This window comes from Trachemys scripta, chromosome 8 (assembly GCF_013100865.1).
Source record: "Trachemys scripta elegans isolate TJP31775 chromosome 8, CAS_Tse_1.0, whole genome shotgun sequence".
Classification (NCBI taxonomy): Eukaryota; Metazoa; Chordata; order Testudines; family Emydidae; genus Trachemys; species Trachemys scripta.
Genome location: NC_048305.1, coordinates 12,095,269 through 12,239,447, shown reverse-complemented (window position 1 = coordinate 12,239,447; position 144,179 = coordinate 12,095,269). Strand labels below are relative to the sequence as shown.

Below are 144,179 nucleotides of genomic sequence, written 5' to 3'. Positions count from 1 at the left end.
TGCTCAGTCTAGAAGATACCATCAGAGCAGCTTAGTTTTGCAGTTCTCAAACTGCGGATTTGTGTCTCCAGAAACAACATTCTTGTTAAAAGCAAAAATGTTTATTTATATATAAATAATATAAATAAAAGGTGAGAAACAGACCTCAACCCTGTTGTCCCTCTGCAAATTTATGTACACAGAGTCAATCCCTTACCTCTCTCTAAAAGTGCAAAGTTTCAAAAAGTTCAATGAACGATTGTTAGGGGCGGAATAGATCTGGACAAGGAGAAGAAGTCTGGAGATAAATGTGAGAAGGGAGGGACAGGCAGTAGAAACAAAAGTGAAACTGTTTGGGCAGTATATTCCAGAAGTCTTAAGGTCTTTCTGAGTATAGCATTCATTGATTTGAGATCTACCATACCATTCTCTCACTAGAAGGGAAATACTGTAATGGCAGCAGGCTGTAAAAGAGACCCAGTTTGGGAATAAGAACCATTCAAGAAATACGTTTGCTGATGATGTTTTAAAGACAGTCACACCAGCGAACTGGTGGAAGTCACTTAAACACTTGGATTCAGAGACTGTTGAAGTGATAATCTCACTTTTAACAGCAGTAGCTTCGTCTGCTGGTGTAGAAAGACTATTTTCTTCCTTTGGATTAATTCATTCCAAATTGAGAAATCATTTGGGACCTAAAAAGCAGGAATGCTTGTTTTTCTTTTCCAGATTATGAACAAACAGGAAAATGAAGGTAAAGATGACGGAGTTAGCTGCAGAAGCCAATATTTTAAATTTCTCAGGTTTTTATTTTCATTTAACTATTTTAGTTAAGCCAACAAACCTGATTTTAAAAAAAACTTTTTAAATTCAAAGTTCATGTTTTGTTAAAATATTATGTTTGCTGTTGAAGAAAAAAATCCAGAACACATAACATTGTTTTAGTTAACTAAAACAATTTAAACGTCTGTCTAGTGATGTTCTCCTCCTATTACAGCATGGCAAGAAAATCCTCCAAATATTAATGATTAACCTGTTGAATTGGAGATATTTATGAAGTCATTGGGAGGGGAACTATCTGCTTCACTTATCTTCGGTAAATGAAATAACCAAACAATCATTTTCTGTTATAGCTGTAAAAACTAATTTGAAAAAAGTTTTCAAAATAAATCACTTTAAAAAAAGGATAGTGTGTACCTTCTAAAAATGAAACCTGCATCTATCTCTGAGTTGTGAAGAATATGCATTAAGGTTATACCGACCAACAAGAACGCACTTTTATGCGGAAATCATGTTTAAATCAAGACTTCCTGACTAGTGATTTAAATCAAATACACCCTTACCATGGCCGCCTCAGGTGCCAGACTGGGGGGTGGGGGGGAGGAGCGGGCACCACTAGGACCCAGAGTGTAGAAAATTGTGTCTGCTGCTGGCACATATATATGCTCTCTGCTCTAGATGCACAGAGGTGGTGGAGTGCTGTGCTGGAGGAAGGAGGGCACAAGAGACAGGCAGGAGAAGAGGTGAGAACACCAAAGCAGCAGCAGCTGCAGGGAGAGAGGAGATGCTGCCTCTTATGTATCTCTCTAGCACCCCCAGGAGCCTGGACTGATTAACACCAGCTTCTCAGGGAGCTTCCTGTTTCCTGCTGCTTCCCTGAACCCACCTGAGGAGAACAGGCAGTCAGCTGTAGGAGGAGGAGCCAGTTAGGCCCTTAAGACACTGATATCTTCCATCACTCAGGCCCTGTTACCAGCCTGCTTATTTGTCCCCTTCAACTGAGTGTTGAGAGCCACTACAGCTAGCACAGAACAGCAGTCATGGGTGAAAGAAGAAAACGCCTCTGGGGCAGCATTCAGAAAAAGAAAGCAAAGGAAGCTTTTCTATCTAAACAGGAAGGAGCTCTCCTGAGATGTATAGACAAATGTTCATGGTGAGCCTTCTGGCCCCAGTGAGGATGTGAATGGTGAGGCTTGATCTTCCAGTTAGTCAGAGTGCAGGTGTCCTGGCAGCTACTGCAGCATCCATATCTCCATCTCAAATGGATGTAACCATACACTTTTTTCTTCGGGAATGTGCAAGTCAGAGAAGAGTGTGGTGAAGGCGCAAGAAACGGCTGCTGCTGAGTTTAGTTCATGAAGTCTAGAAGATACAGGACTGTGGACCCACTTGAGTAGTAGCCTGAGGGACTTCCTTGTACTGCATGGGCCACAGCAAGTGAAAAAACTTCATGTTTCCAAAGACAATGAAAATAGAAGTTTCCAATACATTACTGGCATGAAATCCCCAATGGTGACAAAAGTGGAGAGGCCATGGCTTATGTACTCAAAAACCCAGAATGCTGCATACTGTTTTTGTTGCAAACTCTTCCAGTCTAATGTTCCAGCCACATGGGTTCCACAGGAACAAAGGACTGGAAAAATCTGGCATGCCATGAGAAGGCAGCAAATCAGAGAGCATTCCATAGGTGGAAAGAGCTTGAGAAACGAGACTAAGGTTAAAGGCCACCACAGATGATCAGCATCAAGAGAAGATTGCATCAGAGTCTCTTTACTGACAAAATGTTCTCACAATGGCAATGAGCCTTTTCAGAATGCTTGTTACCCAAAACCTAGCACTGCATGGCACTTCAGATCAGCTGTATGTGCCAAACAATGGAAGCTTCCTTAAAATTGTGGAGCTGATGGCTGAGTTTGATGCTGTACTTCAGGAGCATCTAAGCAGAGTCACCAACAAAAATGTACACAGCAAGATTACTGTTATTCTGGACTGCACACCTGACATCAGCCATACAGAACAAATGACTTTAATGGTGCGTTTGGTAACAGAACCTAGTGAAAATGTCCCCGCAATGGTGACTGTCAAAGAGCATTTTCTAGAATTTATTGACACATTTATTGATACTACAGGAGCTGGTATGACAAGTGTGCTTCTTAGAAAGCTGGAAGATATGGGAATTGTGATAGCAGACATGAGAGGTCAGGGCTACGATAATGGTGCCAACGTGAGAGGAAAACAGAGGAGTACAGACATGGATCCGAGAGTTAAACCCTTGAGCTTTTTTTGTCCCATGCAGTTCTCATTCAGTGAGCTTGGTGGTCAGTGAATCAGCATCAGCTTCTAGTGAGGCTGCTGAATTTTTTAATTTATTGCAAAGCATCTATGTATGTTTCCCTGCATCAACTCATTGATGGTAAATTTTGAAGCAACATCTGGGAACATCCTCTGACACTGAAACCACTGAGTGCCACACGATGGGAAAGTCAAGTGGAGGCGATAAAGCCTATCAAACACCAAATTGGGAAGATAGATGATGCCATAGTTGCCATTATGGAGGATAGTGCTATGACAGGAACTGTTCGTGGGAGAACTGTGGCAGAGGGAAATGGAATCACCAGAAACATACATAGCTTCAAATTTCTGTGTGGCTTAGTGTTGTGGCATGACATACTGTTTGAAATAAATGTTGTAAGCAAGAGACTCCAAGGTGTTGACCTTGATATATCTGGAGCAATGGAACAACTGGACAAAGCAAAGTCATACCTAGTGTCTTACCGGTCAGATGAGAGATTTCAAATAATTCTGAAGAGTGCACAGAAGTTGGTAGACAGTACACTTAAGCTACTTTCCCCACCCATTCAAGAATACAAGTAATCAAAATGTCGTCTTCGGTGATTCAAGGCACAGGATAATCCCATAAAAGAGACCCCAAACAATTCGAAGTTGAATTCTTTAACCAGGTGCTAGATTGTGCAGTACAGTCAGCTGAACGCTTCACACAGCTCAAGGAACACAGCAGTATATTTGGGATGTTGTATCATATTCCAAAACTCCTCACTATACCGGAAGACCTACACCAGCAATGCAGCGCACTAGAGACAGTGTTGACATATGATGACATGCAAGATATTGATGAGAGTGATTTAGGTGATGAACTGAAAGCCCTTTCAAGATACATTTCAGCAGGATCAACTCCAAAGGCTGTTCTGGAATACATGTGCACAAAGATGATGACCACCCTCTTTCCAAATGTGTTTGTTGCCCTCACTTCTTCAGATGTATCTGAGTGGCCTTGAGCAGTGTCTGCCCCAGGGTGGTTGGAGGTCACAAGAGGCTATGTATCTGAAGAAGTGAGGTTCTTACCCACGAAAGCTTATGCTCCCAATACTTCTGTTAGTCTTAAAGGTGCCACTTGATCAAGTAAATGGTTCCCCCCGTTGTACTTATTTTGGTAAAAGGCTTTTTGAAGGCTTATCCACAAATTAGTTGTGCAGAAGTCCAAATTAGCATCTTAAGAGGACTTCTAACAGTCAGTCTGAGGATGACGAATGCAAATTTGCCTTTCAGACTATCCCTGACCAAAACAGCTCAACCATGGAAACAGCTCACTGCCTAGAAAAACAGTTTATATTTCTTATTTTCAACTGTATTCAATATGAATTTGACATTGACAAATTTGTCTCAGTTGAGGAAATAACTGCATTTAGAAACAGGCATCTTTTCTGACATCTTAGGAAAAGATAAGAAATAAGACATGAATGAGTACTGTATAGGCCCTTTCTCTGAAGTAGTAGTTCAAGTGAACCAGCAGACTGTGGGGGGGAGGAGACTACAGCACCTCTACAAGAGGGACGGTAGTTTGGAAGGAGACTGCCACCAGTGTCACAGGTGAAGGTTCATGATAAGACACCCTGGGGCAGACACTGCTCAAGGCCACTGGCACTTAACACCATGTCATAACTCTGCTCAAAACAGGCTAAAAGCAACAGTGATAAGGACTCCAGTGCTGAAGCCTTGTATGTATCAGGGCTTCCACCAACTGGTAATTTTGTGCTAAAGAAGCCTAATGTAGACTATTCCTGAGGGATTCTGTACCAAAAATAAAATAAAAATTCTGCACACAGTATTTTAAAATTCTTCCAAATTTGTCAATAAATAAATGGAGGCTCCAGCATGGCAGTAGGGAGCTCAGGCCACTGGCTGCACAGAGGTGGGAGATCACCCTGCAGCCTCCATGCATAGGACACGGCGGTGAGGCTGCACCTGACCCTGACAATGCAAGGGCCAGGTCTGTCCAAAAAACACCCTGAGGCCTTGCCCCTCCAAATCAGGGCAGGCTCAGACTGGCAGGATCCAAATGTGGAGGGATCCAGGTGAGGTGAGAAGGCTTTGGGTGGGGCAGTCTGGGTGTGGTCGGCTCAGTGGAGGGCTGTGAGGGGTGGTGGGGGGGGGGGAGGGACTGGATTCACAGGAGCTTGTTGGGGGTGCCGGGGCAATGGGACTCTGCAGGGGGGTCCAGGTGAAGGTGGTTGGAGGTCACAAGAGGCTATGCAGGGAGGAGCAGCTGCCTGTATAGTGACTGACCCTCCCCCCCAAAGCTGAAGAAGCAATGGGAGCAAGAAGCTGGGTTGGGTGAGATGCAACGCTTCCAGCAGCCAGGGGAGGTTTCTGGTGGTGGGTCTGACCCGGCCCTGCCATTCCTTGCAGGGGAAGAGGAATTCCAGTACTCCCCCACCCCCTGCCCAGCTGGGACTAGGATAGGTGCCACCAGTCTTGGCATCCCCCTCTCCGGCATTACCTCTCCACCAGCTGCTCTAGGTGCCTGAAACAACGTGCCCGAGCTGCTGGGGAGGGACATGATCACTCTTACAGCTTCACTTTGCTTCCCCCATCAGAAAGTCATTTTTCTGTGGGGAAGCAAAGAAATCTGAGGGGGACATGAATTCTACTCAAACGCAGTGATGCAAAATTCCCCCAGGAGTTGCAGACAAGGTTTAAGAGAAGCACTCATACCACAGACATGTCAAATACAGAGGTGCATTTTGCAGAGGCTATGATGACACCACAACTTCTACAATAGGAAGTCTTACAAAAGATAGATATCTTCCAGCTGATATGAAAACTGTCTAGTAGACTTGCACTGACAGTCTGTCCTCTGTTGTAAGCTGCCAACAGTGGGAGGTTAATGTATATGAGACCTTGAGACATACTGGGTATTTCAGTTTTAAAAAGCAGCAGCAAACAGTTAAAGATTCATACAATAGAGCCAGTGATACACCTGTCACCATTTTTTTTTTAAAGTAACACAGTTTTATCTCTTAGCTCTGATGCTTAAGTTATGTTTGTTGTACCTTAGTAGCCATCATACAAAGCCAGTAAATTCAACCCATAATAGAAGTGTTTTGTAGAGATCAACTATTTAGCATGATCACATGCCTAGAATCAATGTGTGTTACTTGCCTATCACCACCAATCAGTACCTGAACTTTAGAAATCTAAATATCCAAGTAGGTTGCACATCAAAACATCTATCTTACAACTACCCCATAAGAACCCACACTTAAGAGTTACTTGCAAAAGTTTTTGCTTTGCTATTTGTGGTTGTACTAATCCCTTCTCTTACTACTATATCTGTGCCTAGGACAGTGCTTCCAAGAACCATGTAAGTGGAGTTGTGGTAATGCACCTCAGTTTTTAAAAATTCTGATTTGAGTGATGTTTCCTGGGACACTAGTTTGTGATAAGCTTTTATCTCAAATCTGCACTCTTACCTTCCAACATAGTCTTGATAGTTACAGATTGCTTTGCAATTTCAACGTCAACTTCAAAAATTTCTCCATCTGAACTCTGTAGTTTAATTGAAGGCATCTAAAACATGAGAAAGTCACCAGTTATTTTCATGCAATAGTTTGCAGAGAAGTTAGTGTACAAAGTGCTGTTCAAGTTATAAAAACCATCTTTACCATTCACACTGCCTCTTCAAGACAAATGCCATCAAGATGGGACACACCATTGTATATGGAAGGGCAAATGAAGTGTCCCCCATACAATCAGAGACATCTTTACAAAGTTTACTGTTTGAATAAGCAAGTCTTAATTCACTACTTCTAGATTAAAGCATCCGAGGATGAGAGAGTGGAAAAGGAGTAATCTAAGACTGATCTAACCAATTATGAAGTGTCTAATATGTTAAACAAGAGGCCAACACATTTCACATTTAAATTTTAGGGCAATGATGCAATGTGAATGAATGCCAGCCATATGTTGGCAGTACTACAGATGCAGTAGCATCCCTCCCTGGTCTTGAATATGGTTTTAAGTGACGCACCAAAACTTCCAAGTGCTCCCAAATACCAATGTCAAAATATTAAGATTAATATCATCCTTCAAATCTGCTAGCTAGCCCCTTCTGCCATCTGGTGACTTCAGGTGCAGTTAGATCCCACAGCACTTTCAAAATTCTGGTTTCTTGGACAAGTCTCCCTCAAATGAAACAAGACTGACATATTACTGATATTGGAGAGCTTTCAGAACAGATTCCGAGCAAGCTTTTTGCACCTGCCCCCACACTTACTGTTCAAGACATTACTAGGTCTAGAAAAAAAAAAAAGGATTTTAGAACATAAGTCAGTCAGTCTTAAGTTCAGGAACAACAACAATAAATTGTAAGATCACTGCTTCTTGTTGCAGTACGTGTGTTTGAGTTTCCTGGAAGTGTTTTATTAGGAGTCCAATTATCAAGCCTCACAAAACTGATCTTCCTAAGAGTTATGCTACACCTCAAATACAAGTTATAGGCTTGATGCAGGAGTTACAGGTGAGGTTCTATGGCTATGCAGATGGTCAGACTAGATGATAATGGTGCCTCACTGCCTTAAAAAAAAAAAATCTACCTACCAAGTCCTTCAAGTGTTTCTGAAGTCAGGCTACTTCAAATTTTAGAAACCAGCTTCAATTCATTACAACTAATATGCAAGCTGTATTAGTGAATTTCTTCAGCTAACAGAAGAAGAAAGCAAGCTTGTTTCTATTGCAGTGTTAAAGAAGTAGTCTAGACTAATTGGTTCTATGCTAGCTGTGAAAGTGATTTGCTTTAACAGGAAAGGTCTTTGAAGGCAGCTATACTTGGAGAAGAGCCTGTGTGAAGTCATTAGCCCTAGTGCCTTCGATGTCTCAAGACCTTTTTTGGTCATTTATTACCTATTTGTTATTTTGCTTTGCAGAAGGATCTCACAGTTTAGAGCTCCTTTAGTGGATATAAGAGAGCTAAGTCATGCATCATTTGATGCAGCCAGACAATCCAGTTCAAAACCTGTTGGAAAAAGCTTTAGGGACAAAAGGTACAAAGAGGTTAGGGGGCCTAAGGCCTTGGCTACACTCGCAGATTCCCAGCGCTGCCGAGGCGCAGCGCTGCGAAGTGCGAGTGTAGTCGCAGCGCTGCAAGTACGCCACCTCTCCGAGGGGAATAGCTTGCAGCGCCGCGAGCGAGCGTGCAGCGCTGCAGGCACTGATTACACTGGTGCTTTACAGCGCTGCACTTGGGGGGGGTGTTTTTTCACACCGCTGAGCGCAGCAAGTGCAGCACTGTGAATTGCCAGCGTAGCCAAGGCCTAAGATTCCACAGACCCAAGATCTACTGCAATTAAAGCAGCTTACTGGCTGTATCCCTTTCAGCTAGCTTGCATTAACTGCTCCACAGAGCAGACTATAGCATGTCAATACTGCTGATCCTGACTACTGCAAAAAAAAAAAAAACCCAGCCCAATGAAGCCCAGCCAGTGCAGGTTATTAAGCAGCACGCAAGCTGAATATAGAACCTCATCTGAGAGGATAAGTGCAATCTCAATTTATGTTTGGCAGCGTTAGAGCCAATCCTTTAACCCCATATGAAAATATTATATCTTAAGTGGTATGGGTATTTTTGGATGGACTCCAACTCATGAGCACTGCTTCTCTCATGGAAGTATGATACTGAATTATTGCTACAATGTTACAACTATGGTGTCAAGTATCAGAGGGGTAGCCGTGTTAGTCTGAATCTGTAAAAAGCAACAGAGGGTGCCACAGGACCCTCTGTTGCTTGTTACAACTATGGTTTCTCTTTTAAGAGTGCTGAATATTTATTAAAGTTATTCAATATTATTAAACAGACCAGTCCTACAATGAGAAGTTAAGATTGCTCAAATACAAATCTAGCTTCTTATTTGGGAGATATAAATATGACTTCACATCTAAAAACAGTCACCCTGCAATCTCTTACTTTTTTGGGTGGGGGGGGAAATCAGCGACAAGACAGGAAGTCTATTTTTGACTATTTGGACTTCCAAAATTTCAAGGAAACTAATAAAATGCAGAAATTAAGTTATTACTTCCCGTTTGTTTAGTGTCAATACAGCAAATTTCTACTAAGTGTAATTTGATTTACATCATAGCACTGCTTGTTCCATAAGCAGAGTGAGTAGGCATTATTTTTAAATGCCCTGTTTTCAGTCTAACTATTCTGAAATATTCAGTGAAGTGAGAGTCTTATACATCTAAGTATTTTAACTGCATGATGTCATAGAAATTACTGCTTATTGCGATCAGAAAATGCAAGACTTTCTTTAAACTGAAATTTTCATATTTGGGATTTACACTTCTCCCTTCATGTGAATGTTTTTTTTTTTTTTAAAGGAGCAATTTCAAGTTTATGTTTGTTATCAGAGTGACAGTATCAAGTTCTGTTGTATATTCAGTCTACATGCATGACAACTGCATTGACACAATAGGTCGAGTAGTTATTAGCATGACCTGATTAACTACATGACATTAAGCAGCACAAAATATTTTCACACAATGAATAGTTTAAAATTAACCACAGCATCTTGACATTATACCTATTTGGATCTCATCTGCCAAAGTTTAGTCATGTTAAGGTGCAACAAATGCAAGAAGTGTAAAATTAATTTTCATACATGTCTAGGCTGTACACGTCAAGGATTATTACATAATTCTACATGATGGGATATATCCATAGATTTTGCCTGATCAAATTCAGTCAATGCAAAACTATTTACATTAAAGTCGGTTTCACACATTAGTTTTAGTCCATAATTCAAATACACATTGATTACATCCCTTACACAAATAGGGCTTTATTGTTAGCAGTCTTAATCAAAAGGACATTTTAAGTAGTTTAATTCTCATTATCAATCATGGAGATCAGTGTTTATACTTCGTTAGTAAAAAAAAGAGACTACCTCCTGGAAGAGAAATATCATCTGCAGTGTAGAACTTGGAAAACAAGTTAGCCTCAGATACCAGTACAGCACAGTGACTAAGCAGAACAGTGCAGAGCCTGTATTTGACAACACTTAATCAGGTAACTTTTATTGTTATTATTGTTTTTAAGGGATGTACTTAAATTACAGCACTGTGCTCTACGGGCCCTAGCTGCTCAGCTCAACCATTTACGGTCTCTTTAGCCAACTCTGTGCCCTGCGAAGCTGTTAAAGCACGTACCCCGGGCTCTTCCCCTGTATTTCTCAGGCTCACACACAACATCCATTAATAAGGGCCACGTTTCAAACACTTGTTTAACGGTTCTAGTCGCAAGGTCTGACACACACACACACACACTAGAGAAACGCGCCGTGGAGCCCAGGCAACGCACAACACAGCAGAGCAGCCCGGGGGTTGTTTGCGTTTCAAGGACTCAGAGAGACCCTTCTACCCGAGCAGTATCGGGGGCAGGCCCAGGCCCACGGCCAGGCCGGGCTGCCCTTCGCGCAGAGAAGCCCGCGGCCCTCCCGCCATAAGTGGTACGAAGCCCCCTGGCCCCCGCCCCATGGGGAGGAAGAGGAGGCGCCGCAGGGAGCAGGCCGCAGCCCATAGCAACCACCTGCCGACACCTCCCCGCTCGGCCAGGCCTAGCTTCCCCCGGGCGGCCGCTGCGGCCTCCATCCCCGGCCTGGCCTAGAGCCCTCGCCCCGCCCAGCTCTGCTCCCGGGACCGCCAGCCCCGCCACGGGCACGCGCAGCCCAGCTGGGGGACAAGACCTGAGCCGTCGGCCCTCACCGCGAGACGGCGCCCGGCTCTACGTCCCTCCGCGCTGACCGAGACCCGGCAGCAGCTGCAGCTAGGGCCTGACTGCGGCGACGCCCTTTATACCGCGGGGCGGGGCGGGACTCCGGGAGGTGAAAGACGAAGGACCCTCCTCCCCCCCCGCTGCCTCACAGACCAACTGTAGGTGTCCGCGCAGATCGCCTGACTGATCGTGAGGAAATGTAAAATGCAGCCCGCCCGCGGGACACAAACGCCCTCCTCACCTCCACCTTAGATAGAGGGGAGTGAAGGGGAAGGGATTTCATGCATGTAAACGGATTGGGGGAGTTAAGTAACAGCTATGGCGTCTTTCAGGCAGAGGGTGCCCCTGTCAGAAAAGCTGCCTCACATGGCAACGGCAACAGCCTCATAGTGGATGGAGGGGGCTTACCCCAGCACGTGTTTGTTGCATGTCCCTTGTCAATGCTGTGCACAGCCTTCAGTGCTAGGCCCCGTGTTGCCCTGTTCCCAGGGCCCAGCCTTTAGCCAGCAGCTTCTCATCCCCCCTCTGCCTTCCTCCCCCACCAGGAGGGAGTAGTGCAGACTCCTCCAGGACTAGGCACTCATGGGTTCTGTTCCCAGTTCTGGCACTAACTCCCTGCATGGCTTTGGTCTATCTCATTCCCCCTTAGCAAACTGGGAGGGATGATATTTCCATGGCAGCAGAGGCGTAGCGAGCGCCCTCCATACCCTCCGAGGGGAGGGGGCCCCGCAAGGAAGGGGGCCCCTAACAGTGGCAAAATAAATACCGCATTCCAGTTTCTGCATTGTAAGGGGCCCCGCCCGGAAATATGTTCGGAGGGGGCCACGCTCTTTGTTGCTACGGCCCTGCAGGACAGGATTCATTAATCCCTGTCAGGCAGGGGCCACATCTTCCTATGAGTTTGTAGCATGATCCTGAGCAGATCCTTGAGCTTCAACCACTACACAAAATCATACTAATACATTTTGAAAACTGCACTGGAGGAGTATCATAACAAATCTCAGGGCAGTTTGGACATGGTGGATGTTACTGAGCTAAACACCTCAGCCACTCTGTCCTTCATCGGAACAAAATTCAGCCTCCTGCTCCAAAAAACAAAGACCCCTAACACTTGCACTAAAGGGAAATCTCCACCAGCTCTGTCAAGTGCACCTCATTTTCAGAGATTTAATCCTAAAGTTTCCTACCTTCTACACAAATTGGTGTCCCCTCATTTTTATTGAGAGAGGAAAATTAATATTAAACAGGTTATAGCAAAGTTATTTTCACTACAAAAGAATGAAACCTACAACATTTTAAGATTGCTGTATGAATCATTTTTGTGTCCTTCATTTTGATTCTCTGATGCACACATTTGTGCCTCTGCAGGTGCATGATTTTCATTAACTAAACTGTGTGGCATTGGCCCTATACTGTTGAGAGGTTCTGATTCTGTCCTGTGGAGGGCGGGGTTACTCAAAGGATTATGATTGCATAACTACATATATTTTACTCTATATTTTACTCAGAAGGCGGAGTCAACTCTGAAGATTCATACCTCTGCTTTCAAGGTATTGTACTTACCTGCACGCACTGGGAGTGTAAAACAATGAAACTCACAGTTGTCAATTCCTCTAAGCGAGCTAGCGTTACAATCATTGTCTGATGAAGGGAGCGTGACAGAAACTAGGCTATTAAAAAAATTAACATTGAGGGCTGCGGATAAATTTGCTAAGCAGCAATTTAATCTAAAAGCTGCATGTCAGCTAAAATCCTCTTACATTAATGTGTTAATGCTGTCAATCGTTACATTAAACCCCATCTCCACTCAGGGAAATGCCATGTCTCTACTGCAGCACTTGATTGCTGAAGAAAGGTTGGCTCAGTGCCATCTCTTGCAAACAAATGGCCTAGAGCCCTCAGGCACTGTTCACAACATTAGTACTAGAATAAAACGCTATTCAGAGTAACCCTGATTCAGTTTAAGGGCCTATTTGTATGGCTCCTGTCATCCTCTCAAAGCTTCAGTGTGAGGTAAAATTTCAAAATAAGAGATCTAAGAAAAATAATGGTAAGAGAAGCTTAAAATAATGGATTCATTCTGTATTACTTCAGTTTCTTGAGTCACCCTTTCAGATGTAAACAATAAAACCTTGCCTTATGCAACCACTCAGCAGAGTAGCAAAAATTTGGTCTTTAACTAAACAAAATAGGATTGGAGATCTTGAGGATAATTTTTATTTGTTGCTTAAGACAATGGTTTGCCAATCTAAACTGGAAATTTATAACCATATAGCTGGATAGCAGTTTCACACAAGTTTATGTGGCACATAATCATCATTAATGATGATTAATCATTTAAACCCCATGTCTCCATTGAGTCCAGGCAGGTGGATAGAACCCTGCCTCTGAGTGGAGTCCTACTGATGCCTATGAAGGGGAGTCTGCCAGCATGGAGCTCATAGCAATAATTGGCCCTTGGGCCCAGAACCTCAAAGTACTTAGGCATTGCTCTGCTCCGCGTTGCAACTCCTAACCCCTACGGCAGTCTGCAGCCTAGCGGAACCCTCAACCCTAAGCTAGGTGCCCAGACTCCATATACAATGCAGGAAATAAGTTAGGCACCTAAGCAAGGGATCCTCAGAAGCCAGAAAGCTGCGTAAGCAGCTGACCCGGTGCTCTCATGCTCACCCGATATTTCCCTTTACCATCAGCATTTTTGCAGATGCTATGTGTGACAGGGCTCCTGGGGTGCCACCTGGACTGTGGGACCACTGAGCCCTCTGTTCCACCAACCTAGGGCATCCTTCTCACACTGTGAGGCTGTTGTTAAGCCACAAACCTCTGGCAGGTACTGCACTTACACAGACATCCACAGGCAGGGACACACACAACTGAGTTACATGGATGCTTTGCCAGCCACTCATGAAACAACAATAGAGAGTCTCCAACCAGTCCCCCCACCCCCTGCCACTCCTTCAGCTCCCCAGCCTTGCTCCCTGGAACTGTACCATCTTGCCCTGTTCAGAAACCTGACCAGTGTAAATTAATTTCCAAGTCCGGTCTTCCCCTGATGTGGAGAGGACACACATTAGCCTTTGTAACCTGAGCTGAGATTTCCTAAGCACTTCAACCAAAACATACTGTTTTAGGTCAAATATAGAACAGATGTATTAACTACAGAAAGATAGATTTTAAGTGATTATAAGTAGCAAGCATAGAGATCAAAGTTGGTTACTTAAGAAACAAAAATAAATTCACAATCTGAGTTTTACAAACTAAACGGGATTTGAATCAAGCAGTGTCTCATCCTGACAGATGGTACAATCCTCAATAAACATGCGGGACTCTTTTCCAGCCTGGTATCATCCTGACCAGTTCAAAGCCTTTGTCAGCCAGATGTTTCTTCCAGGTGTTGAGTTGGGGGGGGGGAGGGGGGGGAGAAGAGAGATCAAGTGATGATGTCACTTCCCTTCTTTAATAGTTTCTTCCAGCTTGCTGGAAAGATATATGCTTGTGACATGAGGGTCCGCCCCTATTGGTCAAGCAGTCTATCGTCTACATCGGGGTGGGCAAACTACAGCTCACGGGCCGGATCTGGCCCATCAGGGCTTTGGATCCGGCCCGTGGGATTGCCAGCCCTGTGGCGCAGCAGGGCTAAGGCAGGATCCCTTTCTGCCCTGGCCGCACGCCACTCCCAGAAGTGGCTGGCACCACGTCCCTGCGGCTCCGTGGTGGCGGGAGAGGGCTCCATGAACTGCCCTCGCCTGCAGGCATCGCCCCCCACAGCTCCCATAAATTGGCCGGAAACAGGGAACTCACAAAATGATACCTCACTAGGCATACTTTTTACAAAACATAATTATAGGACATTGGTGAATATGGGGGTTCCAGGGTGCTACTCTGAGGTACAGAGTGTCACACTGTACTGCCTCTAAACCTAGTAGTGGCCTGCATCCAGCCCTTCTGCTGGGGTCTGACAGGCATGAAGTCAGAATCAGGCCCCACTGGCAAGATAGGCATTCCCTCACTTAGTATGAGAATCCTGCTTCACGGTCTCGAGGGCTTTGGCTTGAGTTAGGCCTCCAAGTGGCTCATTAGCTGTGGGGTGGCATCAGCACAGTAGGCGACTCTGCAAACACCAACCAGCAGAAACATAGGTGTCTGCAGGGCTAGGCAACAGTTTTGAAAATGTCACCATTTGAAAAGAGGCAGATAGGCACCTAAATACCTTTGAGGATATGGGCCTAATTCATCAATAGTGCCTGTCCATTTTAAAGAAAGAAAGAAAGAAAGAAAGAAAAGCCTTTAAACTGCAGTTAATATATGTAACCTGGTGGTCCTATTACTGTCACCCTTTTCTTCCTCCCCAACCACCTCCACTGTGTTCTTCAACTCCCTGTTGGTATTGTCCCTATGTTGGACCACTAGTCCCTTCAAAGTAAGCTCTTTAAACTAGCTTTTATTTGCTGTTGATATAGTATTCAGTACAATGAATTCCTGATCCTGATTGTGGCCTCCAGGTGTTACATAATAATTGTTAATTATTATACCTGTCCTGTGCACTTTATCTTGTCTTTGTATTATTAGAATTGTTCTCTGCTTTGCTTAGCCCAAATACAAATATAGTAGACCGAAGCTGAGAAAATCCTGTCACACTCCAAGACGTAAAAGTCACTAATTTCCTTTAAGAGCCTTGTTTTCCCAGAACTAGCAGAACCAGTCCCGTTTAGCAGGATGGTGTCACCATAGAGAGAACACAGACTTCCTGGGGACTCAGACAATAGCATAAACACATCTAACAGGACAGATGGGAGAAAATATTAACGATAAAGATGCCTGTGGAGTCAGTGGATGGGAAAAGGAACCACATATACTTAACTTTGTCCTGCTGTTATTTGTTTGTATTTTGTTGTTGAACTACTCCCCAGTAAGCAAGTAGAGGTAGGAGGATGTCATGAAATACTGTAAATAAGTGAAATGTCTGTCCAAATGTTATACCAAGGGGATGAATCTTTCATTGTATATTTACCAGTCTTCAAAAAAGAATTAGCACAAATTTTCTGAAGCTGTCTGCAACCAGCCACTTCCACCAGGGAAAAGTGTTTCCATGGTCAGATTATTAAAGCGTACACAACATAGGCCCAGGCCTAGAGCCCACATTGTGAAGTCATGTGATGACTTTTTTTTTTTTTTAAATGAAAGCTGATGTTCTAATGTAAGTTTCTTGTTTTCCTGGTTACAAAGAAAAGTTTGAAAACGTGATGTGGGACCAATGCATTGATGTCTTCAGAGAGCCTGAAACAATAGCTCTGAGATATGAGAATCGCTCCATGGATCTCACCCAGGTATTAATTCCCAGACTCTCTGCTCCAGGGGGCCCCACCAACACCATCTCAGCAGAAGATTCTATAGCCATGTCTATACTAGGGGAAAAAAGCTGTGTGTTTAACACCTCTTAACATGTTAAAACCATAGTGTAGCATTAAATCCCCCCCACACACACACACACATAAACAAGACAAGTAGTTCTAACACATTAGCTGGATGAAGTAAACTTAGGTTCCCTCTTAGGGTTGACCCTGAGCAGCGAACACATATGAAAATACAAATTGTTCTGTCTAAACTAGGGTTTTAACATACATTCTATAAACACTTTTTTCCTAGTAAAGACTAGGCGTATGTGTTGGAGAAGAAGAGTGCAAAAACCAAGACCCATCCACCCCAGCTGCTGGGAGTAAGTACTGAGGGCTACCTCGATACACCTGTGATGGGTTGGGTCACAGAAACCCCCTTGGGACTGCCAGCTGATGTACTGAGACTACCTCTGAGCCCATTTTCCCTGGCAGCTTGGGACTTCAGTACCCTATCTTGAGCCACACACGCTAGCCTGCTACAAACACAGACCCAAGTCTGAACCACATCCTCCACAAGCTGCAGACTTAACTGAAAACAGCTTAAGAAGTGCTCCTATCTCTAGCATCCAGATACCCAGTTCCCAATGGGGTCCAAACCCCAAATAAATCTGTTGTACTCTGTATAAAGCATATACAGGGTAAACTCAAATTGTCCGCCTTCTATAACACTGATAGCGAGATATGCACAGCTGTTTGCTCCCCCAGGAATTAATGGCTTACTCTGGGTTAATTAATAAACAAAAGTGATTTTATTAAGTATAATAAGTAGGATTTAAGTGATTCCAAGTAATAACAGACGGAACAAAGTAAATTACCAAGCAAAATAAAACAAAAACACACAAGTCTAAACCCAATACAGTAGGAAACTAAATGCAGGTAAATCTCACCCTGAGAGATGTTCCAATAAGCTTCTTTCACAGTCTAGACTCCTTCCTAGTCTGGGTCCAGCAATCACTCAAACCCTCATAGTTACTGTCCTTTGTTCCAGTTTCTTTCAGGCATCTCTTTGGGGGTGGAGAGGCGATCTTCTGAGCCAGCTGAAGATAAAATGGAGGGGTTTCCAGGGCCTTTTATATTCTCTCTCTTGTGGGCAGAAACCCCTTTGTTCTCCTGTGTGAGATCACAGCAACAAGATGGAGTCTGTAGCCACCTGGGCATGAATTATTCACGTCTATGAATTATTCACCTTTTTACAGGCCAATGCCATTGTTTACATGTTAGTTTGAACGTTCCCAGGAACGCTCAGATGTGGATTGGTGTCTCCCAAAGTCCACTGTCAGTTAAGTATTTCTTGATTGGGCACTTCCTGAGAACAGTCCTTTCTCAAGAAGCTGACCTAATGCTTCACTGAGGCTACTTAGAATCAAACAAATACATAGCCAATATTCATAACTTCAAATACAAAAATGATACCCACATACAGACAGCATAATCATAAACAGCAAACTACAACCTTTCCATAGACACCCCACTTGGCCTTCTCTATATAAGAACTGGTGCAACCATAGGACCCTGGTCGCAACAATGATCTGTATGGTCACAGTTTATGTCAATAATGTCACAACACCCTTGCCTCTGCAAGAGGAGAGGGGATCCCTGCTGCCACTTCTGGGGTGTGAGGGCATGCTACTGCCTGTACGTGGCTGAGAAAGGTGACAGGGCAATGCTCACTAATCACTGCTCCAAGTGGACGGCAGGGCAATGGCATGTGGACAGTTTGAATTGCCTGAATCCAGATTTGGATGGTACAAAGTAGTTTTCCTTTCTGAGATATTCTAATTTTGCCTACATTTTTGTAAGGAGGGACTAAATTTGAGGAACTTTGTCACAGGAACAAGTATAGTGTGCTTAAAAAAAAAAAATCAACCTGCATCCATCTCCTCTTTCTCCATTGTAACTCATGTTATATTAAAAGAACATAGTTCAGAGGATCAGACAACTGTAACAGCTGGTCTGTTTTTCATATTGCTTAGTTACATCTCTGAAGGAATAGTAAACTTAATCCACTTTTTTGACACCAAAAAGTGGGGGGGCCACCTGCCAGAAGAGAGACTGTAAGCTCTCCCTCTAAGCCAGGAGGTCAGACTCAAGATGTGTTGTTTGTTCTTTATACAATATACTACCAGTTCCTACATCCATGCTTATTTATGGTCCATGGCAGGGTGTATGTATATAAATTCAGAACAGTCTCTCCCACCCCCTCACACTGTACAGCAGTTCACCTAGTGGTATTAATGAAAGGTTTGCATAGATATCAAGGGGAGAATACAGCCTTTATGGTGTAACTAAATATGTAGTATCTATTATTTGTGCTTTGTCCTGTTGTTGCATCCATCACTCATGGAGAAGCTACATGTGGGCCCAACGGGAGGTGGTGTGTATTTCTGCCCTTGGTATCTCTTCCTCCCACATCCTCCTATCTCTATGCCTTTGTGAGTTTCCACTGTTCCTTCTGCATTTCCTTCCCTACAAAAGCTCCAGATTCCCCCTTATCAAATTCCCCCTTTCCAGCAACTAAACTAATCAGCCACGAAATCGTTAATGTTATTAAAATGTCATCACTGGGCTTTACAGCTGATGCTTTCATCAGATCAACAAGGAGCAGAGGCGTTTACCCCTATCAGAATCATTAATTCATACTTGCTGTTGCCAACTCTCACAATTTTCTCTCATGTCTAGCATGTTTGGGGTGGGGTTTTTTTTAAACCTGTCTCACGAAAACATGATAAAAGGCTGCCAACACAAATTTTCCCTTATTCAAAATGGTCACCATCTCCTGTTACTGTCAATGGGGCTGAAACCAGCAAGATGGCCACCATTTCCGTGCAGCCTATCTGCACGTGGCAGTGAGGCTGCCTATAATAAAGTTGGCTGCCACAGCTCACTGTTTTCAACGACATTGAAGCCCCGACCCACAAACAAAATGGCTGCCTCTCCAGGGTTCGGGGGCTCAAAGGACACAGGGACTGTGAGGAGTAGCAGAGATGCTGTGAAAAATGTATGGGGAGAATGAGTAGCATCAGAAGGCAGGATTAGAGGTTGTAGTGGGATGGGATACAGGAGGGTGCCAAGAACAGTGATGTGGTCAAAGATGTAGGATATGGGACACTCTCTTTCAAACAGGCACTGGCTCAGTGGCTGTGAAAATCGTATGTGCTCTGAATTATTCAGCTGTACTATTTGTCAGACTATTACGGCACTGATAGATCTACGTACGTTACTATTTATTGTTTCAAACAAGCCTTTGAGCCATTGTATAGATACCATGAAGTCTGACTGTGTTTCCTGTTATATTTTTATGCAAAAAGACTATTCTATAGTTTTAAAAAGCTTTGAGGAGAAAATAAAAATGCTCCTCCACAATAACCACACTACCACAGTTTCTTCCCTTCAAAAACACTGTCTGACAGTAGCATCTTTGTGAGTACGATGAAGAGCATCATGTTCCTCTTATAGAGATGTGGGCCAGCAGTTAAACAGCTGATGCAGTTTGTCTCACCATCTTAGATGTATGGCAGGTTCAAACATCATCAGTATAAATGTAAGCATTCTAGACATACAAAGCATAAATATTAACAAGTCTGAAAAAAAAATCAGATTATGATAAGAAGCAATTCAGTCTAGAGGACTGAGCATGGGATTGGAAGCTAAGAACCTCAAACCACTAACCTCAGGTCTGCCAATAACTTTATGCAAAGCCTACGAGCAAGTCACTTCCCTTTTATTCTCAGTTTCCCTGTTTGTAGATTAAGGATAATACTACTTACCTCTCTCTTACAGTTCTGTGAGGATTAAAGATTGAGTAATGCTTTGGAAATACAAAATGATTTTACATGACTGTTTAAAAAGGAAAATTATAAATAAATCTGTAACTTGAATATATCTATAATGGGTGTTGCCTGACCCTATCATCCCCTTCACTTGGTATTTATAACCACATTATCTCAGTCTCAGCATTATTACCATGGGATCTCTACACTTGCATCCATGCATAGGTTACAAAATTGTTACCATATAGCTCAGGGGTCAGCAACCTATCAGAAGTGGTGTGCCAAGTCTTCATTTATTCACTCTAATTTAAGGTTTCGCGTGCCAGTAATATATTTTAACGTTTTTAGAAGGTCTCTTCCTGTAAGTCTATAATATATAACTAAACTATTGTTGTATATAAAGTAAATAAGTCTTTTAAAATGTTTAAGAAGCTTCAATTAAAATGCAGAACCCCCCGGACCGGTGGCCAGAACCCAGGCAGTGTGAGTGCCATCGAAAATCAGCTCGCATGCCATAGGTTGCCTACCCCTGATATAGCTAGTAGAGAAAATGGTGCCAGGCTGGTGACAAAACTTGCATTCCACTGAGAATCAAGAGATTTGTTTGAGCTCAGCTAATGCAGGCACGAGGGCCACATAAATACCTAAAATATGGAATTAAGTGAAAAAACAAAGAACTTTAGTCATGGAGTTGGTAACGATATCTCCCTGATAGATGTCCACTGTGTGCAGAGAGTAATACGGATTTATCCCCAAATCTCCAAACCCAGCTACTGCAATTTAGAGCAGTTCTGAGGATCCTCTGGGTTGCAACAGCGTCTGCTTTCAGGTTTAGAGGGATGGAAGAGTGATGAATGCCGCATTTGCCTCTTCTTCTTGGAAGGTGTGTGTGTGTGGATTTTAAACCCTTTCAAGCTATCTTTACCCACAGAGAAAATGGGCACAACCCCAGTGCTTTTTGTGTGTTTATCTTTAAGTGAGAGATAAACAGCACTACAGTAAGTAAATGGTTGAGGATGAATGTGTTATTTAGTTTATCCAGCAGATGGTGCCAGACTCAGAATTAGGTAGACCCAAATAATAGGCCTGTGGCCAGAAGTATTCTACATTGCTGTAAAAGGAAGTTTCAGAGATAGTTAAGTCAGTACTACAGTTCTCAAGGGGAACCATTCAACATATACTGCTCCCCCACAGCGGGCGCACATACACACACACTTTTTTTCTACAACATAGCAGTTGTCCTGCCTACCCAAACCTCTGCTGTATTAGAGCATCACAAAATCATTTTAGTGCCTGGGGCAAGCAAGCAAGCATATTTGCACCTCCTAGAGGCAACATTTGGGGAGACATGCAGAGTGTGGTCCACCCTAGATTTCTGCCTTCCATTTAGTACAGAGGATTTCAAACTGTGGGGCCCCTTGCTCCCCTTGGCTGCCCTGCCCCAGCCTCATGGTTGCAGGGCTTGCGGTTGCCCAGCCCAAGCTCTGAGCTCGGCCAGGCAAGCCTGGTGCCCAGCCCAAGAACTGGGGGCAGGTGGCTGCTGCTGGCAGGGCAGATTCGTTCCCGCCAGCTCTGGAAACCAAGGCCATGAGAACAGAGTGACCCCTAGAGTGACTATATTTCAAGTTCCCAAATAGAGGACACTGCCAGGAGGAGAAGGAGCTGGAGGGGGGTTTCAGTTGGGAAGTGCTGGAGGGTGTGCATTTGTGTGTACTGGAAGGGGGTATTTGAGGGGCACTGGAAATGGTATTCAGGGGGTTCTGGAGGGGGTACCTGCATCAGGGAGACCCACTGGAGGTGGGGGCAGTGTCGTGGTCCCTGTCATGGTGGCAGAGTGGCTGGCACAGGTCTAGGATGCAGTGCCAGGCTATCAGTCAATACCTCCCCGTGGGCCTCTCCCTGAGCTGGCGGCACTCAGGGACCTGCTCACTTGCTGATGCAATCCTCGCGCCGTGGGGCAAACTTGCTCTGGCCAGGGTCCCTGGGCCTGTGGGGAGGGGAATGGCACTAAGCACCTTGGGCTACAGCTGCTGGGCCTAACTCGGCGGGGGGGGTGGGGACAGGACTGAGCACCCTTAGCTCCAGCTGATACCACTGGGTCCAATCCTGCACCACTTCATTTTTCCACCCGTACCCACTTTGCGCCCTGGGCAGCTGCCCTGCTCACCCTGCCCTAATTACAGCCCTGAATGTAAGACTGAAAAGGACCTTGAGCAATCATCTAGTCCATCCCCCCTGCAGAAGCAGGATAAAGTGAATCTAGACTGCCTTTGACAGGTGCTTTTCTAACTTGTTCTTAGAAATTTCCAATGGGGATTCCACAACCTCCCTGGGAAGGTTATTCCAGTGCTTAATTATCCTTGTAGAGAGAGATTTTCCTAATAGGTAATCTTAAATCTCCCTTACTGCAGATTAAGCCCATTTCTTCTTATCCTACCTTCAGTGGACATTGAGAACTGATCTCTGCCCTCTTCCCAACAACCAAGTTACTCTCAGCTGGCATTTGAGCCCATACCCTTCACTTCACTATGCCCCTGTCTCTATAGGAATCCCTGTAGTCCTAAAGGACTGTTTGACCTATAAGGATAGAAGACTGCAGTGCAATGGAGATAATTTTATTAAGACAGACTCCACAGTTGGGTGTTGTACCTAATGCTCACTGAATAGAATCGGAGAGAGCAAATACAATACATACTTAGAGCATTAGAGGGAATTTAGGAAAGGACTCAAGAAGAGATCTGCACAAAATGGTGAAAAGCGGTTACATTTCATACATTTCAGTTTAAATAAAGAATCACATGCCATCCTAGCAACTGCTTGTTTACTTCAGTGACAACACAAGTGAAGGCTTCTGAAGAATGAAACGCAACATATTTAGAAGCAGTAGTAGACAGGTTCCAGAAAAGAAGTTTGACTGGGTTCAGAAACTTGCTTTGCAACCTACTGCCTTCTCGAAGATCTAAAAAGAGAACTCAGATCAGGGACTCAGGGTTAGAAAAGCTGGCTTCTAATTATCCATGGGATAGGAAGGAAGAGATGGACTAAGAGTCATTCAGGGTTCCTAGTATGCTTAAAAAAAAAAAAACAAAAAAAAAAACAAAAAAAACCACAACCTTCCCCATTCCCATGTTCTCCCTCCACCCACTTGCTCTTCGGAAAGTTTTCATAAGTGAACTGAATGCAAGAAGTTGATGTGCCTTTACCTATTTACCCATCACATTTCTTAGTAGCATAGCTGGAACTATAGGCTAAGAGACAGAATGTGCCCTTTGCATCTAGGTCTTCAGTGGCAAACTGTAGAGAATTCTCATTAGATTAAATTCACTCTTGTGCAAAGGGTCAGCACAAAGTGATGCACCACTTGAGGCTGAAAATAGGGTTGAGTGAGACATAAGTGGTGCACAGACCTTATGCGAGCTCTCTGCACAGGAGAACCTCTCCCATTGGCACAGATAGTTTCTACAATTAAAACCCTACAGTGGTTCAACTGCAGTGGCACAGCTATAGCATTTTAAGTGTAGACAAGCCCTCTGCCATTGATTTAAGATGTGGCCTTGAGCCTCAGTTTCCCTATCTATAAAATGGGAATAGTGACACTTTATCCACCTTTATGTAAACCGCTTTAAAAATCTACCAGTGGAAACTATCAAAACTAATCATGCAGAAAAAGCAGATTTTCTAAGTAATTTTGTCAGAAAATGCAATTGAAGTCTCAGAGAGCTTACCCCCAGTTTCAGTGTTAACTGCGGCTACCAAACAAAATTATTTAGCTGTATATGTTCAGTATACTGTTTTCAAACCATCACATCTTTGTTAAAACAGAATATTTGAGGACATTAATACCACATTCCAAAATTTAAAACTTGACATTTCCACTGCCAAACATCTAAAAAAGGGCACACTGTGTTTTGTATGATGGGAGAATGGAGAAATGCACTAAGACTTTGCTCAAACATTCCATCAAGATTCTCTTTCTATATTCTCCCATAGAACAGATTCCAGCCCAAGAGTTGTGTCATGGAAACTATGAACATAGCTATTATAAGTATCTGCTGTAGAAGGGACACCTAGCCCTGTTGAGCAAGAGTCTCAAAAGGTACTAGGGGGATTAGGCACCCAAATCGTTTTGCATTTCAATAGAAATTGGGCAACTAAACTTCCAGGTGAAATTTTTAGAGGCACTTAAGGAGCCTACAAGTAGTGCAGTGTGGTAACACAAAAGACATGAGCTCAGGACTCTACCTCCAGTGCTGACCAGGAGTGGCAGGAGCGATCTGTGCAGAGATGGAGGGACTGCTTCACATCACTACCATGTTAACTGTCTAATTAAGAACTCCATCCAGCCTTTCTTTGGTGGAACACTGCAGCTCCTTTTAAGCTAGCCTGCAACCCTCTGATTGGCTAACCCCTTGCAGCCTCTACACTGCTCCTTTCCTGGGATGGGTGTGGCAGGACCCTGAGGCCTGCAGCAAGGGGCCTCTGGGCCTTGCCCATCCTGTCATTTCACCCCGCCTCTCCCCGATAGGATTGGGGTGGTAGTTCTATAGAGAGTAATCTCTCATAACCCCATCTTTTGCCCCACTTTGGCAGGATCTTCTTCCCAGACTTCTCTGTGTAGAGAGCTACTAGTAATAGTCTCTGTACCCCGATCTACTAGGGTCCTTTTCTTGGGCCTCTGCCTTGAGAGCTTGTCTTTCCTTTCAAGCAGGTCTCTCTCCCCCAGAACTCTGTCTGGAGAGCCTCTATCTGGTCTTTGCCCTGGTCGCTCAGGGTCTACTCTCCCAGATCTTTCTTCCTGAAGAGCATGTCTATGGTCTTTTGACTCATTCTCTTCTCTGGATTTCAGGGTGTCTGTACACTGAGCCTCTAGCTGCATCTCCTAATTATATACCATGTGGAGCAAGCGCTGTTTGTTTTTCATCCTCAGTGAACTAGAGATCTTCGGTCAGCTGAACTTGAGATCCTCCCATTACTTTTCTGCTGCCTCCAATCATTTCGCTAGGTCCTCCTCTTAGGAGGGAGCTCACAAAGCCTGCCTTTGCTACTCCCTTCCCTATCCTAGGGTCCTGTTCTATACCCTAGCTCTTCGCTTTCACTTCCCCCTGCTGGAGCGATTATTTGGGCCTCTGTGCTAGTTAGCACACTGGGTATGTTAGCTAGAGTTCCTACAGTACTCTGCTGAACTCTGAAATCTGTCCGGGTCTCTATGGTATCCTGCTGTGCCCAAGGCTCTGTCTGGGTCCCTGCTGTAGTTCAGAGTTTTCTCCCTGGGCCAATGCTTCCTGCAAAGCCAAGCATTGTTGCCTCTGCCCCTTGGCTTCCACTAGCACCTGAGCCAACTCCTGCTCTACGCGGACCAGCTGGCTAATGACTTTCCCTCGGGAGATGCTGGCCTTGTCCAACTCTTGTTAGCATTGCCTCAGCGGGTACCTCATGTCTGGGCCATTCTGGTCTCACCTCTGGGCTCTTTTCCAGTGTCTCCCTACCCTGGCTCCCAGCCCCTGCTTTCCTTCCCAGCTGGGCCCAGACTCTCTTGGTCCTAGGTCACAGTCCTGGTCTTTCCCACATAAAGGTTAAGTAACCCACCCAGTCTCTTCCCAAAATTATGGGCCACAGCAGGTCCTTGACCCCGCCAACATGGAGTCAAGCTCTCCAGTCCTGTACCTTCAGCCCAACTTCTGCCATGGGATAAACTCAGGTTCCTCTCTCAGTTTACCAAACAGCTTGGGCCTTTCCTCTCCTTCGGCCTCAAATTAGGCCTCAGCTAACTTGACTGCTTCCCCCATGGAGGCCGGCTGAAAATGCCTTACCCAACTCTGTGCCCCTCCTGGTAGGGCCTTTAGGAATTGCTCTAGGAGCTTTTCCACCAAGCTGGTCTCTGGACAAAGCCAGTGCATTGCAAGGTCTCAACTTCTGGTCTACTACTACACCCCTTGTGGGAACAATTCTGTCCAGAACTTGTGCCTGTATGCCTCCGAAGTCAACCCCAGCTGATCCAAAATGGCTGCCTTCACCACTGGGTAAGAATTCGCTGCTCACCACTTACCAAGCCGCCTGCACCATGCCCATCAGGAATGGAGCTATGTGGGCCACCCAAGTCAATTCTTCCCATCCTGCTGCCTTTGCCACCTGCTCAAAGGTCTGGAGGAAGGCCTTTGGGTCATCATCCAGTCTGAGCTTTGCCAGGCCCGGAGCCAAACCAATAACCAGTTCCATCACAAACTGGGTTCCTAGGTGTGGTGTGACCCAACTGCTTGTGTATCCACTCCTGCAGGTTGGAGTGGATCTCCTGCCACTGTTGCTGCGCCACAAACTGGATTTCCTGTTTCTGTAGGTTCTCCGTCAACTGCATCAGGAGGGTGCATGGCTGCTGCTCCTGCTGCCAACAGGTAAATCCTCTTCAATAGTTGTACCCCTTGTTGATCGGGGGTCGGGCTGAAAGAAACCCTACTGGTACCAAATGTAATGGCATAGCACCTACCTCTCGCACACCCCTTCTGGTTGGGTGTGTGTGCAGTCTTTAAACAGCCCCAGCCCTGGCATTGGGCCATATTCCCAGGACTTCCTCTTGGAGGCAATGGTTTCAACCTTTCTGGGCCATTCTGGCCCCAGTTCTCCAGCTGGGCCACTAAATAGTTCAAGTCCCCTGCTGGTGATTTATCACTGTCCAATTATAAGCCACTTTGCCCAGTGGCCTATGGGCAGGAGGGAAGGGGAGACTCAGGCCCACCCACTACTCCGGGTCCCAGCCCAGGGACCCTAAGAATAGCAGCCATACACCATTGTGTCCCTTTAATGAAACTGCTTTCAGTTCCATGGGCTACCTCCCTGTGGCCCCAGCCTTCAGTAAAGCTTCACCCTTATCTCAGGGCCCTTTTATGTTCAGACCCAGCAGCCAGACAGCAGCTCTTCCTTGCTTCCCCCCCACCCCTGCCAGCACTGAGCTGTCCATGGTGCTGCAGTTCCTTTTGGCCAGACAGGAGCACCATATTTACTCCTCTGGCTCCAGCAAGGAACTGACTGGTCTGAATTGCAGCTCTTTTTATACTAGCCTACAACCCTCTGATTGGCTAGCCCCTTGCAGCCTCCCTTCATGATTGGCTGCTTCCTTCGCAGTCTCTCTAAGCTGCTTGGAGTATTTAGCTCTACTGTTCCTTCCCTGATCCAGGTGTGGTAGGACCCAGAGGCCTCCAGCAGGGTGCCTCTGGACCTAGTCCACCCAATCACATGTATATTTTAAATATCCTTCATGGGGGGGATGGCTGAAAGATCTGGAAGCAAGTTAACATTAACAGAAGTTCTGAACGGACATCAACATTTCCACTGCTTTACCTCACAGTGAGTTTATAGTTGCATGCAGCACTTCTTGTCAATCACTGATGGAATGTGTGCTGTAGTTAAAGTGTTCTCATGGTATATGTAAAGCAACCACAGTGAGGTTTTTATTTTGGGGGGGGGGGGGGGCATATGAATCCCAAAACTCTCCAAAATAATGTAATTTACATTCACTTGCAAAAAATGTATTTGGGGCAAGATATGCTTTACCTTCATGGCCAAACATAGGGATTGTCTCCAGAGGGAGTGTCTGCTTTGATAATATATGCACTTGTTTCACATCAAATACCCAAACTGCTTTCATAAATGACTGTCCAGGCTGCGTGAACCTTGGTCCTTTTCAAGCTGGTCTGGCAACACTCTCCTTGGTGTTGCAGTAGTATTCTTTCAGTTTGGCTGCCATTTTCTTGAACACTCCTTTTAAAAATGCATTCTGCTCTGCATCTTCACTGTACTTTTCCTTTGCATTGAGTCTGCCCAGTGTGTCAAATCCATGACAGAGTTGTGCGGTTGATGGATAGAAACAGAACATCTCAAAAGATTTAATAGTTTTCATCGATGATTTGGCATTCTGAGCAATGACTATGTCAAGTGGCAAGGTCATGTCATTTAAAAGCAAGATCAGTGTGTCCATTACCTGAATGCAGGGTGAAATCTCCATTTCACTTTCAATGAACTCACAGTAGTCACACGTTCAGCGTGGTAAAGAACTGCTTCAAACTAGAATTCCATCGTGTCACTACTGGTTCTGGACACAGGCATTTGGTCAGGATTAAGCTTTTTTTCCCCTGCAAAGAAAATCCTGAAACGCGGTTTGAGAGCTGGGCAGTGTTTAAACGTTTTCTTCATTGCAGCAATGACTATCATTTTAGAAAAAATGAACACGCCACTGATTGTTAGCCAGACTTACAATGTATGCATTGCACATTACATGCACCATATTAGGAAGCAGGCCCTGTTGAACCCGAGTATATGCTCGAGTACAGTATGTTGCATTGTCTGTTACTATCCCAGACACCTTAAAGTCTGTATCAAAATTGGTTAGGCAGTTTGGTGACAAAGTTGAATAATTTACCAGGTTAAGAACAGGACTGTCCAAAAGAAATGATCATAGCTTTTCTGAGCCATTAATTTGGGGGACAGCAATGATATGCAGTACATAATTATCTTTGTCAGCTGTTGACTCGTCAAACACAGAATCATCTTTTTTCATATGCTCTTTTCAGCTCCTGTGTACTTCAAACATTTTGGATAAGTAATCTTGGTGATGCTTATTAGCAGAAGGAAGGAAGAGCACCCGTGTTTGGAATTGGTTTCTGAATGTACTCCCTTAAGACTGCGCTATACCGTTTCTCCACTGGTATAGTTGCACTTGAGAATGCCTCAACCAATTCAATATATGCCACATTTTGAGCATCACGACTCTCGGTACTGCCATTAAACAGATATGACAGTTGTCTGATGTTTTGCTTTTGATGTCAGATCTGTTTCTGCTTTGTGTTTGGCATTATGATGCTGATCAGAATTTAAGAGTATCAATATTTGACTTGTGTGTGGTCTAATGTGACGTTGCAACTTTCCTCCATCAGCATGCAATTGCTTGGGATGCTGCTCTGTACAATCTAAGCACTGATTTTATTTATTTTTGCAGTTTGAGCCTTAGGATTTGCCATATGCTTAACCTCGTGGAAGTACTGTACTGTGTGTAAACAACCGCTTGTCTCCTAGCAACACAAGTATCGCGAGATCGGATGAGCCTGTTCAAGTTTGAATGTGCATGACAAATTAAACACAGTACACCCTCGCTATAACAAACCTCTGAGGATCTAAGCCATTTGTTCAGTATACCCCAGGCTTAGTTATAGCAAAAAGAAAGGGACCACAGCCCCAGGGCTAGAGGATCTCTCAGCTCCCCACCACATTTGATCTCTAATGTTGAATTGAGCCAAATAAGCCTCCCAAGGAGTTTTTCTTCTCAAAGTTAGTGGTCTTTTGCATCATTTGGGATGGGACAGCCCAATCTCTCTCAACTACAAAGAGGGTATAAAAACTGTTGTAAATGTCTGCTCTTACCCAAGTCCTCTGGCTGGCTCAAATCCAAGCGGTTGCCTTCCACTATGATCTGTGATGCCTTGGTCTCCTTCTGGAGTTGAATTTTCAGCTACTTAAGTCCTTGCTGCAGCTCATCTATTAGCAAGTTTTAAGTTGGCAAAAGGTTGCTTGGTCTCTACTATTTTGTGGAAAGTCTTCTGGTCTATGGAAATCAGATTGTTGGTCACTTCCACCTGTTTTACTATTCCAGCCTGGTTGGTGTTGCTGGATTTCCAAATCACTTTGTAGTTGCTGCTCCAACAGGGATCTCATCGCAGCCTGCAAGTCAGAGTCCTTTCTGGGAAACCTTCAGCTTCTTTTAGGTAATCTTAATTCCTTTTGCAAAGTCTCGAGCTCCTGTTTTAAACCTTGGCTGAATGTTTTTGATATTTACAAGCATTTCTAATTATTTGTTTCATCTTAGTTCAAGAGGAATCCTATACTCAATCTCGCTCCTTGGAAACTCGAACCCACTTCTCTCAGTGTTGTCCCCTTTTGACTAAGTGGCTAACCAAAAATTTGGGCATCGGGGATGTTCTAGTTGGGAGTAGAGGTTGATGGAGTCTAGTATTTTCTTTGATGCAATCTTGTTTATATACAAAGGACCACACAAAATGCTACTCCTCCAAACGTTCTTAGTTCCTTCTGCCAAAGGAAGTTTTAGACCCAAGCCTTTTTAGCCAACAGACCCAAAAGCTCTCTAGCTTTTCCCAGGGTCACACTGCTTACAGGCTTTCTTGCCTCTAGTTCTGTTCTTTTCGGTCCTGTGTGTTCTGTCTTCACATTCACACACAAACACTATATATGCAGCAGAAGCCCTCTGCCCACTCAGTCCAAACTCCTGGACAGTTTCACATAACCCTTTTGTCCTAGGTAGGGGCCTATGATTAATGTATTTGACAATTATGTTAATTGAAGGCTGAGTTCACACTACCAGTCTCAGTGAGGTTCTAACTCTACCCATAAAAAGGTTTCACCAAGTTTTAACAGTATGTGAAGCTCTGGAGATCTTCTCTTCACACCTGTCTAAAGCAACAAGTATGCTGCTGGTACTACACAATCAGCAACGGAGAAAAAAAAAAGGCAATGTGGGGATAGTGCTTTAGACAGCCCCTTATTCGGTTAAAAAGTCCCTGTAATGTCTACACTTATCACAACAGGTAAGCATTGCACCTGCACCACTGTAGTGAAAACATTTAGAAGAGGTTTTCCATTGCTGTAGTAAATCCACCCCGTTGACAGGCTGTAGCTAGGTTGAAGGAAGAATTCTTCTGTCAACCTACCGATCTCTATACCAGGCTTATGTTGGCTTAACTACATCTCAGGGATGTGAATTTTTCACACTTTTGAGTGGTGTAGCTAGATTGACCTACATTTTGGGTGTAGACCAGGGCTAAGACTTTTGTGCTCCTAGTGTCTTAAGTTATTAAAACTGAAAGTTTTAACTCATTAGAACACTTTAAGCACGGTAATAGACTATTCAGATTCTTTCTGGTTCTCATGCACTAACTCGTAATGTGAGCTGCAAAAACCAAACCTTTAAGATTCCATGAAAGGAGAAACAGGAATAATCAAAGTTTGATTAACTCTTTATGTAACTGAAACATGAGGTAATTCCTACCACCGTAATTGTGGTATGCAGCTCATTTCTCACGTTACTTACTCTGCCAGAGCAAGTGACAACTCAACTTCAAAATTAATCCAAATTTTGAATATGGGAATTGTCAGTTTTTCTGGTGCTGAGTAACACAACTGACCAATTGCTCATATTTGTCAACCTTGGAGGAAGGTAACTTAATAACAAGATTACATTTTTAAATAGGCAAGCACTTCTTTCTTTGGAATCTTGTAAACTTTTTTCAATGGTTAATGATGTCATGTAGCTCACCAATTTTCAATTAAACCATCCCATTATGAAGAACAATTTTAACATGTTAATGGAATCTTGAAACACACTCATTACATTCTCCTTGGTTTTCCAAGTAATTAAAAACAGGACAGATTATGCAGAGCAACTAGAGAAAGGCTGGATGACTATGCAAAGGGAGAAAAGCAAAAATATTTTAGTTCAGATTCTGTGCTCACATCTATTTATGCAGCACCCATTGACTTTAAGGGAGAGCTGCTTTTGTGTATCTGTCACTAAGTTACCTGCTCTGTTCACATGCTTCTGCAGAGGCTGCCTTGCACCTCCTTGAAACAGAAAATTCAACGTGCCTATTTATATAATAAGGAAGGACTGGTGGGACAGCAGGGAATGATGTCAATTAAAACTGAGTAGCAAGTTCACTCCACAGACCAGTGTTTACAAACATGGGAAAGGAAGGAGCGCAAAAGCAATTCAGAGTACAAGCTACTTGTAAAAATTCGTATTAAAAAACTGCAAAGCAAAAAAACCAAAAACCTGACATATTGAACTAAAGCCGAGCTTAATACACCCCCTTCTATTTATGGATTAAAGAGCACTGCAGAACATGTTTCTACCCCTGATGCTACTTAAAACCCATCATACTAATCAACCTTTTATGAAAACCCGCACAGAGTTGACCTGAAATACTTAGTTCACAAGTTTATTATGAAAAAAACACTGCAGTACTCTCCCGCAGTAACATCATTTTACAGGAAAAAAAACAGTTCTGTTCAAAATAACTCACTATGCTTGAACAATTACAAGGGACAATGAAGGAGGCAGAATGGGGAGGAAGAAAATGAGTGAGACAAAAATCAATACAATTAAATTAAACAGTATTCCCTGAAAAAACAAATCAGAACAGATTCAGAACACAAATAGGAGGCGGGCTTGGTACTTATTTTAAAAATGTTCATTAAGCTTCAATGATTGTTTGCTGCTATCCTTATCTACAGTCATGCTGAATAAAGCTATAGCTAAATGGAAAGTTAAATGTATTCACGAGGTGTTAATGTCTACATCTTAATATTTGCAGTCTCTCAGAGAAAGCAAAAGTAACTACAAATAGTGCTATGCCAGAAACTGGTTTCTTGACCGACAATGTTGCTTCAGCATGCAATGAACTGGTTCATTCTAAAGTGGTCACGGTTGTTGACAAGAGGCTTTGTATTTTATTATGGCACATCTTTTGGTCCATGTGAAAACGAGTTTGAATGTTAAATATTTTCTGACACTTTGGAGTTACTGTTGCTCTTCCCATTTCCTTTAGGTCAACATATGGTTCATGGCAATACTGTACAAGTGTAAAATCTTTACAGGAAGTAGTCTGGGGTGCGACGAGTAACATGTGGTTCACCTCTGCGTGGTGCTGGATCAAACTGCAAGCTGAAAGAAAACACGTTTTTATTCAAATTGCTACAGATTTTGTTGACTTGAATTCATAATTACCATATGCGTGCCCCTGATTAGCTGTCTTCCCCATAAGAATTCTGGGACTGGTGGTGTTTCCTTTTTAAAGAATTACTTATTCAAGCTACGAAGGTCTTCTGAAATGTTTTTACATGGTATTTAAGTGCAATTTTCTTCAATATTAAACCCATAGTTGGAGCCATAGCTTAATGGGTTTTTTCTACAGTCAATATGAACTGAGGACTGGTGAAAAATATCAAGGCTGTCACTAAAATGTATTCTCTACAATACCCACAAACCAGGGTGCATTTAGGAAGTCTACAAGGTACCCAAATACCAATGCTGCAGAGTGGCGGCGATTTAAAAGTATGCCACATTTCCAGGTTCTCACTCGTCTTTCATATTTCAAGCATTCTTGTAACTCAGTGCTTTTCAACCTTTTTTCATTTTGGGGACTCCTAATAAATTTTGAATGGAGGTTGGAAATTCAATCTATGGTTCACGGATCCCTACCATAAAAGTCTTAGACTGAACAGAATTGAATTATAAATGTTGTGCATGCTCAGCACGGCATTTGATAAACTGTAGGCTTCCCTGGTAACAAGAATACTTCCAGATTTTGGCCTGTAAGTGGGGTATGCACATACTTTTGATCAGAAAAATGGAATGCCTTTTCTTGGATCTGAAGCTTTATTTTCAGAGTCACCTTTTGCAGACCCCTTATATATAGTCCGCAGACCCCGGGTTGAAAACCACTATTGTAACTAAATGCTTTCAATGTATGACCCCCACCCTACAGAAATCAAACGTATGAAGAATTCTAATAACCTCTGACATGGGGCAAACATTGGAAGAAACATGTTTTCTGACTTTAGAACTATCAGAGAAGAGATCTGAGCTTCAATGGCTAATCCAAAACCGAACAAAAAATAGTTGAAAATAGTAAATAAGATATCAAGTCACGTTTTAAATGAAAATATATATAAATAAAAATAAATATAAGGGGGGGGAGAGAGAGCTGCTGCTATATGAAGTGTTTAATTCAGTCATGTCTGAAATGTAATTTCTGGAATCTGTGTTTAACAATCCCTTCTCCTTCCACCTTCAAATTATCTAGTCTTAATACTTAACATTCATATAAAAGCTTTCATAGAATCATAGAATATCAGGGTTGGAAGGGACCGCAAGAGGTCATCTAGTCCAACCCCCTGTTCAAAGCAGGACCAATTCCCAACTAAATCATTTCTGTTTGCATAGCTCTGTAGAGCTACTGAAGTTTAATTTCATCTTTAAAGAATTTCAGAATTGCAGTTAAGAATTAACTCTACTTGATGCCTGGACAGCCACTACTCACTAGTCCCTTTTTAGATTTATTTGGCATTTGATATTAGTCTTAACAGTTACCATACTCCTCTCCCCCACAGCAATATAAAAGTGATCTATTTTCTTAACTACATTGATTAATGAGAATCTGATCTATAAATACTTACAAGGAGTATTTTAGAGTATCATCAAGTTCCATAATTGCAGCTTGGTTGCCACAGCGGTAACAATAGTTTGGAGCACTGAAAATTGTTACTACATTCCGATCATGGCACCAGTTGTACCCCTAAAGAGGGAAAAATACAAAAATCAAATAAGTCTTTATTAAGGTGTCCTTCAAACATCCATTCCCTTTTCTCTCTGTATGTAGCTGTAAGAACCAGACAGTCTCAGTGGTTCACAGATTATGGTTCATCGAACCCTTCTAGGTAATATATCTAAGAACATTAAAAACTAAGCAGGGAGGAATCAGAAGGAGAGGTTGCCCACATTGGCTATTGTATCTTCACTGATAATTCTCAGAAGGGGGGAGAAATCTGTTCTTCATACCATAACCAGAGATTTGTGATTTGAGACGAACACAAGAGTTTCCCTGGTTAAGATCAGACAAAGTTAATATTAAGTGTGATTATAACTAGCGGTGCAAGTAAAATCCAGGTCTTACCGGTGGGTGAAGGGAAGCTAACGGGGGAGGAGCTAAAGGGGACATGTGACCTCACCATGTGACTCCTCACTGCAACACCCCTAGCCCGGGGCCCCCACACTCTCCCTATCCCTACCCCACATCCATCCCCTGTTTCCTGGGGCAACGGGGGGAGGAGGCGGCTATCTCCACCTCCTGCTGTGCCTGAAACAGGGCTAAGGGGGGAGTGAGGTTGGGGGCCGGCAGCACAGCCGCCGGAGGAGCTGCCGGCGGTCTGCTCCTTTCCCCGCTGTCCTTCCCAGCCCTGGCGGGGTTGCTGCTGTGGCTTTCCGGTACGTTGTACAGGCTCTAAATAGCTTGCTTGTATGGCATACCAGAGCGTAATGGCCTATTTGCACTGCTCATTATAACCTTAATGGATTTTATCAGTAAAATTTTATCTCAATTACACCAGTATTAGAGTAACTCCACTGAAGTAAATAATTGCACTGGATTTACATTGGTGTCGCCAAGATCAGAACCTTGATCTAAAGAAGTTTTACCGGAACCACTGGATATAAAAGCCTTTTTGCTTTTGCATGTGTAGTTAAGGTATGAAGACTACACAAAGCCTAAAAAAAATTAGATTTTAGTAGTTGCAATGCATTTGACTTTAGATACATTAACTATTACACAGAAGTTTAATGCTCTTCCAGTTTCAGGATGAAGCTTCTGGGTGTCTTTACTTTCTCCTATCGGAAAAGGACAACGTATTGCCACAGAAGCCCATTCTGAAACAGAAGCACTACGATAATGGCATTTAAGTATCAACTGCTCAAATTGTGGGGTATTTAAAACAGAACTGCACAGTACTTACCTCCATTACCAGCTGATGCGCTCTTGAAACCAACGTAAGGCCATTGGCATGATTAAAAGTTTCTGAAATATCTTGCCCAAACGTATAGCCAGCACCACGAGGAGAAATGCCCCAACCACCGCGATCATCTGGATCTGACCATAGCAAATCACACATTGGACCCTGCAACACATTTTTAAAGTCATGAGTCTTCAGTCGTATGACATATGGGGGAGATATATATATCTATCAGACTCAAGTGTTCATTTAAATATACTAACAGCACAGTTGACACTTGGGAAACCCTGGTAACCGATTACAGTAAGTGAAGAATCTTAATGAGGAATGGAATTGCTCTAAGAAGAGACTGGAGACCTCAGATTAAAAGGGCTTGTCATGATCTAGTATGATCACCTTCTCCAATTTATTCTCTAAACCAATGGTCTCCTAAGTGGGGTGCGCGACAGGAGAAGCGTGTCTCTCTTCCCCCCCCAACAGTTTGGGCAGGAGCCTGAGCGGCTTTTTTTTTTTCTTTGCGCGCTTCGGCAAAAATGGTAGAGCCGGCACGGCAGGGGGTGCGTGCTCAAATTTTTTTTACACTGATAGGGGTGCACGATCAAAAAAGTTTGGAGACAACAGCTCTAAACCATGGGCAAGAATAATGTATGTGTACCACTACCTTCCTTCAGACAGTCTGCAGGGAGACTGACATTGTCACACTATGAATACACATCCGTTTGTCATGAACTTCATTCTTGAACTATGTTTATATAAGTACACAAGGATATAAAGAAAGTATGCTGAAATGGGAAGACTTGTGTCTAAACAGCACATTTTGATAATAGATCTATCAATACCTCGTGGGGAACTTCTTGCAGGCGATCAAGTGCTCTGATGTGATCCAGTGTATCTATGGATGGTGAGAGGCCACCATGTAGACAAAAAATCTGGAAGAGTTGTACATCTGTTAGAATCATCCAATTGATTTGCAAGTATTTTATATTGACACACATGCTAGTAAAATGTACAATCAGCAGCAAAATTGCAACAGAGAAATAAGCAATAAGAAAAGAGCTCTGAGATTTAATCTTGATTCTACACCTCTTAAAAGCTACTCTTTTTTAAGACAGCTTTTTTTTTTTATTTTTTTTTTTTTTTATTTTTTTTAAAGTGTCTAATTTCAACATACCTGGCCATCCACCAAGGCAGTCAGAGGAAGATAGTCAAAAAGGTCTGTGAAGTACTTCCAAACATTTGCATTTCCATATTTCCTTAAACATTCATCGTAGAAACCATATACTTGTGTTATCTGTCTGCTTTCGTGGTTCCCCCGAAGAATTGTGATGCGTTCACGATAACGGACCTACACAACACAGAGCATTTATGATGACTATCAAGTATCACCCCTCCCTTAAAAAACAAAACAAATCTTCCCAGAAGGAAAAGCCAGAACCAAGGGAGAACAGGGCTAGGTTATATTTTTCATGAAGTGCCCAACAGAAGAGAGTTATGTAGACCAGATCCATTTATTTTGATGTAATCTGCAGAAAGCTAAAAGTAAAAACATTTAAGCAGAAGATCTATTAATAAAAGACCTTGAACTGCCAAAGCCCTACTATGGGCCAAAACTGAGCTGAAATAAGGTCTGTGGCCACTACTATTCATGGATTTCACATAAGCTTTTATCTGCTCTCAGTTGCTTTCTCCTCATAGCCTTCATTTAGTATACTATTTTCAGAAGATTTATAACCAATTAGTTTAACACTGACTCATTAAACTTTAAAGTATCTTTAGGCTCTCCCTTTTGTCAGGCCTAAACACCTCAAGTTTCTGTCTCTACTTATGGATAGTCTCTCCAACCCTCTTAATTCACCCCCAGCCTTTGCCCAGTAGTGCAAGACCCACAAACTTGAGAAAACTGATATTTATAAAACCAACCCTTTCAAACATGAATTGCAAGTTACTATAGTTAATTAATACAGCACTGGTTTTCAATAAAATATTCTTAGAAATCACAACTTTTGCTGAGGCAGAATAGTCTAGTACGAGCAAAGAACTGGGAGTCAGGAGTACCAGCTCTGCCAGTGACAAACTGTGATTTTAAGAAAGTCATTTAGTCAGTGTGTCAGTTTCTACATCTATAAAACAGAGGTAACATCTAACAGGAGTGTTAGATGTAGATGGTACAAAAAGTATATTGTAAGACAGCTTTAGTAAGTTAAATATAGTCATAAATACAGAATAAACTTGAGGGGGGGGGAAATGTTACCTTAAGAGCTACAAGCAGTGTGACTGTTTCAACTGAATAATATCCTCTGTCAACATAGTCCCCCATAAACAAGTAATTTGTGTCTGGTGATTTGCCTCCAATTCTGAAGAGTTCCATGAGGTCGTGAAATTGCCCGTGGACATCTCCACAGACTGTGACTGGACATCGCACTTCTTGTACATTGGATTCTTTTGTCAAAATTTCTTTAGCCTGGAATAGAATATTTAAGAAATTGTTTACAAACAGCCATGATGTTAAAGCTCTGCTCTACATTTCCAGATCATTTACTGTATGCTCCCTTCAAGTACTTTTGCACAGCCGTTTCAAGGCTGATCTGTCTTACATGCATATTCTTGCTTTACTATTTTTAAAGTAGTTTTAAAATAACTGAACTGAAAGTATGTCATTCTGCTTAATATTGGTTTTTGGTTTTTTGTTTTTCCTTCAAAGGAGAAGTTTTCAATTGGCTACTGTGAAATATAAAGGCTGACATCATGCAAACAAGTGTGCCACTGGAGACCTTTTATGTGGTGGGGAGCAATGTCCACGGACAGCCTAAAACAACAGCTCAGAGAAACGCAAACTATTTATCTCAATGGGTTAGTGCTGATAATTACAGTATGAATATTTTAGAGCGTCAGTTGCTTTATTGCTCACCATTTAACAAACATCAAGCTTAATCAATCATTGTTGGATATTGTGGGAGATACTGGGGCAGCTACTTGATGTTAATGGTTGCTGGGCTTAGCAGATAAGAAATTCATAACCCTCTCTAACTTTAAAGTAATCTCTACCCTTTTTGTTTCCCTCAGCCCCCCAAAAAAGTGCAAAGGGGAAGAGGAAATGCATCTCTTCGACCATACCAAAAACGAAAGCGACCCCCAAACTTTTGAGTATCATAGAAAACAATATCCTACTCTCTTGATACAGTATTTCTAAATTTCGTGTAGTGTCTAAATAATACACCTTGGTGTTTGAAAAATTTCAGCTCCCCCCTCCAAAACCTCCATATTCAATTACTCAGTGGAAATAAAACAAATTAGTCTTCATCTGCCTAATTACAGTTCTAGGTTCTCTGCTTTATAATTTAGATCTAATGTGCTGCATAAGACAAAGATTCTTGGCTACAGACCTAAAATAAATAAATAAAAATCTATTTTTCCTTCCTGGTTTGGGGTGGGGTGGGGGGGGGTGTATACAACAACTCTTTCCATAGTGGAGACTACTTAAAGAGAAATGCATTACTCCGATCTGTTAGGGGAAAGGATGCCAAGCAATACCCCACAGCGAAATAAAGGAATGATTCCTTCTCTCCATCAAAAAAAAAAAAAAAAAAATTTACCGCATGGAAACTAGAAGGAACAGAATGTCCTGTCAGTATCACAGGTATTAGGGCTGCCATTTGTATGCCCAACATACAAGACATCAGTTCATACGAAAAGTAATAAAATGTAGCATAGAAAGTCATTTTAAAGCATTCAATTCATTACATTATTTTAATCAGATATCTTGCTGCCAGCTGTCATAGTTTGTCCCCATTTTGGGTATAGGATACATGCCAAAAAACTTTTTACTTCCCAAGCCAAGGGGAAAGCAATATAAATAGGAGCACATTTAACAAGGTACTTCTCTTGATATTTCAGCTTAACTTATGTAGCTCCAATATACTTATTTAATATGAGAAGTCAATTTTCTAGATGCATCACTACAACTAATCAGAAACGTAGAGCTACAATGACCAAACTATATCTTGCTTTACAGTTCTGAAACATCAAAAATAAATATGCTTACAAAAGTATGTCACTGCTAGTTAGACTATCTGTACACAAGCTCCATTTCAACTCTGTTCACGGACTACTTAAAATATAAATGTAATGATTATATTGGTTTATACTTTAACTAGTCCGTGAACAGAGTTGAAACAGACTAACAGCTCACCTCCACTTTAGGGTCAGTTTGACGCCCTAAAAAGACCTAACAAATCTGACAATCTTGGCCCATGCACCAGTTTACTTTATTTTGTACAGCACAAGTCTTCTGAAAGCATTGTAGGTAGAACTAATTCGTGTCCATTTAAAGAGCATTATATTTAAAGTTTAGGGAACCAGAGACATTAACTCAAGTCAACAACCTTCATTTAATGTACTGTTTATATTCAGAAACATTGATATGAAACATGCTTCTGTATATCCAAGTTTCCACATTATCTATAAAACAATCAGCTGGATGGCTGAAATGTCATCTCAATGTTTCTGGATATTATCCAGTCTAGCAGCCATGGTAACAGAATTTTAAACAAAGCAGTGCCAGAGAGAATTAAACTTTAACTAAATATTAAAGATGTAACTCACCAGACCTCACCTAAACCTGGAAAGAAGTTAAAAAAATGCCAAAAGGTGATAGGTGCCCCGGAATACACAAAATTAATCTGAGGGACAGAATTCTCTTTGTCCTTAGAATATAAATAAATATCATTAAATTAATCCAGTTGGCATAAGAGAAACCTGGATCTACTCATGCTGTGTCCAAGCCTGAAGTCGCACAAGGCTGGTGGTGGCTACATACTGGTATGGTAACTTTAGGACAGAATTCTGATTTGTTATTTTAACCCAGAGCACAGATTTTATTAAAAACATAAGAATGGCCGTACTGGGTCACACCAAAGGTCCGTCCAGCCCAGTATCCTGTCTGCCGACAGTAGCCAATGCCAGGTGCCCCAGAGGGAGCGAACCTAACAGGTAATGATCAAGTGATCTCTTTCCTGCCATCCATCTCCACCCTCTGACAAACAGAGGCTAGGGACACCATTCCGTACCCATCCTGGCTAATAGCCATTAATGGACTTAACCTCCATGCATTTATCTAGTTCTCTTTTAAACCCTGTTATAGTCCTGGCCTTCACAACCTCCTCAGGCAAGGAGTTCCACAAGCTGATTCTTCTTCACACAGTGCACAACTTGTTTCAAAGATGCTAGTTGCCAAACATTGCTTTGGATACTATTTAACTCTGTTCTTTAATATGAAATGTTTAACATGATGACAAAACAATTTCATTCAGAAGTGGCTCATTTGTCTTTTCCAAGAATAACTGATTCTGCATAATCATGCACAAAACATGTAGGATCAAACTCAAGGAAGTTGTCACAATTGTTAATTTGAGTACTGAGAATGTTATTAGTTCATAAACTCCCTATGGCGTTTCTCTACTAACCTGATTTCTTCATTAAAAAGAGAACATACTTCCATCAAGCCTTGCTAATTTCACTCTCAAAAACATTATCTTCACCATTATGTTAAACATCTCTTTTCCTGACTAGCGTTTAAAGTTAACACTGTAAGAACAAAAATGTGTTAAGGTGTACAAATTTGCCAGTAAATGTCCTTACAAATAATTTCAGCTGTAATAGAATGTGTAAGCAGTTTTATGCAAAAATAGCACAAGTGCTACAAAGAAGATCCTCCTAAGAATTTTTCATCCAAGGTTAACACCACTTCACATCAAAATTGCACACACCTTTTTGTTGTCCCTATCTTTAGGAGATAAAAGTCACTTTCAAAATATTAAACATCCTTAGTCAGCTTTTAAAAGACTCATTTGTTGAATCTTAAGAGCATGTACCCAGCCTTTAACAACAGCTGTTTTCCAGTCTTAAAGCCACAATATAGAGGTACAGATTTCAAGAATATGAAAAGAATTAAAGATTTCAAGATGAACACAGGTGGTATGAAAAACCCATGCTGAAGCAATAGTCTTGGTCAGAAGTACACTGCTACAGAAAATATTTGTAGTTCCACTTTAAAGAGAAGAGGCAGGAGAAGTCAGCAAAACGTGATGTAATGTAGGCTGTTAATGGAGAACTCCACCCATTTTACTCAGCAGGGCAATCCAAAAGCTCAAGACATAAGAAGCACTTATCAGATACACTTCAGATTAGTCACAGTATGACTAAAGTTCATTTACAATTGGCATCTGAGTTGTCTGCTTACCCAGCCAGTTTTCTCAAAAGCAATTTGACAATGACTGAATAAGCCCTCAGACTACAAATGGAAAAGACTCAATATTGATTTAGTTAAAAATAGGAATTTGGTTTGCAACATGCTACAAGTATCAGAGGAAAACTTAAAATGGTATTTTTTTAAAGAATACATTATTGGATTATTGCTCATCCCACCCTATGCAGTTTGTAATGAGATCTCAGTACCTAGGAAGAAGACAAATCTAAAGTACTATTCTGTAGGTTTGCTTTTGACTACCGAGCACATTTCTGCAAAAATAATCATTTTAAATACACAGTTCAAATATTTTGTTGGAGGTCATCTTTTTAAGGCATAGAGCAAATTATTGGTCCACTAACCTTCAGTAACCATTTATTACCAATCGTCAATTTGGTTTTAAGTATAGAAGATTGGTCAACTGCACCTGCCACTGCTATTAAAAAGCAGATAGTTTCACTTAGCAAGAGTCATAGGTTGTGGCCCAGATTCTTTGGTGCACAGAATTTCTGCTTGATGCAACAGAGATGGGTGTGGAAGTATCATGTATATGTATACATATTAGCATTCATTTCTTAGATTCTCAGGGTAGATCTTCAGCAGATATAGCCCTGCCAAAGTCCAAAACACCCAGGAGCGCCTCTGAAATACATCAGCTGGGGCACACTGCATTCCAGCTTTGCCCTATTTACCACCTCTCTATGCTGGGGCTATGTGAGTTTGATATAGGTGTATATCAGCCTAACTCCAGCAGAGCTTCTCTATATCGGAGAATTCCCCTAGATTCAGCTGTTTTCCAGCCTTTTTGCACTGCCAGAGTGCTCCAGTCAGGCACAATCATTTTTCAATCATTCCTGTATTTCCTTCAGGTCCTTTCATGGTTTTCCAGTCAGAAGTCCCTAGCCAATGCATTTGATCATTTATAATATCATTTGGTGCGTGTAGCTCAAACGTTGCAGGCAAAATAGGATCCCTGCTCTGAGAAACTTAAGGACTAAATGCGCAACACAAAAATGAAACAGAATAATGCAGGAACTACTGAAATTATGTAGATGTACAAAACCTTAAAAAAAGGTTTTGATGCAACAGAGATGGTTTAGATCCTCAACAGACCTGATTTCAAGTCAACATGCATAACCAATCTTTGCATAGAACTCAGAGCTATTTATGCGAGCACAAATCCCAAGTTGCATACACTACGTATTAATAAGATATTTCCTCTGTAGGCCTGTCCCATGTGTAGCAGTTTAGCATATGTATCTTTTTTCTCCTTTAGAAGACCAAATCTTTGAGCTGCTTTTGCTCCCGTGGATGCCCCAGGATATTAATCTGGCATGTCTTGCAAGATGGACACTGGTTTCAGCAGTAACACCTCTTCTATAGTGTGCTGTTTTCAGTCACCAGGAAAGAGGATGCTCTGACCAGTCTGAAGACACCACCCATTCCCCCAACTTCCTCCCCTAGATCTGCTACACAGGATATGACTAAAGCCAGATTGATCAACTGAATGGGATGAAGACTGGCCTTGGCTCACAGGTTCAGGTCCTGGTACAAGACCACAATTCCATGCAAGGCCATTCACTGATGGACATTATTTCTTTTCTTTGTGTGCAAAGATTCCCTATTTGTATATTTCAGCATGGGGACGGGGGGAGGGAAGGGGCGAGGAGAAGAGGAAATTTGGATCAGGGCGATTTTAAAAGCTGTGAGGATCTTTTGACTACATAATAAATACCTGAGTCAGTTAAAAGAATTGCAATTCTATGAACATTCTTAGAATGCAGATGTTAGCCTTTTCTGCCATTCAGCCTAACAAGCCAATTTTGACCTATGCTGAACCTTAGAAACTGCTGATGAGAAAGTTGTGGGTAGGTGCAGGAGTCAGATCAAGAGATAGGGGGGGGGGGGGGGGGAGAGAATCTGACTCAGCTTAATTTACTTTTGCCTTTTAGTTTATACTTCAGCTTTTAGTGGGAAGTAGACTTTCATCCCGAGGAAGGAATAGCAATAAACCTTGTTTGGCCAGGCTATTACTTTGAGCTGAAAATACACTGTCCTTCATTTTGTGAGCTTCCTGCACTTCCAGATGTTCTCGGTTCCAGCTATGGTGAATATTTAGGGTTCAACGAAACAATGCAAGCCTGGCCCTTCAATACATGTGCTATGGACACATAGTACAGCCATACAGTATACTTGCTGCCCTTTCTTTTAATGATTGCTGGGGACGTGGAGAAAGGTGCTGAAGAGGATCAAGACAACCGTTAAAACTGTAGGTTGTGTGTGTTAGGGTGAAAACAAAAACAAAAGCTGCAAAAAGCATATGGATAGTAGGTTAACTTTAGAAATGGGTAAACTGTACCACTACTGGAGTTCAAAAGCTTTACCAGGGGCTGACCATTCCAACTGAAGGCTCGGTAACAAAATATAGAGCTGCCTGAAGTGGGTAGCAATGCTCAATCTTGAAGGATACAAACACTTCGCTATCCACAGATTGCTACTTGCCTGAGTGACAGAGGGAGCAACTAAACCAATTTGATTGCACTGATAGCAGCAAGATCAACAAACAACTCATTCATAAGGAAGTTAACTAGAAAATAAAAATCAAGCTAATATACTCTATAATACAACATAGGTAAGCAATTTTTCACTCATGTTTTGGAAGAGTTTCTCCCTCTAAAAAAAAAGGTTCTACAGTGCTTTTAAACTTAATTCTGCTTAATTCTTAACTCTCCATCCTTGATTTTTAACTCAAAGCAATAGGTTTGTCAAGGTTGCAAATATTTATAGTTTTAAGGTATTTCTTTCTCCACCCCACCCCCAAACTGGAAAAACACATTATTATTCTGCTAAAATTATTCATTTTAGGTACTAGACTAAATTAAAGACTTGGGGTGGGAAGGGGGGAGAAGAATCACATTTCACTTAACACCAACAGCTGACCTGTCCAGAAATGTCATGAATAGCTCTGAAGCAAAGGTCATTCCTTGAACTCAAGTGTATGAAATTTTAACACAAGAGTCACGATGAAATGGATGGCTCAGGCAATTAAGTAAACAAACCTTCATCCTTAGATGACATTCAAAAACAGATTGGTAGTACATGAAGCCAACTATTCAGGTCTTGTCTACATGCAAGAGTTGTATTGCTTCAACTTAAGTCAGTTTTTAAACATTTAGTTAAATCACTGCAAACCTCTGCATGGATGCTTTTTTCAGTTTAAGATGGTTTATCTTAAACCAATTCCTAATTCACTTTAAGTAAAATCAGAATAAGCATTTCCACACAATTTAACTAGTTAAAAGTCACACCTTTAGTTAAACCAGTGCAACTGTCGTATGTAGGTGAGCACTAAAGTTAGTTCTCAGCAGAACACGGATGTTGGTAACATGGCCACTGGAATTGGTAGTTCAAGCATTTAACAGGCAGGACTGAAACCCAATGAAGTAAATGGCAAGGACATTGTGGGTAAGCAAACACTGCCGCTGGCTGTCACATACCTGTTCTGTGGATACAGGATTTCAGCATTACATTAGCAACCAGCACTTTTCATAAAAAGTAGGATTACTTTAAAGAGTGAAAAGATTGAACACTTTTTAATGAAAACTATCATAAAAATACAGAGCTGGAAGGGATCTCAAGAAGTCATCAAATCCAGTCCCTGCACTGAGGCAGGTCCAAGTAAACCAAGACCACCTTTAACAGATGTTTGTCCAACCAGTTCTTAAAACTCCCAATGAGGGGAATTCCATAATCTAATCTTTGAATATTATTCCAGATCTTAACTACCCTTATAGTTAGAAAGCTTTTCCTAGCATTTACCCTCAATCTCCTTTGCTGCAGATTATTTGTCCTACCTTCAACGGACATGGAAAACATGATCACCGTCCTCTTTATAACAGCCCTTACAATATTTGAAAACTGATCAGGTTCCCCCCATAGGCTTCTTTTCTCAAGACTAAACATGCCCACTTTTTTTAAACCTATCCTCACACATCAGGTTTCCTAAACTTTTTTTTTTTTTGCTGCACGCTCCCCTCTGGACTCTCAATTTGTCCAGATCTTTCTTAAAGTAGAGCACCCAGAACTGGACTCTCTGATACAGTACAGTAACTCCTCACTTAACATTGTAGTTATGTTCCCAAAAAATGTGACTTTAAGCAAAACGATGTTAAGCAAACCCAATTTCCCCATAAGAATTAATGTAAATAGGGAGGGGTTAAGTTCCAGGGAAAAATTTTTTTGCCAGACAAAAGGCATTAAACAAGCAATTTAATACATGTATTAAACACGCTGGCAGCCCCCCATCAGCTCCCTTACCCCTCTCCCCCAGCACCTCCCACCCACCGGCAGACCCCACGGATCAGCGCACATCCTTCCCCATCCCTCCAGCCTCTTGAACACCACAAGACTGCTGATTGCCGTGGGCAGAAGGTGGGGGCATTAGGGGGAAGGCACTGTTCCGGAGTCCGCTGACGGGCAGGAGGTGCTTGGGGGGGTGCGGAGGCGTAGGGGAGCTGATAGGGGGCTGGCAGCCGGGGACAAAGCAGGCGGCCAAACGACGTTATAGGGAAGCATTGCACAACTTTAAAGGAGCAAGTTCTGTAATGGAGCAGGGACGTAACATCGAAACAACGTTAAGTGAGAGGACATTACGTGGGGAGTTACTGTAGTCCATCTGAGACCTCACCAGTGCAGAGCAGATCAGGAAATTTTTAGTTAGAAAGTTATCAAAAGCTTTCCACAAAGCATCAACAATTCTTTAAAAGTCCAAGCTGTGACAATATGCCCTCCACATCAATGACTCAGTCCTCAGCTGCACTAAGCTCAAGGGTGCAGAGGCAAAGATGGTGCTCAATCACCTTTTCCATTTCTCTTGGAATGGCTAAACAGACTCCCCCAAGCTTCCAGAGCTCAAGGTATGCTCTTGTAGTGTACCCCACAAGAAGGGCAAGAATGTGAAGCTGGCTGTCACTTACACTAACTCTGAGTTTCGCTACACTAGGGTTGGGCAAACTACAGTCCGGGGGCCGCATCCGGCCCTTCAGACGTTTTAATCTAGCCCAGGTCATGGGTTTGCCCCACTCCGTGTGTGCCGTGGCTCCCGGAAGCAGCAGCACGTCCCCCCCTCCAACTCCTATGCATAGGGGCAGCCAGGACTCCACATGCTGCCCCCTCCCCAAGTGCCGCGCCCGCCAACAGGTTCCCGGCCAATGGGAGCTGCAGGGCAGGTGCCTGCAGACAGGGCAGCACGCAGAGCCGCCTAGCCGCACCTCCATATAGGAGCTAGAGGGGGAATATGCTGCTGCTTCTGGAGGCTGCTTGAGGTAAGCAACGCCTAGATCCTGCCCCCGTGCCCAGCCCTGATCTCCCTCCCACCCAACCCCCTGCCCCAGCCCTGATTCCCCTCCCACCCTCTGAACCCCTCAGTCCCAGCCCAGAGCACTCTCCTGTACCCACAACCCTTATCCCCAGCCCCACCCCAGAGCCAGCACCCCCAGCCGGAGCCCTCACCCCCTCCTGCATCCCAACGCCCAATTTCATGAGCATTCATGGCCCGCCATACAATTTCCATACCCAGATGTGGCCCTTGGGCCAAAAAGTTTTCCCATCCCTGCATTACACCAAGGACTCCCCGGCTGCCCCTTTAGTGCAGCTTTCCAGCTGTTTGCAACAAGTTCAAACAAAAGCAAGCTCATTTTTACAGAGCTCTCCGACAATGTTATGAACTACGCAGTTTTGCATGAAGATAAGATACAAAATGTGTGGCCTGGCATTCATGTATCGAATTGAATTAGCCCTCAGGATCCATAAGCAAGCTTTGTTGCTACAGATCATGCTTTCAACCTACACCACCACCACTTCAATTAAAGCTGAGTGAACAGTCAAGTTCAGAGGTCTACAATGGGCCTAAATTACCTGCTTGTTAAGTTTGTTCTCAATTGTAAATAGTCTCGGAAACTAAATTAGAAGTACAAATTAGGTTTCAAATTTAGATTGCTATGAAGAGTTGACTCAATGAAAAAGTTTGTAATAACAAGTAATTTATTCCATTAATTACAAAATTATGTCAATTGAGTTTGTATGGCTTTATAAACCTGTTTACACTAGGTTACCTATTGCTGACAAGTGCTGAACATAGGTTAAATAGGAGTGTAGCCAAGGACAGAATGTCCCACAGTTTCCGAAATTATGGTATGAGCAGGTTTGGACCAAAGTTTCTGGAAGAGTGCTGAATGCGGTTTGCTCTTGCCACACCTGCAGTTAATCCATGTTCAGTACTGGTTTAACTGCATCCATTCATTACTAGTTAATTTTGCTAGCAACAGATATACAGAAGTAGAACAAAGCAGTTGCAGCTACCCTTTAAGAAAAGATTTTCCTACACAGTGATGTTTTTTAAGGGGGGGGGGGGAAGTCCAAGTCTAAAGAGTGGCCAAATTATAGATTGTATGATCTCCGGAGCAGGGACTGTATCAACATCTATTTTGTGCTAGTTGTCGTATAAACAAGACACTGACTGGAGTTTCTAAAAACTATGATATTATAATTCAGCCCTTAATGCATCTGTAAGGTTGCATCTTACCTTGAAACTACACAACACACCCCTGCTACATCTCTTTTCAGCATACTTCATCTGCAGACAGGCCAGGGGGCAACTAGACCATTGCCCCTTCTCCCAGTAACGCACTGTGGACACCAAGGAGTATGAAAAGCAGGCCATGTTCCAGAACTTAATTTATGCCTTGCTTTCCCCTTCTTTTCATACTCGCATAAGAGCTGGTCTAAACCTGATCATGGGGGATTTATACTGCCCTCGATTTATAAACACTCATTAAGGAATCTTCACACAACGCAATGTTATCAAAATTAACATTAGCATCATGGCCATCCAAATAGCAACAAGCTATGCGCAAGTTTTATTATATTTTTAATAAATGTAGTACTTAAGCAAAACAACACCTGTAAGATGTGTCAGTTATACACTAAGAAGCCATTCATCTTAGAATAAATATCAACTGTTGAAAAATCTAATCACCATTCATGACTGAAGTTTTATTTTTAATTTGAAAAAATAAAAATTTAGAAACCTAGTACTTCAAGGAATTATTTCTTTCATACATACAGTGGACATTTTGCCAAGTTATAGCATAGTCACCATTAGCTATGTGACCAGGCACAATACAACCAGGTGGTATATTAATGAAGCAACTAGATTAGAGTCTTATTACAGCATGGAATAATGCAAACAGATGTGTATTCTTAACCAGGAGAGCTGAAGGAGGAAAGAACAGAACCCTTAGGCGTATTACTATTCCACTAGCTCCAATTTACAATGCATACAACCCAAGCTTCTTAAATGGCAGAGTTCAGGGTCTGACAATCCTTATCAGATAAAAGTTATGAACAAAATATACAAGAATCCATTATAAACTGATTTTTCTTATCACAGCACTAAAATAAGTCTGTAAAACACAATATATATATATACACTCAATACTGCCATTCCCCTTTAAAGGCACATAATTAAACTATTTAATTCAACTCCCACTTTCAGGCATCCTATTTTGTTAATAAACCCTTCCTTAATCCCATTCAATTTTCAATTATTCCCTCCCTCTCCAGCCTTCTATTCATGTCTTGGAACCACCAGGAAGCTTCATTTCCACTCCAATCTCTCACTGAAACTAACTTTAGAGTCGGTAAGGCCTGGTCTACACTAAAAAGTTGGGTAGACCCAGCTAAGTCACTCAGACATAGGGAAAATCCACACCACTGAGCAACATAGTTAAGCCAACCAAAGGGCCCCCATGTAGATGGATAGAATTCTTCCCTCCACCTAGCACTGACTCATGTAGGCCCTGCTGATGCACTCTAAAAGACTCAGAGCATGTTAACACAGTACTGTTTCCAATGGGACTAAATCAACATGTACTAGGATATTGCAGATTATGTATTCCTTATGCCACCTGATCTTAAACCAAACTTTGCCTCACTATGAAGACACGCCTTAAGTCTGTACAAAAAATTACTCCTGCTAGATCAAAATATTTATTCCAAATTAAGCAATCACACAGAGCTGCACCTAAACAACAAAAGGTGCGACTTTAAGACAATTTAGTTATTTTAGTTGAAGTTTGTGTGTTAAGCTAATTTCATAGATGTGCAAGGGACTGTCAGTTTCAGTGGGGGTAGATATATTTTTACAAGTTGAAGCAGATCTATACCAGAGGCTCAACTACATCCCCTTCTCTGGCCACTCCTGTTACCTATCTACTCTCACTTCTGTTATCTCACCCTTGAAATCTGACTACCATTCTTTTGCCAAACTTCTTTCCTTCTACAACCTCTCATCTTGCCCACTGACAATTCCCCCATCTTCACAATCTCAGAATCACTTTATGTTTATTTCCTTCTACACTGTGGCTGAAAAGGTCTCGTTGCTTCAATCTATCCTTACTGCTAAAACTGGTTCTCTCACCTTATGGGAGTTTCAACTTCCCTTCTCTCTATCAAAAATGGTTCAGTTTAGGTCATCTTTCCTACCAGGTGTATAAGAGGTACTTCTGCAGTGCTCATCACCATTATACATAAGCATTGAGGGAAAGATCCACAAAGGAAGTAATGCATCTAACTGCCACTTTAGCCACCTAAGTCCAAAATTCAGATCCTCAAAGTGTCCATTCAGCAGCTGCCACCTAATGCCGTAGGTACACAAGTTTCTTTTTATGAAGTCCCAGCGGCACCTAAAAATCTGCCAGCAATCATGGAAATACTGCCTCAGTCCTGACTCCAGATGCCTCTCTCATGCCTAAGCCCCAGCAGGATCTTAAAAGGAGATGTTCCCCCACCACCACCTTCCCTGAAGGGCCCAATCCAGTAGGCATTATTAGAATCAGCCTTAAAGCACATCTACTGGATCAGGCCCCATACAGAACCCCACAGGAATATAATGGTGTCCACCCCATATAACCTTTAAACAAGTGGTTATAGCAATCTGCCAGGATGCAGGAGATCTGGATTCAATTCATTCCTCTGGATTTGCAGCATGGATTTGAACCCACATCTCCCATGCAACAGGAGAATGGCCTACCCACTGGGCTATAGTCATTTTCACATATTCCAATTACTATTTAATTTATATATAGTGGAACAGCTTCAACAGGAGATACTGAAATACCAACCCTAGAATGCCACTTAGCCCAGTGGCTAGAGCATTCTGCTGAGAGGTGGGAGACAGGTTCAAATCTCTGCTCCACATCAGATGGGGAGGAGATCTGACCCCATGTCTACCACATTGTGAGTGCGCTAACCACCGGGCTAAAGGTTATAAGGGGGCACTACCATCTCCTCCTCAATCTGTGTTTTTTTGGGGGAGGAGTGTGTTCATGGCTGTGAACCCCAAATGGAGTTAGGCACCTAACTCCCTTTGAGGAGTGGGACTCATGCCATACACACCCCCATGGCATTTTCTATGTTCAACTTGCTGGTTTCTATGGATTCCATTTCTAGGCACCTAGCTCTCCCCATGCATCATACAGGGAAGCCTGGGCATTTAACTTGGGGATGTGGATTCCATTTGGTAGCAAGATGTCTAAACTCAGGAACTGCAATACTGAGTCAATTCCCTTCCCATTCTTTGTTTTCTCTCCTTGCCTCAACCAAGCTGCTTTCTTTAAATCTCCTTTCCCAACCATTCTTCCTAACAGTGTTCAGATTCCCTGCATGCCCACCAACCGTAGTAAATTGTCATTGTGTTTAATTTAATTGCAAGCTCATTGTGGCAGGGAACTAGTCTTGTGTATTTGTAAAGCATTATTTTAACAAGTATTAAGGCATATGTACAGGCATCACCATGCTTACTAGGATACCACTTTATATATCATTTGGAAGAGTAATTTAAGAAAAAGATGAGTATATTGTGTTCAAGCATATGACAAACAATTTTTGCACTTATGTCTTATTACCTATTTGAAACATTACAATTTAGAGAATTAAACGCGTACCATAATTTGAACAAAATTGAAGTGTTGGAATACTTCACAGTTGTAAAGTTTGGACTCAGTACATTAATGTGCGCTTGTCTATTAAAGTACTTTTCAGTGACTATCAAGATTACAAAGAACCGTCTGGAAAGAAGCAGATTCAAACAACACACTGCAGTGATAATAGACAATGCCAAATCAGGCTCTTCAATATTAGGGATAAAGAATATTTACAGTGGGCGTATATCAGCGATGTCTCAAACTCTGCAACCTGAATTCCCTCAAAACACTCCACAAATATTTCCCCCACACTAGAATTATATGTACACCCTTATACTAAGCCATAAAAACTTTTCAGTTATAAGTCAACATAACTTGATCAGTATTCAAAATTAGAACGCCATTTGTGAACGACAGGTTGGTATTAAAGGAGACTATTGTGACCTGCACAAAAACAGTTTCTAAAACCCAGGAATGAGCATACCACATCATTCATTGCTCCAAGTGATCTTACCATGGTGCAGATTTCCATTTACCTAAAATGAGTTACCTATTCACACACGTATAAGACCTTGGTCACATGTCAGAAAGCCACTGCACTGCAAATAGACTAGTTTAAGAAAAACAAAATCTGCTCTAGCATAAATTTTTCACCTTCTGGCATTAAACCACACTTTGAAGGGGAAATAAAAAGTAAGCGATTATACATCTTCTGCAACAGCTTTACAAAATTGTCATGAAAATGTACTTGTCCAACCACTGGAGTTTTTTTTTTTTTTTTTTTTTAAACTAGGAGTATCAAATAATTATTCTCTAGATAAATTTTCCAGGGCTTCTCTAAACTGATGAACTCCGTAAGCATAGGAATGACCCACAAAATAGACTACAAGTCCAATCCTCAACACCCATAACAACTCCACATAGTTGCATAACATGAAGTAAGTTTGTTACTTCTTAAATAAGTTTACTTCAGACAAAATTTAAAAACTCCTACAAAGAGAAACCGATACCTCAAATTAATCTAATTCCCAACTACATTTTAAAGGCCATTCCAAACACATCATGAAGTTAAAAAAAAAATGAATGCAATGAAAGTCAGAAAATCCCAAATCCAAATTACTTTTTTTGGGGGGGAAGAGGGGATGGGAACATCTACATTCCCACCTTAAAATAAAAATTTCCATTTCCATTGTAATTCCTGCTATTTTGGTGGACTATTACTAGAAAAACAAACATGTATTAACTGTCCCAAGGGGACTGGCATCTTGTTCCCAGGTGCTCCAAGATGGCAACAATTACAGAATAGGTTGGAGATTAGCAGCATCATAACACAGAAGATACAAATTTGTGGCCACAACACCCCCCCTCTCCTGCTCATACAACTGAACAATACCAAAGATATTTCAAACACTTTTTTTAAATGGCAAGCGGGGCTGGGACATTGGAGAGACGAGGATGCGCGTTTGGACGCCATGCAAATGTTGCTTTACGGATTTGCCTTTGTACGGCGAGCACGGAGCCAGTAAGAGGAACTAGGCGAGGACTCCGCGAGCGAAATAGCCCGAGCGCCGAGGATGGCTGATGTGCACAAGGGTCTCTTCGCCCCGGAGAATCCCTGCGAGAGGCGCCATTTTAGGAGGCAGCGAGAAGCAGCCGAAGGAGTCGGTCTCGGAGCGGAGCGACAGGGGGCGGCGAACTGCCCGGGAGGAGGATACCCCCGCCGCGCAGCTCTAGGACCCGCTATCCCCGCGGGGGGACAGAGCTGCAGGCGCTAGAAAAAAAAATCGGCCCCGCCCGAGGAGATTCATCCACGGAGCCCCCCGGCCATCGCCGCTTCCCCGACTCGGCCCTGCTCCACTGCCCCTTGGAGAGGCCAACCCCGCTCCCCTCCCACAAGCGCTTCCCCAGCCCCCTCCTTCTCCTCCCTCTGTCAGAGGCGCGGCAGTTGCCCGCCCCTCCGCTTCGCGCCCCCAGCCCAGACTCCCCTCCCCAGGTCTCGCCTCACCGCAGAGGCGCGCTCGTCCCTGCCTCCCAGGCCCCCAGCTCCGCTTACCTTCTCGCAGAGGCTCTTCACCTGCCCCTCGGACAGCTGCTTGCACTCGTTGAGCTGCTCCACCCACTGGTCGAGCTCCTTGGTGAAGACCTTCTCCTCCATGCCGCCCGCTCGCTCTCCTCACCGGCTCCTGCCGCTGCCGCTCGGCTCTGCCACACCACCCCTACGATCCGCTCCAAGCAGCGGCCGCGGCCTCACAGGACACACGGGAGGCGCGGTGGCGGCGGTAGACGCTAGCAGCTCCCCCCAGCTAGATTCCGGCTCCTAGCAGCGGTTCACTCGTTCTTCGCTCCCCTCCGTGTAATGGCCGCCGCGCCCTGACGTCACCCCCCTCTGCTTCCCCCTCGGAGGGGGAGGGGTAACAGGGCGCATGCACAGAGGCGGACGAGAAGGCGGCGCATGCGTGATACCGACAATGAGAGGGCGGGGCCGGCCGAAGAGAGGCAGCGCATGCGTAATGTTCGTAGCAAGGGGAGGAAGTCCGAACTATCAGCGCATGCTTACTTCAACGCCGTGGCGATGTCAGGATTAGCGCATGCGTAATGCTCACAGTGATTGCCGGACGAATGGAAAGACGCATGTGCAGTGCTGGAGCAAAAGGAAGAGGAGACCGGCTGGACAGCGACGCATGCGTAGCACCAACCACGAAGCGACGGGTGAAGGTGCCAGGACTGAGCGACTGGAGACGATCAGAGCATGCGCAGTACAGCTGGGGGGGTGTTGTAGTCGGAGTCGACCGCGGAGTCTGGATTCTAGACTAGAGCAGCGTTAGGTCCCCCTCCCCCTTCCTGTCAGGGTGCTGCCCCTCCCTCTAGGCAACTCCCCCGGCAGGGTGCTCCCTCCACACAGCCGGCTCTCCATGGGGAGGTGTTGGTGTCTGCTCCTCACCTAGTGGTGCTGAGTGACCTGTAGGGTAGCATCAGCTGTGTGGTTTTCCTAAGAGCATCAGAATGCAGCTGATATTAGTCACCAGGACACAACAGAAAGGTAAAGTAGCTGATGAGTTGTAAGTGGTATGAAGCTTTCGGCTTACAAGGAAAGGTCAGCATGCCCAGTGAGACGTAGCGAAAAGCATTGCTCTGTCTAGGAAAGCTAGAACTAAGGTGACCTGCTCCTGGCCTAGGAGACAAAGCCCATCTCTGCGCCCATCCTCTTCAACCTTGCTGAGGCATTTCATGCTGTTGATCATACAGCGTTAATGACCTGTATGAGATCCTGCAGGAGTGAATGGCTGCCCTTTGCTGGATCCACTCATTTCTAGTAGAGAAGTCACAGAGAGCGGTGGTGGGCACATGGTCCTTGTTAGCAAAAAGCAACAGAGGGTCCTGTGACACCTTAAAGACTAACAGAAATATCGGGAGCATAAGCTTTCGTGGGTAAGAACCTCACTTCTTCAGATGCAAGGTTCTTACCCACGAAAGCTTATGAGCCCGATACTTCTGTTAGTCTTTAAGGTGCCACAGGACCCTCTGTTGCTTTTTACAGATTCAGACTAACACGGCTACCCCTCTGATACTTGTTAGCAAAGTCACTCTTACAGAGACCCACCTGGCTCAATACTTTATCCCTTCTCCTACCACATCTATAATACTGCAAGGTAAGATTACACAGATTCATGTGCCTTAATGAGAATATTATTCCAACTGTATATCTCCACTGATGCAACTTCCATCATCAGCACGGTGTCTCACTATCTGCAGATGGACGAGGAGCTGGTGGCCCAACTGTAAACCAAGATTAGGCTTAGTAGGAACCACTTAGAAGAAATTGCCAATAGTTTAGCCTCACCCATGATCAGGGGGAATAAGACCATAGAAATAAAGATTCTGAGAAGCCTTTGAGTCATCTTCAATCATTAGTACTATTATATACAGTAGTGTTATGAAGATGTTTTCCGCATTTTAATTTGGCAACAAAATTGTGCCCCTTACTCTTAGGTGAGAATGTAGTCAATGTGAGTGGTTCTTTAACTTTCATCATCTCTGCAGTAGACCAGGGGTACGTGTACCTCTGGGGGTATGCAGAGGTCTTCTGGGGGTACATCAACTCATCTAAATATCTGCCTAGTTTTACAACAGGCTACATAGAAAGCACTAGCGAAGGCAATACAAACTAAAATTTCATACAGACAATTACTTGTTTATATGGCTCTATATACTATACACTGAAAAGTACAATATTTTTATTCTAATTGATTTATTTTATAATTCTATGGTAAAAAAAAAAGAGAAAATAAGCAGTTTTTCAGTAATGTACTGTGACACTTTTACACCTGATTTTGTAAGCAAGTAGTTTTGAAGTGAGGTGTAACTTGGCGGTTCGCAAGACAAATTAGACTCCTGAAAGGAGTACAGTAGCCTGGAAAGGTTAAGAGCCACTGAATTAGACTACTGTAACTCTCTAGCTGAGGATGCATGAAATGTCCACAGAAAGGCTAACATTTGTGCAGCCTACAAAGATAACTGTATTTTACACTCAGTTTAGACTGATTTAAATGCCTTCACAAGTTTCAGGACAACACTGAATTAGGCCCACCTAGTTTGTAGTATTTGAGTCAAGGTGAGCCAACTGATTGCTGGACATAGCTTTACTCACACTCAAGTCACCACTGCCATTGTTATAAACAGCCTTATTTGGAAGGTTTCAGAGTAAAAGCCGTGTTAGTCTGTATCCGCAAAAAGAAGAACAGGAGTACTTGTGGCACCTTAGAGACTAACAAATTTATTAGAGCATAAGCTTTCGTGGACTACAGCCCACTTCTTCGGATGCATCGTGGGCTGTAGTCCACGAAAGCTTATGCTCTAATAAATTTGTTAGTCTCTAAGGTGCCACAAGTACTCCTGTTCTTCTTATTTGGAAGGTGATATTAATTGTGAGAGTTTGGGTTTTTTTCCCCCATTAATATTGCCTACGAAGAAAATTCACGTTTTCTATTAAACAGGTCATGGGAGGAGTTTGTTGTTTTCTTCATACTGGAACAAAGTCTATCATGGAAAAATAAAATAAATATAGCATTTATAAGTGTAAATTACCTGCTCCACTAATGGGTGACGGTGCCCATCTTTCAACTTAATTAACACATGACCTAGAGTGACACTCCAGGGCTCTAATATTAGAGTTGGGAGAGGGTGTTTCCATCAGTGGTATTGTAAAAATGCATCATAATTAATGTTACAAAAGTTGCCATTGTGGTCACTAGTCACCAGCAGGGCACTGCAAACTTTATGAGCGATCTGATTCACCCCATAATGAGAGTATAAGCATCTTTGGAAAAAAGTATTAGACTGAGAAGAGAACAAAAAAAAAAAATAGAGCAGCAAATCCTCACTGATGAGCATACCAAAAGGGACAATGTCAGTGTGGCTCCCTCATTATGAATTCAAGGCCAAATTCTTCCCAGGTATATATCCATCCATTTAGTCCATAGAGTTATATTAAAAATGATTTTAGGCCTCAGAACCACAGCTGTTGATAAAAGTGATGAATCTGCTACCACCCAATCCTTCCAGCCAACAGTAAGCAAAAATAAGGGCCTGCAAAGTATGACAGAGTATCAAACTGTAGAGAAGATTGCATGCAGCAAAGGGGGAGCATTAAAGGGGATGTTTGCCTTACTCTGAAGCATCAGGCATGAATTACTGCAGGAGGCAAGATCTGGTCTGGCTAATGTTACATTCCTGTATAAACCCTTTTGTGAGGAACCTAAACACTTTATAAAAAAATGTTACTCTGAAAATATCGGTATGTTTAAGACACTTTAAATATGAGCTTTTTGGTTATTCTGGCCATAAAGCAAGGAGAGGGTGGCCCTATTCCTTTATTTTTAAAAAATGCAACAATTTCTTTGTATTTGTGCACATCCAAACATAAAATCAAATAGAACAAAATCTAAATAACTCCCTCACACACACATATACACACACAACCCAGGACAAAGTAAAGTATAAATATATCCCACCCTTCAGGCAAAAGCATAGCCCAACATTTTCAACTTCAAATTTTGTGTCCCCAACCTAAGAAACCATGGATCTGAGTTTCAAAAGCCCATAGCACCCACATTTTCTTCCAAATGAAGTTAGTCCCTTCAACAAGAAATCTCTCAAATCACACACTTTTGTTATTCAGTGTTGCACTCCCTCACCCCCCCATATTTTATATTTCATCATAAGAAAAACTGCCATGTTGTGTTCAACGTGTTCCCCTAATTATTTGCAGAACACTTAGCTGGATCTGAATATAATAATCATAGCATCTACTTAACACTCTGAATCTTCAAAACACTTTACAAACATTCTCTCATTAATCTTGCAGCAACTCTGAGATGGGGTAATAATGCTTACTTCCCTATGTTATCCTCTCTATCTCAGTTTCCTCCTCTGTAAGTGTCTTGCCGCAGGTCACAGAGAGAGTCAGCAACAGTGGTGGGTTTAGAGGCTCCAGTTCAGCAAAAAAATTAAGCACATCATGCTTAAGTGTTCTGCTGAATCAGTCCCACAGCACTTTAGGTTTGCTGACATGCTCACATCAACATACTTCACACCACTAATTCAGAAATGCGTTCCTGTTGCCTGATGATCATTTCCAGAAGCTTCTTTTAAACTCTTGGAACATGGAACAGATCATAAACAGGCAGTTGTCATGGAAGTAATATGTGACAGGTTTTTATTGCAAGGAACATACACTTGGCACCTCCGACATGCATTGTATAGACATAAATCCCACCTAATCTTTCTTGTGCTCTGGATGGAATCTCTTCTCTGCTCTTCCTACCCACACATAAAGGAATGACAACTGTTTCTGACTGAAACAGCCAACTTCAGAAATCCAAATTATGTAGGATTTAAATGTATCTAATATTGTAGCTAAGTGACTGCAGTCTTCACTTCCTTTAAAGTCAACCTCAAACAAAATGTAAGGTCTAAATTCTAGCTAGACCTGTGCAGGAGCAGAAAGTATCTTCTTTTCCTATCCCAGTGAACAGGGCTGTGGCAAAACACAGACATCAGTGATTCCTACCCATGTAGAGGGCAGCTGGCTAATGCACTCAGGTATGCTTCATAGTCCTAAGGAGCCAGCTAAGTTGGCAAAGAGACCAGGATTCCCTCCCCCTACCTTCTTATAAGCCCAGGACGAGCATATGCTGCACCTTTCATCAGCAAATATAAAGAATGCAAAGCACTGCCCTTCCCCCGTAGTCCCACAGGCCTTCTACCTGGATCTGCTTTTTACAGACCCAAAGCACCATTCTTCCGCAGCTATGTGTCTATAGCCCAGCTCCAAGGGCAACAGAGAGGAGTAAGACACAATTTAGCCAAGGGAATACATGATTTTACTTCTATTTGTGAGCTGTAACTCCTTTTCCCTTTCTTGAACCCAAGTAAGGAATAGCAGTTCCCCAGCTTGAGAATGCTGAACTGTGCTGACATAAGCAGAGTAGGCATTTTTTGCTGATTATAACGAGGGGTTTTCAGAGTCCCCGTCTCCAATTAACACCTCATCTCACAAAGCCCCTGTAATAATGACCAGCCCTCTTTGCCCAGATGGAGGATGAGATTCTATCAGAGCTATTCCTAGATTGGCCAGAGAGATCACTGCTGGGAAAAGCCCCTTCAGGACACATGCATACTGCCTCCACAGTGCACTCAGCACCTTGCCGCTCAGGAAGCAAGAGTACAGATTATGGGAATCACACCCATGTTATTCAAATGGTAATGAAAAGTTTAACCACAGGGTCACCAAGCCAGTGTGATTGATAATCCAGAGCTGCGGCTAATATTGGTTTTGGTTTGGTGATATTACAACTAGGGAAGGGGAAGACAGAGAATTTTGCCCCAGGGAAGATTCACTTGTATTTACATTCACATCCAAAATATAACTTAGGGTGACCAGATGTCCTGATTTTATAGGGACAGTCCCAATTTTGGGGGCTTTTTCTTATATAGGCACCTATTACCCTCCATCCCCTGTCCCAATTTTTTACACTTGCTATCTGGTCACCCTAATATAACTCCTAACACAAATGCTAACCAGTGCCTTTTATCCAGTTCATTTTCAGCTCAGGGACCTAATTCTGAGAAATGCTGAGCACTTGCAACTCCTGTTGACTTGACTAGGAGGCAGCTCCACATTTGTAAACAGTTCAGAGTTCAAATAAATTCTGACCTTTTCCTATATGTAGGGCAAAGTGTTCAGGAGGGAGAAAAAATTCCATTTGAGACTCCATATTCATGCTCAAGTACAAAGAAACCTGATAAAATGAGAAAGGGCCTGTGAATGTAACAGGCACTGCACAGAAAAGCTATTCTTAGATCAGAATTTTAATTTTGTTTCAATGTGACTGATAAATGCATTAGGTTATTATTTATCCATTATTCATACTAATAAGGAATCTCCTTTTTAAACAAATACGTAATCAGATTTCAATTTAATGAACAGATCTACCTTGTTACATTTTGTTCTCTAGACAATACTATACTGAATTTCTGTGCCTCACATCTTGGCTGTTATAAATAGATAGTGATGCAGTTAAGATAATTATTATGGTTCTGAATGTAGTTTACATCTTACATAACAGAATGTTCTAACCAAAATCCCTATTATAAGGGTGGAGTAGAAGAACATGCTGCAGCACCCTGAAATTATTGATGTATCACAGTTCACTTTATACAGCATCTACAGTGAATACACCTTTTTGGCTTGAGGAAAGTTTGGAAGCAAGTTTAATGCTTATGCAAGTGGGCTAACAGGACTGACTCAAGTCTGGCATTATGCCATCAGGTGCTGCTGTTAGTGCACCTTAATCTTGACCTGCAACCACACCTGCCACTCCACCCAGGCATCATCAGAGCGGAGACTGTCAGGCATAACTTAAATTAGTGTAATAATAAATCAGACAAAAATAAACCATAATTCTCAATCACAAGGAGGAAGAACATTCCTGTGGAGTGAAGCCAATCCCCAGGAGCTAGGGAACTCCCCCATCAGTAGCAGCCAGGAGCAAGGCAAGAGCTGAAGCCCAGCTATGTTTCCCTTGTCCCTCACCCTCTCCGATCTGAAGCAGCTGGGACATCCTTCCCTATTCCATGTGGCTGTCAGAGAATGAAAAGCATTGGGAGGGGAAGAGAGAAGGGAGTCAACTCAGGAACCTAGGTCATCCCAAACCCAGCAGCAACCACCTTCCCAATTCTCTAGATGCCCAAAATGACATCAGACCTGCCTTCTCCTACTTGAATTATGGATAGGGCTGTCAATGAATCGCAGTTAACTAATGCGATTACCTTAAAAAAATTAATCGCAGTTTTAATCGCACTGTTAATAGAATACCAATTGAAATATATTAAATATTTTGGATGTTTTTCATATATATTGCATTGTGTTGTAATTAAAATCAAATATTTGCACTGTAAAAATGATAAAAGAAATAGTATTTTTCAGTTCACCTCATACAAGTACTGTAGTGCAGTCTCTTTGTCGTGAAAGTGCAAATTACAAATGTAAATTTTTTTTTGTTACATAACTGCACTCAAAAACAAAACAATGTAAAACTTCAGAGCCTACAAGTCCACTCAGTCTACTTCTTGTTCAGCCAATCGCTAAGACAAACAAGTTTGTTTACATTTACAGGAGACAATGCTACCCTCTTCTTATTTACAATGTCACCAGAAAGTGAGAACAGGCATTTGCATGGCACTTTTGTAGCTGGCATTGCAAGGTATTTACATGCCAGATATGCTAAACATTCATATGCCCGCTCATGCTTTGGCCACCATTCCAGAGGACATGCTTCCATGCTGATGACGCATGTTAAAATAATAATGCGTTAATTAAATTTGTGACTGAACTCTTGGGGGGGGGAGAATTGCATGTCCCCTGCTCTGTTTTACCTGCATTCTGCCATATATTTCCTATTATAGCAGTCTCGGATGATGACCCAGCACATGTTGTTCATTTTAAGAACACTTTCACTGGAGATTTCAAAAACGCGAAGAAGGTACCAACATGAGATTTGTAAAGATAGCTATAGCACTTGACCCAAGGTTTAAGAATCTGAAGTGCCTTCCAAAATTTGAGAGGGACGAGGTGTGGAGCATGCTTTCAGAAGTCTTAAAAGAACAACACTCCGATGCGTAAACTACAGAACCCGAACCACCAAAAAAGAAAATCAACCTTCTGCTGGCGGCATCTGACTCAGATGATGAAAATGAACATGTGTCGGTCCTCACTGCTTTGGATTGCTATCGAGCAGAACGCATCAGCATGAATGCATGTCCCCTGGAATGGTGGTTGAAGCATGAAGGGGCATATGAATCTTTAGCTCATCTGGCACAACAGTGACACCGGCTACAACAGTGCCATGCGAATGCCTGTTCTCACTTTCAGGTGACATTGTAAACAAGAAGCCGGCAGCATTATCTCCTACAAATGTAAACAAACTTGTTTGAGCAATTGGCCGAACAAGAAGTAGGACTGAGTGGACTTGCAAGCTCTAAAATGGTACATTGTTTTATTTTTGAATGAAGTTTTCTTTTTACGTAATTCTACATTTGGAAGTTCAACTTTCATGATAAAGAGACTGCACTGTAGTACTTGTATTAGGTGAACTGAAAAATACTATTTCTTTTGTTTTTTTTACAGTGCAAATACTTCAAAAATATAAAGTGAACACTGTACACTTTGTATTCTGTATTGTAATTGAAATCAATATTTGAAAATGTAGAAAACATCCAAAAATATTTAAATGGTATTCTATTATTGTTTTACAGTGCAATTAATTGCACGATTAATCACAATTAATTTTTTTTAATCGCTTGACAGCTCTAATTATGGATACTTTTTTTTCCTCTGCTGAGTGTTTGCTGTGACCTCCCTTCCCCATCAAAGAATTTATGCTACTAGCATCATTCTCCCAGCACTCCAAGCTCCTCCCCATTTTGCCTTGCCTCCTCTACCCCTTTTTTTTCTGAGGCTCAGACTTCAAGGCCAGAAGGGGCCATCAATCTGACTTCTTCCTTATCACAGGCTATAGAACCTCATCCACCCACTCCTCTAATAGACTCATAACCTCTCTCTGAGTTATGGAAGTCCTCAAATCCCTATCACCATGAGTACTTCCTTATGGCTGGGGGAAGTATTGAAATCTTTCTCTCACCCCAGTGCCTCCTGCAGGCCAACCTCAGTAGGTCTTCAGTGACAGCCCTCCAGCCCAGTCACAAAGTCCAAATGAACCCCTTCTGGGGTATTAAAGAGTCCAATATATAAACAGCCTCTCTGCCCTTACTAGGATCTTCAGCCCTGATTCTGGGTCCTTTAAATTTAGCCCCTTGTTCAGGCTCCCAAATAAGCTCTAACTCTTCTGGGAGTTTATGCCACTTTACTTGGTCCCACACAGGGAACCTGGGCCCAGCTATTACACCAGGTTTCAACCCAGGGACCCTATAAACTGCAGCCACATAGTGCTTGATTCAGTTTGTCACCACTTCTTCCTTGTGTCTCTTCCCACCTAGCCTCTTTATCTTCACCCTTATCTCAGGGTTAAGGTTCTTAGATCTTGAAAACCTAGCTATATAAAATACATCCAGAAAACAAACTCAAGCTCCTCTAGCCAAGGGGAGCAGTGGAGGCAAAAGACATATCTGGCTTCAAGACTAAGCTTGATAAGTTTATGGAAGGGATGGTATCAGGGCCGGCTCCAGGGTTTTGGCCGCTCCAAGCAGCCAAAAAAAAAAAAAAAAGCCGCGATCGCGATCTGCGGCGGCAATTCGGCGGAAGGTCCTTCGCTCCGAGTGGGAGTGAGGGACCGTCCGCCGAATTGCCGCCAAATAGCTGGACGTGCCGCCTCTCTCTGGAGTGGCCGCCCCAAGCACCTGCTTGCCAGGCTGTTACCTGGAGCCGGCCCTGGATGGTATAATGAGATAGCCTAATTTTGGCAATTAATTGATCTTTGACTATTAGCGGTAAATATGCCCAATGGCCTGTGATGGGTCACTAGATAGAGTGGGATCTGAGTTACTACAGAGAATTCTTTCCTGGGTGTCTGGCTGGTGAGTCTTGCCCACATGCTCAGGGGTAGGCAACCTATGGCATGCGTGCCAAAGGCGGCACATGAGCTGAATTTCAGTGGCACTCACACTGCCTGGGTCCTGGCCACCAGTCCAAGGGGCTCTGCATTTTAATTTAATTTTAAATGAAGCTTCTTAAACATTTTAAAAACCTTATTTACTTTACATACAATAGTTTAGTTATATATTATAGATTTATAGAAAGAGACCATCTAAAAACGTTAACATGTATTACTGGCACGCAAAACCTTATATTAGAGTGAATAAATGAAGACTTGGCACAACACTTTTGAAAGGTTGCTGACCCCTGGTTTAGCTGATCGCCATATTTGGGATCAGGAAGGAATTTTCCTCCAGGGCAGAGTGGCAGAGGTCCTGGGGGGGGTTTCACCTTCCTCTGCAGCACGGGGCACGGGTCACTTGCTGGAGGATTCTCTGCATCTTGAAGTCTTTAAACCACAAGTTGAGGACTTCAATTGCTCAGACATAGGTCAGGGGTTTGTTACAGGAGTGGGTGGGTGAGATTCTGTGGCCTGCGTTGTGCAGGAGGTCAGACTAAAAAGATCATAATGGTCCCTTCTGACCTTAAAGTCTATGAGTTAGAGAAGCACACCCTTCCTTCCCTAGGCCAAGGGAGCTCCTTTTATCTGGGTCAGCAGGGCCCTGATTGGCTGCTGCTAGCCCTTCTACATCTTGGAGGACCAGGTTTCTTTAGCTTCTAAAATGGCTATTATAGTAAGGTCTCTCTAGGCAGGCTCAGAGAACTAATCTTTGCTATTCTTTTTCTCCCTTCTGCTTGCTCCCAGGGGTGGAGAGGACATAGGAGAGCAGTAGGGTCTCCAGCAGGGGCTGTGAAAGCCTGGTACACCCCTTCAAAAGGCCATTATCTTAACTGGTGCTGATCTTACTTGATGGGACATGGAGGTGGTGTCTCATTATGCAAGCCAGATCTTGCATAATATTAATCTGGTGCCTTTGCTTGTACTGTATCTGACTGGGATGATTCAACAGAATGGTTTCTCCTTCTCAGAATGCAGACTGAAAAGATAATGAAAATGGTCCTTCCAAATGATAAGCATTGCTTTCACCAGCTGAAATTCAGGAATTATCTAAGGATATCAGATGCTTTGTCTGGAGGAGGAATGAGTTTCAGAAAGTTATCATTACCCTAGGCAATTTGAACTGTCTGCCAAATTTTCAGTCCTGTAATTAGTTTAAATTTATTAGGGGATTTTATGAGTGAAAAGGAGATATGGGGGTCCATTGCAGCAGTATTTTAGCTCTCTCTTCATTGCCCAATTAGCTTCATAGTGGGGGGAGGCAGCAGTTTGCCAACATCACACAGGTGTTTTTCTATTACACAGAAGCCTTGTTGTCAGGCCTTGAGAATTAATGGGATATTGAATAGAAATTTTAGCTCTGTGAGTTGTAATTCTTGTTTTACTTTATAAAATGGTCTCACTAAAAACTGACTGCATTGCCTAGGAAGAATGTATTTGTTTGGTCCAGAAAAGGCACATTCAAGAGCACTCTCTGATAGCTGTGGCAGAAATTCCCAGTCTTGACAACCAAGCAGTGTTAGATCTACTGGTCTGTAGGCACAATTCACTCCATCCACACTGAGTGTGATTAAACTTAAGCATTTGTATAAAGTGTTTGCAGGAGTGAGAACTTAAGGAGTTGCTATTTCGTTGTAAAAATGGCTTTGCCATTTTTCTTTAGCATAATAACAAATACTGTCTTGGGTATAATCTTAATTGGGTTCCTGTGTTTATATCTATCCACAGATGATGCCATGGTTACTTCTCCTGGCTGGTACTGGTAATTCTATGGTTTATTTGAAAACTAGAAGTAGTATAATTGTAGAATAATAGAAATAAGGCTGGAAGGGACCTCAAGACATTATCTGGTCCAACCCCTTGTGCTGAGGCAGGACCATGTAAACCTAGACCATCCCTGACAGGTGTTTATCTAACCTGTTCTTAAAATCCTCAAATAATGAGGATTCCACAACCTCCCTTGGAAGCCTATTCCAGTGCTTAACTACGCTTACAATTAGAAAGATTTTCCTAATATCTTTAAGCCTATTACTTTTTGTCTTACTTTCAGTGGACGTAGAGAACAATTGATCCCTGTTCTCTTTATAACCCCTCTTAACCTCTTGAAGACTGTTATCAGGTCTCTGGTCAATCTTCCATTCTCAAGACTCAGTATGTCCAATTTTTAAATCTTTCCTCATAGTCACAGGTTTTCTAAACCTATTATCATTTGTTCTCCTCTGGACTCTCTCCAATTTATCCAATCTTTCTTGAAATGTGGCTCCCAGAACTACACCATTTGAGGCCTCAACACTGCTTAGTAGAGCAGGCCAATTACCTCTCAGATCTTTCCTATAATACTCTTGTTAATGCCCCCCCAGAGTATCAGACCTTTATACAACTGCATCACATTGGTGACTTATATTCAATTTGTGATCCACTATAACCCCCAGATCCTTTTCAGCAGTAATACTGCTTAGCTAGTTATTCCCCATTTTGTAATTGTGCATTTGATTTTTTTTCTTCCTAAGTATAGTACTTTGTCCTTGTCTTATGGTTTTAGTCAAATTATTATTAATAGAGGTAGACAAAAAAGAGTGATATGTTTGTAATAATTTGTTATAGCCTATACAGGGGCCCCAAATACAGGGAAATATGAGTGAATTGGGGTTGCATTGCCCAATTTACCTCACAACGGAACAAACACAAGGTTGTTGGTAACAAGCAGGTGTTTTTGATTTTACAATACACTGAAGGCTTGATCTCAGAACAAGAAACATTGTTCACCTAAGGAACTATTCTGGTGTTTTGCTACTAAAGCATGGAATGAGAGATTAGTTAGTAGCTATTTGTCTGGGCATTTTGAGTTGTGGACTCAGCAAGGGGTTGGTTGTTTAGATGGTGAATCCTTACAAGAAGGTCTTTTCAGAAGCAGTGCTATGTATATAGGTTTCTGAAGAGTTTATTTGGTTGCCAATACCTGTGTCGTTAAGAAACAGTTTCTCTTTAGTCCCTCACTGTACCACCACTAGAGAGATGTTTTCTTTACATTTGAAATAGAGACTTGCCTTTATTTCAAAACTTTGTTCTCTTCTTTGTAGAAAGCCAAGGCACTTCCAGGTGCTGTGTTGTGTGAGAAGCAGATTAAAGACATGTGGTCCCTAATAACAACTGGCTGGAAAGGATAGCTTAGTAATGAAGCATAGGTAGAATACCTAATCTCCACTGAACAGATTCAAATACCAACTGTATCAAGTCAACCCTTTATCCTTCTGATGTAAACAAACAGACTACCATGCAGTTTACTATGTGGTGGGTCAGGACTTTGATTTTATTTTCCATCTGAAAGACAGCAATCTCCCTAGTGCTCTGCTGTGGTATTGTTTTCTCTGTATATTCATAGAGCTATTGTTAGAAACTATTCTTGCTCCGATAACATGGCCCTTAGTTTAGCAGCAGCAGATGTTCTTCGTAACTTCAATCCCACAATATAATGTATGTATTGATCACTTTAATTATAATAGGAATGACTCAACAAGACTTTCAAGGTAATTATCAGATTTAGAGTATTTGCAACAAATATCTTGTTGGTGTAAAATCTCATTATAAATGTAAAAATGTATTTTAAAAATGATCCCTAAAGGGATTTAATAATGTGGACATGTTACTATTTACATTATTTAAATAGGAAAAAGTTGGTTTCTAACTTCCATTAATTCTGCAGTGTCAAGGGATAATCTTGCAGCATTAAAGTGTGCAATTTGTTGTAATGTAAGAATAATTGAGGCTTTGTATAAAATCTGCTTAAGACTTCACATCCTATTTATTTCTTATAGATTTCTTTTGAAGGGCCAGAATGAACATCTAGAGGGCAGTACTTCCTCGGTGATATTCCCACCATTTAACCAGAAAAATATTGATTATTTGAAGTACATTATTAGTACTGAATTTCAAAGTTCAGACCAGCACAGCAGTAACAATGTACTAAAAGCAGTAGTTAGTATTTTGGATCCTATTGTAACATTGTTCAATAAATCTTTGCAGAAGTGAGGAGTAGGTGCTTAACTTTATTCTTATGAGAAATCCTTCTGTGGGACTACTCACATGAGTAAAGTTAAGCATGTGTTTAAATCTTCACAGGGTTGGGACTATAGTGAACATTTCTATGGTGCGTCATTGGTGCATGTAGCCCTTTACAAAGAGAATAAATTTAAGGACATACAATACTTTTTTTTCTTTAAATATATCTCTTTTTCTTCTTCTCTTCATCTATCCCATTTGTCTAATTAAATCTTGCTCCTGCAGCTGGATCTGCTTGGACTTCCCATGAATCTAAGTGCAGGATCATGGTCTTAAGACTGTAAGTCTTTTGGAGAGAGGGCTTGTTGTCTTGTATGTCTGTAAAGAAACTAACACACCATTTGGCCGATATACACTGTGGTAAGCTGGACTGAAACTCTGCTGCAAGACCTGTGGACTTATGACAGGCTGGTGCTGAATTCTGTGGCAGACTAGAATATAGAAGGTTTTACTGAATGAGGAGCAGAAAGCACCACAAGAGTGAGCATTGTCATATATCTGGCAATGGCAGGAAATAGCAGAAATCTCACAAGAATGCTTATTTTGTGAGCTTTCTGGCCCAAATTTGCAGATAGAAGAGATGTGGATTGTTCTGGAATAAGCAGCTGAACTTCTGGAGCCTTAGCTGAAACAAGCCCAACTGCAACTTTTTATGGTTCACATGTCTTTATATTGAATAACATGTCCCCTCTGTTAAAAGCCACTGTGATGTACAGTGGTTTATTGATTTATATTCACACCTTAGATTGTGCTGAAAAAACTTTCCAGTGCAGACAAGGGCTAAGGTAGGTTCACTTTGGTTTTTTACACTGCAGGGTGTGCAACTCCAGAAAGAGGCAGGGTCAGACAAAACTGGGATAATGGAGATCCAGCAGGTGAGACTCCCAAATTCACACAGATGTACCAAGCCCTCCCCCCGCCCCTCCCCAAAGTGTAAGCTTTTAAAAAATAAAGGTGTGTACATTACTGTAACCCTGAGGCAGGGGTGGCTTTTTCCAAAACAAGTTCTGCTGGTTTCATGTGACTATTTAACATACGCTAGTGTTCAGGAAAGATAAATCTTGTTCTTCGGAAACTGCCATATTACATTGCAGTGGGAGTCAGCATGATCTGTTTACTGGTGCAGAGTAGGAGACAATCACTCGCTGTCTGAATTTGAGTGTCACTTCCCCTTTCCAAGCCTATTTCCCCATTTGTAAAATGGCATAATACTACTTATCCACCCTGTAAAGTGCTTGAGATATGCAGATGAAAGGAGTTATGTAAGTTCAAAGTAGTGTTATTAATGTAATAAAATACCTAATAACAATAATAAAAAACATTTTCCACCTCTACATCTGAAAGTCTGTTCAAAGATAGATACGTATTATTATCCAATTTTTCTGATAGGGAAGCAGAGAGAATTGAAGTTATTTGCCTAAGGTAATACAGGAAACCAGTGGCAGTAGGAATGCAATCCATCTTCTTTATTCTAATCCAGTACCCCATCGCTTGGGCAACACTGTCTGCCCCGATACATATACTACAGTATATGACGAAAAAATGCTATAACCCAAGCAATTTCAATTGTATTGAAAGAGGAAATGTTTCAAGATGGCCCTTTTGTCAAAACACTAGCCTGAGATTTCCATTAATTCTGAGTTCAAATCCCTTGCTCCACCACTGGCTTCCTGTGTGTACTTGGGTGAGTCATTTACTCTCTGTGCCTCACTATTCCATCTGTAAAATGGGTATAGTAGCACTTCCCTACCTCTCAGTTGTGTTATGAGAATAAATACCACAGTCATGGAGGGCCACGTATATACCTAAGATAGCTAGAAGCTGCAGATATCGTTGACGGAGATATGATTCCTGAAAAATACAAAGCTTCTTTAAAAAGAAAACCGTGTTTCTCTAATTATTGGGTGAACAAACAGCCTTCTCCCTACTTCAGTTTTTGACAGAGGGCAACAGGATGACAATGACATTTTGGCCAAGTGGAAATACTTGCTTTCCATTCCTCTGCTTGTAAATGTAAATGCTCTTCCCATGTCACCCAACCTTTACCAGTTTACTTATCACTCCTCACACCACTTGGAACCCATCACATGCCATAAATGATCAGAAAGATGCCCAGTGGATAGATAGTTGGCATTGGGAAGAAGAGGCAGGGATGGACAGATGTTAAAGAGGATGAGCCAGGAGCCTGCTCCAGACAGATGTTTTTAAATTATTTTAATCAAGCCTGAGGCTACATTTTAGTAACCAAATTAGTTTCAGTTTGGTTGACTGATAAACTGTTCAGACAAACCTGAATTTTCTGTTCAAGATTCCTCACTATGTATTTTCTTGCATTTTTAAGGAAAATACTGATGTTAGCTGATTTGCTGCCGTAAACAAAGTAACATGGTCGTTTTTTTATAATTAAAGAGGTGTCCAAGAAGGTGAATCAGAGACAAGAAAGATTGTGAAAGTCAAATAAAAAAAAAATCATACTGCTAATTAAGTCTAAGAAAAATAGGGTCATTTATTACTTCTGAAGAGGGTAGTTTGGTTTGTAAAATACTGCCCAAATGTGTCTTTGGCCTTTGCTTATTACATTTCTGTGGCACCTTTTGTCCAAAAGGGTCCTAAGGCCCTCTATGGACTGCATTACCCACCCCAAACAGCAGCTGCCTCTCAGGCAGAAACAGAGCAACAACACCAGAGAACACAATTTCTAGGCAGGAGCGCCGCCAGCTTTTTTGCCGCCCTAGGCGGCAGAAGGTCCTGCCCCCAAAATGCCGCCCCCGACAGAGGCGGCGGAAGGTCCCACCTCTGAAATGTGCCCTAAATGTTAGCGTCCTAGGCGACCGCCTAAGTCGCCTAATAGGTTGCGCTGGCCCTGTTTCTAGAGGAGGGAGTGACTACCTATTTAACCAACTGAAACTCCCAGGGAATATTTTTTTTGAGTAGGGATGGTACTACATAGCAATGGCTTCTAGTCAGGTAAAACCCTTTCTATAGCAGATGCTTGCAGTCTGGAATATAAAACATACCTGTGGATCTAAATCACTTCTAGTCTAGTTTTTATGACACAATGGTGAATTGAGTATTTGTAATTAAAGGTGGAACAGATGGTGAAGACTTAATTTAAAGTATTGTGTCCATTAAATTAACCTATGCTATGTTTCCACATGAGTATAATGGAGTATAACAGTATAATGGAGCTTTTGCTGCAGTGAAACAGTCCTGGAAAGAAACTAGACCTTGGGAGATGTTTACTTTATGAAGAGCTTCAGAGTTAAAGGAGTTCATTGTATTTCAGCAAGTCAGGCTCCAAATACCATATCAGTGTCAAATACCAATCATATGACCAGTTCAGTATAAAGAATGGTGTTTCTTCATGCCAGTATATTTCACCTCTATGTCCATGCTAGCCTAAGCTGCATTCAACTTCCACTATATACCTGCAGTTATCATATAGAACAAAGAAATGTATCCTCACTGCATATTAAAACAAATCAGGCAGATATTAACAAACTATCTCTTTTAATGTCTACTAATGAAGATAATAACTTTAACAGGACTCAGCCATATTTAAGAATGTTCAAACTTTAATCAGAAGCACAGAGTTCTCCTTGATAGAAAGAAAAGGACTTAGGAGAAAGATGGAATTTCTTCCAAGAGCCAGACTGGCCCATAGCTGAAATCATGTCATCATAACACCCCAAGAAGATGGTATGGGAGAAGGCTGTTCACCAATAATATCCAAATAGGGCTTCTCCATGTTTCTAGATGCTACTGTTGGATGGCTACCAATCCTGAATGCTCATTGCAGCTGCCTTATGTGTCTCTCAAATGCAAATGAGGTGGGGTTTTCAAGTTCTATGGCTAACAGAGGAGGAAGTTTCTGAAAATAAAGCCATGAATTTCACAAGTAGTAGTGGAACTGTGCTAGGTTCTCCTAGATGTCAGGTAATGTTTTCATTAAATGAGGAATTCCTCTGTGATAATTTTTTTTGGGGGCACTAGATGCTATTGAAAAATTCTTGAGCTAGAGTGAGGTTTCAGCAAATGTTTCACAATACATTTCACCCAGCTACAGCTGTGGCTGGTATAATGCTCATCTCCCAAGGAACTCACCTACAACTGGTATAGTATTGATCAGTAAGGTATTCTACACACAAAGGAAACTCCTCCAATATGCAGGCATTGGGGCAAGGATGAAATCTTTATGAAAAATGGCATGAGATTGAACACAAAAGACCCACAATGGGTTAAATTAGTCCCTGCCATAACTCTTATTGCAATGGAAGTTACACAACGAATTAATCTGGTCCAATGATTAATGATGAAAGAAATTAAAGGGACTGCCACACACCCTATTTAGCAGGGGTAGGCAACCTATGGAACGCGTGCCAAAGGCAGCACGCGAGCTGATTTTCAGTGGCACTCATGCTGCCCGGGTCCTGGCCACTGATCCGGGGAGCTCTGCATTTTAATTTAATTTAAAATGAAGCTTCTTAAACATTTTAAAAACCTTATTTACTTTACACCACAACAATAGTTTAGTTATACTGTATATTATAGACTTATAGAAAGAGACCTTCTAAAAACGTTAAAATGTATGACTGGCACGCGAAACCTTAAATTAGAGTGAATAAATGAAGACTCGGCACACCACTTCTGAAAGGTTGCCGACCCCTGCTCTACAGCTTTAAACTGTATTTTCTTTTAACTCAATCTGTAAAATTACTATTGTGTTCTGTGGAAATGGCTTTGAAGTCACTGAGGATAATGACACAAACCAACCTCTGGCATAAGTGGGTGCAACTATATTGCCATTGGTAAAGTTGTTTGCATTTTCAAAAACGCCGAGTTTGCCTGTATGATTTAATGTGAGTAATAATAAAAAAATACTACCGGTATTAATAAAGTCATAGCAGTGTAGGACTGGAAGAAACCTGGAGAGGTCATCTATTCCAGTCCCCTGCACTCAAGATGTAGGAGCAGGATTTTATATTTGTACTATAAAAATTAATATATGATTTGAGCAACCTGCCAGCCACCCTTTTTGAATAGCAGAAAGGACTGATCCTCTGGAACATTGGTAGAAACGCATCTGACAGACTGCCACTGTCCGAACTGATGTTAAGGCAGGGACAGACCAGAACAATCCTTATGACTGATTATGGTCACCCTTTTGTTTTAGGATAAGTTATAATGTCTACTATGGTTTCCTATATGTATTATAAATTAGGCACTCTAGTTAAATATACATTTCTTTGTTTTAAGGTTTAGTAAGAGACAGAATCTTGTATTGTGTCTATGTTAAGGAGATTAGAGGAATGCTGAAGGCCTGGGCCACAATGTGAACTGTTTTGATTACAAGATTTAGTGAGGTGTACTTTACAATGCCTTTCTTGCTCAACATAAAAACTGCTGTATACCTTTGAAGGTCTCTGTAAAAGACCTTTGTTTGTGTGAATGAGGAATGCATGCATCAGGAAAAGATAAGGTGTGAAGGCCATTGTTAAAGTCAGATGGTCAAGGAAGGAGGATTGAAGAAACTTAACGACATCAGAGAACCATCAACGCGCATCCATAAGTGAGGAAGGGCAGATTGATGAGGTGGAGGCTGGCACCCCTAAAGACAAGACAATTGATTAAATCAAAATCAGGACAGGATGTCCCTCTCGGAGGTGTTTTGGAATGTTAACATCAAAAGCTAACACCAATTAAGGAGTAACCGGTCATAAACTGACACAGCAAAATCCATGGGCTTTAATGAAGAGAAAGGACTATAAGAACAGGGTGCTTGGCCCTGGGACTTTGGGTTCACCTTGCCACAACTCCAGGAGCATCAGATCACGACCGACAGAGCCCGGCTCCCCTCTGCGACCAATCTGGCTGGCCACTAGATTGATCCAGACTCTGGACTGGTACCTATAAACATCAACTGGCAGAACTGTGTGCATGGTGTGTGTGTGTGACTGAAAAGCATATGCTAACTGCTGTATTCTCAATAAATGCGGCGTATTGCCTTTTTCCCTGAAAAAGATCCTGTGTGCTTCTTATAAGCATAACAAAGGCAGGACAATGTAATAACTAGACCATTCCTGCAAGGTGTTTGTTTAACCTGTTCTTAAAAACCTCCAATAACAGAGATTCTGCAACCTCCCTAGGCAATTTGTTCCAGTGCTTAACTCTCCTGACAGGAAGTTTTTCCTAGTGTCCAACCTAAACCTCACTTGCTGCAATTTAAGCTTCTTGTCTCCTCAGAGGTTAACAAGAACAATTTTTTGCTTTTCTCCTTGTAACAAACTTTTATGAACTTGAAAACTATTATCATGTCCCCCCCTCAGTCTTCTCAAGACCTGAACAAATCAATTTTTTTCCAATCTTTCCTCATAGGTCATGTTTTCTATATTTTTTACCATTTTTGTTGCTCTCCTCTGTGCTTTCTCCAATTTGTCCACATCTTTCCTGAAATGTGATGCCCAGAACTGGACATAAAACTCCAGTTGAGGCCTTATCAGTGTGGAGTAGAGCAGAAGAATTATTTCTCATGTCTTAATATGGACTTATTTATCATCTATCCAAGGATCTCCAAGCACTTTAAAAACACTAATGAAAGACATTTCCAAATACTCCTATAGTGAAAGGAAACTGAAGCACAAGGAGGTTATACAATTGTCAGAGTTCACACAGTACATCTCTGGCAGAGAACAGACGTTGTGTTGTCTAGTGGATAGGGCACTGGACTGGGTGTCAGGAGACCATGAGGTTCTGTTCTTGGCTCTTCCACTTATTTTCTGTATGATGCGAGGCAAATCATCTCACCTCTCTGTTTCCCCTTCCATCCTTTGTCAATCTTTATTTAGTCGGTAAGCTCTCCAGGACGAAGCTCTTACTATACTTTTGTACCGCATATAGCACAATGAGGCCCCCATCCTGACTGAGACCGCTAGGTGTTACTCTAATACAAATAAAAAATCCAAACTTCCTGACTTCCAGTCCTTAACTACTAGCTTCTGCGTCTTCTCCTTAAAAAGCAAAAGTTCTCTTTTCACGTAAATGTTCACAGTAATTAAAAAGAATATAAACATTGTTACCTAACAGAGTTTCTCATGTGGCATCAGCGGCTCTTTAAATTGCAATAAAAAGCATTCTATCAGATAATTAGCAGCTGTATATCAGTGACTCAAGGGAAGCTCCCAGTTCTGAATTTTGAGTGGATGTTTGTACCTCTGATGTAATTTTTTTCTTATCGTAATCTGCACAAGCTCTGTGTCAACACAACAAAGAATAGAGTCAACCATCACATATTTTTTTGAGCCAACAAGCCAAAGAAACTATGATTTATTTTGTTAAGAGTTGCTACTCTATTTTTACAACTCACTCTTCCCTTGTGACAGGAACTGCAGACGATCACTCAACATTGAAAAATACAAGTTTTGCAATAAGATAAGAAAACAACAATTTGAAAGGAAAGATATTGCCACTGTTAGAATAATGTTTGTCTAGTGCATTTGGGCTCAAAGCTGGTTTTGGAAATAATTTACCTGTAATAAAGCAATCATGGTTTAGTTCTGCACTATGCAATAACATATATTTAGAGATATTAACTAACACCCTATTTGTTTGCTCTTTCTACAGAAAAACTCAGAGAATGGAACTGAGAGGAATAAATATCTCTCACCTTTTAGGATCAGAACCCTAACTTTTTGTTAGTCTTCCAAAGACAAATCATGATCTGTAAACCTGTGAGCAGAAACGTGCCCATAGCTGCAACAATAAATGTAACAAATACTTTTGAATACAGTGGTTGCTTTCATATTACTCACATACACAGTTCTATTCTTGGTTGTACATTTTTGCCTTGAGGGAAGTTCCTGCCTATATCCATCATATTTGATAGCATTGTTGTTACACTGGTTAACTCTACAGGGTGGAGGTAGTCCTATGCTATTTTTCCTGGGGGAAGAATTTCTTAAGGCAAAGACTGGCAAGTTGTTTAAGTTCCTCATCAGGACTTTTTTTTACCACGCTGTCAAATTCTGTATCTAACAAGGATGGGCAAACGCACTTCCAGAAGAGTCTAAATACTGGCCCTCTTTGGGGAAACTGTTTTCAATTAATAATACCTAGCTCTTATAAGCCCTTTTCATCAGAGAGTCTCATGGCAATTTACAAAGGATGTAGGTGTCATTATCTCCATTTTGCAGATGGGGAAACTGAGGCATGGCACAGCCAAGTGACTTGTCCAAGATTAGACAGAAGGCCCTTGACACAACTGGGATTAAAACCTATATATCTTGAGTCCCAATCCAGTGCTCTATGCAATAGGCCATGGTAACTGGAAAAATTTTAACTGTTTGTTCTTGCAGCCTCCCCCTAGCACCATGTCTTTGAGCCTCATAGCTGCAGTCCTTTTCCTCTGAGGATCTTCAGAGTACGCTAGGTGGATGCTCGCCCATCTTCTATATTGGGGTTGGGTGGGTGGTAAACGCACTTCTTCCTCCCAAATCTGACCTCCAACTCCAAGAAGGCCTTTTCCAGACTGGGTGACAATGGGCCTACTATACACCATGTACACCCATCCCCCAAAATACATTTAAGATAAGAAATGGTTCCATAGAGCTGCAGCGGGAGAGGTTTGAAAATGCTGATATTTGAGAGATCTAAGTAATAAGACCCACCCCTTCCAAATCTCAGCATAGTCTCTCATCTCTAAATTCAGATATTCCCACTATGTGAGCATTGTGTATAACCGTGGGTCTACTCTGGGAAAGTATTGGTTCAGTGCTGGTGAGGAGGCGACAAAGGATCATCCAGCACACGTAGAACAGAAATTCCAAACTGCTGGCTACACCCTAGTGATATCATTACACATTTGCCTACAACAAATCTGCGTTGTGTAGGGGACTGTACAGCTTATTCACATTCATAGCTGAGACAACCCACAAAAACATCTGTTTTTTATTCTAGTTAGTGCCTGTCAGTCAAATACTTCCCATTTAAACCTGTCAACACTTAAGAAGAGCTAGAGTGTCAATGCTGCATAGCTGGCTTACAGCAAATGGCAAAGCGAAATTGTATGGACCCTGGTATATTTATATATCTGTTTAATCTTGCATGCCTCAGACATTAAATAAAAAGCAATTAAACTGTTCTCAAGTAACCTAATTTTGATTCTGTTTGATTGCTTTGCTACCATAAAATCTGCTTTTTAAAAATGTTAGTCGTATTTCCATACTATATTTTAATTGCTAGATTTAAACAGCCACCATGTTAAATAGACATAAAGTGAAATAGATACTTTTAATAAAGCTTATACGTTGGGTCTTTCTTAAATTTTCCACTCTTTTCTTTAGATTTTCCTTAGCCCCAAATACCTAGCCTTAAGTTATGTTTAATTCTCCCTGTTTGGTTTTTTTTCACTATAAAGTTTTATATATTTTATTACCAAGTATTTTTCTTCCTTGTCTCCTAAGGATAAAGACAAGAAGGAAAATGAGGGTCCTCATAATAAGGTACTTCTTCTCCCTCCTTGCAGTGTGGAGGATACACTACAAACCAATGCTGCAGTTAGCTAAATCGGTTGTTACAGTACTTAGAAACGTCAAACTTTGATGCTACAGCTTTGTATGTATTAGTATGAGGAAGCTTCACCTCCTCCTGTTTATTGTGATCTAATAGTTTGGGGAAAAAGACAAAGCCAAGGAAATCCTGAGTCATCCAGTCAGTGATGATTTAACAACTTTTCCAGCTGCTCCAGTGACCTTCTGGAAAATAAAATAAATACAATTAATAGAGAAATTAAAATAGGTAATAATTAAAATGAAAAATTAGGACAGGAAGAGCTGGTATGTGCTTCCTAATTCTTGACATGCCACCTATCCTTCCATCCCCTCTGCATACAATTTACATTCATTTTGCATACCCACTGAATGCCACATCACTCAAATTTACACTACTTCACCTCTTACACACACTTACACATATGTGTAACTACTTACATTGTTATTGAATATAGCCTATATTCAATCAAGGCAGGATTAGTAACATAGGAGATAGCAATAAGGAATACAAAATATCTATTAATGATCTGTTATCTTTCTCTGTTCTTCCAGTATGCATTTGTTCCCTTGCACAGATGCATGCTATTGTTTGTTAAACTTGCAGTGCTATGCAGGTTCCTCTTACATAAGCAGACTGATCCCTCTAATGGGTCATTAATACATAGAAGTGTTAAATTAATTCATACATGCAGCTTAGAGAAACACAATTAAAACACTACTATAATATCAGAAGCCTGATATATTTTTGTTGTTTTAAATACCACAATAGCCAATTCATGTTGGGAAGAACTGGTTGAGAATTTGGAAGTGGAAGGCAACTTGGGTGAAAGTGATCATGAAATGGTAGAGTTCATGATTCTAAGGAATGGTAAGTAGCACAATAAAGACAATGGATTTCAAGAAGGCAGACTTTAACAAACTCAGGGAGTTGGTAGGTAAAATCCCATGGGAAGCAAGTCTAAGGGGAAAAACAATTGAAGACAGTTGGCAGTTTTTCAGAGACATTATTAAGGGCACAAGAGCAAACTATCATAGGAAAAGATAGGAAGAAACTGCGTAGGAAAGATAAGAAGTATGGCAAGAGACCACCTTTGCTTAACCAGGAGATCTTCAATGATCTAAAACTCAAAAAAGAGTCCTACAAAAAGTGGAAACTTACAAAGGATGAATATAAACAAATAACACAAATATGTAGGGACAAAATTAGAAAAGCCAAGGCACAAAACAAGATTAACTAGCTAGAGACATAAAGGGAAACAAGAAAACATTCTACAAATACATTAGAAGCAAGAGGAAGACCAAGGACAGAGTAAGCCCATTAGTCAATGAGGGAGGAAAGACAATAACAGAAAATGTGGAAATAGCAGAGGTGCTCAATGACTTCTTTGTTTTGGTTTTCACCAAGAAGGTTGGTGGCGATTGGATGTCTAAAATAGTGAATGCCAGTGAAAATGAGGTAGGGCCAGAGTCTAAAGTAGGGAAAGAACAAGTCAAAAATTACTTAGACAAGTTAGATGTCTTCAATTCACCAGGGCCTGATGAAATGCATCCTAGAATACTCAAGGAGCTGACCGAGGAGATATCTGAGCCATTAGCAATTATCTTTGAAAAGTCATGGAAGACGGGAGACATTCCAGAAGACTGGAAAAGGACAAATATAGTGCCCATCTATAAAAAAGGGAAATAAGGACAGCCCAGGGAATTACAGACCAGTCAGCTTAACTTCTGTACCAGGAAAGATAATGGAGCAAATAATTAAGCAATCAATTTGCAAACACCTAGAAGCTAATAAGGTGATAAATAACAGTTAGCATGGATTTGTCAAGAACAAATCATGTCAAACCAACCTGATAGCTTTCTTTGACAGGGTAACAAGCCTTGTGGATAAGGGGGAAGTGGTAGATGTGGTATATCTTGACTTTAGTAAGGCTTTTGATAGTCTCGCATGACCTTCTCATAAACAACCTAGGAAAATAAATCTAGATGGAGCTACTATAAGATGGGTGCATAACTGACTGGAAAATCGTTCCCAGAGAGTAGTTATTACTGGTTCACAGCCATGCTGGAAGGGCATAACGAGTAGGGTCCCACAGGGATCAGTTCCGGATCTGGTTCTGTTCAGTATCTTCATCAATGATTTAGATAATGGAATACAGAGTAAACTTATAAAGTTTGCGGACGATACCAAGCTGGGAGGGGTTGCAAATGCTTTGGAGGATAGGATTAAAATTCAAAATGATCTGGACAAACTGGAGAAATGGTCAGAAGTAAACAGGATGAAATTCAATAACCACAAATGCAAAGCACTCCACTTAGGAAGGAACAATCAGTTGCATACATACAAAATGGGGAATGACTGCTTGGGAAGGCGTACTGCGGAAAGAGATCTGGAGTCATAGTGGATCACAAGCTAAATATGAGTCAATAGAGTAACACCACTGCAAAAATAGCGAACATCATTCTGGAATGTATTAGCAGGAGTGTTGAAAGTAAGACACAAGAAGTAATTCTTCCACTCTACTCCACGCTGATTAGGACTCAACTGGAGTATTGTGTCCAGTTCTGGGTGCCACATTTCAGGAAAGAGGTGGACAAATTGGAGAAAGTCCAGAGAAGAGCAACAAAAATTATTAAAGGTCTAGAAAACATGACCTATGAGGGAATATTGAAAAAACTGGGTTTGTTTAGTCTGGAGAAGAGAAGACTGGGGGAGGTAGGGAAATTATAACAGTTTTCAAGTATGTAAAAGGTTGTTACAAGGAGGAGTAAGAAAAATTGGTTTTCTTAACCTCTGAGGATAGAATACAAGCAATGGGCTTAAATTGAAGCAAGGGAGGTTTAGGTTGGATGTTAGGAAAAACTTCCTAACTGTCAGAGTGGTTAAGCACTGAAATAAATTGCCTAGAGAGGTGATGGAATCTCCATCATTGGGGATTTTTAAGAGCAGGTTGGACAAACACCTGTCAGGAATGGTCTAGATCAGGGGTCAGCAACCTTTGGCATGCGGCTTGCCAGGGTAAGCACCCTGGCGGGCCGGGCCAGTTTATTTACCTGCTGACGTGGCAGGCTCGGCCGATTGTGGCTCCCACTGGCCGCGGTTTGCCATCCAGGGCCAATGGGGGCGGCGGGAAGCGGCGCAGGCGAGGGATGTGCTGGCCTTGGCTTCCCACCGGCCCCAATGGTCTGGATTTAGTTTCTTTTATTTTCAGAAACTACAACTAAAATAGTAAGTAGAACCCTAATGAGCAAAAGATGCAAATAATAATGAGCAAAATAATAAATCAGAAAACACAAGGGGCCAGGTTTTTAACCCTGACATCTGATTTTGTGTACCCACTTTTGTACATACTAAAGTGCATACATAAACAATCTATAAATGGGGTAGCTGGCCATTAAAATGACCAATCTGCATGTGCAAAATGGATACACGACCACATATGCAGTCACAATAAATTGTTTGGAAAAAATAGTTGCTAAAATTAAACAGCCAGAAAATTTGGCCCACATTACCCTAACCCTAAAGCGTCTGAATACATGGAATGATCCATTGTTATCTGGTACACTATTACAGAAGTCTTAAATCATCATCTATCAGAGAAAAGAGTAACAGACTCTTATAGAAATGCCAGGCTAATTAATGACCTTTAGCCAGTCTTAGATCAGCTGGACATCCAGTAGTGATAGGTGTACAGATTTTATACATAAGTACTGGAAGGAGCCTAATGTTGGTACTTAGCCTTCAAAAATAAGTTTTGTGTGTTTCAGATTTCATAAAAGTTTAATGTAAGCTTCATTTATATAAGCAATTTTAGGACCAATGCATTCTAAAGTAATTTCCTGGAGAATAACCATATATTACATGAAGTCTATAAAATTTTCTGCAGAATTATCCAAATATCTTCATTTATTAAAGGTTAATAGAAAAGCACAGATTTTACTGTACTGTGATTCTTCAGTCTCTCAAGCTTCATGCTTCTACACTGCTTATTCTACATCTCGCAGATTGGTTTTATTTTCACTTTGTGTATTTCCGGTATTCTAAAAAATAAATTGATAAGGAACATCAGTTGATTGGCTATTCGTTCTTACATCTATTTAGTTTTATATTAACACTGTTTCTCCACTAACAGTTTTTGCATCGCAGCACTAATTGCTAAAAGCAGTCAGATTTGTGAATCAATGGAAAATGATGCCTTTAACCATTCCCCAAACTCCTCTTCCCTAGTGTGAATAGCTACTGGAGACCCAAGCTTGATGAAATTAAGCAGTGTACTCTCTTATTTCTCATTTCCGCCATCAGATCCTATCTGATGATGAAGATTAAAGCCCCTGACAAGACAGTGATGTCTTTTGTTTTCCATCAGTCCAGCCAGATTAGACACTTGGCATCAACTACTGGTGTCATGGGCAGGCACTGCCTATGAAGCATTCAACTGTCATCCTCAAACATTTAATTCAATGTCACATTTTTCCAAATACATAACATTGTCCCATAACACTCTATGATATAAAAGCATATAGTTGTGTTCGGCTTTACTCTTTCCTTGACGCTTGTAATATTTGTGTACAAAGATGTTAGGACTCAGTTGTGCAACAATTCTTCACAGTGTACATCCACAGAAACTAGGATACCAATGAATCTTTTTATATCATTGAAGCTGGATGGATTTTCCTTTCTGGCACAGTTCAGTTCTCACTATGTAAATATATGAAATCTGAAAATTATGGAAAATATGATCAAATAATAATGGGAAAAATCCTTAGGTCCTTACTCAATTTTCAGTCAGTTCTTACTCAGGTAAGTAGCAACTGGGTTTAATGGGAGCTGACCTCAGTAAAAATGGAGTAAGAACCTCAGGATAGGGCCTATTTAATAATAAAATATCTGACATTTATACAGAACTTTTCCTCAACAGAGTTCAAAGTGCTTTATGAAGATTAGGTATGAGGGAACTGAGGTACAGAGAGTTTAAGGTTATACTGCAAAGTATGCAATACATTTAAGTTACAGACTTTATAATCATACACTTTACAATGGATTGCAAATCTATTTTTTCAGTCTTTCTTACTGTAAAACAATATTTTATATAATTTAACAAACATGTGATCTAGCATGATAAAGCCAAAAAGGAAGAGTTTGGTATGCTATCTGATTCACTGACATGCCCACAAATGTTGCAACCCTTGTCCTTTCTCCTTCTACTTTTAAAGCCTAACCTGCTGGTGACAGTACACATAAATTAATGGAGTATCTAGCACAAGAGATGCACATAGATGCTGGAACTAAGGGTGCTGCACCCCCCAGCATGAAGTGGTTTCCATCATATACAGGATTTACAGTTTGGTTCAGTGGCTCTCAGCACCCCCACTGTACAAATTGTTCCAGCACCCCAGAGATGCATGACCTTTATTCTTTTTATTGGTGATAGTGTGTAAGATCTTGCCCTTCTATTAAATGTTGTTTATGCTAAAAATGATCCATCATGGAACAATGCATTATCTATTGAAATTCTGGTCTTCTTGCACACACATAAATGGACTTCATATAGTGCCTAATTATGATATTGAGATGCAGCATGACCTGGTGGAACAGAATGAAACTGGGAGCCAGGAACTCCTGACTCTAATCCCAGCTCTAACACTGATTCAAAGTGATTCTTTGGGACAGCTACCTGTGCTTATCTTCCCCTGGGTCTCAATTTCCCCTTCTAGAAAACGGAGAAAATAATACTTACTTTGCTGCTTTACAGAGATATTCTGAAGTTTAATTAGTTAATATTTGTACAATGTTTCAAAATTATAAACTGCTACAGATATGTTAAGTATTACAATTGTGTGTAAATTTAGGTTGGGAAATAGCGAAGGAACTTGTTCTGTGTTTGGCAACTAGAACATCATACTCTGATCCTTATATCTACCCCTAGATTTGTCTAGCTTTGGGGTGAATAATTACTATGTGTTTGGTTGCAATGCAAATTTGGAAACCTCTTCCCTTTACAAGCAGGAAAAGATCTGGATTGATTTTTGATGCCCTGCTTGAGCGCAGAGATCCTCAGAAAATTGGCAGATCTGCTTCTGAGCCTTCCAAACAGTAGCATTTAACTCTTAACCTATTTTGATTGCATTGTCAGAAAATGGAAAGCAAGGAGTTTCTGCAGGAGTGTCTGGGGATATAGTGAGCAAAATCAAGACCAGCTCAGTAAAGTCAATAAAGTGGCACCTGGTTACACCAGATCTGAACTGGTTTATTGTGTATTAAGTTCAACATATTCTCCGCAGTCCTGGATTCTGACAGTAGATCAGTTGTTTGCCAGTTGTAATCATTTATCTTCAGCTTAAGTAAAGTTCCAATTCTTAATGATGTATTACATTCTGAAGCAGTTATAGAGTTATATTTTTGGTTACTGTGTTAGAAATATGGCTAATAACTGCTATCTATTATTTACAAATTTAATTATGCAACATACTTATTTGTAAGTTACTGAACAAGGGAAACTTATATTAGATACAATATCTAGTTTTTAATGAGCTCTTGATTTTAAGTTTTTATCTAATTTCCAGCTAGGTTTACTCAGACACAAGACTGAGTAATTTTCCCTCATGTTCACATAGTAAGTCAATAGCCCAACCCACACGATTTCTCTACTTAACAAACATACAGTATTAATTTACCTCTTGTTTTTCTTGATTCTGATCCACATTTAGTAAAGATGGTATTTTAGATACTTCCAATTTCTTTGACTCCCTCTTCAGCACTTTTACCTGTTTAACTTTTACAAACAGACACCTTATTATTTCCGCATATTGTATTTTTTCTTTTCTACATGGTCCTTCAGTTTCATCTTCTGTGTTTAATTGATTACTTTTGAAATAGTGTTGAACAAGAAAAACAGGGTTGTACTGAAAATTGAGTATGGAGATTACAGAAGAAGACAACCACTTATTGTATGCTGAAGGACTGAATATGAGATACAGTTCCCATTTAAATTCAGACTGTGATCATTTTAATTACAAGAACCAAGTTACTGATACTCTACTAAGGGTGACCATTTGGCTGCACAGCTGCTGTTACTTGAACTAGTCTCTAGATGTCATTGTTTTCTATAGAGAGACAAGGTAGGTAAGGTAATATCTTTTCTTGGACCAGCTTCTGTTGGTGAGAAAGACAAGCTTTTGATCTTCCACAGAGCTCTTCTGTCCTAAAGAAGAGCTCTGTGTAAGCTCGAAAGCATGTCTCTGTCACCAACAGAAGCTGGTCTAATAAAAGATATTACCTCACCGAGCTTGTCTCTCTAATAACCTGGGACCAGCACAGCTACAACATAACTGTATACAACAATGGAAGATATTTTTATTTCCCTAGAAATCCTGATTGAAGCTCATTTGTCTGGCAGTTCACATACGTGGAAATACAAATAAAATAAAACAAGCCGACAAAAAATTCCAAACTATATTTTTAAGGTTTGCTTAATATGTTAAAAATAAATGACCTCTTTAACAGATGGTGCTAACTTCAATTTGCAAATGAGGACTCTTGTCCAGTCCAAAGACTCGGATGTGTGCACAACAGTGATTTTGTCCAATTTGATGCATTTTTTTTTCTCAGCACCTTTCACCAAAAATCACATACTGGTTTTTAAGTCTTAAAATTAAAACTCTAATTAAACTCTTAAAAAAAAAGTCTAATTAAGTCTTAATTAGATTAACCCTTCTCTTCAAACTGGCACTTGATGTAGATTTGCAAACAGCAAAAGCCAATTACAATTTCATACCTTCTATTCCTTTCAGCTCCTTTTGTTGTGCTGTTACTGGCAGTTCTGGGAAATGGATGTCTTTCTTCTCAGATTTTGAAATACTGCGTTTCTTTCGGTTCATATTGGCCATTTGATCAATCTGAGCAGCTCGTTCATAGAGTGTGACTTTTTCTGTTTGAGTCTAAACAGAAAATCACAACATATTTAAAACTGTATGTGATATGAGTATGGCTTTATCTTTCTTGGCATGTTTCAAGAGGTTGCCACCAACTAAACAAAGTAAAATATATTTAAAGTTCAAACTTCAATAGTGTTCCAAAAGCCAAGGTCTTCACATGCTAGAGGAAGCTAACTATGTATCACTACTAGTTATGAATCACCATTATGGGATAGGAGAACATTTAGAATTTTTATCTTTCAAAAAAGGTCTATCATAATGTAGCTCTGGCTCCCCTGCAGGTGGCGGTATTCAGGGACATAGGCACTTACATCACTGTGTATTGTTTGCCACCTTACCAATTTAAAAATGAAGAACAGAAGCATACAATTACTTTGTCATACCTCCTTTCAAGTGGGAATGGTCAGCTGACCTGAGACATACCAAAAGAAAAATGTGTGTTATTCTTTGGCCCCACCAGGGTTTTCACAATAAAAGATAGGAAGTGAGCTCTGCAGGGAAATGAGTGTATTTGTTAATGTCAAAAAGTGGGGTTCTCAGGATGAAGATATGATTATGGTAACTGGTCAAGGATTATCATGGAGAAAACCCAACACTAGTGAGAGAGATGTACATGAAAGTATAAAACTCTCTCAGGAATATAAGGCAAAATCCTGGATCCACGGAAGTCAATGGTGAAACACCCATTGATAGGTCCAGCATTTCATGCAGAGTCTGAATTTCTTTTACTCTAGTTTCTGGAGCTGCTCCTCCACCCTCAACCCCTGCCCATCACCACCAGCTGGGAGTCTCCAGAAACCACTAGGCCTGTCCTTAAATAAGAGTTTCACAACATGAAAGTCTTATAATGTGTCAACAGGAAAAGTATAAACAGATAAGACAGTAGCATGAAATACAGAATATTATGGAAGAGAGAAGAAAGGGTTTAATTTTAAACTACCAGTTTTGGAAACATACTTGAGCCAGAGTCCCATCATCCTGTCTGTTGTTTGGACCTATTTGTCCCACTGACTGCCAAGGGCTTCTCCTTTTCTTTGCTTTTTCAGGTAGCCTATGACAAAGAAATACAACTATAATATGCAACATTAATGATCAGTTAAGTGCGATATGCTCTTATTATGTAAACAAACATGCACATTCACAAATGTATTCTAAACTAGCTTTGTTGGTGAGGGTGGTGTCTGGCATCTGAGAACAGACATATCTCAACACAGCTTTGGAGGCCGCCATTTAATAGTAATACTTAGCATTTAAACACTACATTTCATGTTCTAATTATTTTAACAACGTTAACTAATTAATTTTTACAACACTCTTATAAGAGTGCTAGGAAATATTATCCCCAATGTACAGAAGGGAAACAGACAAAAGAAAAGCTAAGGTCACTGATCTAAAGTCATAGAGGGAGTCACTGTCAGGGCAAGGATTCATATGCAGGAGTTCCTGCCTTGAGACCTTTCCTCTGACCATGCATCTATCTCCATCTCCCATAATATTCACAGATGCCCACCACCACGCTGCAGCCACTTTCACAGTGCTCACCCTTCAGCCAGAGGACCACTTTGCCAACTTGTCAAAAGCTGAAAGACTACATCTTATTTGGGGAAAAAAAGCAGATTACAGGAACCCTCTTCTTCTGAAAGAGCATTTGTTCTTATTTTAATAGAAGTGTGGATTGTAGAAATGACTGATCTCGGTTTGTCCTATCTTTGACCCAACAGACCTGATCTGTCTCAATCCATGACAGGACAAGTAATCTCTGTGGGCTCCATCTCTGTACTTAAGATGAAGCAGCCATGTGGGCTGCACTGTGAAATGTCACAGACACAGCTGGCCTTTAGTTAGCCCTAGTCATACAGCATATTAACCAAATGAAAGAATTATTCATGTAACCGAACCATCACTAGATACATAAATGTGGTAATTCATTTCAAATACTTTTATTAAATAAAGAGTAACTGTCTATTCGAACACTACCTCATTACATAAGCAATAGGCTCTAACCTTGTATTGGAGTGTGGGAAGGGTGAATTGAAATTTGCAGTAGTAAGGTTCCCACAATTTGGATTGATGGGTGGCATTGTTGTACCAACTGCTATTAGTGGAGGATCTTCCTTCACACCGCTGGGATCGTTGCTAGCTGCTACAGCGGTGGTTATATCAGTGATTGTAGGTTTACTCTCTTGAGGAAAACTGGGAGGATTCTGTGAGGAAGGAGCCCACTGATTAACTGCATCTTCTTGTTCAATCTTTTTTATTTCTGGAATCTCTGGTTTCCCTCCTTTCACTTTTGTACCTTTTACTTTTAAGTCCTTTGATTTTCGGTCCTTTTCAATATCCTGGAACAGATACTACATCAAAATATACATACACTGTGAAACATAAAATGTCACCTAATTTAGTCAGCTAGGTCCTGGTCAGGCGAGATGTTGAGTGTCTCAATTCCCATTGAGTTCAGTGAGAGTGGAGAGTGCTTATTGCCCCGCAGGACTGGACCCTACCATTGTTTATGCTTTGGAAGTCCTAATGCTCTTTTCAGACCATCAAAGATCAATTTTTAGAACTTGTAAATTCAGTTTTTCAAATTCAGGCATCAAATGATGACGTCAAATGTACCAAGGTGGCAAGATAATTTTAAAATAAATAATAATAAACTATTATATTGCTGTCCCAGTAGAGGAAAACATAAACTGCATTTCTAACACCAAGTTTGTTTCAGGCAAACTCCTTTGCCATTTGATAACTTGAAAACTTTTAAAAACGAAAGTGTTAATGAAAGGACTATTTAACCTAGCAGCCACATGTCAGAATAAAACTCTAGCTACAGCTTAAAATTAATAACAACAACAAATAAGTTTCAGGTCAGTAGTTTAATGTGAGATCTTATTTTCTTTTTCCCAGCCCTGTCTGCTCAGGGGCTGAGGTTACTCTGTTGATGGTGACTGGCCAGAGCAGATAGGGTACCAATAACTATACCGGGACATTGCAACAACAGGTAAGTGACATTTCCCCCATCTCTTAAATGAAGGTCTAGCAAGCTACTAGGACTATGTTTTACCTCGTATTTCCCTTGGTTTGACTCTTGCTCTATGTCTTACAGGAGGACTACAGTCCTAGGGTTAATTGGAGGGTGGTGGGACAAATGAACCAAGCATATGTAGAAAAGGAAGCTGCTGACAGGCCAAACAACCACTTCTATACATAGTGGTGCGGGAGAGCCTTTATCCCTGAAATGTTCTGGGTCTACTGCCAGAAGCCAGCTCCTTCCTAAGCCTCCCTTCCCCGGACCAGCAGTAGCCTGCTCCACTCACCAGCTAATCTCCTATTCCCTACATTTGTTTCTTGCAGGTGGTAGATCAGCTAGTGAGGGAAGCTTGCTGCCAACAGAGGAAAGAACAGAGCAGGAGCTACTCAGGAGAAAGAGAGAGAGTGAGTGTGTGTGTGTAAGCAGAAGCACCCATCTGTCCTGTCAGAGGCTTCTTTTCCGCTGAGGAGTCACTTCTATTCTTGGCTTCCCACCCACAAACTAAGCCCTAGCACTGTGGTCTTGCTCTCTGTCTACCCTCGCTAGACCTAGAGAAGGGAAGGAGAGGGGAAAATATCACTTACCTGCTGCAGTATCCTAACATAGTAGCCAACTAGCTTCTGGTCAGAATGTCATCAGCAGAATAACCTTAATACATGTCTTCATCAAGGAAATAGGATGTGGCCTGAGAAAAACAAAATGTGAACTACATTTAGACTGCTGATTTTAATATATTTTTCTAATACTCTAAATGAAGTCCAGAATTAAAGGACCTATCCATACCTGCAAAATGTAACTGGGGAAGAAAAGGCCATAGCCATGCTTTAAAGGGACATGCAGTCAACATAAAAATCACACTTCAAGTAACACCCAAGATTACTTACTGTAGCTAAAAGCAATTAGAGAAAAATAATAATCTATTTTTTGTTTATTTTTATCATTTGACAGTACTTGGTAAACAGTCAATTCCACTTTTTATAACCAGTCAATCTCTTATTTAGTTTGTGTCGGTCATTCACACAGCAACAGAGAATAGAAAAAACATTTTTACAAATAGAGAAGTGTGATTACAAAACCACAAAATCTGCCAGCGAATTTAGACTTAGTACTTAAAAGTACTTTTAATTCATGTTTTGAAATTGACTGGATTTTAGATTGATTATGTTCCTTTAATATAGTACTATTTGTTTCTGGAATACTGTGATTCTCCTACCTTTTCATCATGGGGACCACTTCATAACAAAAATAGCCTCTCATGGATCATCTCTTCTCTCAGCCCCTCACTGCTTGGTTCTCAAATTGTTCCAGTACCAGTGTTGCTAGTTGTATCTTATCGATGTTTCTGAACAACATTAATATTATGGATTCCTCAACTAATAAAGTGGTCTCAAACTTTCCTTTGAAGGCAGGGTATGTGTTTTCATCTATCTTTGGAAAGTGCCTAGCACATTTTTGGTGCTACCACAATGTGAATAATAATTTGCAAATCACCAAGAAAGGTTCCTTGCTCCCTAGTTTGAGGACCACTTTACAACTGGAAGAATCCTTGGTACTGTTGTCCCAAAACATCTGTAAGATAGAAATGGCAATAGAAAGTGTTATATATACAGGTAGCTAGCAGATAGATTACAAAGGTATCTAAATGAAGTCACATAAGACCCTTGCTTCTTTCATCATCTTTTAATCAGATTTACTCTAATTACAGACATCTAGACTCCAGTTCAGCAAAGTATTTAAGCATGTGCTTAAGTCTATCTCTAAAGTGCTTTGCTGAATCAGGACTGACTGCTGAATCAGGGTCCCAATAAATATATAAAATTATAAGATAATGGATTAACAATTTTGTTTCGTTTTGATAATATTTGTCTCTCAAATTGTAACAGACCAAATTAATTCCTACTGTAACTACACTGACTTCAGAGAGACAGCCAAATCTATTACATAGAACCTCAGAGTTACGAACACCAGAGTTACGAACTGACCAGTCAACCACATACCTCATTTAGAACCAGAAGTACACAATCAGGCAGCAGCAAGGACAAAAAAAAAAAAAGAAGCAAATACAGTGCAGTACTGTGTTAAATGTAAAACTACTAAACAAAGGAGGGAAAGCAGCATTTTTCTTCTACATAGTAAAGTTTCAAAGCTGTATTAAGTCAACGTTCAGTGGTTGAAAGAACAACTATAACATTTTGTTTCAGAGTTACGAACAGCCTCCATTCCCGAGGTGTTTGTAACTCTGAGGTTCTACTGTACCTCTATATTGTAGGTATACAGTTTAAGATGACAATTTAATGCAGCAATAAATATTTTAAGAAAAATAATTCTCACCTTCCCAGCCACTGGACCATTCTGAGAGGCATTAATATGAATAGTTCTCTTTTCATCTTTTATTAGTTCCATCTCTTTATTATTCTCTCTGAGTTTTGAAAGAGAATTTAGCTTTGCTTCTTGTAATAATTTAGCCTTCAGTTCTGGTAAGAATCTGATAAAGTGAAATGTTCTTTTTATTTTCATACATACAGTTTTTCTCTTAACATTTTATGGCCAATACTTAGCCTAACCCATTAATTAGCAAATTTACTTGCCAAATAGCTCATGAGCAGATCTATGCATGACGCAATTCTATCTGGCAAAACTGTAAAGCATTTCAATAAAGGACATATCTTTAACAAATTTGATTTTGGCTCTTTAGTCAAAAGTTTAAAAAAAATATTTGCTAATAAATACATTATGTTCCTTATAAAGTCTTTTTCAAAAGGCAACATTTATTCACGTTTAGAGAGTTCAATTTTAGTGTTGACAAATTATATACCAATCTATTTATTGTTGTTCTAAAGTTCAAGAAAACTTCTTGGCATCACACATTAACAAAATCCCTTTGGGGTCTGACTGATTCAACATATGTCTAGCCAGCTTTGCAACATTTTTAATAGATGCTTTAGTTCTTTTTTGCTAAATACTTGACACCAACATAATTAATTCTGCAAAAGGAAATTTCACACTGATCTAATTCACACATTATTGTTTTGTATCAGGTCTAATTTACATCCACTGTACCAATTAGCAGTTAGTTACACTGTACTTCCAAACTGAAAAGTACAGTGTTATTCCAAACCATTTATTCCATTTCATGTTTTGTTTTGTTTTTTTCTGGCCACTATAAATCAGTTTTGAGAAAGGTGGCTGACACTAGTCCTCCTCAAAACTACAACACAGAGAAACTAAAACATTTAAATTATTGTACACAACTGCTCTTAAGAACTAAACATTTAGGGCTGGTTTACACTAGAAACTTACATCTGTATAGGTACATCCCTCAAGGGTGTGAAAAATCCACACCCCTGAGAGACATAGCTATACCAACCTAACCCATAGTGTAGACCAGTGGTCCCCAACCTTTTCCGTGGGCGGGCGCCGGACGACTAGCTACCGAGGACCGTGGCTGCCAGACAAGCAGCCGCCAAAATGCCGCCATGAAGCGGCAATGTCAAGAGGCATCGCCGCCGAAATTCGTGAAGCGGCAACGTCAAGAAGCGTCATCGAGAGGCATTGCCGCTGAAATGCCGCTGAAATTCGGCGGCATTTCGGTGGTAGCGCCTCTTGACGTTGCCGCTTCTTGGTGGCATTTCGGCGGCTGCTTGTCCGGCGGCCAGGAGGCGAGCGCACATGGATGCCCCGGCGGGTGCCATGGCGTCCATGGGCACCGCGTTGGGGACCCCTGGTATAGACAGTACTAGGCTGATGGAAGAATTCTTCCGTTGATCTAGCTACTGCTTCTCAAGGAGGTGGATAAGGTACAGTGATGAGAGAAGCCCTCCCTTTAGCATAGGTAGTGTCTACTCTGGCCTTGTCTACGCTAAAAAATTAAGTAGGCTTCACTACGTCACTCAAGGGGGTGTGAAAAATATGCCCCTGAGTGACATAGTTAAGGTGACCTAACCCCCAGTGTAGACAGCTGTTGCGTCTTAAGTGTAGACATACCCAGTGTAGCGCTACAGCAGTGCAGCTGCAACGGCACAATTGTGCTGCTGTAGTGTGTTAGGTGTAGACATTCTGCCTGCTTCACTGAGGGGGTGTGTATCGGGAAAAATCTGTACATTTTTGCAATAAAAAAAAAAAACCATGTATATGCATGCAAAACAGGTAATACCACAAATTAATGGGCACTTGTGTGTGCAATTAGAGATTTTGGGCAAACCCCTGGTTTCTGTGGTTGCAAAGTGGCAGACCCATTATGCCCTTCCTCTCCTAGAAATGGTGACCTTTAAGCTTTGAACCTCTTTGTGCATTTTCTATTGTTCTCTATACGGCTAACTCAACACTGAAGCTACATCTACACTTGGAGCTAGGGGTGTGATCCCCTGCTTGTGTACACATACTCGCACTAGCTCTCATTGAGCTAGCATGCTAAATATAGAAGTGTAGCTGCAGTAACATGGACAGTGGCAAGCAGCAGCATGGGCTAGCCACCTCAAGTACAAACCCACCCAGAACCCGTGGGTACACGCCCCGGGGGGGCTAGCCCAGGCCAACTCTTGCCGCTGCCCATGCTACCATGGTTATGCTACTATTTTTAGTACATTAGCTCAATGAGAGCTAGTGAGAGAATGTGTATGCAAACTTGGAATTGCACCCCTAGCTCATAACCTCAGAAACCTATGTGTGTGCCCAAAAGCTCAGGCCTATAGTGTAGACGTTGCCTTACTGAAGACAATGGACGAAATCCAATCAACTTCAGTGGGCATCAGGCCAGGTCACATAGGTATAACTGGCTAACTACCTAAAACAGGCGAGGGTGGTGTAATATAAAGGAGTGTGGATAATGTAAAGTTTTAGGAATGGCTGCATTACCGATGAGTGATGAAACTAAGTGAATTATACAGGCTATCCCAAAAGAATGTTGATAAAACCTTTATTCTACCCACACCATCATGTCCTCTGTATGAATCAGAGAAAATGTATTTTCCAAAATGCTTTAGAGAGTTTTTAAAATGCTACTGGAAATATTTTTGGTATTCATCCACCTGTGAATTCAGATGCCTTAGTTACCATGAGTTCAACATACAAGGGCAAAAGAGAGCCCCAAAAGTCTAAATGTGGCCTAAAATAGCTTTTCTGTAGATGAAAGTGTCACAGTTTTAAGCTCTAATATCTTGCAATTAGCTAGGGCTAAAAGTAAGAGTCTCAACAGAAAGATGGTAATTTCCCCTTCCAAGCGTATAATGATTTTGTTTCTACTCCTAACAAATTATAAGATATCTAATTATGACCATTTAAATGCTAACACGGTTAAGCATAGCCAATCGCTTTTTTCACTCCTGCTTAGTTAAAAAAACAAAAACAAAAACTAGAAAATTAAATGCAACACCTATTTAAGTAATTTTAGCACAATTAAATTCAATAAATATAAGGAAATGCAAAATTTAAGATTTCAACAGCAATATTAAGTCAATTGTGTTACACATATATTTATTACACACAAAAAAATTCATATGAACATTTTTAAGATTGCAAAGTCAAGCTCTAAAAGGTTAGGAAATGCCAGAATTAAGGCAACCTTAATTCGGACCCCTTTTTTACGATACAGTCTTTAATAACATGATCACACACTATTTTTTCCACGGGTTTCTCATCCTAGTCCTACTCTCCCCTTCTGGGATTGCTTTCTGAGTTCCAAACTCCCCTTGCCACTCCTAGTTCTCCCCATCTGCACATCTAGTCCTAATCTCCTTGCCCAGCCTTCCACTCCCCCTCCCCCATTCCAGGTTCCAGTCCCAGACTCTCCTCTCCAGCTCCAGCCTTTCCCCTCTCCCAGTCCCAGCATTCCCTTCCCCACAATTACCAGTCCCAGTCTGCTTGACCAGCCAGTCCCAGTTTCTCTCCCTCCTCCTCCAGTCCCAGTCTCACCAGACTCCTTGCCCCTTTTAACTCTTTTCCCACCCTGCGGTCCAGCTTCTGTCTGTCCCCACTGCATTTGACTCAGATGGCTTCTTCCTCCATGCTGCTTGGGTGCCAGTAAGGAGACCAGTGGTCACTGAAGGCAGGGAAGAGACAGGCTACCTGCTCTCAGTATCAGTGCCTGAGCAGATGGGAGCCATTACAGGGAAAGCCCAGTTTTGCCGCTGAGCTTTGGGCAGGAGGGAACATGCTCAGGGACTCTGTGGCTCTGAGTCTGCAGAGTCTGGTCAGCACTAGGAGCTCGGAGGGGATGAAGTATGCTCAGTGAGGATAGAATTTTTGGAGATTTTAACTACTAAAATCAAAGAAGTCTCAAGCACACACAAACTGCCATTTTGCAAAGGCTTATAACTTGCTCACACTTGGATGGATTTTCACTGCAATAGCAAAAAGCATATTCCTGAGACAAATTTCAAGTCCCTGCTCTCGAAGGCTGGGTGTGACAGTGCTGCTCAAAGAAAAAAGTTGCCAGGATTTTTTTGACACAGGCAAAACAACATATTTTCCCTTGCTTTAGTCTCAGAAACAACTGAACCATTTTTGCTGAAATTTTTGAGAAAAATTCAGCCAGTGGTAGACACCCGGCATGTAAAATTGCAGCCCAAGCAGTTAAAGTTTGGCAACGTCATAAGCAACTGAAAACCAGGTCTTATAATGAGAAGTGTTGGGCAACCTTAATAATAGACAGCACTACCACCCCCACGTATAATTATACAATACTGTTTTTCTAGTTAGATGTGTAGCTTCATACATTACTATTTCTGTTCTTGACAGTATTTTCTAATTTTCTGTAATTATATCAGTGCTTTGCATGACAGGATTTCTTCCATTTAATTTGCTATTTTTACTTTTATAAAATATACCAGCTGTACAAATAAGCAAATAAAAATTACAAAGAAGTAAAATGTCCCTTGTTTTATGTTATATAAAGGCTCAGGAATATTCAATTATATGTCAGACAGGGGTTAAAATTCACTTTCTGTGACCTATACAAAATTAGCAGAGATACCTTTATGACAGACAAAGGGCTGGATCCTCCAGCTGGTGTAAGTCATCATAGCACCATTAAAGTCAACACAATCATGATGATTTACAACATCTGAGGATCCGGCCCAGTGTGGTAGGGACATGATCGGAATTTGTGAAATCACCCCTGTATTAAAGCCTTTTGGGAGGACATAATACCTAAGATTTCTCAGTTTATCTTATAGAACAGTTTTCCTAAAAACCTCATGTTCAATTTTGGGGACACTGCCATATTCTTATTCCCATCTCTGGTTTACTGTTGGCGGGTAGAACAGCTGTAATTATGTCCTCAACTACCCTACACCCACCAACTGGGCAGAGTTGGCACAAGTACTTAATGAAGCACAACTTTCATCATGATCTGTTACCTACAAGGATGTTGAATTCTTTTAGATCCTAGGAATAAAACAGTCAATCATTGAATGTTCCTATAGCTTCACAAAAATACACTTGTTCTAAATTATTACCCTTGTATATTTGTATACCATGTACTTCCCTATTTACTGTAACTCTTACAAAAATCATATAAATTATAATAAGCTGAAACTAGGGCTTTTTATGTTTTATTGGCCAACAAAATACTTACTTTTCAATAAATCCATCTCTAGTAAAATAGTCATGCTGCAGCAGATCTGTAGATGAGATCCTATCAGTGGGATCCATTTGTAAACAAGCCTGCAAAATATTAGAGAGGTTATTTTAGAAGGACTTTTTAAATCACATACCGCATAATGTAAGCAATGTTGTGTATTATATCTCTTTAGAGTCTAAAGCATCTTTCAGGTATAACACTACTCACTGCCTCTACGCTCTAATCAGTAATTCCTGTACAGTTGAAAGTCCTGTATAACATTATTTCATTGATTATTTTGTCATTACACCATTTTTCAGTAATGCCTATTATGTCTAGGTCCTCTTCTACTGCTATACTATCTAGTTTATTTATTTTCACTGTAAAGCTTTTTATGTTGGTAAAGATATTTTTAGGAACAGATCTCTAGCTGTAGCCAAACTTCGCTCAGTGTCGGTTGGTTGGAAGATGGCTCTAAGCCATCATTATGCCCTCCTGATCCTCAGGCTAGCCAACGGCCCACAGGTTACTCTAAATTATACTGGCTGGAATGGTCCCCTATGGACTGCTCTACTGTCTAAAGATTTCCACAGCATATTCCTCCTGCCTCCTACATAGAGCAAGTTCTGGCAACTTTACGTCAACCAGGGATTCTCTCCCTCCAGAGGGCTCCTCTGCTTTCTCTTCAGGGCAGCTTTCCCACTTTGCACTATCAAAGAAGACTAAGTGGCCAAGCATCTGACCCCTCCATTTTTATTTTTGATTGTGTGCCTATGTTCATTTAACTCCTTATTCTCACACCTTGTTGCTATTCTGGAACTTACCTAACTAGTCTCAACATGACCTTCCTCTACTCTACTCTATAATTTATGTCCTATCCTTTACGAGATGCAGAGTTATCTTTGTATTACTGACATGCACGTCTTCCAGATGTCTTTGTCCAATCAGAGTTCTCCTCAGCACCTGTTAATTTTCTCCCAGGTCCTCATTTAAATAATATCCCAAAAGTGTGGTAGCTTCCTTTGCCTGCACTTTGATTATGGTGAAGCCCATCATTTCTATATATGCTCCTCCTTCCTCAGAGGTCCTAGGTGCCCAGTAAATGTAAATCCCTCTCCTTTACCCCTTATTTTCATCTATGCACTGAGAATCTGAAGCTTCTTCTGTCTTGCTGCCCAAGCATGGTGTGGGAAGCATTTCAGAAAAAACTACTAATCTAGATCTTTCCCCAGTAATCTAAATGTCTCTACCATGACCACAATCCTCATCACTTACTCCATGTTGTCTCTAGATGTCTTGGGAGATTTAACACCTTTGCACCCAGTAGAGAAGTCACCAAACAGTTCACATCGTTGTCAGAGATCCTTCTGTCAATATTTCTATTACCACAGCCTTTCTATGTCTCACATCTGTAACTCCATTTTCTGGAGTGATCAACTTAGAAAATGGGTCCTAACTAATGGAGAATATCCTGCATCCCCAACTAACTAGATGATCAGGATGAGTAGTTCTGAGATGGGTCTGTTCAACAATATTCTTATATACTGCCTCTGTAAAGACACACAGAGAGCTAAAAGAAATCCACTAAAAATTCACCTGTTTGCTCTCTCAAGTTTTGTAGATTAAACTTAAAAAAAAAAAGAGCTTTGTTGAGCCGAAGTGATGCAATATATAAACTATACTCCCTCCCCTGAGGCTTGTGTTCAATGCTGCCTTTGATCACAAATGAAATGAGCTTGGTGGTCACAACCTATTCCCTTCTGAAAATATATCAGTATCACAAAACCACCATAATTAGCACTATTGGCAATTTCTTCTCACAATAGATTTCCTACTGAAATTGTGAGGTATATGTACAATGCAACAGAACTAGGCAGAGAAGAATGGAATAATCCTGCAACACTATACCCTCTTTAGTCTGTGTAATCATTCATTTTGTGAGTGCTATAATTCATCCACTTAAAGAAAACTTGGCTTATGGTCCTTTCACTGAATGAATGAGATTCTTCATTTTCTTGAAACAAGCAGTATTTTCCAATGCCAAAGAAAGAACTGCTGTATTCCAAAAAATTGCATTCATTTTTTCCACTATTACTCTCTGTAATTGTACAGTAGTGAATATAGTAATTAAACAGTACATATCTGTATAGCATTGGGTAGAATTTTTAAAAATCACCTAAGTGACTTAGGAGCATAAGTCCCATTGACTTTCAATGCCAGCTCTAAACAGACCAACGTGGATGGATTGGGTCATTAAGGGTTTGCTAGAGGAATTTTGGCTTGTACATGTGTGATGTTGTCTAATTAAAATATAACCATGCAAATCATTATTGCTATCACTGTTATATAATTGCAACAAATCTTATACAAAATATAACTCATGGCCAGAAAGGGTTAAACAGCTTGCAGACTAACTAACCCAATGCTGACCTTTAAAGACATGTTAGAAATAGTAATTAGGGCCAGTCTATGGCTAAGTAGGCTAAAACTTTGAAATGCAAACCTATATTGTTAGAAGTGATACTAATTGTGTGTATCTTAGATGCTACCCATGTAAACAGACAGTTCCTGTCTGTCCCTATAGCTACTAATTCAGAGATCAAAAGGGAATATTAACATTTAGATCAGGGGTCTCAAAGTCCCGGCCCGCAGGCCATCTGCAGCTGGAGAACCTCCCCACTGCAGCCCCTGAATGAGAGACGCATACAGCCACGCTGCCGGTAATGTCTGCTGCAGGCACCGCCCCCCGTAGCTCCCATTGGCTGGGGGAGAGGGACAGAGATACCCTCACTAGTCACCGGGCAGAGTCAGCCATGGAGGCAGCATCATTTGTTGCCAGGCAGAATCAGCCATGGCAGCAGCGTCACTTTTTTCCACAATGACTATAAAAACAAGTCAAAATACTGAACACAACTATCTGATGCACACCTTGCTGCAATCCTGAAGGTTTCAACTGCTCAATCACTGAGGCCAAACATCAACAAACTGACAGAACTGAAGCGTTGCCAGGTGTCTGGCAAGCACTAAAAACTCTCTGGCAGGCGAAGAATTGTATAAAGTCATATGACAGTTTTATTATTTCTAAGAAATTCAAAATAAAAAATGCAATATAAATGTTTTCTTTTCTGAACACCATCTTCAGTTACATTATTGGCCCACTGATAGGTTTTGAGGACTGGCACTGGCCCTAAAGTAAATTGAGTTTGAGACCCCTGATTTAATGAATCTTGAGTGAAGTAATGTCATTGTCTATATGTCTCTTTGAAGTTTATGATAGACTACCTAATGAATAAATTGTTCTTAGTTAATGTGTGTAACGAATTACTGGTGATGTTTAGAAAGCAGAAGGTTACATCAAAAGCCTATTGTTTACCCAGGACTGTATGGTCCACTGGAGGCTAGAAAACTATATAAAAGACCGTTCGGTCCTCATCCTGTTTATCTCAGATCTGCTTGAGGTTTCATGCAGGGGATGCCTAAGCCATAAGGACTGAGATCCAATCTCAGTTCTGACTGGACCACCCTGAAATATAAACATGGGACTATAACCTATGAACTATTTCTGAAAGAACTCTTTGCAACTACAAAGCTCATCATCTCTGCTATGTATCTGAACCTCAAGAACTGAACTCATGTCTGTATGTATACTGATCTTTTAACCATACTCCCTCTCTTTTCTTTTTTAATAAATTTTAGTTTAGTTAATAAGAATTGGCTATAAGCATGTATTTGGGTGAGATCTGGAATATTCAGTAATCTCAGAGGTAATGTGTCCAATCCTTTGGGATTGGTAGAACCTTTTCTTTTATATGATAAAATAAGATTTTCAGAAATCTTCATCATATTTGACTTGGGTACCTGGATGGAGGCCTGAGGCAGGGTTACTTCAAGGGAACTGTGTTGCTTGGACTTCTGAGTAATCAGTAAGGTATAACAGAAGCTGTTTAGTGTCGGCTTGGTAAATCTAAGTATTGAATTATCCACCATTTTTGGGGTTTGTCTGCTCCATTCTTTCCAGTTCACCCTAATTGGGTAACCTCAGCTGGCCCCCACTGGGACCCTGGTCACAACATGATATTATACATTAGGCACGGCTACAAATAATAATCATCAGCAAGCATGATACTCAGACCTCTTCTAACATACATGAACAATATCTGCCAGTAATGCACAGAGCTTGGGATACTTTTTCCTTGCATTTTTAGGGTGCTGGACTTCCGGAAGGACCACCCCTGAAAAAACTGGACTCCTTATAAAAATACTCTGAAGATGAGGTGTCAAATTCCCTGAAAGAAAATATAGTTTTCAAAATTCACTGTGAGCAGCCAATAAATCAAATACATATAATTAAGTATATATACACAATACTCTTATTCTACTATTCATGAGGATGGCTAAGCTTAATTAAAAATCTCTCAGCAAAAATGCCTTTAGGCTTCAAAGTAAAGCTGAAAAATATTCAACAATGTTAGATTGCTAAATTTCCCTCTATACTTCCCCTCCCAAAGAGGAAAGCTACATAAAAAGCAGATCCCTGCAGTAAAGACTTGTTCTGCACTATAGATTATATTTGCAGTTTGATGCATGAAGTAGTTTATACATATATAGCCCTGCAGATGATGAGGCTTTACCCCCATCTTTGCAGTTCATGTCATCAGAACAAACTACTACAGCAGCATGAATAAGGATATTGACTATGAAATGATCTTCACTCATCTTTACAATTAGAATTCTCCTTCCTACAGTTTCATATTGTTAGGAGAATAAAATAAACAGGACTTATGTTGCTACAAGTCTGAAGCTCAGTGCAAAAGAAAAAAAAGACTGTACTCAAAGAGTAGTTATGAATGGTTTGCTTTCAGGGCCGGTGCTACCATTAAGGCGAACTAGGCGGTTGCCTAGGGCGCCAAGATTTGGGGGCGCCAAAAAGCGGTGCCCCCAATTTTTTTTTACAGCGTTCCTCCCCAAGCGCGCGGCCGCCGCTCCACTTCTCCCGCCTCCCAGGCTTGCGGCGCCAATCAGCTGTTTGGCACCGCAAGCCTGGGAGGAGAATTAGAGCGGGGACGGCGTGCTCGGGGAGGAGGCGGCGGACCAGAGGTGAGCTGGGGTGGGGAGCTGCTGCACGGCTCCACGGGCGGGGGCGGGTGGAGAGCTGCCGCAGGGGTGCCTCAGGGCGGGGGGGGAGCTGCCGCCGGGCTCCCCACCCCAGCTCACCTCTGCTACGACCCCTCCCCGAGCGCGCCGTCGCTGCTCCACTTCTCCTGCCTCCCAGGCTTGCGGCACCAATCAGCTGTTTGGCTCCACAAGCCTGGGAGGGGAGGAGAATTAGAGCGGGGGCAGTGTGCTCGGGGAGGAGTCGGAGCAGAGCTGAGGTGGGGTGGGAGCTGCTGCACGGCTCCCCGGAGGGGGGGAGTTACCGTGGGGCGGGGTGCCGCAGGGCGAGGGGGGGGGGGGGGGACCGGCGGCGGGGCGGGGGGGGGCAAGGTGGAAGTTTTGCCTAGGGCGCGAAACTTCCTTGCACCGGCCCTGTTTGCTTTCCAACTGGGTGGGTGTATCTAGTGGGGTCCTGCAGGGGCCAGTCCTGGTCCAGTACTATTCAGTATTTTCATTAATGATTTGGATAATGTAGTGGAGAGTATGCTTATAAAATGTGTAGATGACACCAAGTTGGGAGGGGTTGCAAGCCCTTTGGAGGACAGGGTTAGAATTCAAAACAACTTTGAAAAATTAGAGAATTGGTCTGAATTCAACAAGATGAAATTCAATAAAGATAAATGCATAGTATTTCACTTAAGAAGGAAAAATCAAATACACAACTACAAAATAGGGAATAACTGTCTAGTGGTAGTAGTACTGCCGAAAAGGATCTGGGAGTTACAGTGGATCACAGTTTCAATATGAATCACCAATGTGATGCAGTTGCTAAAAAGACTAATATAATTCTGTGGTGTATTAGCAGAAGTGTTGTATGTAAGACACCTGGGAGGTAACTGTCCTGCTCTACTTGGCACTGCTGAGGCCTCAACTGGAGTGCAGTGTCCATTTCTGGGTGCCACACTTTAAGAAAGATCTGGACAAATTGGAGAGAGTCCAGAGGAGAGCAAAAAGAAAAATATAAAAGATTTAGAAAACCTGACTTGTGAGGATGGGTTTTAAAAAAGTGGGCATGTTTAAACTTGAGAAAAGAATACAGAGGAGGGAACTGAAAACAGTCTTCAAATATGTTAAAGGATCTTATAAAGAAGCCAGGGATCAATTGTAATCCATGTCCACTGAAAGTAAGCCAAGTAATGTGCTTAATCTGCAGCAAGGGAGATTTGGGTTAGATATTAGGGAAAACTTTCTAATTATAAGGGTAGTTAAGCTCCGGAATAGGATTCCAAGGGAGGTTGTGGAATTCCCATCATTGGAGGTTTTTAAGAACAGGCTGTAAAAACACCTGTCAGGGATGGTCTAGGCGGTTTACTTGTTCCTGTCTCAGTGCAGGGGGCTGGAGTTGATGACTTCTCAAGGTCTCTTCCACTTCACATTCTATGATTCTATAGCACAGCAATCCAATTGTTAAAACATGTCAATGTTTTTCTTAAATACTGTCTGCATTACACATCAGCAATACTCACCTACTTTTGTCACAATTTTATGGAGCAGGTCTAGGTCAGAGCTGCTGGGTAGATAAGGATTTCCAGTGGCCATCTCAATGATCATGCAACCTAAAGCCCAGATGTCCACAGGTCTAAGATCAGGAAATGAACAAAGTGCTCAACAATAATGCTGATGCTAAGATAAAACATATTTAAAGAGAGCTGATATTTTAAAAGAACATTTTTTAAAATTAAATACCTCTAAAATAACAGAATATTTGACAATATAAAAGGATAAAACATAATTAATCACACTTTAAAATAATTTCACAGTTAAATGCTGCAGTATTATTTTGTAATTAATTGTGAAGATATTTTAGATTGTGGAACTGTATATTAAGATTTATAATTAATATAGCTACAAAACAACTAAGACAGTCCTTAAACTTGTGTAGTAGCATTAACATGTATTATGAGTGAATTTGGCACATTATTCTCCAAAAGTCATACTTAACAGCAGAACTTTAATTAGCATTCTCATATGAAATTGCCAGATATTTTTGTTTCTTGTTTCATGACATTTCTCTTAATCTTCTTTTTGAGACTCAGACAATAGCCCTAATCTGATTAAAGATTATGATGTTTTTGATGCTGTAACACTTAAAGGATTACCATCTGTCTAGGAACTATATAAAAATATTGAGAATCTCCATGGTCTATAAAATTAGAGTATTCTATTTAATGGTACACCGTGTACCACTGAAGTCTGTAAAAGCTTTGTCACTGACTTCAATCGGCTCAAGATCAAGTCTTAAATGCATGTATGTGACCCCATATATGTGGGTATTTTGTTGGGTACTGGGAATGAATTTTGTTATTATTTTACTCTCCTCTAGCAAAACAAGAGTCACTCTTTAAAATATGTGACAGAGCGCATCAAACGTTCCCCTACTATGTCGAGTTACTAGAGATTTGATTTGTCAAAGTGATTTTAAATCCTTTTGTTGGTTTAACATGATTTTTATATGAAAATTGTTTCACCTACAAGCAAATTAATTTCTGGCTTTTTGTCAACAGTATTATATTGCTCTAAAAAGTGTAAGTTCTAACAATGCTGCTCCATGCCAGTTTAATAATAAGATATGTAAATAAAAATACATACTTCCCATATGTGGTGTCTTTTAATACCAGTTCTGGAGCCCTGTACCATCGTGTGGCCACATAATCTGTATAAACATCACCAGGGGCAGCTAATGTCCGAGCAAAACCAAAATCACATAGTTTAGTAATTCCCGTCTGTGATACTAAGATATTCTCAGGTTTGATATCACGATGTATGACCTGGACAAAAGAAAGAAAATCAAATCTACCTTAATAATAAAAGGGATTCTGCAAAAAAGATTACTCTCAAAGAGCATGGACTGAAACAAACATATACATTTTGCCACTTTAGGATCACAATAAGCAATACAGTGTCCTAAATTCTCAAAATTGTCTGCAGAGGGGAAGACCATAGTCTGCTACTGCTACGCATGGCAACAGCCTAATGTGTATGGGGTGGAGAGAAAAAGAGAAGTAACAGTGCACCCCTCAAAATAAAGAAACAGAAAAAATAGGCACCCTGGAGACAAGGGAAGAAACTGCAAAAAGACAGAGAGAGCTGGGGTGAAGAGCTATGTTCTGTAAGCAGGGCTGGCGCTTCCACTAGGCGACCCTAGGCAGTCGCCTAGGGCGGCAGGATTTGGGGGGCAGCATTTTGCCGCCCTCGGCAGAAATTCAGCGGTGGGGGGGTCCTTCCGCTCCGGGTCTTCGGCAGAAATTCGGCGGCGGGTCCTTCACTCACTCCGGGACCCGCTGCTGAAGTGCCCCAAAGATGAGGAGCGGAAGGACCCCCCGCCGCTGAATGCTTAGAGGCGGAGCGCTGCCACCTAGGGCTGCAAAAGCCCTGGCGCCGCTCCTGGCTGTAAGCAAATGGCCCTGAAAATCTGAAACTGGGGGATACAATGGTGCAGTAGGTTAATAAGAAAGCTATAATAATCAGAAATGGACAAGAACCATAACCCATGCTCCAAACATCTCAGAACCAAAGTTTAGATCTGGATCAAAACAGTGTGGATACAGCCCACCCCTGAGAATAACAGTACCTAACCCTTTAATGGCTAACCCTTTAATGTATTTCATCTTTTACTGCACAAGTATTTCAGTTCTAAAAATCAAAATTCAGTTGGAGGCATTTAGGCTATTATTATGAAACTATAATATTTTAATATGGAATTAACATTTTCAAACTCTGGAAGATGAAACACTATGTAAAATCAAAAAAATGTAATCAGAAAACATAACACCACTTTCTTTTAGCCTTATTTTGTAGCTTCTACAAAGTACTTACATTGTTGCTGTGGAGATACTCAATTGCTCGAAGGATCTGGAAGAGGTATCTTCTAAGTCTTTTATTATCCAGTCCGTGACAGTAATGTTGTAGCTCATCTAAAACTGTATGATCAATAAATTCAAACACCAAATGAATTTTTTTTTTCTGTCTAAATACTTCGATCAGGTTGACCAGGTTTTCATGACGAAATTGCTGTTGGCGAGAGAAAATAAAACATTCTACTGTAGCTTTTCAGTATTTATTTCTATTGGGATAGTTTTTCTCCTTGACCAAGACATACTTGCAAGGGTAGTCATGAAAGATTCACATCATTTTGTAAATATTCAGAAATTCTTATTCCCTCTACTCCAGCCTTCCCCCAACATTTAAACCAAGGCTATTCAGCTATTTTGCCAAAATGAAGCTGAATCTGACCCCCCACTTGGTAAGGCAACTCCCATCTTTTCATGTGCTGTAATATTTATACTGCTTACTGTATTTTTCACTCCATGCATCTGATGAAGTGGGTTTTAACTCACGAAAGCTTCTGCCCAAATAAATCTGTTAGTCTCTAAGGTGCCACAAGGACTCCTCGTTGTTTTTGCTAATATACTCCAGTGAGTTGCTAAAACCACTGGACCTAATTAAAAATAAAAAAAAAATCCATGCTGTACAGACTTTCAAGTCCCCAGAAAATCAACTTCTTCTCTGGTATAAAAGCTAGAACTTTCCCACCCCCCTTTGTCAGAGCTCACTAACGGTGAACCAAAAACTGCTGTCAGTTACAGGGGGATAAGCCAGGAATAATATAACTGAAATGGTTGAGAGAAGGTAAGAAAAACTCCTGTACATGCACTTTATTTGCATTGATCAATTAAAGATGCAAAGCCTCATGTCAAACTGGTATTGTTAAAAATGTGCACCATTTCCCATTAAGCTCCATATTCTATTTTTATTTATATTCTAGTTTTAGTATTTTTAAAGTTTTATTAATTGTTTATTAATGGACTACAAAGATGATGTGTCTCAGCTTTTTAATTCTAACCATTCTGAATAATTTTGGGTTACATTCTCAGTTATAGAGGCATCCATTCAGATTAATACTACTAAGGCACATGGAAATTAGTCAAGATTTAGAGCTAGAGCCTTTATTCCCCTTGACTTCTATACAAATTGGAGGATCAGGCCCTTGGCATAGAATCTGTTTTTTTGTACTTTCGCCAAGTCTTAATTAAAAATTGATAAGGATCAAATTAAAAAATAAATGTCCTGTGAGGGCAATGAGTGGGGTTGGTGCTGAGAGTCAGACTTTATGACGCAGTCATTCAACTGTAAAAAATGAATTTAAATCTTAGGCTTTGAATTTGCAAACACTAGGTTGGCTGAGAGAGAAGAGGGCAAGCCAGGTCAAACAGGAATCTGTCCCAAACCATCTCTAATGTGTTTAACAAGAAAACATAATACATTATGTCTGCATTAACTTTCTTGCAGGATCCTCCACATGCACTGCTTTTACCTCCCCTGAATCCACTGCATTCGGGGGAGGTAGGGGACTAGGAAACTCCTTCACTGCCACAAAATGATGCTGGGGAATCTCTGGGAAGGAATAGGTGGCACAGAACTGGGATGACGACTACATCACACCCCTGTGGTGATGGTGTAGGCTGTAGGAAATGTACTGGAGAAAGGGCCTGGGGAAAGTGGTGTCTGGGTACTGCTGTATTCTGGTGATGTGCAGCTCCCAGAGTGGCCTCCCTGGGGCTGCTGGATCTAGGCACCACTCAGAGCTGCAGACCTGGAGTTTAGATTGGAAAGTCACAAAAAACTGGCTTTGCAGCCACTTTTGCTCTTCCTACCCAGTTTCCTGATGCAGCTGAGGATCTAGTCCCAAAGAGAATGCACATGAGTTATCTGAAGTCAAATGGTAAATCGGTGACAGACTCAAGCATGGGACTCAGTGACTCCCAACCCAATATTAAAAATGGGGAATGTTTTAATTTTATAAGTCAAATATGTATGTAGATTGGTAGAAAGAAGTTAATGTGTTTAATATTTCTCTTACAGTTGAGAACCTTCAGCAAAGCTGCCATGTATCGCAATAGACTGAAACACAATTTTTGGGGACAAGGGGTAAAGAAATTACAAATTTATCCATGTCAACTGCATCAAAAGCTGACACCAGCAGACTTTTGTGCCAGTGCAGAAGTCCATAAGACTACACAGTGGATTAACGGTCTGCAAAATTGTGGCAAATTAAAAGCCCATCAAAATTCATATCCATGCTCTCTACTGTTTTAAATATTAGAGACACAAGGTTAATATGTTCATAAATATGGAGTGTTTAACTTATCAAGTTTCTTTTAAAATCATAGCCACAAGTTTTATCTTCACTTTACTTTTTATAGTCACTTTATTTTTTAAAAGGCTGGGCAATAAAATAAGTCAAATAACACGCTTTTTCTTGGTATATTTTATGTGTTTAATAGTCCAGGTATACACCAATAATGATGCAAATTTTATTTCTAAGCACTTTCCCTTTTGATTTACAAAATGATTAAAGCAAAAGAAGCAAACCTTTAGAAACTTTATTTCTCTCATAGCAATTTTGTTGACAGATTTTTCTGGTTTCTCATAGAATATCTTAATGGCTACTATCTGTCCTGTTTCCTTGTGTTTGCACTTCACTACTGTTCCATAACTCCCCTCTCCCACTTTGCCAAGGGTCTCGTACATCTCCATCTTCCAGTCTGATTTTTATTTCTTCATAGAAAGAGAAAATGTTAAAAATTATTTTGAGGCATACACTATTTTTTAGTTTTCTTAAACTATAATTTGCAGACAACATTAGCAAGGTGAATTACTCCTACAGACAGCAATAACTCCATTGTACATTTTAAATATTTGGTTCCATGTGTGAAATTTATCCCAGTAAGAACAATAATAGTCTGATTGGACGGCAGGATGAGGCCCTTTCTCAAATGTGCATTCCCAGTTCAATCAAGTGGTCAACTGCAGGACTGGTGTTATAGACAATATCTAGAAACTTCTTAAATAACAGTACATTTAAAACACTTCTTGTATTTAACGCTCATTAAAAGGAAAGGAATGAACAATTAAATCATGAACAATATAAGAGGCAAAGTTAGTGCGATAATATTCATATCATTATACAAGTCTAAAAAATGTAAAGGTAAGGCAAAGAATGAACAAGACGACTTTTGAACAACCTAAATAAAGTCAAATTTAACATATTTCAGAAAGTTCACTCCAACAGTGAAATAAACATCATAGTCCAAAGAGCGTTGATCAAAATCAGCCCACTGGAAACTCCTTTGGTCAGAGAGCAGGGCCTCCCTTATAATCTCCGTTTGGAATTCCTGAATATCTCCACAAGTTTTTAATTTAGCCATACTTCATGATAAATTTATTCACCACATTTAGTTATTAAAAAGTTCATCCTCCTTTCATAGAGTATAGGTGCATAAGATAGTTGTTCAAAATATTACAAGAAATAAAGGGTTTAACCAAGACAAGAATAATTTGACCTCTGCATAGTTTATACCACTGATTACATGAATACACAAAATTTGCTCTTATCTACAAATGAGGAAGGGGCATAAGAATGAGAAAATCACAACTCCTTCACTGACTAGTCAGTGAGGTCAAAATCACTACATTTATTGGGGTGTGGTGAAAGCAAACCAGAATAACGCTGTGATTCACTCTCTCAAACTCTGTGATCTGGAAATGTTTCAAAAATAACCTCCGTCATTTTATGGGTGGCAGGTGCTTCTTGAGAATCCAGACAGACCTTAGCTACCCTTTGCCCAGAATCTTTCACATGGGTCTCTCACCTGAAACTCTTCCCAGCAACTGCCCACACCCACAATGCCTGAAAAAGAGAACCAAATCCTCCCTGAAACCCTGATCTAACTGTCTAGGAATTTATATGGAGTTTCTTAGTGCAGTATCTGTACTTCCCCCACACGGGGGCACATGATTCCTCAGGAAGAGTCCAACTCCCCCCGCCCCCCCTTCTTCCCAATTACTACTAGGGCTATACATGGGGAGAGAACAGTTACATTCCACGCCTTGCCAGGTTTATTACACACCTGAGGAGGGCCCTGACTGGATGACAGCTGCCCTCGCAATCCCAGAGAGACACTGGAAAAACTCCTCACTTGAGCCCTTGCTCCTCATGCTCGAAATCAACAATCCCCCAGCCTCCCGCCAGCTCCCCGCTCCCCAGCCACGGCAACATCCCCTGCTGCCCGGCCCAGCCACCAGCCCCTGCCCAGCACAGTCTTCCCCCAGCCCTAGCTACTCAGCCAGTTCAACCCCGAGCCTAGCCACCAGCCCCTTCCCCCAGCCGCCATCACTGCCTCCCTGCCGCAGCCGCTTCCCCTGCCAGCCCCTCGGCTCTCCCCCTGGCCCGGGCAGTTCCAAGCCCCAGCCTCCCTGAGCTAACCTGACCTGCTCGAGCCCGCTTTCCATGCTGGGCCCGGCTCGGCACGGTTCTCCCCCACGGGCCCTGTTACCATAGCAACCACCCGCTACAGCAACAGCGCCCGCAGCATCCGCCCACGGGCCGCGGTGCTTCCGTGACCTCACAGCGTTCCAGCCGGAAGTGACGGCAAGGCGCGGGGTCCTGGGCGGCAGAGGGGGAGAAGGCGGGGCTGTTGGGGGTGGTAATGGGGACGGGGGAGAGCAGGGGACGGGGCTCTGACTGGAGCAGAGTTGGGGGTGGGATTCAATGGGGGGGGGGGGGGGGGGGGGGGGGGCTGCCGGTGATTGGCGGAATGGGGGGGGGGCGGGAGCGACAGCGACGCAGCTGCCTGTCACGTCACTGACAAGCAACACAGAGCGTGGGCAGGGGCACAGTCATGCGTGTCAGCATCCCTGCCCACGCACGGGATAGACTCGGGCGCCCTGTTCTCCCCCAGCCTTGGCAAAAGGACGCGTGTGACGTCGACGTTATATTTGTTCGCACATCAGTCGGGCTCAGCCTGGGGCAGTCATGTGCGGGTTTGCCGCGGACAGGTCATGCCAGGCACTGTTCTCGCTAATCTACATATGCAACAAACAAACAGCAGTTCTGAGCACCTTATGAACTCCTATAGTGTCTATACATATATGAAGTAACCTGTCCTACTGAACAAGCTCTCTTAATATATTTATGATTACAGACAGAAAACAAGATAACAAAAATGCACTTTTAAAATCCAGAGGTTAGAGTTAAGGTTGTGATAAAATACCTACTTCTTTGGGCTTGGTAAAAATAACGGGGCTATGGTTATGTTAATATTTTGGGAGGCAGCGTGTTATATTTCTTTTCTCAGCCTTTACCTGCTCCATTTAGGGCTCAATCATTACTTTGTTTTGCTGCCTCAGAAGCCGTCTGGAAAACGGTGTCTCGGTCACAATCTGGCTCCCTGTCTCCCTCTGGTTCTGGGGCGGTATCCAGCCTTACAGCTGGTACAACATACATTCCTTGGTGCTCCACACATCCACATCTTCGTTGGTTTTGGTGAGACAGTCTAACATGGTTACAACTCTGAAATTCATTACTAGTAGTGGCTTTGCAGAAGCTGCTAATCATGATCCTTATATCCAGTTATTCCCCTTCAGAAGAGCACAGAATGGATCACATTCTGGTCCCTTATATCGTAAACTTTTGGAGCAGGGACTGTCCCTCACTATGTGTTTATTGAAAACCTAACAGAATGGGGCCTCAAACTCAGCTGGGGCCTATAGATGCTACTGTAAAAGAAAAAAAAAGTTTATGACAGATGACTTTGATTTTTCAATTCCTTGATTTTAGGTGCTTGGGGTGTATAGATTATATTATAGGTCTTGTCACGGAGGCTCTGATCCTGCTATAAGCTCCACAAGGACATTGCAGGAACAGGGCCCCAGTAGCCTGAATTTTTTTAATGAAGTTTTTAAGGGTTTGAAATACCATAACAAATATAAAAGTAAACAGTTCAGTTTCATTGCCATTTCTTAACATTCTTAAGGCTTATTAAAGGGCAGAAATCCTTTATTTCTGCATGTAAAAGGATTTTCTGTTTGAGGATGTTATAAACATGTATTGTTTATAATCTGAGCTGTTCAAGATTTTAACAAAAATAATGTCACTGTCTGAAAATATGCCACTTTTGATTAAATTTCTGCCATAATCAAATGTTATCCCTTTTCAGGGAAAAATAATTAAGAATCAATAACTGACTTAAAACCAGACAATTGTGTTAGCCACTACAGTGTTATTCTGCACATTCCCGAATGAAAAAAACCCAATAATGTTTTAAATATATGAGACCAAGTAAGACAAAAAATCTAGTTTGAAAATATTTTATAATGAATCATTGTAATGCAGTGTTGCATGATGAGTTATAGTACATGATAAAGTGAACGTAATATTTTAACTAAAATGTCCTTAGTGAAATACAATAGGATGTAACTGCAATAACAAGTTAAAGTCTATTTAACAATGTACTGCAGGATAACAATATCAGCAGACATGTCTAAAATGACTGACTCCTGCAGTGAGGTTTTCGGTAAATACCAAAAATTGGTTATTTACTGAAGATTCGGTTACCAAGATTCGGTAAATCTTCATAGCAAGGGAATTATAAGAGAAACCCAAAAATCACATGCACATTAACTGCATACTTTGACTATTGCAGTTGTGATTTAACTTAAAATACAACCCAGAATGAATTTAATTTGATTAAAAAAAACCTCCACATAATCCACCTAAATAATAGTGTTACATATAACTGCCTGAAAGAGAAAATGCACAAATCTTTGTTTTTATTTTTCTAAGAAAATAAATTAATTAAAATGTATCTTTAATCTCAGGATAAAATAAAATATCCCCTTAATTAGTTAAGATTAATCCATATGATATGGTCACACTATATCTGATTTTGGACAAAGCACTGTGCAATATTGTAATGAACTAGCCAGTGTGGATGGATACCACTGCCCTCTACTGGAAGGAATCATAACTGCTCAGCTATGTGTCATAGGCTGTACTCTGCCAATCGCTAATGTAGTGAAGGTCTCCTTCAAGGAGTAGGGAACTATGCTTTTGGCACAGGAGATCTGAATTGTATCCCCACTGCCACCACAGAGTTCTCAGTAGCAAGGGTACGCAGTATATTAACAACAGTGAAGTCAATTAATTTTGTTAAACTAACATTATTATTATTTTTATTATTGTTGTTGTTATTTATTTTATTATCTATTACCTATATAGGGCCAAACATGCATATGGCTTTTACAAACACAAAGTTGGATAATGTTCTTCCCCTGAAGAATTAATAATTTAATTTGCACAATATAAACAATTTGAAGGCCAGGTACGCAAGAGAATTAGAGATGACCAGCAATAGAATAAAAGTGAAGGAAGTCAGGGGAGCAATTTTGAAAGAGGAAAGAGAGATCACTTGGCACATGGGCAGAGGGAATTATTTCCTATTGATGTAGGCAGGGCTGGCTCCAGGGTTTCGGCCGCCCCAAGCAGCCAAAAAAAAAAAGCCGCAATCGCGATCTGCGGCGACAATTCGGCAGGAGGTCCTTCGCTCCGAGTAGGAGTGAGAGACCGTCTGCCGAATTGCCGCCGAACAGCTGGACATGCCGCCCCTCTCCGAAATGGCCACCCCAAGCACCTGCTTGGTAAGCTGGTGCCTGGAGCTGGCCCTGGATGTAGGAAACAATTCTGCATTAGCAAGTATGAACTAGCACTAGCTAACTTAATAGATCCTTTCTGTCTTCCATTACAATGGAAGATTTTATAAGATTTTTGTTTCTTTATATTAAGCCCTGACCCTGCTTACATGTATGCACATTCCTAACTTGCAGGTGAGCAGTTCCATTGTCTTGTGACAATGGAAATATAAACATTATTAAAATTAAGCATGTGAATAAGTGTTTACAGGATGGGGGGCTTACATTATAAACTCTTTGGGGGCAGGGACCATTTCTTTGTATATGTTTGCATGGCACCTAGCACAATGGGATCCCCGAATAAAGCACACAAAGCAGCTTTAGTTTAGAATCTGCTTCATCTAGTAATAAGAAAACACCATTATTAGCTAACACAGGTGTTTTTAAAATACTGCATTAGGGATTATAATTAAGGGCCTGATGCTCCTCTTCAAGTATATAGGTAGCAGGAAGCAAAAGCAAGCAGGTAAGGAAACAAGTGACAGTTGTTAGGTCAACGTCCACACTAAGGGTTAGGTTACATCATACAGGAGTGTGGATTTTTCACACCCCTGAGCGATGTGGCTACGTCAACCTAAATTTTAAATATAGACTATGATTCAGTGTAGCGGCTTCTCTGCTCCACACTTTAATTGCCATAGAGTGTCCATTTCATTGTGAACGGGTTTCTGTGGGGTCCAAGGATAGGGTTGCCAATTTTGGTTGGAGATTTAATCACATGCCATAGACTTTACTTAAATATTAATCTTTAATTCCTGGAGACTCCAGGCCAATCCTGGAGGTTTGGCAATCCGACTCAGGGAGGTGGTGTTCTTACACAAATGGAAAAACCTCTACACAGATGGACAAACCTCTTCTGTCAGCGTAGGCTGTGTCTTCACTACTGGGTTATGCTGGAGCGATGTTGCTATACCAGTATAGTCACTGTAGTGTAGGCATGGCTTCAGTAGCATCTGCTTCTTGAGGACTGTGCTGGAAGCAGCATTAACTATGCCCTGTGCCTGATAGCCCCTATGGGGGCTGGTTTACACATGAAACGAAAGTAGGGTGACCAGACAGCAAGTGTGAAAAATCGGGACAGGGGATGGGGGGGTAACAGAAGCCTATATAAGAAAAAGACCCCAAAATCCGGACTGTCCCAATAAAATCGGGACATCTGGTCACCCTAAACGAAAGGCTTTTTGGGATAAGATGGAGTGTGAATTTAAAGCAGAATAGCTACTCCCAAATAGCTCCACATGGGTGGATGTTCTTATTTTGGAATAAAAATGTCTTTGGTTGAACTCAATCCACTTCCAAAGCAGAAAAGGCAGGGGGAGGGAGCTGCAGCCCACTTTGTCCTCTGCTCACCCTATGGAGCTGTGCAGCTGGCAGGCCCATCTGCCCACCTGGCAGGTGAGGCTAGGCAGGAATTTGCCAAGGCCGCTGAGGATGTACCTAGGGCAGGGGCCTATTTCTCTGTGTGCAGCCCTGCTGGCACAATTTGTATAATGGGGGGGCTCTGAGAGCCATTCAACCGAACAGGAAACCCTGGAAACCACTTCAAGCCAGCAGCGCGGCAGCACCTCTAGTCCCACCAGCACCCGTGTTTGTGTGCATGATTCATACGTTTCTAAAGCCCAAGGAACTTGTTAGACAGTGAGTTGTGCCTCCAGAGCGTTCCCCTGCTTCCAGGGCCGTCGCCTGGCAGCCGGGCTGGGCTCGCGAAGAGATCCGCTGACGTCGCACGTCCCTACTCCGAGCCGCGGCCGGTCCTGAGATTAGAACGTCGGCGGCTTGCCCCCCCCCCCCCCCGCGGCCGGCGCAGTGGTACGTTCGGAGGGCGGACACGCGCACACACTCTCCCCACCAGAAGTAGTGGTACGGTCGCAGAGAGGGCCTGTGACTTTCCCTCCCCCAGGCGGAGGGAGACGCCATTGCAGGGTTGTTTGTGCCGCCGTCACCGCTGCAGGCTGGGGAGGGAGACCGCCGCGCTGTGAGCGGTGCTGAGGCTCCTGGGGACAGGGACTCTTTTCCCAGAGAGGATCATGTCCACTCCGGCCAGGCGGAGGCTCATGAGGGACTTCAAGAGGTGAGCGTCTCGCCTTGGCCGGCTCCCCAGCCCTCCCCGGGGGTGCGTGCCGGGGTCGTGCCCTCCCGAGGGAGCACAGGGGCTCCCCTCCTGCCCCCCCGTGGGGCTCCCTGGCGTCCCGCCATGCCCTGCGTGTAGCAGGCCCCTCCTGGCCCAGGCAGGAGCCTCCCCGCGGGGTCCTGGCTCGCCCCGGGCGCTGCTCCAAGCTCCTGGGGCTGCGTTGCAGAGGGGACAGGGGTAGGAGCCCGCTGGCACCCCCACCACAGGGTCGTGTACCTGTGGGGCTCGGGGGGTACCCGGCAGCTAGCCCCTTGTTGCTGCGGGGTGGGAGCAGCTGTGGGCGCTCCCTGGGGGTGGCAGCGCGGGGGGTTCCCCTGTCCTGTTCCACCCCGCTGCTGGGCTGGGGTCGGCGCTGTGAGCTGGGTGAGTCAGGCCTAGGGAGCGGCCCCGAGGCTGGCGCACAGGAGCGGCCAACACAAATCCACAAGGCCTCGGGGCCTGGCGAGCTGTGCGGGCGTTGCCCAGGTGTAAAGCAGGGGGCAGGCAGACCCGTCAGGTGTCTCGGGTATCCGCCTCCGGATCGGCCTGCCATGGTCTGGAGTCCAGGAGTGACACTTGGCTCTTGTACAGCCCTCTCCAGCCACTGAGCTCAAAGGACAGGTAGGTATTGCTGTCTGTGTGGTACTTGGGGAAACTGAGGCCCGGAGAGGTGAAGTGACTTGCCCAAAGTCAGTAACAGAGCTAGGAATAGAATCCAGTCTGCTGATTCCCACAGTCTAGAGCCCTATTCACTGGACTACACTGAATCCCTAAATTCTCCAGTGTATCAAGTATGTGCACCAGTATAGGGCTTCTCCATGTTTAGGATTTAATCTGCTTTATTTATCTTTGTCCCCTTTCCCCTTCCCCCATGCTGGACTGTTCTTTGAAAGGGAGACTTAATTCAGAAACAATCTTTTCACTTTCTGGATTGTCTGCTCTCAAGGAATGCAAAAAGCTCTCTTAATGCTGGTAAGAGGGCAAAACGCTGGTTTGTCAAAGCTCTGTTACTGGGGTCAGGACTACCGGACCAGCAGTCTTTTCCCCCTGTACTCTTTGGGGCAGGGATGCTGAGCCAGTTTGGGTCTATATGGTAAATGCTGTTCCTACACACACACACACGCCCCTTGATAAGAAAGTTAAAATATCCTGCCCTACTAAAGGGATTAGTTGAATCTCTGCCTCTGTAGAAAGGAGGCTGCTTTTGTTTTTGTTTAGGGTTACTTCCTCCAAAGTTCTCTACTTCTTACTGTATGCTGACATCTGGAGGCATCTATGGATAAAAGTTGCTGCTTATGTCTTTAAAACAGTGGCTACTCTCCTTTCTCTGTCAACAGCTTGCATGAGAAATGTCCAAAGAGCCTTTCGTTATGCACCTCTACCCCAATATAACGCTGTCCTCGGGAGCCAAAAAATCTTACCGCGTTATAGGTGAAACCGCGTTATATCAAACTTGCTTTGATCTGCCAGAGTGCGCAGCCCTGCCCCCCCCCGGAGCGCTGCTTTACCGCGTTATATCCGAATTCGTATTATATCGGGGTAGAGGTGTAATGCTTGTGGTTGTGTTAGGAAACCTGTATTATTCCTAAAAGCCACTGTTTATAGACCAAACACTTAGTTATAACATTTAAAGCAGTACATTCTGATTATATCAGAGATTCCATGATGCAATAACCCTCTAATTTAAGGGAACTGGCTGCATGATGTCAAACTTTGCTTCAGGCTGGAACTTGACAGAGGAGGAAATATTGAGCCTGTAAATATTTATGCAGGTTTCAAATATATTCTCATTATTCAAAGACTTAAGATCTTTTAAAAACAAACAAACAAAAAAAAACCCACCTCTGGAGATCACACATCAACATTCTCTAGTTGTTTTTTGTAACTTTTTTGTGAGCCTAGAAGTGAAATGCTTAGTCAATAAAGCTAACATTTTCAGAGTTTGCCTCATTTTTTTGGGCCTCCGTTTTTGGGTACCTGCCTTGAGGTACTTTGCTTGGTCTTCCACCCTCCTTGCCCCCATCCTCCCAGTGCTGAAGATCGACAACTCCAGCTGAAGTGAATAAAAGCATCAGCTTGTTGGCACCTTGGTTTGTCTCAAGATGGGCACACAGAACTACTAAACACTTCTGGATTCATGTATATGCTATTCTGGTTGATAGTTTGTCACACATTGTTTAAAAATGTTTGTAAACAAGGACCTTTTTCTATACATTAGTGAAAAAAGTACGGTAGTTATATTCTGTTTAAAAATGGTAAGTGCTGAACTACAGACACTCTGGAACAACTGTTCCAGTTTATCATTTAATTACATGTGTTATGTACAACATCTATTATGCACGTAGAAAAGCCTTTTATAAGCTAATTGTTATGGGATTTAAATTGTATGCTTTGTTTCAACATGATATGAATTAACGTAGCTGATAAATTATTGGAAATGAGTCAACTTTAATAGTATTCCTTTTTAGCTATAGTTGTATTTGCAGGTACCACAGTATTACATCCGTAAACCATGGTCATATGTGTATGATATGCATTTGTAGCTTCACATAGCCTTGTAATACAATATTAAAAGCCTGATTTGAACCTACAAAGCTGGGAACCTCTGAATTGAGCTTTAGACGCTACTTAACTCACCCATTGCATCTGGATATTGCATTATTTGAGCATAACATTTTTTAGTTCCCGTTAAACGAAAATAGGATATTAAATCTTTTTGCTTGTGGAGGGTCTCGTAGAGGGTAAAAATGAAAGTAATTATGATACCCGTGAAAAGGAATAGCTGTTGGAAGCAGTGATTTTTATTTTATTTTGTTAAAATTGGAGGTGAAGTGTAGATTTTACATGTGAGGGGAAAGTACATCTAAATAAATACATTAAAACATGGAATGGAATGTATCAGACATGTAATCTGTCCATCTTACGCCTGCAAACTGAGATCACATATCTTTAAAATGTCAGAGTCTTGTCTTAAGTGAGTGGGGAATATTGTTTGTTTGTTTTTGTTTCCTGTTTCTTTTAGGGTGACATAGCAGCCAGGACCATGCAGCTTATCTGTGCGGCTATGAACTCTGATTACTGTTTGAATGTAAACTTTGTACAGTGACCAGCAAGGTGGTGATGAGAAAGGGATTTGACAGATTACACACCTGAATACTGATTTTTTTTCTTCCCTTTGAATAAAATTACAGAGAAATATTAATTTAATTACAGCTTTTAGTTTTGCTTGTAGAAAAGGAATGTGAATGCTATAAATACCATATTGTTCCTAGCTCTTAAATATCTCTGGACTCTGTTCAAACAAGTTAAGCTTCCAGTTCAGGCCACACCACAAATTCTCTGTAGTTAAAGACCTTCCCACAGTGCAGTGTGTGAAACTTTGTCCTGATTTAAATGCCAAAGCTATCTTCTCTTCCTGGCCAAAGTGGTAGGTAGCTCATGCTGTTGACATTTAACTTGTCTGAACTGAGCATGCTGAGAGAACAGGTTACTAGCCAAAATAGGTCTGTGTGGCCTGGCTAAATTTGGTCCATATAGTATTAAAAACATAAAAAAAACCTGATCTGTGTTCCCTTCTACTAGTTTCCAATGTGTGCATCACACAAATATAATTGGTTGGTTTCCTCAATAGTTACAGTTTAGATGTGTCAATTTGTGGTTATACATCATTTTCTCTTCACTGCTGTAGCCAGCGGGTGTTGTTCTGAATGCTCATTTAATCATTTTGCTATGTGGTGTTTTAAACCAGATGTACAAGATGTTTCATAACTGCTCTTGTATTTGATGCTGTGTTCCATGCATGAGGAAACATATGCTGCACTTATTTATTTAGTGCTGATCTGTCTTTATATATTGACAAAATATTTGAAGAGAAAATCCTGATCTGCATCCCTTGGTGGGCTTCTGTGTCTGGAATATTTAATGTGCATATAACACTGAAGTATGTAGTCTGTGTTCCAAACCACAGCCTGAATTCTCTAGTCCTGAAGGAGAAATGGGTTCAAACTCTGGATATGCTTACACGTTTCTGTCTATTATCCTGTTTTGCTTGTGTGTGTGTAATATATTTAACATGTATATCTTTTCATATTCTATTTTTTTAATTGTTAGATTGCAAGAAGACCCTCCTGTGGGTGTCAGTGGTGCACCATCTGAGAATAACATTATGCAATGGAATGCAGTTATATTTGGGTAAGAGAAGACTTTTGCTCACTGTAGAGAAGATAATACTAAATGGTTAAATATAAGGTAGATAATGGCTGATTCTGTGAAAATGCTTGAGACTATGTGCATGTACTAAGTCAAAATGCTGAGTTTGAGACAAACTGGCAAAAATTAGTAAGTATGTTTTGAGGAGGAAATAGGTTTCTTTGGTCTATAGCCTTGAATACTGAGGCATAGTAGAGCACACAAGGAAAGCAGCTACATTTTTGTCCTGCTGTAGCCTTATAATGTCCATTTTCTTGTCTTTTTTTAAAATTTTGTATCAATTCATAGTGAAAGCAAGGAGATTGCCTTTTCTTGTTTTCCTACCCAATCTTCAACATAACAGAGTTCCCCCTGAGAAGCACATAAGAATTCCATGCCCTTTGCAGACAAATTTACATGTGTTAGCAGTGACCAGATTGGTTTACAATACAATTCTGTGGGCAGAACTTGTCTAGTTACATTAGGTATCTCACAGATTGGGAACCAATTCAGTCTTTTATCATAAATCTTAGTACTTTGCTAGTGACCTTATTGCAGTTTTAGTGGAATCTGAATCTGCCCATTGATTCTGGTCATCCCCATTTTATGAAATACAGTTATTGTCCTGGATCAATTGTAAGAAATCCAATTTCTGGATTAAAAACTAAGTTACCAGTTTAATAGGAGAGTACTTTGCATATCCTGGGAAATATCAAGGAGTTACATCTTAATTATTTACTCCCCCCACCCCACCCCTATTTCTAATTTGAAGGGGATGGGGGAGGTGTGGGTGCCTGTGTAAAAACAGATAGTATATTTATATTTATATTTTTTATTTCTAGGCCAGAAGGTACCCCTTTTGAGGATGGTAGGTAGCTAATTTTTTTTATTCCCTTCTTCTTTCGTAAATGGTCCCAGCGTTGCTTTTAAGAAGGATTTTTATATTTCGTATATATAAAATGTTGTTTGTTGGGTTTTTTTTAAGCCACAATACACACAGAACTTAATTTTGAACTAGGAAAATCAAGCCAACAAACAATGTGAGCTGGTAAGGGCTTGCTGTCTAACAGAGACTACTGTCTTTTGACCAAAACTCGTGCCAGTGCATTGTCTTGTCTCTGCAGTGGTTGATGAGTAACTGTAAACCTGTGAAGCAGTGGCCATATCTAGAAGTGTTTCTATACAGGGAGAGTGGAATGTTCAGTAGGAGATGCTGAAGGAAAATACCATCAGACTGTTTCATATGTCTTATGCCTAATCACAAAGATTTTCACAGTCTCTGGTTACGTATGGCTTTGTCTTTAGCACAGGGTACAACACAAAGGTGAATCAGATTTCATTAAGAGCAAGAGGAAATAATCTTGACGTGATCTCTGTATAAAATTGTTTTAATGAAAAAGATCAATTGTAAACAGACACGAAAGAACTGTATAAGTGTAATATCTACTGTATATGCAGAAAGGAGGGGTGGTCTCAGTTCTGCAAGGAATGGTCATTAAGAAGGGGGCTTTCTAGTTTCCTTGCAAGTCAGAAAATAGCTTACTGGGTGGGTGGGTGTGTGGAGAGGGAAAGGGAGAGGTTAGGTGAAAGTGGATGGAAATTGGTTGAAATTAGTGGTAAGTGGCATACATATTCACTGGTCCTTAATAAATATTTTTCAGTAAATCAGTCTCAAGTTTTAAAGGTTGAAGCCATTTCTTATAAAAATCCATCTTTTCGTGTACTGGGCTCAGCCATAGTCCATTTTTAGGTCAAACTCCCATAGATTTCAATGACTAAGCACTGGAAGGTCAGGCCTACTGAAGAGACACTAAAATAGCTAGTGGGTAGTGATAGTCATTATTTTTAAATTGTTGATTAATGGTGTCAACAGAAATTCAGTAGTTCTCCTTTAAAAAAAATTCTTCTTTAGAAGTGTTTCCAGGCAGGAAAACTTACCTTCTGATTCACTAAATCCCCAAAACTGTCAAAACAGGAACCATTTGGAAACTTTGGCTGAACAAAATGGCAGATTAGTGCGCGCGCTCTCCTTTTTTTTTTTTTTTTTTTAAACTATTGGTCACATACAGTTGTCCAAAACTTCCTGTTCTCCAAATGCAGTGTCACCTCCCCGGAATCTGGTAATAAACTAGAAAATCCTCCAGTGGTCTGAACTAAGTGTCAGTTACAATTTTTAGATAACTAAAGTTGTACGCTATTTAAATAGTTGCTTTTCTGTGTATTGAGTAGGCTCCTCTAAATTTTACAAAGATGCTGATGCTATTTTTGTTCATAGCAATATGTATCAGCTTTATTGGCATTTGAAATATAAATACCATGTTGTCAAGTGTTCACAAAGATGTTTTGATACAATTATAGTTACATAATGTTTTTGTGTTTGCTTTCTTGGATAGGTACTTTTAAACTAATAATAGAATTTTCAGAAGAATATCCAAATAAGCCTCCAACTGTTAGGTTTTTATCAAAAATGTTTCATCCGAATGGTGAGTATTCATACTTATTTTGCCAAAACAAATATAGAATAGGATAGTGTGATATCACAGCCTGAAGCTCAGCAATGTTTAACATTTTTTTTTTTTCAAAGTAGATATACAGTATATCAAATGTTCAGTAAAAATCCTGATGCCAGGAAAGTTTTAGTTAGAAGAAGCTACTTCTGCATTCTGTAATCATTGTGTAGTCTTGTTAGCTAATGCAAATATTAGCCAGTGAGGAAATGAAATATCTTGGAAGACTATTGATATCCTACTCTCTTATAACCAGTGTAGGTTTCTGAGAACTTTCCATTTTAGCAAGATGCTTTATTGCTGGGTCTCTTGTCTCCTGCTCTCACTAAAATCAAACACTTAATTTTTTTCCCTCTTATTTTTTTTTTCCTTCTGCTCCTTCTTTTTTAGGAAGGTCTTTTGTATAATCCTTTTTACTTCCTTGTTCCACTGCAACTACCTGTCTTGAATAGTGGCAATCTTCCGTTTGGCAGAGGAGACCTTGGTGGTTTTTTGTTGTTGTTGTTTTTTTGTTTTTTTTTTGTTTTTTTGTTTTTCTTATTTTAAAGCTTATCAAAGCTGCTCCTTCAGCCTGCTAGAATGATGATATAATTACTTCTTAAAAACTGAATGAACTACTTCTGAAATATTGCTGCCCTAAGCAGCAAGGGACTGAATTCAGACCCTGGTACCTGTCACTAGCTACCTGAGGTTGTCTACATGAATAACTTAGCTGGAGTCAATGTAGCTTAGGTCAACTTACTGCGGTGTCTACACTGTGCTGGGTTGACAGGATACACTCTCCCATCGACTTACCTTACTCTTCTTGTTCCTTGTGGAGTACTGGGGTCCACCGGAGAGCGCTCTGCCGTCGATTTAGCAAGTCTTCACTAGACCCGCTAAATCGACCCCCGGTATATTGATCGCCGGAGCATTGTGTGCATTTGTCCTTTGCTCTTATTTTTTTTTTTCTCTGTTCCCCTTTTTCATCAGGATTACTTGCTTTATGTATGCATATGTGTCACGATCCTGCACCAGTTCAAGTTAGCAGGAATCTTAACTTCACTGGGAGCAGGATGGGTCCTTAGTGCTTCTCTAGTCATGCTCCAGAGACACTTCACAAGACACTTGGTGTGAGGGGTAGATAAGCTGTATTTTTTCCCCTTCTCTAAGAAGCAGCAAAGGAGTGTAATTATACCTCTGCTATTCTAGAATACTAGTACTCCTGTTGGGCAAACACTGAGTGAAGATCACTGGCATCATATCAGTTTGATTCAGCACTGTGGCATATGTAGCACTGGGATGATTCTTCCGTCACATGGGCCATGAGAAATGTAGGCATACCCTACCCAAATTCAAATCTGCCTACTCATATTTCTTTCTCCCCACTGTGAAACGTAAAGAATTCCAGTATCTCCTTTTTAGGTACTTCATATGGCTCTTATTATCATAGTATCTGAGTTCCTCACAATCTTTTAACATAATTATCTTCACAACACCTCTATGAGGTAGGGAAATACTGTTATCTCTGGTGTACAGATAGGAAACTGAGTCACAGAGAGACTAAGTGACTTGCCCAAGATCATACAAATGGAGGAGGGAATTGAAGCCAGAGCTCGCACATTCCAGGCTAGAGCCCTAAGTCCTGGACCATCCTTCCTCTTCTCTTATGTTACCTATTTTGTTTGCTTTCAGTATTTTCCCCTAAATACAAGGTATAAAACTGGTGTCAGATTCTTACAAAAATGTTCTCCTCAGAAGTACACTTTATTTCCCTTTATCATGCTTCCTAAAATGTTCAGAGAAACTGAATAGTCACATTCCAATATAAATAGTGCATCCATTCACGCAGTGTTTAATCACAACAAATTAAAAATGGCCAGAGTTTTAAATAATTTCTGTGTTCTGTTTACAGTTTATGCGGATGGTAGCATATGTTTAGACATCCTTCAGAATCGCTGGAGTCCAACGTATGATGTTTCATCTATTTTAACTTCAATTCAGGTAATTTTTAGCAAGCTAAGTATATGATGATTACCCTCTTTCACAAAACCGATGACACAGTGAAATAAACAGCATCAACACCAATGAAATGTACTGAAAAGTAATCAAGAGCTTTTAAGCTGATTTTAAAGACTAGTTAGTTGATGAACTATATAGTCACTTTATTTCTAAGCAATAAAAATAATCCCGTCAGGGAATGCTTATAGGAGGACATTTATTTGGATTCATTTTTCTGATCATTATTATTCCAGATGTGACAGTAATGTTTGTGTATTTAAGGCCAGGGTGTCTGAGAAATGTGAACTCTTTTATTTTGAAGCCTATGTTTTGTTATGCTTATGAAATCGTTAAAGAGCCAGTATTACTAGAATCCAGCTACTTGGACTGCATTAATTTGGATGGAACTATTTCATATGTTAGGGCTACTTCTGGGGGAATTCTGCACCAAAAAATGAAAAATTATGCACACAACATTTTAAAATTCTGCAAAAATCTGCGTATTTTATTTGTCAAAATAACACAATGTAATCACTCCATTTTCAATTATTTTGGTAATTTATTTCAAAATACCTGTCAACAAGTGCGTCAACAATACACATAACAACAAAAGAGATTCCCCAGGAGTAGACAGTTAAAGAAACCCTATGACAACCTAGTTCCAGTTGGGGGGTCTTGGAGGGCGCTGTGTGGGGCCCCCGGAGATAGCCACACCCTCCTCCCCCCAGTGGCGTGGCACCCCCTGACCTAGACATCCTCACCCCCAGAGCCTTTACTCCCCTCAGCTTCTTTACTGTTCCGGCTGGGTATATGGTGTGGTGCAGCCCTGCTCTTCCTCACCCTTTGCCAGACCTGGGTCTCCCAGGCCCTCTTCCATCCCAGGGAGAATGAGGAGGCTGGGTGCTAAACTTACTGTGAGCCGGGCTCTGCAGAGTCCAGCGGCCCCTAGTGGCAGTCAGCAACTCTGCAGACCCAGTTCTGTCGGGGGGAGAGACATGAAATTTTGCATTGTGGCACAGAATTACCCCAGGAGTACAGGGCTTGAGCTAGTTGTAAAATCAACATCTTGTTGTTCCCCATGGTGTGTGGGTTTTTTTAAATGAAATTACTATCTAGAACATAATGGTCCAAGTATCTCATTTTTTTTTTTTTTCTTTCCCCGTCCTCTCACAGTCTCTGCTTGATGAACCTAATCCAAACAGTCCTGCAAACAGTCAGGCAGCACAACTTTATCAGGAAAACAAACGTGAATATGAGAAAAGAGTTTCAGCTATTGTTGAGCAAAGCTGGAACGATTCATAATAGATGACTACTTTGTTAATCTTCCTCCTCATAATCATTGTGTACAATTTAACACTCAGTAGAAAGGCTACCAGAAATTTTAAGTGCCACAAGTTCTAAGGATTTGCATACAAACATGTTTGCAAAAAAATTAAGCCCTTCAGTTTAGAAACTTTAAAAGCTTGTGTATCTTGATTAATGTACTTTTTATTGCATGGTATGAACTAAGTTATTGCTACATAAATTTGTAATATATCCTGTTTGTATTTTTTTTCCAAGTGTATAATGTTGATGTGGAGTTTTCATGAAAGAATATACACATTTTGTAAATCTGTACTTTTTCAAATATTGAATGCCTTATTTTTGAATTCTTTAGATTTTTAAATTGGAGAAAAGCACTTAAAGTTTTTATATATAAATATTACATGTAAAACTGTTAAATACATAACCTCAGTGCAAGACATTCTTTTGTTACTTTCTTTTGTATCTCTTTCAAAGGGCTTAGTTTTAGTGTTGAATCTTTTTTCTCTTGATAAATGCTAATATTATGCACTTTACAAATATGAGGAAAACTTTGCTGTGATGTGTAACTCATTAATAGTCTTCAGTGGAGACATGTCTACCTACACTGGAGCTTAATTTGGTCCTGAAAGTCTTCTTGCTCATATGTGGTAGGGAAGTATCTGCCCCATTTTACAAATGGGGAAACTGAGGCACAGATAAGTGACTTGTCTAAAGTCACACTGCAAGTCAGTGGCACAGCTGCAAATAGAACCCATATCATCTGACTCTGTCCTGTGTTTTGGCCCATAGGCCATCCTTTTTCTCACTAATACAAGCTTCATTAGTATCACTGTTTCTTACATGTATAAGATGCTTAATAGCTTGTCACATGCAGGGAAAGTATTAATAACTTAACAGGTCTTTCACATCTCATTTTAACACATATGAAATAGGTTTACTATAACTTGATCTCTGATCATCCAAAATTGCGTAATTCCTAAATAAGAGGTTTTGTGTCTTCCTGTGCAAGTTGATACATAATAGGATATTATTTTTATTATTATATTTACTCTTCCTTAAATTGGGAGTATGGGATTTTCTAAATTTGTTAGTCTCTAAGGTGCCACAAGTACTCCTGTTTTTGCGGATACAGACTAACACGGCTGCTACGCTGAAATTTGAATTTTATCTAATTGCAAAGCATTACCTAAATCTATCATGTATCACATACTGTTACTGAGATGTATTGTTGATGTTAATTTTCTAATTGTAGCCAAACAGTTGGGTTTCTTACCCATTCCACCTAGAAAACAAACTCCTGCAAGACAGAATGATTTCAGAGAACTACATTTAAATGTGATTGTAAAAGTGATATTGTCTAACTCCATGGCTGTTTCTGAGACTTGAGATCAAATTCGTTTAGTTTACAATTAAAGTGAGGTGGGGTTTTATAACTGCCACTTTAATAACTTCTCCCTGCAATCGGAAAGTTAGGTTGGGTCCCTGTAATATCACATCATCTGTAATAAAGATTTTACAGGCCCTATTTTGTCCCCAGCGATACACGTACAATCTCTTAGACTTCAGATTCCATCCTCCATTACCTGTGTACAACCGTGCAATCTCTACGGGGGTTGTACAGTATAAGGCATGACAGTAACTGCATTTCTATCTTAGTTAACAATTTTGCTGAGGATGTACAAGCCAGCACAAACTTATTTTTATCATTAAACTAAGGACTTGTCTACACAGGGAAGTAAGTGCGAAGTAATCTAGAGTGTGAATTTAAAACATACTAGCTGTTGCCTACCAGCTACCCATGTGGACACTTATTGTGCATTGAATGCCTGCGAGTAATTTAGCTTAATCAACTTCCAAAGTGCAGTAAGCTACGGTGCACAAAGACCTTTTTAGTGTGCAGTAAGAGTGTCTACTGGGGCAGTTAGTGCAGAATAGCTAGTGTGCACCAGCTGCTATGGCCTTTTTTCCCATGTAGACAAGCCCTTGGCATACATTGAAAACACACGGGATACCGACGCAACAAAGGTGCTGATATTAATCACTTTGCCAAACTGCATTTTAAGGGCTCATTTGTAAGATGTACGAATGAGTAATAAAAAGGGAGCAATGTAAATATATGCCAGTGTATTGCTCAATACTCCTCTTGAAAAAAACAGACGTTTAATTTGGCTTCAGTTAGAAACTAAAAGACTATGAAATGCTGGCAGGTAAAAGCAAGCTCTGCCTTTATTTATACACTGATGCAGTAAACAGTTGTATTATAATTCATCGTGGACTATTTACTGACTTTTACATGTATTGATATTAGATTTCAAAACTGAAACAGTATATGCCCAACAGAGAAATGCCATCTAGTTGAATATAGGACCTCACTTTGCTCAGCCAATTACAGTACATAATGAAAATAACTTTTTGTATTGGTCATCCTTAACATTATGTGCCTCTTCCTTCCTCCAACCATAGATGGAATGTATTCATCTAGAATGTTAATGAAGTCCCCCTCATTGTCCTTCAAATTCTCTTCTGTGATGCGTATAAAAAAAATTTGCAATGGTTAGGCAGCTGGTTGACTCTGACTGCTGCTGCTTATAGTGACCTGTGTTGTCTCACTGTTACCTTGAACTTCCCTCTCTACTGCATCTGCCCATGGTCTCTCATCTTATACTTAAGCTATCAGCTCTTCAGGGCTGGGACTGTCTCTTTGTGTTTTATATGGGGCCTGGCACAGCAGGGCTCAGATCTATGGCTGGAGCTCATCGGTGCTACCGTAATATAAATAACAGAACCATGGGATGTTAAGACTTCTGATCATAGATAAATTTGAAATGTCTCCACATTGAAAAAACATTGTCAAATTACTGTTTCAAACAGCACAGCATCTCAAAATGATTGCCCTGCCAGTAATAGGTGTTTTAAAGCTATCAATTCACAGGTAGGCAATAAACCAAAGAAAACTTCAGTTTATGGGGAAATATTTATGAAGATAATAATGGAATGAAGTCACTGCCGTCAAAAGATACTAAAGCAAGAGGAAGTGTTCCAGAGTGCTGGTTGTTTGAACTGAGAGGCAGCTGCTTTTATTTATTTATTTTCAGATGCAAAATGATCTGGAGAAGCCACTTGTAGATGAAAGGATAGAATGGACTGTAATTAATTGTTTGGGGGGATGACAGTAGTTCTCTGCACAGTTGTTTCTGGAGAATTTGGTGTACAGCAGGGATATTAGAAGCGAAGCTCCTAAGACTGCGTATATTAATTGGAAATCTTTTGAAGAACGTGTTCCATTATGGTACTATAAGAGCTATTTAGATGAGTAATTTATTCATGTTTCTTTCCTCGATAGTGCTAGTCTAAACTTGTGGCTATGTATTTAAACTTCTTGATAAATATATGCTTTTATTTAAAACTACTGAGAAGCTTTGAGGAATGGGAATGCTTTGAATTTTCCATCCCCAGAAGCTCTTGATACAGTCTGCCGCGTAAACAGATTGTTTATAGCCTTTGTAACTCAGGTGGCTGATTTAAGAGAGAATATCAAAGAAAGATGAATGTACAGTAGTTGGATTTTGTGGTGTTAGCCCATTACAAATATAACAGTAGTTTTATTTTTTGACTACTCTCTAAACATGGTCTTTGTTGTATTTAGGGTAACATTGCATAACTATGTGCAGTACTGGTGGACTGAGATATGGAAGTACAAGTGTCACTCTAACAACTTTTATATTGGTAGAAATGCCAAATAATTTAGGCCTGCTCATACTACCACTGAAGGAGAGGTTTGCCATTGCAGAAGCAGATCCTTAACCCTTAGGAAACTGGCCAGTTCCCAGTGGGATTCAATGTGGGCAATAGGTATTTTGAAGGGCTTTAGGGCACCATAGTAGAGATGAAGCTAGGTCTGTTTCTGCTGGAAGGAGAGGCTAGCTGAGGCCTCCTGCCTGAAGGGAGTCCCACTCTTCCTTCCCCTCCCCTTCTTGGGGATACTCCCTCTCCTTAGCCAACCTTCTCTATGAAATGCCTTTCCTTCCATCAACATAGCAGGGGAAAGGTGGCACTGGTCTGCAGCAGTGAGTGAGGTGGGGGCTGGACATTTCCTTTACGTGGAATCTGGATCAGCTCTGGGAGGAAAAACAGGATGGTTGCTGAGAGCAGGTAGGTGCTGTTTGGGGTTGAGAGGAAATGAGGATGAGTACTGTTCAAGTGGTCATGACAGGGATGAGGACTTCCTTATCTTTCCATTTTTAGGAGGGAAGGATGAAATGGGGCTGAAGGGCCTAAGACAAGTATTGACCACCTCAGTGTACTTGTTCTTAGCCTAAGAATCTTAGGGTGCTGAGTGGGGACAGCAGCTTTTCCTGGCTTGGGTAAATAGAGTTCATTACAACTTCACCTCTGACTGATGCAGTCAGAGCTTCCCCTCCTCTGTCTACTGTAACTACTGCCTAAGAAGCAACAGAGGGTCCTGTGGCACCATTGAGACTAACAGAAGTATTGGGAGCATAAGCTTATGCTCCCAGTACTTCTGTTAGTCTCAAAGGTGCCACAGGACCCTCTGTTGCTTTTTACAGATTCAGACTAACACGGCTACCCCTCTGATACTGCCTAAGAGTAGTTACTATTTCTCTCCCGACTTGGCTGAGAGATCATTGCTCATAGTTGCTTGAAACTGATATTTCTGAATTCTAAGATGCGCATTAGTACAGTGGTGGTGTTTTTCAATCTTTCGGCATCTTGTTTTGAAGGAATAGTCATTTGAAAGGATGTAGAATAAAGATCTTTAATTTTGTCCCACTTCGAAGTCCTTCCCTGTTGCTAGTCTAAACTCACTGTACCAACTTCAGTAACAACTTTTCAGCTGTAACTTTCTACATTGCTACTGAAGCATGAAAAAGGGAAAATATAAGTAATATCATAAAAAACATGATTTTCAAAAAAGGTGGTCACATGACTGTTAAATAATGCTGACCTCCTCTAGTGGAAAAGAAATATACTCGGCTGCAGGTTTCCCTTTGGATAAGCCAGGTGCAAGTGTGAGTAGATTAGGCAGAAACCTATGGGATCTCTAGGGAAGAATATTTTGAGGAAGAAACGTGTTCAGTTTCCAAAGTCCAGGACACACACTGTCAAGGTAGTTCTGCAACTCCAAGGTAAGCAGAACACTAGCCTCTTATAAGAAAGTGAGTGCAAACGATGACCCAAATTCAAAAGTGTATTTATTTACAAAAAGCTGTATGTGAAAGATGACTGCTACTCCTTAATAAGAGAGTCTCCAAAGTAATTGGGAAATGCATACAAAGTAATAAACTGTTGTAAAACACTTAGGGCCCAGTCCTGCAATTGTTCTTAACATATAGCTCCCACCTCTGGGAAGTATGTATGAAGGATATCTCCAAAGGAATAACTTAGTGGTCTAAGTGTCAGGTAGTTTAGAATAGATTCTCTGCATCCATAGGTTTAAATGCTGGTTGAATTTACACCCTTAATTCTTAAAGGTAGATAAAAGCAGTGTCATGCCATGTATGTATATACACACTAGAGTGTGTGACTTCACTGGTACTATTAACATATGCAAAATTACTTGTGTGCCTAAATGGTTACAGGATCAGAGCCATAGTGTATAAATACTTCAGGATGAAAAGAATGATGTGGGTGTAAAATATATAGTGATGGTCAGCCTGCTCTATTGGCTGCATATTTTTACTGTAATACTTAAAACCTGTCCTACTGTAAGAGTGAGAATAGGAGTCAGGGGACATCAGTTATTACCACTTATGACCTTCACTGTCTGACCGGATGTCATAGGCCATGCTCTCAGAATTTTAAGATGTTTAAAAATAAAACTTCCAAAGAAAAGATTTTCCTCTTTTGGGTCTGAGGCTGCCACCCTCAACAAAACCCAACTCTGGTCCCAGAAATGGGTTAATCAGTTATGCTGGTGAAAACAAAGGGCTGCATAAATCTCACTGCTTCTAGAAATTTGAAAGATACTGCTATTTGCTCATTTAAAACAAAACTTTAAAAGCATGATGTCTAAATTTGACATACTTAAATCACCTGTGTTCTTGTTTTTAAAGAGGGCTGAGTACCCACAACATATTGACTTCAGAGGGAGTTCTGGGGTGCAGAGCCACTTTGATGTAGGGTGCCTAGATTTTTAAAAGTGACTAGTTTTATTTTGAATAGCCCACCTCAAGGCACTTTGAAGGACCTGAATTTCAGAGGGGAGGTTCTCAACATTTAATGAAAACTATGAAGTTAAAAACCCAAAAATCACTAATCACTTTTGACAGTCTTCACCTAAGTATAGACACCCAAGTTTGAAAATTTTGCCTTTAAATTTTGTTTTAAAAGTCAAATGTGAGATTTTTTTTTAATGTTTCTGGCTTCTAAGGTTTTATAAATGATACTGTATTAATGGAAAAGTAGTTGAGCATCTCATTTGATGTCATAACTCATTGGCCAAACCTATTCATTAGTTGTACTAAATACTTTCAGGAAACTTTGTACATTCATATTACAAAAAGCTTTCAGTGATGTTCAGTCAGTCAGTGTTCTTGAATAGCTTCCATTTAATAAAACATTTCATGTAATGTGTGTTGCACTTGCAATGATCTATGGTACAACCCAGCCTCCACCATCATTAACAAACAGACTATGTACAGCATTAGAAATAGAACTCTGGTCCTTTAGTACCAAATGGGAGGACCAGCTTCCCTAACAGGGCAACCAGAGGAATTAGTACAGCAGCCTTAACGTTCTGGCCAGGGCACAACAGGTGTGATACTCCACTCTATTAGCTGCTGTATGAGGGGGGATATCATTAGTGTCCCACATTTACTTTAACTTCTGGAAAATATGGGCACAATGCAATACATTTACAGTGTCCTAAGCAGAGTTTAGGCACATAGAGCAGCTCAGTGTAACCTTTGCTCAGAAAAATGGCATTGTAAAAGAAACTGAAGCTGTTCCTTTATAATACAACTTTAAGTTTTTGCTGTCTGCCCAGCTTTAAGAGAAAGAACATGATACAAAGGGAAGAATTCTGCTGCCAAAACAAAGCTGAGAGGCTGAAAATCAGCTCTAGTTAATAAGTGTAGAAACTGCTGAAAGTAAGCTGTAATAAACTAATTTAAGAGGTATGCATGCTTTTTCAGAGTGCAGTTCTTCCACTTTAAACATGTTTTACAGCTCAGTATTTCATCCAAGTGTGGTTAGCAGTTGGCCAGAGCAGCAGTTCTCTGCTATATATTATGGATTTTCCTTTTATTGGCCCTGTGATACCCTCCTAAAGTGAAGCTGGTAGCTCATTCCAATTATTCAAAGCATTCTTGGAACTCTAGTAAATCTTAATAAACCAAATCTACTGTTTATTATTACACCCAGCTGAGCACTGCTGTATTAAACACGGGGGATGAGTAGTATAAAGAGGGCCTGGTAATGCCCCACGGAGGGGCTAATGACACTTCCATTCATTGGAGATTTGAAATTTGTAAATTTATACTGTTACCGCACCTTCCATCAGAGAATCTCAAAGCAGTTTACAAACAATGAATTAACCATCTCAATCCCCTTGTCAGATGAGCAAGTACTATCCCCATTTGTGTCTCAGTTTCCCAATCTGTAAGAGACAGGAAGTGACTTTACTTAGTGCTACATGAGAATCTGGATCTCCTGACTTCAAGAATTGTGCTTCAGCCACAATGTCATCCTTCCTCTCCCTCAGCCCAGCACAACCTTTGTGGACATGGACTACAGAGTCCAGCCTCACCAGCTGCCCCTCACTATTCACAATCACTTTACTGACTCAAGTCCAATAGGTTTGCATCAAGTCTCTAGACATAGGAGCTCAGATATAGGGGGTGACATCCTGGCTCCACTGAAATCAGTGGGGCTAGGACTTTAACTTTTCTTTTAAATATCCATTTTGTGATTGTGTGTGTTGATTTAAAACATGAGTTTGAAAAAACATTGGCAATATCAACAGTTATTCTATGTAGAAGTGGTGCTACTAACACCAATACCCATGTACTCTGTGTAAACTGATGTATTGTCTTCCCAAGTCTTCAGGCAGCCTGAACATGAAGTTTGAATTCTCATTTATGTCAGTGGTGTGTTAGCTCTGAAAACTACTAATAATTTAAATGTCAGCAGCTAACAACTTCACTGCTGATCAAATGAGCAGAACGATTCAGCTAATGTGCTGATCCCAGAATCCCCAAACTGCCTCCTTTTGCGTATCTAGATTTTAAAAGCCCCAACGCTCCCTACCCCAACATGCAAAATCCTCCAGCTTCCCGTTACTTCTATGATACAATTATAGACTGGTCAGTACAGTCTGTAGTATACTGAAAATGCTGGGACAGACAAAATAAATTGAATATCAAAACAACACAAGCTACTGTAGTGATTGTATTCATTTTTATATTTAATGCAATAAAACATTCAGTTTTAAATGTAAATAAAGCTACTGCAGAATGTTCAGTCTGCTGTACCACAAAACCCATTGTTTAGGTCCAGAGCACAAAGGATCTTGACCTCATTTATGAAATGGCTACTGTAACTCCATGGGGATTGGAAGAGACTTTCCAGAAAGGCAATTTATCAGTGGAGGCAATGCTTTTGGTAACTGATCTGATTACTGGTCTGGCACTTATGCTGTTTAAGCCTCTGTTCAGATGAAACCTTCAGCATTTCGCCTGACATTTCCCAGAGATTACAAGATACAGGTGAACAAATCTATGGCAATTGTTATTCATTTGGAAGATTACTAATTTAAAGCATTCTGGGGCCTTGATTCCAATGGGCTTTGGATCAGATCCTGACAGACAGCAGTAGATATGTTTTATCTAAATAAAGCTTCAAGAGAGGGAATTCACTTTACATGAAAGAAACATGGTTTTATTGCTAAAAATCCAAAGAGAGTTATCCAGATTTCATGATTGAAATTTTCATTCTAGTGACTGAATGGACACAGTTATTAGGCCTTCTAAAGACTTTAAAAATGTGGCATAAAACACTTAAAAATAAAGACTTTTAAAAGAGAGAATATTCTGTGTTACTTTTAGACTCCTAGGGTTCCCCTGCAGTAGAGAGAAACTCTGGGGAAGAGTCATGCAGGCATGCAAAGGGGAAAATCAGCTAATTGGGACATTTGCCATCACCACAGACCTATCTAAGTTGCATATAGGAGAAGGGGAAGAGCAGAGTAATGACCACTTTGTGCACCATGCCCTCCCTTTCTCCTGTTACACAGAATGAAACCTGGGTAACAATAACAATAATATTCGTCAATGGTCAAAACAGCCTTATAACATCCCCTTACTTTCAACTGAGAGTGAAGTGTAAGCCCCTGTTTTCCTAAGTGGGTGTGTGCTTTGAGGCAAGTATTCCCCGTGGCCTCTCATCCTAAATTGGACTCATTGGTCATTACACAGAATTGTACTCAAACAAGAGGGGATGCTGCAGCTCCCCAGGCTTCCCCCCCCCCCCTTTTCTGGGAGTTATTGTTCTTCCTTGTCTTCATGTGAAAGGGGAAAATACAGTCCATCATATCTTTTACTTTGCTCTATGAATCAATGAGTTGTAAAATTGTTTAAAAAATCTGATTCTGTCATTTTAAAAAGCTTTGGAAGTGGATATCCATCATCATAATGGCACAAAGTTTTTTAAAAAAATCCTTTCCCTAGGGTACAGCATAGGTAGTCCTTTTAGAAACAGTATGTTCAATTAACACTGGGTCCTCCACATAAACTGATCTTGTATTATGGCAAAAATTTGAGACCTCTTCTTCGCACGTATTAACGTTGATGCTAAAAATAAAGAGAAAACAAGTTATGTATTTGTAATAGGGAAATGCTCATGGTAGTGAAAGCAAATGATACCTGAATTTTTACTCCAGTGAAATAATAGGTAGAAAGAAGATACGAGTACTGGATATCTTGCAACAGAAAATTCTGTAGAATACAACTAGTATCGATTTCTTGTTCTCCATAAGGCAGAGCATATTTAGTTTACATCTGCTGACAATAATCAAAATACTTAAAATAAAATCTTACTCCCCAAACAGTTAGCAATATAGTTACTTGAATAGTTAGATTGTTCTAAATCTAAAATAGCAAAACCCATAGAGCAATTTTCAAATTTGGCTGTAGTGCTGAATAAAGTAATTATGGGATCTGAACTTTATTCATTTCTGAATGTAACACTCTCCAACTGTAAAAATACGGCCGCCAAGAAAGTAAAACAAACAACCTGTTCAGCATTCTTGGGCACTGAATGAAAATTTACATTCTGTTTTAAACTACTTTTAAACAGCACGAAGAACTCACACTGACTTGTACCTACATTAGCTTTAGAGGATTTCCTTAGCATAATAGAGTACAAGACTTACACAAAACCTACTTTATTACATCCTAGTGTAACTTCTTGTAGAGTTTTCAAGGAATAGTTTTATATAATCCCCATTAAATAAGAATAAAAGTGCATCCCTGTGCACGTACGCACACATACAGAGCTTGGGGTACATCTATACTTACTTCCTGGTCCGGATGTAAGCGATCGATCTTCTGGGATCGATTTATCACGTCTTGTCTAGACGCGATAAATCGATCCCGGAAGTGTCGGTACTCCAGCTCAGCCAGAGGAGTACGCGGCATCGACGGGGGAGCCTGCCTGCCGCGTCTGGACCCGCGGTAAGTTCGGACTAAGGTACTTCGAATTCAGCTACGTTATTAACGTAGCTGAATTTGCGTACCTTAGTCCGAAGTGGGGGGTTAGTGTGGACCAGGCCTTGGTCTTGAAATTTCAAGTGATTTTGCAAGCAACTAGATTTTAATAATCCAAATTGTTTAGATTTGCATTTTAAATTAATGTTTAACTCCCTGTAAAGCCCAGAACCAACTTTGGGAGATAAGCTGAAAATACTTCGGCTTTTAACCATATAAAAATGTCATTTAATAAGATTCGGAACCCCCTCTTCACCTGCTTATATATCCAAAAAGTGTTAAACAACTAAGAGAACAAGCAAATCATATACATAATTTTAATGGCTATCTTTTAAAATCCCAGTTATCTCACAGTAACTGCTCACTTAGGAGTTTGCTATCCTAAAAAATGATAAAAATACAGGAGATCTCCAATAATGACCCCAAAAATGACCCCCATTTTCAGAATATAACAATTTGGAACCATTTATTCATGAGAAGACACTTTTTGTACTCTCACAGTGCCTCATTTAACACCACCAAAAGTATTTAGAGTCATATTAATAGGCTTTGAGTGTGGAAAATAAAGCTTCCAAAATCAACATGAAGGACAGCTGCATATCTACTTAAGGCCTCTAAATGTTGTCTAAAAGAGAAGCGATTTCAATTACTTCTCCTCTTGGGAAGCTGTTACCATTATTTGTTTGTTTGTCTTTTCCTAAGGGGGGAAGGGGGAAGAGAGAGAGAGAGAGAGAGAGGCTAAATTGAGTTAAAAAAAACTGAGCCATAATTTAAATTCAATGATTCAAACTCTGCCTGAAAACAACAGGCAGCTGTTTCTATGGCACAGGGGTTTACTAGTTTGTTTTGGGGTTTTAGTACTTGGTTGTCACAGTACTTTCATTTATAGTTCTACTTCTTATCTAGTTGTAAGAGAGATATACAAGCATTCCAGCTCACCCACAACCCAGCCAGATAAGATTAATGCCTTGATCTTGCAAACACCAGCATATGTACGTAACTTTAAGCACATAAGTCGTTCCTAAAGTCAATGGGACTATTTACATGCTTAAAGTTAAGCAGATGCACTAGTGTTTCAGGATTGGGGCCTTAATCCTCTGGGAATTAGCTTCTCATCACAGTACTTTTTGGAGTACATAGCACTTGCAAAGCTAGTGATACAATTCTTCCAGTGAAATACGTAAAAATGAAATTAGTGGTTTCCAATTAGCAGAATGGATAATAAAAATGCTTTTTAATCAATTGTAGAAATATATTTGACCAACATTTCCTTAGTAACAAAAACTGAAAAGCAAATATTGCAAATATGCTAGTAGCTCCACCACCAATTTATAACTGATCCATGTGTAATATTCTTCTGGGATGTTGTTATTAAGAACGCTGTAAGACGCACAAGAATGAGAGGAGAGAATTTTAGAGTAGTAAAGCAGAACTCTTAGGAACAAGTACTTGGCATACTTTTCTTGAGACTTATTGGTTCTGTACATCGCACAAACCTGGAAATTTGACATAGTATCATCCCCACAAAGCAAGTTCTGAAATTCTAAACTGAATAGTTACCTTTTTCATTATTTCATCACGTGTAGTAAAATGTGGTACATCTTCAACTTCAATCCCCTCAGCCATTTCTATTACCTTGTCTAAAAGGTCTTTGCTGTAACTATAATAAAGATAAATGCCTGTGAAAAATTACCAATCCCACATTAAGAAACTGCAGTGCACTGTATTATAAAACTAATCCTCAAAGGTCTCAATCTGGCAAGGATGTATCTTCAGTTCAGTTATAAAGCCGAATGAAACAGTCATCTCTCAAAATTTAAATACATATAGTTTTTGTGCACAGGTGTTCCATACTAGTTCTGCAGCAGCACAGTGTTTAAACCAAAGTTATACAACTTAATAACATAACCTTTTGCACCTTTACACAGACACAGCAATGCTGGTCATGGTTGTGGGGTTTAGATCAAAAGTTTTCCCTACAGTGTTAGCTTAAGATATAACTCAAGCATTGGCTCTAACCAGACTTCTGTATACACACACGTCTTCAGCTCAAGTTAAGGGGTGCTTTCAACTTTGGGGTGCATATTGAAATGTAGATCCTACTAACACTGGAGCTCATAATGCAGTGCTAACTCAGCTGTATGCTAATCCAGTCACGTGGTGCTGCAATGTGTTGTTTTGCAAGGTGATGCTCTCACTGGAGCTAGGCTAACCTGAGAGGCATTAACTAAATTTAACAAGGCAAGGACCACTACAAAAACAGAAGTGTTTTGTTGTTGTTTTTTTTAACTTGGTAATAACTAATACGTGTGAGCTATCCCGAGGTAAACACACACTGAAGACAAAAGGTGCTTTAGTTCTACAGCAAGATAAACTCTCCCCCCTCCTGGAGCTGATCTCAGCAAGTTTGCCTTGATGTGGTAAAACTGAAGTGCCTTCGTGCTGTCTTCACTGTGCGTTTCCCTGAGGGTCGCTCACACACGTTAGTTACCTCCAGGTAAACCCGCCCACCCCTTTTCAGCAGCCACGGGGAGCTCGGAGACGTTCAGACCCAGGAGGCGCGCTGATGGCTGGAGAAGGGAGTGTACAGGGGTCTCTCCTTGTACTAACCTACGGTGTAGGGGAAGGAGAATGACGGAGGCAGGATAGAACAGCTGACCCTCTCCCAAGGACTCTCCACCTTAGCCCGGGGGTGGGTTCAGTGGGCTGCCTCTGCCAGCAGAGAGAGCTGGCTGCACTTAGGGGATGGGGGGCGGAACCTCCCTCCAGCTCTCTACAGGTTCGGGATGGGTCACTCACTAGCCCGCACCTGCAACCGAGAGGGGAGGATCACTGCCCCCCCACACACACCTGTAATGGGGGGGGGGGGGGGGGGTAGGGGGGGGGTTCCCCCCCCCCCCCCACCTGCAACGGGGGGGGGGGGGATTCTCTGGCCCCCCACCTGCAGCCCAGGAAGAGGTGGTTGGCCCACACCATGGAGAGCGAGAGCAGATGGTCGATGCGGCCAGCGGGCCATGGCGCTTCCCCCACCCAGTCCGGGGGCAGGTTCCGCAGGATGAACTCGCGGCGGGCCTGCCAGTGCCTCTCGTTCTCCGAGTAGGAGCGGAACCGCTCGGGAAACTCGGCCTCTTCCACCTCCCCCACCATCCCGGCTACCATCGACCCACAATGCAGCGCGCACCGGAAGTAGCTACCACCGACTCTTCTCCCCCCCCCGGAAGCGTCAGGCTAGAGCGGCCCCAGGAAGTCCGCTCTGACCTGCACACTCGACTGCGCTGGAAGATCTCGGCCCGGGTGGCTGTGCTTTACCGCAGCCGCCTCTGAGCAGCGGGGCGCAGAGCCCCTCCCCCCACCCGAGCTCGGGCTCACGGGGGGGTACGAGCCCCTTTGCTGAGAGGCCCCCTTGAATTGGGGCCAGCTTCCTCCAGACACTATATCCGGGCCCCCGCCCCCGGGCCCGGCTTCCCCCGGCGCGGGCCGGAGCCGCCCGAGCCCTGCGTCCAGCAGACACTGACCGGCAAAGCCGCCCCGCGAGCGGAAACCGGCAGGTCGGTGGCCGCTGCCCAGGCGGTGCCGGGGAGCGGGGAGGCCCCCCGAACCTACCCCGGGACCGCTGCGAGCGGAATGCCCGGCCCGGGTCAGGCGCAGGGCTGGGGCCTCCGCAATCCCCGGGCGGTCAGCTTCCCTCCTGGGGGCTCAGCGATAAAACCAAACCGCCCGACCCTGCTCTCCCTTCCTCTGGTTTGACACCTGTAACGGCACTAAAGTCAGGGACAAGGCTCCTGGTTTATGCGAGTGGGAGAGAACCAGGCCCAAAGATGAACACTCAATGGTCAGATTTCAGGGCAGAAGTAGATTAATAATAAAATGCCTTCAAGAATCCTGCTGGGGCTTGGCTTAAAAACTAGACTAATGACCTGGAATGAGGGTGACCGATGAAAGGGTCAAGTCTGCAGGTCACACACAATGATTTGGGTTCTCAACCTCTTTACCATTGTGGGCCTCATATGCAATTCTCTCTATGTTATGTGGGTCATATCCACACTATATATATATTCACACACTACCTGTTGGCCCTGAGGATGTCACATGGACTGCAGCTGTGGGCTGCAAGCGGCAGGCTGAGAACCCCTGCTCCATACTCAGAAACACTGTGAAGAATGTCAAGGCCCTAATAAAGCTAGGAGATTAGATGACATGTTGGCATATGAAATTCACTGCGGGCAAGTGCTTGGTGTGATGTATGTTGGGTCTTACAATTTGAACTATTTATACGTATTGCTGGGTTCTGCATTAATTACTCAATAAAAAAGCCTCTGTGTCACCATGGTTAGCTCATTAAAATGTTCAGTAGTGATCAAAAAGGGATGGATAATTATGGAAAATATTTTAAGGACAATGTAAATTGATGGTGTCCTCTCATCTTGATTATTGTGTCCGCTTCTAGACACTTCATTTTAAAAAATACATAGAAGTTGTCTAGAGAAGGGCAATAAAAATTATTAGAGGTTTGGAAAGTCTTCCAAAGAAGAAGCAATGGAAAAGGTCTGTGCAGTTAAGAGAGCAGATTAACGGGGGGTGACATGATAGTCTATAGAGGTATAGAAAATAATGAATGGTATAGAGAAAGTAAAATATGTGTATTTATTTACCCTCTCATAATACAAGATCAACGGACATCCACTGAAATTAAAAGGCAAACAATTGTAAACAATATAAAAATTTACAGTAAATAGAGATGCCTTAAAATTGTCTCTAGAAAGAAGAGCTCTCGTTTGGTCTTCTATAAAGTAATAGGTTACTGATGCTGGATTCTTTTTGCATTTACAAAACATGAATTTAGCGAGGGAGAATGTAATAAACCAAGATGGAATTTTGCTAGTATTAAGAGAAGTTAGTGATCAAGATAGACTTTGATTTTATATCTTCTCTGGGATATGGTTTATTAATAATAAAGAAGTTCATAATACCTTTCCTTTCCATAGACTTCCATATAAAAGTCTGAAATCAGTTTAGAAACATTATTAAATTAATCCTCCCAGCATTCCTGTCATGTAAGTAAGTAGTGTTAGGCCTATTTTACAGATGGAGAAACTGAGTTTGAAGGGCTTGTTCAAGATCAGAGAGGAAGTCTGTAGTGGACCTGTGAATGCAAATGCAAATCTGTAAATATCTCCTGACTCCCAATCCTGGGCTTTGACCATAAAATTGTCTTTCCTCCCAGATTCAGTACAGAATTTTCATAGGAAGAAGTACCAAATATTGAACCACCAACACTCTTGCTCTTGGTTCCCTAGAAATCTTTCATCCAAATGCAGACCTGACCAAAACTTAAGTCCTGATGCTGCAAACACAAACGTGCTTAACTTTACTATTGTGAGCAGTCCCGCTATTATTTCTCACAGTCCTTACTGGGACTATTAGTAAAGTTAAGCATGTGCATAAGTATTTCCAGGATCAAGGCCTTAGGGGGTGGGATGTGATGAAATCACAGTTTGAGATGGCACATCCATAGCTTCTTGTGGGAGCAGGAAGGTTTTGAAATAATAGTCAATGAGTTCAATGTGTCAAACAAATAAATCTTTAGATATTTAGCAAGTAGAAGCTCCCTAAAAAAACCTGACTGATCCATCAGAATGATACTTAGATAATCTGGGCATCATACAAATGCCTACTAGATAGGATTAGATACATAGATTTTAAAATATTTTTGCAGTGAGCCTGTAATGAAAGCCACTGAGGGTCAGAGAGTGTAGTTCTTGACAAGTGTCCAGTAAGAGGCAGCATAACCCTCTCATGCCTGTTCCACTGTGGATTCAATACTTAAATTGTTATTGAATTGGTTAGGGCACCTGCCTGGGAGGTAGGAGACGGTGGTGCAGTTCCCCTGCTCCAATCACTCATTTGTCCACAGTGGCAAGCTTCAATAAGAAGAATACACATCAGCGTATCCTGTAACTCAGTGCTTAGAGCACTTTCCTGAGAGGTGGGAGGCCCCTGTACAAATCCTTTCTCCCTCTCAGGCAGAGGGGGTAACTGAATGTGGGTCTCCCACATCCCAGGTGAGTGCTCTAACCACTGGGATAAAAGTTATAAGGTGGGCATTCGGACCACCACCTCTTCATCCTCCATCAGCTGGGTTTTGAATGGGACCCAATCTGGTAGGCAGCCTACTGGATTGGGCCTCACACTCAACAAATGCCTACCTTCTTGTGGTTTGTGAATTGCTCAGGGGAATAGATGGGATATACGAGTTTGGAAGCCCACTGGGAGGCAACAGTGCACGTGCTTCTCTCTAGGCAGGGGGGCCAAGGGAATTTTTACCCTGAAAACTTAGGTGCCAAGTGAGTTTAGGCACTTCCAGGGTTTGACAAGAGTTTTGTGGTTTGCAGTGGAGCCTAAAGCTGGGATTTAGGCACCTAAATCTCAGGTTTAGGCACTTAAATACCTTTATGAATCCCACCGTCAACTCCACAACACTTTGACTATTTAAAGAAAAGTACTGTGGGAGGAAAAGGAGGAAGGAGCTAGACTCAGAAATAGGCAAGAATTAAATAAAAGGCCTTACTCCCAAACATTCCCACTTCTCAAATTATTGTGAACGTAAAGGACAGAGCAGTTCTTTTTAAAACAGAATATACGCTGCACTATGAACTTCAGTCTGACTTCTCTTAGTGAAGATGGGTACTGGAGGTTTGGGGAAGGCTCTTTGAGCTGGATGGTATGGAATTTTGAAAAGCTCCAGCAAGTTTGGATACAAGTATTCAAGATGACATTCAAACTTTGGACTATTCCCCCCACCCTCCAATGTTCCTCTTGCACCTTGAGTCTCTGTCAAATCACAGTTATCATGAGCTGAGAACACCCCCCCCCCCAACTTTAGATTATCTGTCATAACAGTTGTAATTAACATCAAAAAGTTATGGAAATTGCTATATTCTCCAGAGATTTTCCATCATTCTTCTCTGTTTCTGCAGTACCAATAAAGATTTTAAAACAGGCTATCTTCTGTGTTTAGAACTATCCTGCCAATGATAATTAATATTCCAGTTCCCCATGTCTGTGTCAATCTCTTATTTATATTTGTGATAGTTTGGCATTTCTAAGTCAGGTTCTGTGAAAGCTCTATCCTGTTTCAAAGTAAGAATAAGACTCTTAAAAATAAATTATGCTCTTCTGTGTCCCAAATGGGGCAAATTGTGCCTTTTCCCTTCTGAGTGCTCTTCCAAGGTATGCAGCATGCTTTTTGTTGGCCAGTGAGAAGGCCAGTAAAATAAATAAAATACTTTTGTCAATTCCAGCATGGAATTTTACAGTCTGGAATTTGATAATGTATAATGAATTATTCCTGCCTTTAAACACAGCAATGTCAAGAAGAGCTGTTGCACACAGGAGTTGGTGGGCTGGTGGGGCCATTGATTGGAATTCAGGATATCTGGGGTTCTAATCTTGATGCAGCCACTAACTACTGTGATCTTGGGCAAGTCATGTAACTGCTTCATGCCTCAGTTTCCCTATCTGTAAAATGGAGTAATGAATCTTAAACTCATGATGTTAAAGGGGTGTTAACTGTGTCTGGTCCAGCTTGAGTAATTGTGACAACTACCATCTTGGATGACACACTGGGGACCTGTAAAGTTAAAAGCATGAACTATTATATCTTGAGCTAAAGTGCTGTAGCTGATGCTATAACGTGCTCCTATCTTCTAATTGGGCACAGATGGGGACTTGTAGATACGCACCCCAGTGAATTACATACTGCTTCCTCTGATTAAACAGATCTCATCCTGAGCATATGAATAGTTCAAATCTGATGTGATGACTTCTATTTTGGTCAGTATGTCCACAAAGCCATTCAAAAATTCCATTAAAGGTTTTAGAAGCATTACATTAGGTAATGAATGTTTTATTGACTTAATATTTCTTTTGTTTTCATTCAGATCTCATTGGGTATGGAGAGAAGACCATAGGGTTGGGACTGTGGCCAGAGTTCAATCATTCAAGCAGATGTCTGGTAAATGCTAAGTATTATTATTTGATGTTAGGGTGGGAGTAGAGTTTGAGGAGTTTAGACTTTGAAATACAGCCCTTTCATATTTCTGGAGGGGCTGCCTTGTCTTTTGTTACTAAACAAAAAGGAAAATAGAAATGCCATCTCTTTTGAATTAATTATGAGTGACACAGCTCTTCCAAAAATCTGTTTACACATTACTGACCTTGTGATGTGCTGGTGAGAGATTTTATTTAATCATCTCTAGCTTTCAGATTAGGTCCAACTTCACTTAAAAAGGCTGCTTACTTTACTTGTTGAATGGGTCACTGCACGGCCTATTCAAGTGTTTTTATTGTGCTAGTTTCCCTTGAAACCCATTAACTATTTTGTAAACTGAACATTTGATGCTTGTGAAAGTTGCTTTACTGGTATCCTTGGAGCCTGAAATTTATTGTCTACAGAGATCTTTAAAGTGATCTTGTGGAATTCAGGTATTTGTGGTTAAATGCTATGGACCTCATGCTGTTCCTAAGTGAAATCTAAAGGAGTTTGCCAATGGGAAATTCAGTGAGAGTAAGAGCAGGACGTTTATTCACTGGGGAAGGACAGGAGTAGATA

At 41.3% G+C, this 144,179-nt stretch overlaps 5 protein-coding genes across 9 annotated transcripts in view; 2 read left to right on the top strand and 3 right to left on the bottom strand.

Moving 5' to 3' along the window:
• Window positions 1-10,952, bottom strand: part of SKP1 (S-phase kinase associated protein 1) — a 19,810-nt gene extending 8,858 nt beyond the window's left edge. The window contains exons 1-2 of one of the 2 annotated variants that reach the window (XM_034780427.1): window positions 10,816-10,952; window positions 6,531-6,627 (exon numbers count right to left, since the gene is read on the bottom strand). In XM_034780427.1, coding sequence (XP_034636318.1) covers window positions 6,531-6,627 — 97 coding nt within the window. In that variant the 5' untranslated portion in view covers window positions 10,816-10,952. Of the gene's footprint in view, window positions 1-6,530; window positions 6,628-10,796 lie in introns of both variants that reach the window. The other variant, XM_034780428.1, reaches the window with a different exon arrangement.
• Window positions 10,953-31,971: 21,019 nt separating this feature from the next.
• Window positions 31,972-109,666, bottom strand: LOC117881203 (serine/threonine-protein phosphatase 2A catalytic subunit alpha isoform). Of its 3 annotated transcripts, XM_034778129.1 has the most exons (18): window positions 109,497-109,651; window positions 107,598-107,783; window positions 105,042-105,236; window positions 103,815-103,993; window positions 102,692-102,804; window positions 100,218-100,357; window positions 96,087-96,175; window positions 90,845-90,998; window positions 87,493-87,839; window positions 86,446-86,539; window positions 85,329-85,491; window positions 84,229-84,326; window positions 37,807-38,016; window positions 36,727-36,900; window positions 36,395-36,484; window positions 35,559-35,720; window positions 34,227-34,345; window positions 31,972-32,712 (listed from the first exon to the last, which is right to left on the bottom strand). In XM_034778129.1, the coding sequence occupies exons 2-18, from the start codon at window positions 107,760-107,762 to the stop codon at window positions 32,640-32,642; spliced, it is 2,565 nt and encodes an 854-aa protein (XP_034634020.1). In that variant the 5' UTR covers window positions 107,763-107,783; window positions 109,497-109,651; the 3' UTR covers window positions 31,972-32,639. The 3 variants fall into 3 exon arrangements, with proteins under 3 accessions (XP_034634020.1, XP_034634018.1, XP_034634017.1); XM_034778126.1 differs by lacking the exons at window positions 31,972-32,712; window positions 34,227-34,345; window positions 35,559-35,720; ... (1 more) ...; window positions 36,727-36,900; window positions 37,807-38,016 and adding exons at window positions 75,299-77,760; window positions 81,500-81,594 and having other exon boundaries at window positions 87,493-87,827; window positions 109,497-109,666; XM_034778127.1 differs by lacking the exons at window positions 84,229-84,326; window positions 85,329-85,491; window positions 86,446-86,539; ... (7 more) ...; window positions 107,598-107,783; window positions 109,497-109,651 and adding an exon at window positions 53,836-54,175.
• A 4,950-nt stretch (window positions 109,667-114,616) lies between these two features.
• UBE2B (ubiquitin conjugating enzyme E2 B) lies at window positions 114,617-127,252 on the top strand. Of its 2 annotated transcripts, none has more exons than XM_034778415.1 (6): window positions 114,617-114,825; window positions 118,975-119,055; window positions 119,895-119,920; window positions 121,446-121,535; window positions 123,454-123,542; window positions 124,713-127,252. In XM_034778415.1, the coding sequence occupies exons 1-6, from the start codon at window positions 114,782-114,784 to the stop codon at window positions 124,839-124,841; spliced, it is 459 nt and encodes a 152-aa protein (XP_034634306.1). In that variant the 5' UTR covers window positions 114,617-114,781; the 3' UTR covers window positions 124,842-127,252. The 2 variants fall into 2 exon arrangements, with proteins under 2 accessions (XP_034634306.1, XP_034634307.1); XM_034778416.1 differs by lacking the exon at window positions 114,617-114,825 and adding an exon at window positions 115,243-115,485.
• A 5,999-nt stretch (window positions 127,253-133,251) lies between these two features.
• Window positions 133,252-138,754, bottom strand: CDKN2AIPNL (CDKN2A interacting protein N-terminal like). Its single transcript, XM_034778417.1, has 3 exons — window positions 138,510-138,754; window positions 137,129-137,228; window positions 133,252-134,653 (listed from the first exon to the last, which is right to left on the bottom strand). The coding sequence occupies exons 1-3, from the start codon at window positions 138,725-138,727 to the stop codon at window positions 134,642-134,644; spliced, it is 330 nt and encodes a 109-aa protein (XP_034634308.1). The 5' UTR covers window positions 138,728-138,754; the 3' UTR covers window positions 133,252-134,641.
• A 4,808-nt stretch (window positions 138,755-143,562) lies between these two features.
• Window positions 143,563-144,179, top strand: part of JADE2 (jade family PHD finger 2) — a 216,727-nt gene continuing 216,110 nt past the window's right edge. Inside the window, exon 1 of the mRNA XM_034778226.1 lies at window positions 143,563-143,582. The gene's annotated coding sequence lies outside the window, so the exon portion shown is untranslated. The remainder of the gene's footprint in view (window positions 143,583-144,179) is intronic.

Bases quoted from the DNA above. Each gene is read 5' to 3' on its own strand.
- LOC117881203 (XM_034778129.1), bottom strand. From the start codon at position 107,762: ATGGAGATGTACGAGACCCTTGGCAAAGTGGGAGAGGGGAGTTATGGA. The intron at 105,237-107,597 runs GTTTGCTTCTTT...TCTCGCCAACAG, and splicing joins GAGAAATAAAGTTTCTAAAG to CAATTTCGTCATGAAAACCT. The intron at 84,327-85,328 runs GTATGAAATTGT...TGTTTGTAAAAG, and splicing joins GGAGCTGAAAGGAATAGAAG to TTAAACAGGTAAAAGTGCTG.
- UBE2B (XM_034778415.1), top strand. From the start codon at position 114,782: ATGTCCACTCCGGCCAGGCGGAGGCTCATGAGGGACTTCAAGAG. The intron at 119,056-119,894 runs GTAAGAGAAGAC...TTTTATTTCTAG, and splicing joins TGGAATGCAGTTATATTTGG to GCCAGAAGGTACCCCTTTTG. The intron at 121,536-123,453 runs GTGAGTATTCAT...TTCTGTTTACAG, and splicing joins AAAAATGTTTCATCCGAATG to TTTATGCGGATGGTAGCATA.
- CDKN2AIPNL (XM_034778417.1), bottom strand. From the start codon at position 138,727: ATGGTAGCCGGGATGGTGGGGGAGGTGGAAGAGGCCGAGTTTCCCGAG. The intron at 137,229-138,509 runs GTGGGGGGCCAG...TCTTTATTATAG, and splicing joins CACCTCTTCCTGGGCTGCAG to TTACAGCAAAGACCTTTTAG.